Source organism: Dermacentor albipictus, chromosome 10 (genome assembly GCF_038994185.2).
Source record: "Dermacentor albipictus isolate Rhodes 1998 colony chromosome 10, USDA_Dalb.pri_finalv2, whole genome shotgun sequence".
Lineage (NCBI taxonomy): Eukaryota > Metazoa > Arthropoda > Arachnida > Ixodida > Ixodidae > Dermacentor > Dermacentor albipictus.
In genome coordinates this window covers 89,166,648-89,310,826 of record NC_091830.1, presented here as the reverse complement: position 1 = coordinate 89,310,826, position 144,179 = coordinate 89,166,648, and the positions used below count along the sequence as shown (strand labels likewise).

Below are 144,179 nucleotides of genomic sequence, written 5' to 3'. Positions count from 1 at the left end.
CGGGCCCGCAAGGCACGCGCAATCGGAGCAGCGTGCCATCTGCGCGGGACACGGGGGAAGAAGAAGTGCGGGTCTCTTGCGAAAAGACTGTGGACGTTCTAGTGAGGCTCTCGTTTAGCTCTTTGTCGGGCACAAGTTCGCCCAAGGTACATTGATTAAAGCAACGTCACTCAACTGTGCGTTACAAATCTGGTGGAGGTGCGGGGTATGATTTCAAGCCCTTCTCAAGCCAGAGAAAGGAGCCCGGACTCACGGCGACTTGGACCCATCGAGTTGACTCCTGTTCACCAACGCAGCAGTCGTCGCCTACGTGGTGAGCCCCCCGAGTTTTCCCCTTTGCCGGTTTCTATCGGAGCGACAGCATCTGCTAGCGGAAACGCTACCCAGATGACGACTCGAACCACGCCAACTCACATCGTGGTCTACTCGCCAATGACGCCAGAGCCTTTCCACGGCGACACATTTGAAGACGCAGAGGACTGGCTGGAACGCTTTGAGCGCGTCGCTGAGTTCAATGGATGGAACGGAGAGCGCAAGATACGAAATGTTTACTTCGCATTAGAGGACAGCGCTCGAACGTGGTTTGAAAACCACGAAGCGACGTTTCTGTCGTGGGATGCTTTCCGACGGGAGTTGCTGGCAGCTTACCCTAGTACCGACCGCAGGGAGAGGGCCGAAGCTGCCCTGCAAGCAAGAAACCAGCGTAATAACGAAAGCGTGTAGAAGACATGTCCCGCCTATTCCGCCGAGCCGATCCGAGCATGAGCGAGGACAAGAAACTACGTCATCTAATGCGTGGCGTAAAACAGGAACTGTTTGCAGGGTTGGTCCGGAGCCCGCCGCGCACCGTCGCTGAGTTTCGTGCAGAGGCGACAACAATGGAAAGCACGTTGCAACAGCGATCAAGGATGTACAACCGGGAGATGAACAGCGCCTCTGTAGACACAGTTCCAGCCGTCCTTGGAAATAGCGTGGAGATCATACGAGAGCTCGTGCGATCTGTAGTGCGAGAAGAGCTCCAGCGGCTACGGCTTGACCAGAACGCTCCAACGCCCTCTTCCCTGGCAGACCTGGTTTGTGAAGAGGTCAGGCAGGTCGTCCGGGAACCACAGCTCAGTGCGCAGCCCCAAGCGCTACGACTGCGCCAACCGAGCGTTTCATATGCCGATGTGCTGCGGCAAACTCCCGCACGTGCTGACGTCGCCGCCACTTCCTCTATGAATAGCTCGATGCCTCGAACTACGCTGCCGCCACCCGAGAGAAGATTCAGGAAGGCTGATGTATGGCGCACTCCTGACCGAATACCCCTCTGCTACCACTGTGGGGAGGCTGGCCACCTGTACAGAATGTGCCACTATCGCCAGGCAGGGCTTCGTGGCTTTCCGGTGAACGCACCTTGTCCCCGAAATTGTGAGCGTCCATCGGAAATCGAAGAATACCTGTCCACTCGTCAGAGCTCCCCATACGCCTACCAGCAACACCAACCTCGATCAGCAGCGCCGTTTAGGCATCGGTCACCGAGCCCCCGCCCGTCTTCAAGCTCCCCAAGACGCCGTTCACAGAGCCCGCTTCGGGAAAACTAGAGTCAGCGACCTCAGGAGGTAAGTCGCTGCCGACGCGAAAAGACAAGAACCTCCATCGATGACTCCGAGCGAAGACGAGGGACTCAGAAACCAGTGTCACAAGAGCGACGTTGGTTCCGATTCACGTGTGTTTGTTGACGGTTACGAAGTGAACGCGTTAGTGGATACAGGTGCGGATTACTCGGTAATAAGTAGTGAGCTTGCCAGGAAACTGAAGAAAGTGCTGACACCATGGAAAGGGCCACAAGTTCGCACCGCAGGAGGACACCTCATCGACCCCGCTGGAAAGTGCACGGCTAGAATAGGATTACGAGGCTTCACGTACGTCGCTAGCTTTATCGTCCTTCCCGAGTGCTCAAGAGACTTGATTATTGGCATGGACTTCTTGCAGGATAATGGCGCTGTAATCAACTTGCGGGAATCATGTGTTTCCTTTTCAACAAAGCACGCTATCGCAGCATTCAACACTGAAGAAAAATTCGACGCCCTTTACATTGCCGATGACGACGTGATGCTTCCTCCTAGATCCAGCGTAGCCGTCGCAGTAAGAAGCGACGCGTTCAGTGACTGCGAAGGAATTCATTCAGTGACTGCGAAGGAAACGCGAAGGACTGCGAAGCAACACCAGTCTCCTACTCGAAAAAGGGATCTGCGTGGCAAGAGGGCTTGTTCATCTGCGTGGTGGATGTGCCAACGTTTTCCTCACTAATTTTGGAAATGAGGTGCAACATGTCGCGAAGGGAACCGTTATTGCCAGCCTTAATAACTTCGTCCAAGTTACAGACCTGAGCATCCCAGAGATTTCAACATCGAAATTCCAAGATGCGGATTCTGTCCTTGCAGCCATCGACATCGAACCAGGTCTATCGCCCAGACAAAAGGAGCAAATAGAAGCCCTCGTAAGAGAGCTCGCCGAATGTTTTTCAATGTCATCCAAAGTCCGGCGGACATCTATTGCCAAACATCGGATAATTGTCGACGAAGCAGTGAGGCCTATTTGCCAGCATCTCTACAGAGTGTCACCAAAAGAGAGAGAAGCTATAGGAAGTCAAGTTAAGGAAATGCTGGAAGATGATGTAATTCAGCCGTCGGCAAGTCCGTGGGCGTCGCCTGTGGTACTCGTAAAGAAAAAGGACCAGACCTTGCGCTTCTGCATTGATTATCGTAAGCTGAACGCCGTCACAAAGCGGGATGTGTACCCACTTCCAAGAATCGATGACACTCTAGATAGACTACGAGATGCCAAATTCTTTTCCTCCCTGGACCTCAAAAGCGTCTACTGGCAGATAGAAGTGGACGAACGAGATCGTGAAAAGACGGCATTTGTGACGTGACGCATATATATATATATATATATATATATATATATATATATATATATATATATATATATATATATATATATATATATGTGTGTGTGTGTGTGTGTGTGTGTGTGTGTGTACCTCGACTAATTTTATAAGGAGCAGGCCGAGCTGCAAAGTGAGCCCCCCCCGAACGAAATTTCTGGCTACGCCACTGATGCATAGCTATTAGTTTGTAAACGTCGTGCTTCTATTTTTTCAAACTTTCGAATTTTCCAAAATATTTTAAACAAAATTCAGGCCCTAAATTGAAGTTCTGTTTCCAACAGACACTAGGATTTAACTTTTTCTCTCAAATGCAACCAATTTCAATAAAAGCGATTAGCAGGATTATCTCAGAAAAGCGTTTCTGCGTTTTACAAGTATTTGAATAGGCCGCGTCGGATTGGGCCCGAGCTAAAGCTTCCTCTTAAACAATTTATCGAGGGATCAAATACATGAATAATAACTGCATTGTCATTGCCGAAGATGCTGCAAACGAATTCTTGAAAGCTACGCACTGTAAATACAAGTAAAATATGTATTTTTTCATAAAATGTTTTACTCGTATGTGCCAAAAATTGTGCCCAACATAACTGACGTCAATGCTTCTATGTTTTTTGTCTATTTATTAAGTAAAGAAAATATCACACGAACTTTAGAGCTATATCAGTTCGAAACCAGGAAAGCAGTGCATGCCGCTGATATGAAAAATTAAAAGGCAATGAAGTGAACAAGTTGAGGACAAATATGTTAAGGAAACTTTGTCATTCAAGAACCGTGCTTACATTCTTGTATATATGCAATGGCCAGTGAAAAATCTCAATGACACTGTCGTTTGTTCCAATGTATTACGCAGGAGTAGCTGTCCCTTGTCGTGTATCGTGAGTAATTGCACCGAAGCTTGAGTCGCGACAGAGAGCACGTATAAAAAGCAGGAGTTCTGCAAGATATAAGAGGGCAAGTCAAATGAATGAGCCAACAACGGGGTACTTTATTTAAAAGTAGTCTTCATGAGAATTTAGACATTTGTCCTATTGACTAACGAGTTGCGTGATTCCCGTCTTATAAAACTCCTTGAGTTGCTGCTTCAAAAAGTCTGTATCTGGTTCCCTTGAGCTGTTTTTTCGGTTGCCCCAAAATGTAGAAGTCGCAAGGTGACAGGTCTGAGCTGTACGGTGGATCTTGCAGCGTTTCCCACTTGAACTTTGCCAGTTTTGTATAAACCACATAAACGACGTGGGGACAGGCATTGTCGTGGAACAAGATGACCCCATTCGTCAATTTTCCACGTTGTTCGTTCTTGATTGCGACACGCTGCCGTTTTGGCGTTTCACAATATCGGAAACAATTGATAGCCTCTCAAGATTTATCAAATTCTATCAGTAATGGACCCTGTCGATCGAAAAAAAAAGTCAACAACGCCTTTCCAGCGGAAATGATGGCCTTTACGTTCTTTGGGCGTGGTAAATTCGAATGTTTCCACTGTAAGCTTTGCCGTCGTGTTTCAGGCTCGTAGTAGTGGCACCAAGGTTCGTCCCCGATCACAGTTGCAAACAGGAAGTCGTCATGCTCATTGTGATACCCGATCAGATGAGTCAAGGCAGCGCGAAACTTCTCCGTCTTCTCGCGATGGATAAAAATCTTGGGGATCCATTGCGCACCAAAGAGCCGATAACCGAGAAGCTCATGAATTATGGCGTGAACCGAACCGTGACTGATGTTCAGACGGTCTGCCATTTCATCGATGCTTATCCTCCTTTCTTGTTTCAGCAGCTCATGAACCTTTGAAATTGTGTGGGCGGTGATTGCTCGATGGTTTTGGCCCGGTCTTGCAATGTCTTTGCAGCGTCCTTTGAACCGTTTGCTCCAACGCTTCACAGTGATCAATGAAATGCAGTGTTCAACGTACACGGCAGTCATATTGTGATTAATTTCTGTTTTGGAAACACCTTCAGCTGTCAAAAACTTCGCGACACCGAGCTGTTCAACTTTTGAAGTGTCCATTATGTGACGCAGCCATATTCAAACCAGTGTATGAGAGCATTAAAGAACATTTATCTTCACACCTGCGTGTGACTTTTGTAAATGAGACATGCCGTTCTCCTGCGCGCATGCCTCGCAGATAATGAACCGAACCATTATTGCGCGGTTAGGGTAGGCTCACTTTCATTTGACTCGCCCTCGTACATTAGAAATGCAAAGATACAATGGGATATGCAAATGCGAAAATACGGCTTGATAAAGGACAAAAAAGTGTCACTGGAAACAAAGTTCACTGCATGTATACACAAAACCTTGCAACAAGATATTTAAGTATACGTAAAAGTCTCCAATGAGTCTATGTATGTAAGAAGACGTAACTATATATAATGCGTCAAACAAGGCAAATAAACATGTTGCACAATCATAGATTCACAGAATCCTAGATTCCGCCCCCATTCCATCCACTCCCCCCGATGTATTGCGCGCGACGGAAGGCGGCGCGCTTGCTCCCCGCTTTTCTCCTTTGCGCACACAAGACTGAGCCACCATCGTCGGCTCACCCATTCCACCTCCCCTCCCACGCTTTCACTCGCACATACAGCATGCAGCGCGTGGTCACGATGTTATCACCCTTGGACTTTATACGAAACATGAGGGCGATGGCACGAATGCGCCTGGAGTGTCCATATAATTGCTTTCGCAATAATATAATAAACGTATCCGGCAACTGAAGCGTCCCGTCGCCCATTACTTTCCGCAAAAGAAGTATCAAAATCGATCTTTCACCATGCGACAATGAGTGAGTGAAGAAACATTTATTGTAGGTCCGGCGAGGACGCGAACTCGTCGCGCACCCGGCTAGTCCCACGTCGGGACCGGCAGGGCTAGCCCACCGGCCCGGTCGCGGGCACGCCGGACAGCCAGGATTTGCTGTTCCAGAGCGGGGCTACGCAGAAGCGAGTCCCACTCCTCCTTGATGAACTTAGGGTATGTTGACCCGCACTCCCACAGCATGTGCGCTAGAGTAGAGGTCTGCCCGCAGGAGGGGCAGGCGTCGTCGCGATACACGTCCGGGTAAGCCTCGTGGAGAACGGACAGACACGGATACGTACTAGTCTGCAGAAGCCTAAGAGAAACGGCTTGCGCCCTATTCAACCTGGGGTGAGGGGGTGGAAAGACCCTTCTAGACATGTAGAAGAATTTAATAATCTCGTTATGAGTAGCGGGGGCATCCCTGTGGCCGTAGGGAGGAGGGGAGTCGGTGCTTCTTGCAGAGGAAGCGCGGTCGGTGAGGTCACGCGCAGCCTCGTGAGCAGACTCATTCAGGTTCTGGGGGGCACCCTCGACCGACCCTACGTGAGCTGGAAACCAGAGGATTAAATGATGCGTGAGAGCATATCGATTCGAGTTGCTAAGAAGACGAGCAGCTTGCTTGGCGATGCAACCCTTCTGAAAAGCCCTAACTGCCGTTTTGGAATCGCTATATATCTCGGACCCACGACCGTCTAGCAGGGCGAGGGCGATGGCGGCTTGCTCGGCGACTCCGGGGTCTGAAGTGCGAATGGAGGCGCAATTAGAAATCTTGCCGCTGGAGTCGACCACAACGATGGCAAAGGTCTTCCCATCGCTGTACTCCGCGGCGTCGACGAAGCTTGCTCTAATGTCTCGTTGCTTTATCTGTTTGAGGATGGCTGCTGCTCTGGCCTTGCGTCTGCCCTCGTTATGGACGGGATGGACGTTTCGGGGCACAGGGGCCACTTCGAACTTGTCTCGAATGCACCTAGGGATCGGGGTACTGACCATCGGGAATCCCGCAGGGTGGTAACCCAACTCTTCGAGGATGTGTTTACCTGCCGCTGTGGTGCTCAGGCGAGTGAGTTGCGCACGTTCTTGGGCCTCGGCAATCTCCTCGGCAGTGTTATGCACCCCCAGCTTGAGGAGATCCTCGGTATGGGTCCTGATGGGTAGCCCGAGAGCCCTCTTGACCACTTTGCGGATGAGAGCGTTGAGCTTGTCTCGCTCCGCTCTGAGCCAGTTGTGCATAGAAATTGTGTACGTAAAGTGACATAGCACGAAGGCATTGATAAGCCTGAGGAGATTGTTTTCCTTCATTCCTCGGTGCCGGTTTGCTATTCTGCGAACGAGGCGGAAAGCGTTGTCCGTCTTTGCGATGATCTTGCGGAGAGCCGTTCCGTTCCCGCCGTTGAATTCGACAAACATGCCGAGGACCCGAATAACGTCGACCCTGGGTATCACCCCCCCGTCACAAGTACGAAGACTGATGCTGCTTTCGGAAACTGGCTTCCAATCTTTGGGTCTGCCTCCCTTCTCTTTTCTGTAAAGCAGAAGCTCCGACTTGGCGGGGGAGCATCGAAGTCCGGTGGGGCGGAGATACTCCTCGATCACATCGATCGCCTCCTGCATGGATTCTTCGACTCTGCCCTCACAGCCGCCGGGGCACCATAAGGTGATGTCGTCGGCGTATATGGTGTGCTTGACGCCCTCTACGCGTGCCAACCTCTCGGAAAGACCAATCATACAGATGTTGAACAGGGTGGGTGAGATGACGGCGCCCTGAGGAGTGCCCCGCCCTCCGAGGGGCACATCGTTGGAGCGGAAGTCCCCAATGCGAAGCTTGGCCTTCCTGTCCGTTAGGAAAGAGCTGACGTAGCTATGGAATCTGTAACCGAGACCCAGGTCTGAAATGGTCTTTACGATGAAGCTGTGGAGCACGTTGTCGAAAGCTTTCTCGAGGTCCAGACCGAGCAAAGCCTTGACGTCTCTGGAACGGCCATCCACAATCTGATGCTTTATTAGCTTCATTGCATCCTGCGTCGAGAGTCCGGCGCGGAAGCCGATCATGTTGTAGGTGTAAACCTCGTTGTCTTCGAGGTACCCGTTGACCCTGTTGAGGACGACGCGCTCCATGACCTTGCCGACGCAGGAGGTTAGAGAAATCGGCCTGAGGTTCTCGATGTTCGGGGCCTTGCCGGGCTTGGGAATGAGCACCGTACAGGCCATCTTCCACTCTGCAGGAACAACGCCGCTATTCCAGCACTCGTTGATTTTGTCGGTCAGGAATACGATCGACGTGTCCTCGAGGTTTCTCAACATTCTGTTGGTGACTCCGTCTGGACCAGGCGCAGACTTGCGGTTGAGTGCGAAGATGGTCTGTCTGACCTCGGCAACGGAGAAGTCTTCATCGAGCTCGGGGCGTGGAGGGCCTCGGTAGTCCGGGAGTTGGGTCACTGGATCTCCATCGCGACAGACGGGCAAGTACTTCTGTACGAGTTTTGAGACGAGCTCATCAACCGTGTGAGACCTGGTGGCTTCGTGAAGGGCCCGGGCCAACGTATGCCGCTGATTTGACTTTGAACCGCTTTCGTCGAGAAGGTGCTTCAGCATACCCCAGGATTTGCCGTTGCGCATCTGTCCGTCGACGGATTCGCAGAGCTCGTCCCACTGCTGCTGGCATAGCGCCTTGCAGTGTTCATCGATGACCTTGTTGAGCTCTGAGATCTTTTTTCGGAGTCTGCGATTGAGCCTTTGGCCCTTCCATCGGCGGAGCAGGGCGTTTTTGGCCTCGATCAGGTGGGCAAGTCTGCTGTCCATCCGCTCGACGTCGAGATCGGTTTCTACTTTCTTGGTAGCCGCGGAAGCGTCGTTCCGGACGCCTTCGCACCATTCTTCGAGGGTGGCGGGTGCCCTGTCTTTGCCGGGTTCTTCGCGAATCTTGCGAAAGCGGTCCCAATCGATGAACGTGAATTCCTTGATCCTACTCCGAGACACCTTGAAGTTGGTCTCGAGAATGTAGTGGTCGCTGCCGAACTCCATGGCGGTGTTCTCCCAGCCCACGTCCTCAACGTTCCTGACGAACGAGAGGTCGGGTGTCGAGTCCCGGGTGACGGAGTTGCCGATGCGCGTAGGAAAATTCTTGTCAGTGACCAGAGTGAGGTCCATCTCGTTGGCGTCTTGCCACAGGTTGCGCCCCTTGGTAGTGTCGTAGACGTAACCCCAGATGCCGTACGGTGCGTTGAAGTCACCGACGACTACTAAGGGTCGAGGGCCGGCCAAGTCGGTCGCTTTCTTGAGGATGGTCTTGAACTGCTGGCGCGAGTCCCTGGGGCTGCTGTAGATATTGAGGACGAACACGCTGTTTCTGCGCTGATTCTGCTGTGGTACGTTGAGCAGGATCTCAACCATGACGTATTCAATTCTACCACTTGCCAGCTTGAGGTCGTGGGTGAGATGAGTCAGCCTTTTATCAATCAAGGTGCAAATCCCTCGCCCCCCGGGCAGGCCCGACACGGCCCTGTAGTCCTGGAGCGAGGCGGCGGAGACTAATGTTTCCTGGAGAGCAATGATTTGAGGTTTGACAGCGAAAGACCTGAAGAACTGCTGCAGAGGGGCTTTTTTGTTAGAATACCCCCTGCAGTTCCATTGCCAAATGCGAAAACTCTCCTTGGACCTATCCATTATGGCGGACCGGATGGACTACCACCTAATGGGGCAGTTAGGGCTGTGCAAAGACTGGGGCCTCCTGTCGCCGCCCTGGTTGGATATTGAAGTCTAGCTTCCTTTAGTATGGCGGGAACGGTGAGCGGTTGGACGACGGAGGCGGATGAAGCCATTCGCGCCTCAATGGCATCTATGCGATCAGTGAGAGCTCCGAGGCCCCTGTTGGGGTCTCCGAGTGCAACCTGAATTTGACGAACGTTATCGGTGAGACAACTGACGCTAGCAGTGACCTGTCTGAGGCCATCTGCCAGCCCAATGAGAGTTTGCTTAATCTCGCTGACTTCTGCGGACAACGCTCCCGATTCACCTGTTTGTTTTACTACTGCTCTGCGTTTGGTGGACGTCGCAGTACCGTCTACTGGGGCTGGGATTGGAGTCTCTGTGGCCCTGCCTGGCGCACAGTTATCCGACACATTCGAAACGAGTTTCCGAATCTCTGCCATTTCGTTAACTAGCCTCTTGATCGTGCTCTTGAGATCGTCGTTCTCTTTGCGTAAGCGAGTGACTTCCGCGTCCCTAGCTCGCTCTGGGTGTTGGTCGTGACGAGGTGCCTGAACAGCTTCTACATTGGCACCGGGCTTGGGACGTGCCAGATCGGCCCAAAGGAGGGTCGGCTGCTTCCCCAAATATGTGGAGGCGGGCTGAGGTCCAGATGCTGGCTGGGTTCTGCAACCCGGGCCGCCCCTGGAACCGGATCTGGATCTGGATCGGACTCGGCATCTTGACATCGACCTGGCCCTGGAGGCGGAGCGGCTCCTGATGTGACCCCTGGAGCGGCCACGAGACCTGGATCTCCCCCTGGACCGGGAGCGGCTGCGACCGTGTTGGCGTTCACGCGATGCTTGCCGGGCTTGATTCGCGCCTTCCATGGGCGGGAAATGTTCGGCGTTGAGGGCGCGGGAGCGTTCCCCCCGTCTGCGTCTGACGAGATATGGCGTCTGAAATCGTCGCTTGCACTCCTTGGCGGCGGTAAGGTGGTCGCCACCGCACAGCTTGCATTTGGGATCGCAGCTATGCTGGGCATCGGGGTTTGCTTCTCCGCATCCTCTGCAGATGGCGTCGTTCGGCGAAGGGCAGACGTCGGAGCGGTGCCCGAGCCTGCCGCAGCTATAACACACGTCCATTTGCTTGCGAAATAAAGTGCACCTGACAATAGTGCCGCCGTAGGAGACAAAATTTGGCACTCGGTACCCATCGAACAGGACCACCACGGTGCCGGTGTTCTTGATTCTTTTAGCGCCCAGCGCCGTGGGATTTCTCGGGTTTACAAGTTTTTTGTCGATCACCGCGGGCCCGTCGCTAAGGGAGACGCCTCGGATGACGCCCTTGCACGTGTAGTGGGGGGCGGCCTCGTAAGCGCTCACCTCGAAACGTTGACCAGCGACGGAGATGCCCTCGACGCCGACGTAGCGTGCAGCGTTGTCCCTGTTTGGTGTGCTGATCACCATTATGTTTTGTTGAAAGTTAGGACACATTGTGTCCGTGTCTCGCGACGCCGAATCAAGCCCGGCAGCCTGCCATATGGCGTCGGCGACTGCGGTAGGTCCGCACTTGCTGATACACAGGCCTCCCCTGGGCCGCACGACGATCTTTGCCTCTTCCTTGGGCATCTGAGGCATCCTGGCTCCTCGAATTATCTTGCCTTTAATGCCCGCGAGGTCGGCGCTACGCCGAGCGTGGGAACTGGTGTTATGCTGAACGTCGGCCGCACTGGCATTGACCGCGTTTCTCGTGCTCCTTGAAGAACGTCTGGCGGCAACGAGCTGCCACCCTGAGTCTTTAGTGAAGTCCTCGGGGGATAAAAACTCCCCTTCCACCTCACACTCCATCACAAAGTCCGTGGAAAAAGCCTCCGCCGAGAAGAGGTGGGCTAGCGATGCCTTGCCTCGCGAACCCTAGCACGGTTAGGCTCAGCACACAGTCATGGCGTAGTCGAAAGAAAAACGGCAAGAAATGTCACAAAAGTCCACACACCCACAAAAGTCGGGTATCAGCGTGTTCCTCTTGACTTCACGGATCCGAAAATGTAGAAAGTTCAGGGGTACACACTCGAAAAACATACGAAAATGTTGGCAAAAAGCGGGAGCCGAGCGAACCACGTCAAATGTGGCTGAAACCCACTGCCCACATCCACCATACGACAATTCACTGCGCCGCAACAATGTATTTTTTTTTCTGTGAGGTGGAGGCACCGAAATGAAAAAAAAAACGCATAGGAAAGTATGTTGGCCAGAATCTAATGCCTACTTCGGGCACCTAATGGGGCTATGGAAGGAATACCGAAGAAAACATGAGACGCTTGGTCCACTGAGAACCATACGCATACTGCTCAGTATCCTACAGCGGCGAAACAAGACTTTCCGGAAAGGTTCCGCTCAAGGAATGCAGTGCAATCCTTCGAGTCCCCACAGTGATGGCGGTGAGCGACCATTGTTTTTTTTCTTCTCGTCTGCTAGCCAGAAAGCGTCCAAAACCTTGTCCGGTGAAAGTCCACTCGGCCAGAGCAAACCGAACGCGCACCGAAGTGCACCGCACGGGGTTCGGGGCCATACGAGAAAAACGTATGCGCTCTGGCTGGCTCTGGCAGCCCGCGGGTAGGGTAGCAAGAACAGAAAAAAATTGAAGAGGCTCGTGTCCTCGCGAATAAAAGTCAAAGTAGAAAAAATAAATAAGAACGTAGTTACTTTGGCTGGCTTTAGTGTCTTGACATGGATGTTCTGGCGTAGGTTAAAAAAAATGTTGATATTTTGTTATGTGACATGACGGCACAAATGAACCACCACAACGCTTCGTCTCATTGGACCTCGCTGCCTGCTTTGTCAACTCGTCTGCTAGTGTCTTGATTTGGCTTGTCTCGTTGTATGTTCCGATGTAAGACTTTAGAAAAGTCAATAGACCTTTGGCGTCAAATGTTTATAACAACATTAAACCCACAAAGTTCCGCAATTGAAAATCTAAAGCACAACTTTGGAAATGTCAATGCACCTTTCACATCAAGAGCTTATGAGATTTATTCCCATAAAGTTTCGCAATTGACATCCATGCGCTCCATAGATTCCGTGGTCCAGTGAGATGCCGCGGTGAGCCCGCTCACCATCAAAGCGCCCTTGAAACTTTGTGCTCGGATGGGACTGCTTGGCGTTATGCGACTCCCGGTGTATGGGCGTTGCCGCGAAATCCAGCCCGAGTTTGCAATCTTCGCGGTTAAATGTCTTTTCGAGCGTCAAAAAGACATTCTAGACAAAATCCAGAGTGATTTCCGGTGCTGGGGGTCGCTTTGGTCGGCGGTGCATGGACAGCACGAAAAAATTTCGGGGGGGGGCTGAAGCCCCATAAGCCCCCCCCCTGGCTACGCCCCTGCTATGCATGAAGAACAGATATTGTGGTTCTGTAAACGGCATTTATTATAACAGTCAAAGCGGACAAGTTTTCTGTGTCAATTTGTATCTTACGTGAATTGGTTACGTTGTGTACAAGGGTTCTGTAAAAGCCGTATTTCCACAATACTAAATTTTTTTGAGATTCATGTGTACCATATGTATTTTGTCCGTTGTAGATGTACTATTAGATGCAATTCACAGAATTGTGATATCATTTTTCATTGTTAGTTTCGTTTTCTGAAAATATTCAATTTTGGCCAATTTTTTATAAATAATTGACCACCTAAATGAAAAATTCGAAGCCAGTAGTCACTAGAATTAAACTTTTTCTTTTATATGCAACAAACCTCCTCAAATTTGGTGTAGTGGTTGCAGGGAAAAACGAAGTCCCCTTCTACATGTACCTAAATAGGAGCACCCGAGCTAAAGCTTCCTCTTAAGGAGGCTAGGCTGCAACGTGCAGCTACACACGTACACACACATATATATATATATATATATATATATATATATATATATATATATATATATATTGTTGGGCCAGTGGCGTAGCCCCCCCCGAACCAAATTTCTGGCTACGCCACTGCATGGTATGTAACCGTTGTCCAGGAATACAAGAAGACGAAGAGGTGAAGCGTCGCTCGAGAGAAAAAAAGAGAAGTAATTCCTGATCTCCTGTTTGGAGCGTGGTAGTCATCTTTTATTTACTCCCCGGGCAGAAGTTAACCCACAGTAAATAGTTCTATCTGAACTTGAACAGTTCGTTACAGTATATTACAACTGCCGCAAAGGTAATCACATTCTAGCCGCCTACATTGTTGTGGGGATATTGCATCCTAGAAACAAGGTGTTGCCGAAAGTGCGCAAGGGGCGGTTGTAGTGGAGTAGCTACATTCAGCACGCCGGCACTTTTTAGAGGCTGTTTGCAGCAAGCTCGCGCAAAGCTACTGCACATCTTTAGTGGCAATAACAGGTTAATGAAGCTGTTTATTAATGAAACATTGCACCGTGAAATTTTTGTGCGTGTGTGCACCACGCAACATGCCGATTCTTAGTTCCTAAATGAAGCGGGAAGGTTTCGTCGACCCTGCGCAGATGGGGAAGAAGACCGTGAAGACGGCCGACCACATCTGCCACCGCTAATTTCTAACCAGTTAGAGCAAATAAAGTTTTTCCTCCTCCTTCTCCTACGATACAGAGAGAAATTATCACAACCACGAGTAGCAGGCAATAAAACCATCTCGGTGTATCACCACTTGCGTTACTTCTAACTAAAACAAATACGATAGAACCCATCCTACGATAAGTCGGTGTTACTGCTACTAGCATTAACCAAATGCACAAACTCAGCGTATTGCTACTGAGCAAAAGCGCGTATATGAGAGGTGTATGCAGCTTAACTCCTCTCCTATGCTTCCCATGTGGCATGCTGCGCCAACTAGCGCCACTGCCGAGAAATGCGCTTGTGCCGCTCAAAGGCGCCGTACGAGCTACAAGGCGAAACCTGAAGTACCACAGTATGGTGGTACTTTGGTACTTTCTTTTAAATAGGACATTTACGTTCATTTTTGCCCGATAGTACTAATAAACTCTATTAACGCTAATTGCAAAAAAATCTTGTTTTTGATAAATTCTCATTCATACAGTTGTCTCTGAATACTTCTCTGAATCGACAGGCCATATGAGGACCGCGATAAGATGGTAATTTTATGACGTTACTAAGGTGATGACGATGGTAAATCGACAGTGTGACGACTACGACATAACGAGAGCCGCGTGTCGAAGGTAAAATTGCTGCTATGGGGCGAACATGACTGCATGCATGATAATGACTGTCACACGACTATGGCATGACAACTGCGACCTAATCACGAATGAATGGCAGCAGCATAATTTCAATGAAATGACCTAGAATGATTTATATCAGTGGAATGAAGAAGCTAGTATGACGACGTCATGACTACCATGGGATGACTATTACTGTGCTGACAACGACGTGGCCACAACCGCATGACCCTGCCTCAATCCCAAAAACTGAGTTCTGAAATTTGAGCTCTCGCAAACGCTCTCACAAGACATGTCGCAAAATTTCTGCGTTCTAAAACGGTCGTGGTCCAGCACGCCGTGTCTTGTGCTTCGACAAGCTTCATAGATGAAGAACAGTACGTATTTCTCTGTATGCCCCACGATGGTGGCGGAGGGACGAGTTCTTCACTGAAATCAGCCGCACTCGTTCTGTGACGATGCCACAAGCTGACCCTTCGAGAGGTAGACACAGATAATCTGCACGAGGAACTTACGAGGTTTTTAGTTTTCTTTGCATTGTCAAGAGGAGTTGCCAGCGCCGATAAAGCTGCCAGCCATTCCTTTAAAGTGACACGTATAAAAAACTGTCTGACAAAACCAGGCAAGTCTTCGAAAGGCCGTCCCGATAAAAGTGAAGATGTCGAACATGGCCGCAACTGAATCTCTCCGCGTACCAACCTCCAGGAATGCGCATTCTCCACGGTTCCTCAGTGCCGTCACCAGGAGCGATGGACTCAGGGGCTCCTGGAATTGGCAGCGCTTCGCCGTCTGCACCATTACCGCTGCGGCTGTCGCCTTCGTCCCAACGCTGATATTAATCAGCGACTACTGCGTCACTTGGCGTCGTACACGGGGTAAAGTGATCGACGAACGCGAACAGCCGTTTTCTTGCTCCAGAGAAGCGCAGCAGCTAATGCGATGCGTCAATACCAGCGTGGATCCGTGCTACGATTTCTTCGCGCACGGTTGCTCCGACGTTATCGAGTTTGACAGCTGGCAGGACACCAGCACGCGAAGTGAGCTCGAGCGTATCGTGGTTACCGGAGCATTGCCACCCGACATTGAGCGCAGCCGATCAGGATATTTCCTTATTGCGTACATCAGGGCTTGCGTTAACCCCGTGGTGAGTCCCCGAGATTTCGCCTGCGATTTCGGGAGACCCTGTTTCGGAAGGAAAAGAGCATTGTAAAGAGCATGGACAGAAAGAAGGCCTTCGTTTACGCAACGAGATTGACATTAAAGTATCAGATCTACATATAATTTTACGTGTTATTTGACACCCTCTCTCGAATACTTTTCATTGGCTACAAAGCAATTTGCACTGTGAACCACACTATCAGGGGTATACTAGCCACTTCTATAAGAGCGCTCAACGTTGGCCTAAACGCAAGCACGAACATCGAAAGTGCACTTCAATTCGCAGCCACCATATGCAGCCAGACATATACCACCGATATTGAAGTCCTAAATTACACAGCGGCCAATCGCAATGATTTCAATCATGATGTATGGAGCATTGAAGACCTGGAGGCCGGACTGGGCGTCATCGGTTACACGCTAAGCGACGCTCAAAAGTTGACGGTTTATCACACGGACCGGATTATAATGATACATCGCATCATCTCCACTCAAGAGGACAGTGCCATCGAAGAAGGCGCCATAGCCGCCTACTTCCTTTGGCACAGCGTCATGAGCATCATTGATGAATTTTACGCTCTAAACAATGGGACACCGCAATTTGTCTTCAAGGCCTGCAACCGAAGCCTGACGAAAATATGGCACCTCTCGTATTCCTTTGAAGTAGACACGCTCACGAGTGCCGAAAAGCACACCCACGCTCGCGCCATGTTCGCCGCCGTACAAAGCTCCGTGAGAGCTGAGTGCCATGCGAGCGGCCTCTTCCAGCCCGAAGATGACGTCGAACATCTCGAGAGCTCCTTCCAAGGCCTGACCCTGTACACTTCTGCCGAAGTGCGTCCCAGTAGCACCATGATTCCTAAGCCATCGCTTGATTTCTTCGAGAACCTACTAAAAGGCCGCGAGTACCACTTCCAGGCTGAGAAGAAGCGCAGTTCGTTCCTAGGCAAAGGGGACATACTTCACTACAAGTACATAAGTTTCATTGCCCGCAGTCGAGTCTATCTACCCCCCTCACTCTACAATTCTCTCCGCATGGGGCCGGACAACGTACACCTACTAAACATGGAGGCACTCAGCCATGCGATCGCAGAGGCGCTGTGGTTCGTGGTGTTCTATGAAATTTCGTGGACTTGTGGGAGCATAACCAAATTGTTGTGTCTGAAGGAGTGTTATGACGCCTTCTACAGCGTTCTTAAAATAGAATTATCCATTCAGTTCGTTTCTGCAAGCTAATTTCCTTTGTATTTTTTAGGCATGTGGCATGCGAAAGCCTATTCATTTACCTGTCATGGCCGGCCCGTTTAAAATACAAAGCGAAGTCTAAAAACTGCGACACGCAATCGGCGGGATGTTGAAGGGTAAAAGACAAAGAACATGAAGTATTAATAAAAAAACCTAATACACCATTAGCTACGTTGGGTCACTCGGTACAAATAAAAAAAACAAGAGCGTCGTCAACGTATCATTAAAACCTTTTTCTGTCAAATAAAATTTATATATATAAATTTTCTCTGAATAAGCTTGCTTGATGCAAGTGCCTTTCTAGTCTGTAGTGGAGTTGAGTAGCGCTGCCACGAAAGGTGGCACAGACACTACTACGACTTCTTTCTCATATGCATTTCATTGCGATTAAAATTGTTTGCCTCCTTCGGGCATCGTCTCCTCCATTCATTTTATTCACCTTAAGGACCTGCTGGGGGTATTACATAAAGGGTGGGTTAATATATTCAACAAATAAATACAAGTCACTGCCTTCTGGTATAAGCGGTTACAGCACTTGTGTATTGCAATGGGCACGTAATGGAGGGGAGGGCGTGCCAGTCCACAACAGTGCGGGGAAAAAAAGCAACCTGAAAAAGTTGTAGTTCGAGAAAGAGGCTGGGCAGTCTGGAACGAATGCGCAGTGCGGTGAAATATGCGGGTCGGATGAGTAATGTAAGGTGTTCGATTTAGAGTGCTATGGTAAAGCTTGTGGAGTAAACAGAGGCTGGCGATGCGACCACGAGCTTCGACACTTTCAAGACCGGAGTTTGTCTTCAGGGATGAAACACTCATGGTATACGAATATGAAGAATGGACGAAGCGAATGGCGCGGTTTTGAACAGACTCGAGTGCACTTTGGAGGTATATTTGGTGTGGGTTCCGGATCGGACTGGAATACTAAAGTTTAGGTCTGATGGGGGTTTTGTATGCAAGCAGTTCAACGTGTTGGGGCACATGACGAAGATGGCATTTTGTGAATACTAGAGATGTGTTGGCAGATGATATGAATGCGGTAATGTGTGTTCGTGAAGAAAGGCCACTTAAGAAGGTGATACCCCAATACTTGAATTGCAGGACGCTTTCTATAGGTGAGTTCGCAACTGCATAAGAAAAATAAAGTGGTTGTGTTGACAATGAAATGAGACCAGTTTTCATTTGTTAGAGTTTAGTGCCATTAACAAGAGGCCACACCATTTACGGACGCGGTTAAGGTCGTCTTGAAGGGTACCTTGATCGGAAGTGTTAGTAATAGAACGGTAAATTACACAGTCGTCGGCGAAGATACGGATACCCAAGTGGCAGATCATTAATGTATAATATATGAGTAACAAACGCCGGCCGAGCACAGATCCTTGCGGTACGCCCGATGTTACAGGGAGAGTGCTGGAGCTGTGATTGTTGATAGAAACTCACTGAGAGCGGTTCGTTAGGAATTCTTTAATCCCTGCTACTATATTAGGGTGCAAATTTATAACGGCGAGTTTTAGTAAAAAGCGTTGGTGTGGTACCTCGTCAAATGCCTTCGCGAAATCTAAAAACAATGCATCTGTCTGCACGTTATGGTCAAGGTTAGAATGCACGTCGAAGATGAAGAGTGCCACTTGTCTTTCGCAGGAGAGTCCTCTACGAAACCCGTGTTGAGCCGGATGAAGGAAGTTGTTGAAATCTAGAAAGATGATGATATATTTTAAGAGCTTTTTTTTTAAGCGCTAACCTAGCCGAACGTGACTTTTCTTGCGACGTAATTGATGGTATTTCAGACCATAGAGGCGTTTTAGTGTCACTCTCCTGTCCAATTTCTAAACCCCCCTACACGTTTACTAGTTTCCCTGATTTCACTTGTGCGGACAACTCCATTACTGATGCCTCATCTCATCATTTCGATACGTTTAGTGCACTTGCAGAGAACCAGAACGTCACCTGCCTTGCTAATTACTTTGTGCGTCTTGTCAAATCATGTATCGAACGTTTTGTGCCCATTAAGACTAAGAAAAAAATTGTAAAATTCCTTGGATGACTCGCGATATCTTGCATTTGTCCCGTCGCGTTCGAAGGTTAAGGCGTTCCAGAAGAGGCATTGATCCCATGGCATTGGAGACGTTTCTTAAGGCAAATAAAGAACTCAATCTTATGTTGCAAAATGCCAAGGATTTCTTTTTTCGCGTTCGCCTGCACAATTTGTTAAGAACTAACCCACGAAAATTTTGGTCTTCTATTTTACCTCGCGATGCTTCATCCACTTCTTTCAGAATAGATAATGACGTCACCAACGACCCGGCGGTGATATCCGATGCATTCAACAAGTATTTCCAATCCGTGTTTGTTTGCGATAACAACTTTATCTCGACACTTACCACTATAGTTTCTTCTGAAGCAATCAGTGACGTTGAGATAAACTGCGAAGGCGTCCTCAACGTTATATTAAACCTGGAAGTTAAGAAATGCACCGGTCCGGACGGGATACACAACGCGTTCCTTGTTCGTTATTCGTTGTGGTCATCAAAACATTTGTCAGTCGTATTCAGAAAGTCCTTATCATCCTCTACTGTACGTTCGTTATGGAAGTTAGCCAAAGTGCTCCCTCTTTATAAATCTGGAGATAAGCAGTGTTTGTCGAATTACAGACCAATTTCACTGACGTCACAGTCATGCAAAATGTTCGAACACATCATTCATAAGCATATCATGCTCTTTCTGGAATCAAATAATTTATTGTCTAACATGCAACATGGGTTGCATAATAATTTATTGTAACATGCAACATAAATTTTATTGCAACAAATAACATGCAACAAATAATTTATTGTAACATGCAACATAAATGAAATGTCACGCATGACATTTCATTTAACCTTGACGTAGGCAACCAGGTCGATGCAATTTTTATAGATTTCTCGAAAGCATTTGACACCGTTTTACATTCTAAACTTCTTGCTAAACTTAATGCTGTACTGAATAATCCTCATTTGGTTAACTGGATTTTAAGCTTTCTCTCATTTCGCTCCCAGTTCGTCTCTTACAGTTCGACTGACTCCGCTACTGTTGATGTAACATCAGGTGTGCCCCAAGGCTCCGTCCTTGGGCCACTTCTTTTTTTATTATACATAAACGATTTGCCACTTCACTGCTCTTCTAACATCCGTCTCTATGCTAATGACTGCGTTTTATATGAAGTGATTAAATCTTGTAATGATCATTATCGCCTTCAAGAGTCGTTTTCTAGGTTTTGCGATTGGTGTAACACTTGGCAAATGAACATTAATTACAATAAAACCGTTCTGATGTCTTTCCGCAACAAATCTTCCCCCTCCCTTTTCAGGTACTCGTCCAATGGCCGTACAGCAAATAAGGTTTTTGAGTATAAGTATCTTGGTGTCATTTTTACGCACAACATGTCATGGTCCAAACACATTGACTACATATGCAGTAAAGCACTAAAAAAATTAGGTTACTTGAGGCGAACGCTCACTCGATCTCCTAAAGACACAAAGTTACTAATGTATAAATCTCTAATCCGCCCTGTTCTTGATTATGCATCTGTAGTTTGGAGCCCGCATAAGCAGTTAGAGATTAATAAACTAGAGGCTATACAGAAAAAAGCTGTGCGATTTATATGTCATCGTTACGATCGAGACTTTTCGCCCTCTTCAGCTCTTTCTTCCTTGAACCTAAACACGCTCTCTTCTCGTCTCCGTGTCGACTCATTAAAATTCTTGCACTCCATTGTCAATTCTTTAGTTAGGCTCTCAAATGATAATTACATTAACTTCACGCCGGGATCATCAGCAAGAAGACATCATGACCTAAACTTAATACCCTACTACGCACGTACTAACATGTTCAAATTCAGCTTCTTTCCCCGCTCAATCGAAGACTAGAATTCCTTACCTGGATCCATTCGCTCATACTCATCCCAAATGCTTGCAACCGCCATCCCAGATGCATAATCATGGGTATGGGTATGGGCATAATCAGGCATGGGTATGCCTGGCAGCATTTGTATAACTTGTGTATTCTTTCACCAGTGCTCTTTTGTAAAAGTGTTCACTTGTATTTTTGTGTATTTTCATTTTCATCTGTGCTCTTTAAAAGTGTTCGCTTTTGTTTACATGCATTTTCTGTACATTTTCTTAACCCACTCCTGCTATAGCGCAAATTGCGCTGCAGTATGTATAAATAAAATAAATAAATAAATATGTGAATAAATTACATGTTCCATGAGTTTGCAAGACACGCTGGTTAAGGAAATGGATTGACAGTTTACCGGAGACTCTTTTATGCATGATTTGTGAGCCAGAATAACCCTCCCCACCTTCCAATCGTCCAGCAGTGTTCATGTTGAAAGCGACTGAAAAAACAGTCATGAAAGATATATAACTGAAATATGTCTTGTATTTTTTAAATATTTTTGAGGTGATTTAGTCGACACCAGCGCCTGATGATACTTTAATTGTGTCGATAAAATTGATGATGCCTTGCGCAGTGAAATCAATTGATGTCACTGCTGAAATTATTACGCTAGGCGGAGTGGACAATGATGAGTCAGTTTCGTCTGTGAAAACGAAAACAAATGCACGGGTAAATATGGCTGCGCATTCACTATCAGTGGCTTCCTCGCCTATAGCGTTCGTGAGAGCAATGGCCCATGTTTCTTGCGGGTTTACATTTTCCCCAACCATCCTGAGGTTATTCGTGAGGGTTTTTGGTAGATCAGCTTGAAAAAAAGCGTGTTTAGCACAGCGAATTGTATCATACTAAGAATCCTCGGCTGCATAGTATTTATCCCATGCATCTGCCCACGGGTTCCCTTCCGCTGTACTGTAAAAGACGTTCTTTTTCTTCTTTCTATTCTTTTCAAATTGTCTGAGAGCCAGCTTTTGGCTGTTTGCACGAAAACTAATACAGGGAATAAATTTGTTTGTTAGTTAGTTTATCTTGTTTTGCAAACTGTCCAGTTATCAGTGACAAACCGGTGATGAAATGAAGATTAAAAAGACGGCAGTAAAGCTTCCAGTTTGTTGGTATTTCCTTCGTAAGTTCCTCTGTCGTGCATGCGGATGGTTTTCTTGAATATTGGTGGGGAGTGGGTGTAAATTTGAAAATGGCGTGATTAACCTTATGGTCACTAATTTCACGCAGGTAAGTAACCGATGAGAAGCCTTGGGGGCTGTTGGTTACAATTAAATTCAGAGTGTTTGACGATACATGAATAAGGCTAGTTGGTTCGAGCACCATTTGCTTCAAGGGAAAGTTTAAACACACGTCAACAAAGTCCCTAGCTTGAGAGTTACCAGCAGTTAGAGGGTGTACCGTTTGCCAGTTTATACTTGGTAGTTAAAATCTACAAAGAATTTGCGCATTGGGGTGTTTGCTAGTAATCTGCAGGACTGCGTCGTTAAGTTTATTTGCGAATTTCGGGTTACTCTTAGGAGCCCTGTACCAGACACCAAGGGGAATGGGTTCCTGTGGGGCGCTGCATTTTAACCATATTTCTAGGTCTGAAGAAATGTTAACAGATTACCATGGAATTTTCTTGTTACTAGCAATAAGGATAAATCCTCCGCGTGTGCCTTCATGATCATTACGCTAAAGGTTAAAATTCGGTGAGTCATTCACAGCGCCCGTATCTGTGACGTCGCTTGTTATCCACTTTCCGTTAAGATTAGTATGCTGCTGCCAGAAGACGAGAGGAGATTAGACAAGGTGTCACAAAAAAACTTACACCTCGCTCGCCGATCCGGCTGCCAGGCGCAAGCCGATGGAGCACAGGGGTCCGCTTTACGCTTTGCCCAGGCCTACAAGCGAGAGGTTTTTGTACAACATTTATTTATTCAGGGTTGGTCAGCCCGAGCAAGGCGCCCGTGTATCGGTGCGTCGGCAATCACGAAGCAACTCGTTGAAAGGGGATAACAAGCATTTAATCATACACAAAACTGATCACGGACAATAAGGGAACAAAGAATTCAAACTAGGAACGAACAGAATTGGTGAAAAGCACACACAATTCGAAACGCGACCAGAACACACAATAATTAGGCAGGGTTACAACAACAATAAACAACTGAGTTTAGAGCACGCGAGTCATTGAGAGTTAACAGAGGAAAGAAGAAGAGGACAAGCCGGCGGACAGACCATATCGGAACGCGGCGAAGAACGGGGACGGCTCGGGTGGCAGTCGTTGCGGCGATGGCTCGAAGGTGGCGGGCCCGGTGCAATGAAGCGTGCGCCTCGCCGGCAGGAATTCGGCCCCGCACGCCGCAAAGACTCACACAACCTTCTTCACTGCCTGTTTCCGACCGACTGTGTCCCTTCCCATCGAACTGCTAACGAGCCGGCGGAAAACGCTGGTGAAAGACAGTGCTGTGCCCAGCGGTTATTTACGGGCGTTTTTTTCTCGGCGCCACCGAAGACAGCATGCGCACTGTCGATTTATGGCCCGGCCGTCTCCGCCATCCCGACCAGCGGAAGCGACCGAACAGTGGACACAGGGCGCACAACTCTCTTCACCGTGCGCTCTGCCTGCTCCACTCTGGTAATCTTACACCGCGGCCAAGCCCCGACTCCGTCGAAGGGGACAGTGAAGCCGCCTCCGATGGATGGATGGATGGAAAAACTTTATTTTCGTCAGAACGCATGTGCGGACGATTCCGTGCTAGATGGCCATCAGCTCATGGCTGACGGCGACCTGGGTGGCCCACTCCACGGCCCTGGTCTGGACGACCGGGTCTGAGCTGGCCAACACGGCCTCCCACTGCTCGAGAGAAGGATCACGCATAATATCCGCCGGTGGCGGCGCTATGATACAGCTCCATAATATGCGGTCATAGGTGGCCAGTTCCTGGCACTATTTGCATTCCGGCTGAACGTCCGGGTAGATTTTGTTTAACACGTATGGGTTACAGAAAGATCTCGTCTGCAATCTTCGCCAGACGCTTTCCTGCGCCTTCACCAATTGCTTGTCCGGTGGAGGGTAAATTCTCCGCTCAAGTTTGTAATGGTTAGTAATGTCGTGAAAGGACACCAGCGCATCTCTCGTGGACCTCCCTGGAACGTCCGGCTCACCTGCTCGGCTGACGAAACCTCGAGCATTTATGTGAGCTGCCTCGTTCCCAGGGTTCCCAGAGTGGGCCGGTACCCAGACAATTTCCACCTCCGTAGTCCCTCGCCCCGTGGCCCGATTTAGTAATCCTGCCGCTGTGACAGAGATTCTGCCCCTCGCCAAATTTCGGATGGCTGTTTTAGAGTCGCTGAAAATCAGGTCAGCTTCAGTATTACCTATAGCTAGCGCTATCGCCGCCTCCTCTGCAGTTTCTGAGGAGCGGGTTTTGACTGATCCAGAGGTGATTAAGCGTCCCCGCCCATCCACCACCGCAACTGCAAATGCGTCATTGTTCTTATACTCGGTGACATCTACGTAGACCGCCCCGTTGTACTTCCCGTACTTAGCATGTAAAGCTCTGGCTCTTGCCTTCCTACGGTTCTCGTGATGTATCGGATGCATATTTTTAGGTAAAGGTTTTATGTACAAGCCCTTGTGCATTTCTCGCTTCAGCTGAATTTTCATGTCCCCAGCTGGAGGATCAACTCCAATGCCGATCCCTTCCAATATATCCCTCCCTACTATCGTTTTGGAAAGTCTACTGAGTTGCATCGCCAAGTGTGCCTCCCGCAGTTCTTCCAAGGTGTTGTGCACCCCTAATCCCAGCAGCCTTTCGGTGGAAGTATTGTTAGGCAACCCAAGGGCCGCCTTATACGCCTGTCTAATCATAGCCTCCACCTTGCCTTTCTCCGTCGCGTCCATCTTCATATAAGGCGTCGCATACACTATTCTACTGAGCACAAACGCCTGTACCAGCTTACACAAGTCCTTTTCCTTGACGCCTTGTTTACGATTGGCGATTCTCCTGATAAGTCTCACGGTAGCATTGACTGTATTTTTGAGCCTTTCCAAGGCCTCCCTATTCTTCCTGTTAGTCTGCAGATACAGACCCAGGATCCTGATCGTTTGGACCTCAGCGACCGGTGCACCCCCCACTTTCACCTTCAGCGGTGGTGGCGGCACATAGTGCCTCGCATGTATCCCTCTTGGTTTATCCCTAAGCACAAAAAGCTCGGACTTGGGCTGAGAGCACGAGAGTCCTGCCTCCCCCGCTAGCTCCTCCACAATATCCACTGCCTGTTGTAAAGTTTCCTCCAATTGTGCGTCGCTTCCCTTTGTTACCCATAGAGTAATGTCATCCGCATAAAATGTATGTTTAAGTTCCGATATCATTGCCAGCCTGGGCGGTATCTTGATCAAGGCGAGATTAAACAAGAACGGCCATAAAACCGACCCTTGTGGTGTCCCCCTGCCCCCCAACGGGAAAGGATCCGATTTAAATTCTCCGACTACAATCTCCGCAGTCCTATCCTCCAGAAATGATCTGATGTATCGGAAGGTTCTCCCCCCCCCGGTCCTATGTCCGATATGTTCCTTAATATTGCCTCATGGGTGACATTGTCAAAGGCCTTTGTGAGGTCGAGCCCCAAGATAGCCTTCGTGCCCGTGCCGTACCCAGGATCAACCACGTCCTTTTTGAGCTGTATCATGACGTCCTGCGTTGATAAATTAGCCCTGAAGCCAATCATCGTTTTAGGTATCAACTCCTTGTCCTCCACATAACCCTGAAGCCTGTTGAGGACCACATGCTCCATCAATTTGGCCAAGCAGGACGTCAGTGAGATGGGTCGAAGATTCTCAATACAGATCTTCTTCCCTGGTTTAGGAATAAATGTAATCCTAGCATGCTTCCACTCTGCCGGGATCTCCCCGGCCGCCCAATATTTGTTCATCAAGTCCGTGAGCGCCTCCACCGACTTGAAATCCAGGTTCCTCAGCATTTTATTAGTAACCCCATCTGGACCAACTGCCGACGTAGTACGAAGCTGCCCCATTGCAAACTCCACCTCCGCCACCGTAAAGTCCGCATCTAATTCGAGGTTTTCCTCTCCCGAGTAATCCGGCAAGAAACCGCCCGCCTCGCCATTTATGTAACGACTTCGGAGTTCTTGAATGAACTCCCCAGTCGTGCCTTGATACTGATGAACTAACCTAGCCATTTGACCCTTCTGCGCCGATTTGGTTGCCGCCGGATCTAAAAGGTGCCTCAACAACTGCCATGTTTTTTTGCATCCGAATTGCCCATTCATCCTGTCACAAATTTGACCCCATTGTTTGCACTGCAAGTCCAACGTGTAGGTTTCGATTTCTCGTTCTAGCTTGGCCACCTTCCTACGGAGGACCCCATTATGCTTTTGTTTCTTCCATCTCCGAAGGAGACTCGCATGCGCTTCCCACATGTGTAACAGTCTAGAGTCCGCCGTAAAACCTTCCTCCGCCGTCGGAACCTCTGCTGTGGTACCCTTCACGTCCTGCTTGAGCGCCTCAACCCAGGCTCCCAAGTCCTCGATTTCCCCGCTCACTGTGTCTTTCCTGACTTTTCGAAATCTGTCCCAATCCGTCACTCTAGTTCCTTTTACCCTGTCTTTGTGCTTAGCAGCACTAAATACCGTGGAAAGGATGTAGTGATCACTGCCCAGTGGCTGTCCCGTGTTTACCCACTTCGCATCCCTAATACCTTTAACAAATGTGAGGTCCGGAGAGGTGTCTGCGCTAACGCTGTTGCCTATCCTCGTATGATCTAGCGGGTTGTTCAAGGTTGTCCATTGTAGGTCCTGAGCTACCCGCCAAAGCCTATTTCCCTTTGGAGTGGCTCGGATATAGCCCCACTCCGGATGAGGCGCATTGAAATCTCCAACCACAATGAGTTGAGCCCTAGCCGCTAGCCGTTGCGTCTTTATCAAGAGGTCTGGCAAGCCCAGCCCTTTATCTTTAGGAGAAGAATATACATTAAGTACAAAGAGACTCTTATCGTCCTTTCTTTTGGGCAGAACCTCTAGCAGGACGTAGTCCTCTCTGCTGCTATCTATGGTATGCTGAATCGCCGTGGCGTTGCGATGGACTAGCATGGCCGTGAAGACGCTCGATACACCCCCCCGATCAATCTCTGGCGGTGTAAATGCCTTAAATCCCGGTAATTTCACCCAGCCACTAGCCTCTTGCAAAGCTATAATGTCAGGCTTACTGTCCAGATTTTGTATGTGCAATTGCAGGTTCCCCCGCTTGCGACGGAAGCCCCTGCAGTTCCACTGCCAAACATCAATTTGCTGGCGAGGGGCCATGATTAGGCACTAGGTTTACTAACATCGGCGCTTGGCCAACTACGGGAGGCAATCTAGCCTGTAGCGTAGCATTGAGCTGTTGAAACATGCCCATAACCTGTGTTTGGAAAGCCCGCATGTCATTGGTGAAGGCGTCAAGACGCTCCTCAATCTTGTCTAGTCTGGCTTCGATCCTGTCGACCCGAGCTTCCAACCTATCCTGTCTTTCCTCCAGTTTTCCTATTCTGTCCGCAAGGGCAGACATTTCCCCCCTAAGACTAGTGACTTTAACGACTGGCTGCGGCGTGTCCGCCGTTGAAGTTTCTGCCACTCTTTTTGCATTAGCTCCCTCATCCGCCGATGGCGGCCTCTTAAGCTTCCCCCGATTCTCCACCTCCATAGCTGTGCTCTCGCTCTCGCGAGAAGCAGTCGCCTGTGCCGCTTTCAGTGGGGCCTGGACCACCGGCGTCTGTACCCTTTGTCCTTTGTCGCTTTTAAGCGCGCGTTCCATCTCTGCCATCCTGACTTCCATCTTTTTAATCGTCTCAGCCTGCTGCTGCACCTGCCTTTGTAGCTCCTTCTCTCGAGCAGTCTCACTCTGGGAGGCCACGTAGGGCCAGCTCACCTTTTTTCTCGTGGCACTGGGACTTCTTCCATGACTGGAACCCTGTTCTCCTTTGCCACGCTCGGGTCCGGGCAGTGGTGGGAAGGAAGTGGACCGGTCCCTGCTCTTGTTATCGTCTCTCGCACCGCTGGATGACCGCTTCCTGGGCCTCGAGCGCCGCTCCTCCTTGTCAGTTAGGCCGTTGTCCTCACTGCCCTGCTGCAGGCCCGTCGGCTGCTTACGGGCTAGACGAAACTTGCAGTTCCGGCTCCCCGTGTTGTGCGCTCCATGGCACACGATGCAGTCTGGAGTGCAGGTCAGCGGCTCTCCTTCCGGTGCTGCAGGATGATCCTTTCCGCAACGGCGACAGAGATTAGTCTTCGGACGATAACAAACGTCCGCCCGATGTCCCACTCGTCTGCAGTTATAGCAGGTCTCGACTAACTAACTCTCTGTACGGAATCACCGCGTACAAACAGTTCCAGTAAATAACCTGCCAGGGAACATGCTTCCCCCCGAACGTTATCTGAATCGCCTTCGACTTCCCCAAAGGTCTGGCATCCAAAATTTCTATGCCGTCATTCCTCTTCAGGAATCCCGCCCGAACTTCTGCCAGTGGGCATCCGTTGTATGCGTTGTAAATGACTCCGCGCACAGAATTCTCCGGCGCCGCCACGTACGCCGAAATCTCAAGGTCATGATTACCCAGCTTGAGTGTCTTCACATTCGCATATGCCCCACAGCGATGCATACACGGCGTGCTCACCGTCATCGTGTTATTCGTCTCGTTGACCCGCACCAGGTCTTCCTCCGCCGCAGTCGCATTCGTCAGCTCCGCTGCCGCTCTCAAGGCATATCCGAGTTCCCTCGACGTTACCATACTCAAGTCCCAATTCTTGGGTCGGCACACAACCTTGAAGTCTTTCGCTGGCATCTTCAGAAACGGTCCCCGTTTCTTCCACACCGGCGCTTTCCCGCGCTTGACTTGTTCTGCTCCGTGCTTCTGGCGCCCGTCGCTGCCTGCCTGCTTCTCGCTAGGCTTACTCTCGGGATGGTTCCCGTATACAGATTTCTTGAATCTATCTTGAGCCCGCAAAACCCAGGCCCATTCTCCCGCCTCGAACTCTTCGGGCGTTATAGTCTCTCCCGCAACGGAGTACTCCATGGTCTTCAGCCTCACAGAGGCCCACAACCACAAGTCACCGCCCCGGAGCCCGGTGCCGTCGGCGGCGGCTCGGCCTAATGATGAGGCCTAACTTTGCCGCGCGGTGGTTGAGCACGAAAAGCGTGGAAAAACCCCTAAAAAGGGGGCAAACTTGCCGAAATTAGGTGTCCGCAGGGAGAGGGCAACTTCCTGTGGAGAGTCACACCAAAAGCAAGTCCACAGCACAGGGAGTTCCACCGAAAAACGGTTTCAAAGCGGGAGCCCATGCGAAGCACATCCGCAATCTTCGACTTCCAAGCCGCCTCCGAAGAACAGCCGCTTGCGCGGCTCCCAAAGCCGACCATCTCCAGATGCCCCTCGACCCTGGACAGTCCTCTCCACCCTCTCTCGCGGCCTCCTCCCGTAGCTTCTGAACGCGATGCCCGAAAAACGCACTCTAAAGAAATATATATATATATATATATATATATATATATATATATATATATATATATATATATATATATATATATATATAACATGGTTGGCACCGGTCTGTGACACAAGGCTTCGCGCTTAGGAAGGAAACTGCGTACATTGGTGTAGATTATGGAAAAGGAAAGAATAACTCGACGATTAGTCCGCAGCTGCTTGCGCGTGTTGAGACGGCGAAACGATTCCTAGGCGATTTCTTTGATTGACTGTGTTTCTTGGTCAAAGATATGCCGTTTAGGTCCCATGTGCAGCGTTCTGCATCTATAAGCCTGTACTAGTAGGTATTTGCTCGTGTTTGTGATGATGAGTCCGTCCGCCCGTCCGTCCATCCGTCCGTCCATCCGTCCGTCCGTCTGTCTGTCTGTCTGTCTGTCTGTCTGTCTGTCTGTCTGTCTGTCTGTCTGTCTGTCTGTCTGTCTGTCTGTCTGTCTGTCTGTCTGTCTGTCTGTCTGTCTGTCTGTCTGTCTGTCTGTCTGTCTGTCTGTCTGTCTGTCTGTCTGTCTGTCTGTCTGTCTGTCTGTCTGTCTGTCTGTCTGTCTGTCTGTCTGTCTGTCTGTCTGTCTGTCTGTCTGTCTGTCTGTCTGTCTGTCTGTCTGTCTGTCTGTCTGTCTGTCCGACCGTCAGTCCGTCCGTTCGTCCGTCCGTCCGTCCGTCCTTTTACGCCGACCCAGTGGCCTAAGTTGCCTACAAGCTTGAGCCACAAGCTAGACATGCGCTCATGGTTGTGATATGGTTTTGATAGATCCATTGTTGTCCCTGCAGCTTCGGATATGACTCTCGTCTTGTAGTCGTCATCGCGCCTTCTCCGCCGATTTAATGGCCGAACTTGTCTATATGCGTGGACCACTGGACAATTGCTAGTGGTCGTAATGCCACCGTTGCCGTTGTATCGTTGTACTTCCGGCTTTGTCCTCCCACTCGCTCCATGCCATCGTCGTCAGGATATCTTCGTCATACGGTAGTCATGCACGCGTTGTCACACCGCCGTCATGAGGCCGTCGTGGCAGTCGTAGTGATTTCATCGTCGTTCCTCCACTTTCGTCATTTTCGACGCCGTTGTCGCCACGTCATTGTCAGAACAGACATAGTTGCTGCATGGTCGTCACAGCATCGTGATCACACGAGCTTCTTCATTCCATCAATATCCATCGTTCTTGGTCATTTTATTCAAGTTATGCTGTTTCCATGCATTCGTGATTACGTCGCTGCTGTCATGCCATTGTCGCGAGACAGTCAATAGCACGCATGCAATTCCATAGTGGTAAGATTATTTAGACACGCGGCTCTCGTTATGCCGTAGGCGTCAGGCTGTCGCTTTACCATCATCACCTCAGTAACCTCATAAAATTACTATCTCCTCGCGGTCATCATATCGACTGTCTATTCATAGAAGTCATTCATTCTTCGTCATTAGATCTAGCAGTTGTATGAATTAGAATTTATTAAAAACTCATATTTCGGGCATTTAGTAATAATATGTTTTATTACTATCGCGCAAAAACGAACGTAAATGTCCCGTTTGAAAGAAAGTACAGGAGTGACACCACACTGTGGTACGTTGGGTTTCGCCTTGAAGTTCGCACGACGCCTTGGAGCGTCACGCGTGCATATCCGGCAGTGCTGCTGGATGGGGCAGCGTGTCACGTAGGAAAGGAGTTAAGCCGCACACACGTCTCATATACGAGGCCTTTGGTCATGGGCAATACGCTGTGTTTCTGCATTGCTTTAATGCTAGTAGCATTAACGTCGACTCATCGTGGGATGAGCTCCGTCATATCTTTTTTCGTTCGAGGTGGCATCAGCGATGTCAAGCCGAGATGGTTTTATTGATTGCTTCACGTGGTGGTCATAATTATACTCTGTCGCATAATATTCCCGCTACGATTTAGGAACTAAGAATCGGCATGTTACGAGATGCAACTGGCCAGAGTATTACGCGGACAAAAAATTCACATCGCGATTTTTTCTTAATAAAATTGCTTAATTAAACCGGTAATAGCGCAAAACATTTACAGTAACTTGGCGCGAGCTTGCTGCAAACAACCTCTAACAAGTGCCGGCGTGCTGAATGTAGCTACTGGAGCATAACCACCCCTTGCGCACTTTAGGCAACCCCTTGTTCCTAGGATGGACTATCCCCACCAGAGTGTACGCTGCTAGAACGCGATTACTTTTACGGCAGCTGTAATATATGCATTTGTTGAGGGACTGCGAACGAATGAAGTGATCGCGAAATATTTCTAATATGTCCATTTTCGAGTCCGACACTGTGCACTGCGATCCCCAAGCGATGGAAAGTACTGAGGCTCGTTGATAAACAATGGTGTTCCCACTAAAACCGGAGCTACAGTCAGTACTTTATGATTCGCCAATAGCAAGCTGTGGTCGGTTTCAGTTGGACAGCGTCCATTTGGATTTACGGTGAGCGCAGTCACGGAAAATGAGGGTAGACATCATCGCCGCAGCAAGGAGGTTTACGGCCCCAAGCACGGCATAGAGGTTGTCGTACGATCCCAGGGTGTCCCTGAAGAAACCTGAAATGCGGGAGAAGCTAATCAAAGCTTGCACTAATACAACTTGCATTATAACAATCCTTTCTCGACAATTTCCGCATACAACATTCTCCATTTTCGCAATACCTTGCTTTTCTTCCGCTAAAGCACTGCGATTCGCACGTCCCACCTGTATCTTAGAAGTCTACTACTCCGCATGCCCCAGTTTAAATCGCTGGTAGTACACACCCTCACACACATTTAATGATACAGCCGTTCAGCTGGATGAGCCAGATTTATGAAAAATGTTGCAAAAATATTTCCCTATCGCAAGAACTGTAATATGCATTCTGACCGAATATATTACAAGAATTCCGTGTGGGTCAGGTGGAGATATACGTTCTTGGACGCACGGTTGTTGCTGAAAAGCTTCGCCAGCGGTGTCACAGACGGGGATTTGGGACCGTCTCATGAGCTGCGACTCAGAAGTGGCGAAACCACTTTATGGCGCTAATCATGGGCCAAAAGTATCGCATTCGAGCCACTGCAACAGGCAATTATGCCACTTTGTTTTTTATTGGGTATGGCAACCAGCACCCCTTTATTTCTTCTGTCGACGGCAGTGTGCTTTCGACACATTGACGCCTCTTAAAAGACTCACGAACCAAGATGGTTTGAACATGTGGGTTTCTATAGAATCTTTGAAACGCTACGTCGAATAAGTGTACCTCGGCTAGGCGCGTCTACAGAAATTGCATGCAAGCAGCTAATTCTAAAGTAGATCCCCGTATGCAAGTAGATGAGTACCTACGACGGCTCGATACGCTCCTTCGAAGATAACTTCCTTCGATGCGCAAGCCCACAGACTTGCGCAGCGTCACTAAGTTTTAACGCGATAGCGTTAAGGAGCTCGTGTCGCAGAAAAGCCGGTGTCGTCGGCGTCGGGTGTCGGCGTCGGCGGCGTTGACCGTGAGCGATAAATAAAAAGCAACTTCCAAGATACATAAAAAGCAACTTCCAAGATTGGCCCGGTGGGAATCGAACCCAGGTCTCCGGAGTGTGAGACGGAGACGCTACCACTCAGCCACGAGTTCGATGCTTCCAAGCGGTGCAAACGCGCCTCTAGTGAATGCGGTGTTGCCTTCGAAACGAGCCGTGGAAAGTTATACTGCGGTGTATATCGGTAATTATGAACATGTAACGTACAGAAGTCACAATTACACGAGTTGCGAAGTGCGTTTCCGCTGCATTTCTTCTGCGCTTTCCGCACACGCAGAGCCATCTTGCGGCAAACACAGAAGACCCCCTCCTCTCAATGTACGGCGCTGCCCCGACAGGAGGAGCGCCGCGCGCGCATTGGGACCGCTGCCAGGCGCGTCGCGGGACTCCCTCTCCCCTGACGACGCTTCGCCGTGCTTCCGGTTTAGATTACTATCTATCTCTCTGCCCGTGCCGATCACGACGTGGCGTAGATCGTTTGCCCTCCGAGACACCGAGTTCTTTGGTTCGTTTCGTTCGCTCAGGCGCACGTTTCGTCGCCGCGCCGAACGCTGCGTTGCTTGACGCTCACCGCGTGATAGGTGGGCGCTAAGTCCGATGCGGGGCGCATCGTAAGTGATTGCTGTGCCGTAGCGCATTGTCTTATACCCCTTGGCGGGTCGACGGGAACGCTGTCGCGTCCCACTCTTGAAGGCGAAGCTTAAGCGTCCTCCAATTTTTTTGATAGCTGGCAGTATTGTCAGTATTAGCACTGTTCAAGGCTGGCTGTGGTTCGTTTAACCCAATTACATTTCCTTTCAAGTTCGTTGTTTCTGGGGCTGCCGCCTGCCAGCCCGCCGGCCCTGCCAAGACGATGTCTTAATGCGTTTCTTACAAAGAGTTGCCATAGTAAGTAGTTATAAAGGCTATTTCTATGCTTCATGTGATGTATCAATACTAACATGAATACTGACGAATGAATGCAGTAGCGCTTCAATCAAAGATTGTAAAAGATGTCATTGATGTATGGCTAATGGAAATAGACATTACACTGACTGTACTAGGTAACATTTGAGAGCAAACCTCTTTCAAAAGAGCAGTTTAAATAAGGTGAGCTATTTTTTCGCTACTAGACCCGCCAGCGCAGCGGACGCTAGAAGGAAGAGTTGCCATCAGAGTTCATTATTTAACCATTCAAAATTAGTTGAATAAGTCTGTAAGTTCAGGTAAAGAGGCTGATAATTGAATGACTGTATTGTAGAGAAACGCTAATAAAGCTAGATCTGTTTACTTGATTTTGAAGCCACCATTTCTTTTAAAAATATCGCTCGAAAAATAATAATTGAGCTCTTGGTTTCTGCATTTCATGTACAAGGTGCTGTCAAATTGGTGGCCAACGTAACCGTAGGCAGACTGCTCTACCTTTTGTCAGCTTGCTTTGTTGTCCTATTGTCCGTTCTCTAACCATGCTTAGCATAGCTAAACAAAAAGGTCAATGTTAAAATGTGTAGGCACCAAAGGAAAAGAAATGGCAAGACCCGCTATAAGTCACGTCCTTCACAACATATAGTGCAATATAAATATATATATCAAGTCATATCATAAGAAGCCAACAAACACTGACAACAAGGGCAGCACAGCGGAAATTACTTGTACCTAATAAATGAAATAAAGAAACGATAAATTAATGGAAATGAAAGTGGACGAAAAAGCAACTTTCCGCGGGTGGGGAATGATCGCATTTCCGATCGAACCGTCTCATTTCGCGTGCGATGCTCTGCCACTGATCTACCGTGGCGCCGTTTCCCCATCCACTTTCTTGGGCATTTATATTTCCTTGTAGAACCTTGGGAGTGTTAGCCAGCGCCACCACTCACAGACCTTGGTGGCGGATGTGGAACATCCTTTCTGGTAGAGCATTGCACGCGAAATAAGAAGGTTGGGGGATCGTTCTCACCTGCGGCAAGCTGTTTCTTCTTCCGATTTCATTTCCATTAATTTATCGTTTCTTTATTTCATTTATTAAGCACAAGTAATTTCACGTGTGTTGTCCTCGGTGTCAGTGTTTGCTTGTTTCTTATGATATACCATCAAAAGATGTAGCACTTGGAAATTATAGGTGAAACTTGTTTTTGTACGTACAGTTAAAATGGTAAAACACTCAGTTCACAACCAAGAAAGCCGAAGAGAGTTGCGTTTACTCACCTACAATCGCTGGGCCGCTTATTGATATCGGTACAAGAAAGGTGCCCGTAAAGCAATCCATGATAGGCAAATAATGTACACCCAAGTATTCGGATACAAGGACGGTCCTCATGCATAACACATAACCTTGACAGACACCAAGCATCATGCTTAGGCCAACGAACCATTTGAAGGATTCGATCATAGATGGCACTAAGAAAGTCAGAAATGACGTGGCGAGCGCAGCTACGGTAAATGGAGCACGGCTGAACGGTATTCGGTCCGCTGCAAATGGCACCACTGCCTGGCCCACGAGATAACCGAAAGCCCTGATAGTCAAAATAAACTTTGCCTCCACAAGCGGTGCGCCTTTTCCTTGTCCATAGTCCACAGCCGTTGTGCTGTGCAGCGAAGTGGACCAGTCAAAAAGCACCAAGAAAGCGACCAGGATGTAAAAATCTAGGGCATGAAACAGTGCTGACATATTCTTCCTGGACAAGCCAACGCAAAGTCTAGTGTCTTCCAGTTGAGACGCGGGCTTTTCTGCGAAACTTTGGCACGACACGATTATTGTGCTGCACTCAGGCGTCGGAGGCGGCTTTGTCCTGTTGGCTGCAGCGTCGTTCTTACTTGCAGCGCAACGCACCTTGCGCCAAATATTAAAAGGACGTGGACGCCTGAGAAGGAGTAAAAGTGGTGCGCATTGAATAATGAATGCTCCGCTGAGGAGAAGAGCTCCGTGCAGGCCGTAATAACCGGCCAGGAGGGTCGTGATGGATGGTGCAGTGAGACCGGCTGCACTCCACGCCACGTACTTGACAGCTGTAGCGCTTCCCCGGTACTTGTCAAAATAGACGAGTGTGTACATCGAGAAGCATGTGATTGTGGCGCCGAACCCAAGACCTGAAATTTAAGAAAATGAGACCGCATTACTCAGATATTTTGTGCCAAAAGAACTGCTTCTCGGCCTAGTCGGTATTTACTCTTTGATGTCACTTGACCATGGCTTATATTTGATGCTATATGAGTACACAGTAACAACCTACGCAATTGCTGATCCGTTATTTTCAGCGTAGAGCAAGTGACTTTTTAAATGCGTACGCATTTCTATGCCTAACCTACGAGGAAACCCTTTCCTCCGTCCGTATGTCACGTAAGACGAATCGCTATAGAGAAAATAACGGATAAAACAAAAAAAATTCTGATGGAAGGAAACATAGGCGATGGCGAGTTTCGAACTTACGACCTCACGCTCAAAGACCGAGTGTCTTGCCCTGTGGGATAAACACCAACGCTTGAAGAATGTGAAGGTTTCTATACTATATGAATGTGGTAGAAACAAAGGCAGTATAAATTTGTTCTGTACCAGTGGTACAGAACAAATGTCAAAGGAAAACATTTTCTATGAAGGTGTTTCTAAAAGATTTGGTGATGGCTGAATAAAAAACATCCCTAGGATCAAATGTAGAGCCTAGTTGGAACATTGCACACATAATGAAAAACAGGTTTTGCGAAACTTCGTGCAAACACGCCACATCCCCAATTTGTTTTGGTAGTCGCGGGATGCGCCTTCCGTTAGGTCCCTCCTTCAATGCTCCAAATGCCACCGACCTCTGATGGCTCATGCGTTTCACATATCGCAACACGGACAGATCAGCACTCAGTGAGTTAGCAAAGATGATAAGAAGTTATGAGGAGTTATATGGGTCTCATCACGATTGATAGTGATTCAACGCGGATGGACAAGGTGCTAAGGAGCGATAAGGCCTTATAATGCTCGAAACAATTCTGATAAAATTAATAAGTGCCATAACGGTCGGATCAAATCCTATAAGGTTAGTAAGGACCGATAAACGCTAATAGAGTTCGGATCAAGTCCAGTGAGGTTGGTAAGGTCCGATAAGGGCTGATAAGAATTGGATCAATTCAATAAGGTAGATACCGATGGATAAGGCTTGGTAAGGCTCGGATTGAGTTTGATAAGGTTGATAGCAACCAATAAGGGTTGGTAAATGTTTGTACTGGTCGCATCAAGCTTCAGAGCATTGATAATAACAGCGGGCTGCGTAAAGATAAGTGGTCCAATGCTTGCGCATACTTGGGTACCTCCCAGAGGAATTCTTGCGTTAATTTTTTCACTTAACTACAACTCTCTAACAAAATGCCTGCTCATAAAGTCTGCTTATAGCTTCTATAGTTAGTATATCTAACTGTTTGTTTACATGTGTATTCAGAAAAAGATGACAAGATAAGTTACTTCCATTGCACGCAACAAAGCATGTCCCGAACCACAAGGACCAGCTGTGCAAAGGTGTTGTCTATCTAAAATCATTTAGAAACTAGTTCGGGTTGATGCTCTTCTTTTGATATACTAAAAAGTATTTTATTACCAATAGCATGAACAGACTGTACAAGATAAGCGATCGCCAGCTAAAACATCCAACCGAATCACGACTGCCGCATCGTCTGTGCTTGGTGTATGTACATTTTGTCGTGGATCGGAACGAACAGAAACATGCTTCTGAACTCCGAAATCTGGATAATCAGCACTCGCCTTCCGCCGATGTACTTTACATTACACATAGGCCTAGCGCGTCTATCGAGTTCGTAACTGGCGAGTTAACGAGCCCAGCTGAGAAACTGCGTTGGCGGAAGTGAATTCGCAGTTCCGCTTGGCGCTGCAGCGCCCTAAAATATGGGGTTCCTGACTTCGTGTGGTATGTCATGTGGTGAATGAACCGGGTGTAACTTCGGGCGGTGAACCGCGGCTTGTTTTGTGTGGTCTCAGGTGACTCAGGACACCAGTAGCCGAACAATGGGAAGTACGTACGTCATCAGCCATGCCGTTCGCTTCAGCAGATTGTGTTCTTTTCTATTCGGCGTGTGAATCCAGTTAAGTACAAGTGCACTGCACAGTATTCCTTCGCTTACATTCTTCAAGTGCACGCGTCTCATGGGCTAGTTGGGGAGGAATCGCTCGTGCGACACTCAAGAACGCTGACACATTGAAGGAATCATGATAAAGCGCAGTCATTTTTGAGTCAGTGTGTCTGTATACTTGAGCACTACAAAAATAAATGATGTGTTTGCAATATGTGTACCTTGTGCTATGCATAGGAGGACCTGCATTATGCAAGAACTATGCGTGCAGCCGCGTATTGCTTCGATGCCTGCTTGAGAAGCAGCATGCACTGAGTCCGTGAAACTGTAATTGGCTTATGATCTCTTCTTTTGTTTGTGGAAAGAGCAGATTGAGTGAGTGCATTGCGGGGAAGGGGACAAGGTGCCATCAGTGCTTTGTGCCGTTGGTATACTTAAACTGCCCGAATCTCTTCAGCTTCCACTAAAATGTTTCTCGCTGCCATGCTATATACTATAGCCAGGGCAAATATTACCTCAAAGTTAGTTCTTAATGCACCTTCGCAGAATGTGTTCGATTAATGCGTTAACACTTCCACGACAACATTAGGCCGATGTACACCATATGCATTTTAATTAAATACGTTCTGCAAAGAACACCGACTTGCCTGCAATAAGAAACTTTGTACTAGCACTGCAAAAACTGCTGCCTTGCGTATCAGCCACAACAAAACTGATGCGTCCATCCTACTCAGAAGCACCCGTATGAAGCCTGTTCGGGCCCTTCCCATTCTGGATGCAATTTTCAACCCTTCTCTCGATTTTTCCGCATATGTCACCAGCACTCGTTCTAAGGCTCGCCCCATTATTGGATTTGTGTCCCGTGTCTCTCTGCCCTGTGAACAACCTGAGGTTTCCAGAGGACTCTACACTTCTATCATTCAACCACTGCTTGAGTACTGCTCATCAGTATAGTCCCCGTGCCAAAGTCGCACCGCTGACAGATTCTAGCTCGTTCTGGGTCGGACAACAAGCACGCTCTACTACCATATTTTCGGTCGTCGCAACCTCATACCAGCCTACGAGGATCGCCACAATGCCCTGAAGTGGCACACCGTGCAATACCAGCGCAATACTGCACTAGTCTGTCTATTCTACAGGATGCTTGATGACTTTCTGGACAGCGCTCATCTTTCTTTTTCAGTCCGTCTGAACAAACGGTCAGGACTGCCTGAGCCCCATCACACCTGTACTGTTTGACACCAAAACTCCCTGCTTATATCTGGAATATAGAGCTTTCTCTTCAACCGCCGACCAGTCGGACTCCCCTTCCTTGCGACCAGACTCAATTGACACTCTTGCGTATTGCGCACCCGTCGACTGTGTGCGTGTGTGCCGTGCTCTGAGAATGAACAAGTGTGTGTATGTGTGTGTGCGCGCGCGTGGAGCGTTGTGGGTGTCTTCTGCACACTGCACGTTCCTGCTCTATAGGCTGGATATCAGACGCTCTAACGTACAGGCATCGTATATTTTTTAAACCTTGCGAGCTGTCTAGAGTGTCATGTGCGTTTCTGCGTCGGTTATCGTCTACTAAACAACATCACGAAGAAGGAGGTATTCCCCCTCCCACGGACCGACGACGCATTGGATCGGCTCTGCAACGCTAAATACATCTCGTCGATGGATCTCACGATTTGCTAAGGGCGAGTAGAAGTCGACGAGAGGGATCGCGAAAAGACCGCCATCATCACTCCAGACAGCCTCTATGAGTTTAAGGTCATGCCATTCGGACTGTGCTCGGCGCCTGCAACGTTCCAGCGCGTGATGGAGACGGCGTTAGCAGGATTAAAGTGGCAGAGCTGTCTTATTTACTTAGATGACGTAGACATTTTCGCCGGCAATTTCGACGATCACCTTAGGCGGCTTGCCACCGTACTAGAGGCCATCAGAAGTCATCAGGGCTCACTCTGAAGCCGGAAAAGTGCCGCTTCGCTTACGATGAGCTTTAGTTTCTTGGCCGTGTCACCATCACATATGGAGTCCCGCCCTACCCGCAGAACATGCCTGCCATCACAAACTTCCAGCAGCCCAACGACAAGAAGGCAGTGCATAGATTCCCTGGCATGTGTGCCTACTACAGGCGCTTTGTCAATGACTTTTCCCGCATCGCTGAGCCGCTGGCACATCTAACTAAATGTGATGTCGAGTTCAAGTGGGAAAAGCCACAGGCTGACGGATTTCAAGAACGGAAACTACGCATTCAGTCGCCATCGCCACCGGTACTTGCGCACTTAGACGCCTTTAGATACCTAAATCCACACTGGCGCCAGTAACCTAGGCATCGATGCCATACTAGTCCAGAAGAGAGACGTACGATAGCTTACGCTAGCCGGTCGCTGTCAAAAGCGGAAGGCAATTATTCTACGTCCGAAGAGGAATGCCTCGCCATCATTTGGGCTACAGCGAAATTCTCCCCTTACCTATTTGGTAGGCCGTTGAAAGTCATCAGCGACCATCATGCGTCAGGTTGGCTTGCGAATTTAAAGGACCCTTCAGGATGCCTGGTGCGGTGGAGCCTCAGAATGCAAGAGGTTGATATCACAGTAATCTACAAGTCCCGACGAAAACACTCTGATGCCAATATCCTATCACGCGGCCCCATCGGCCCGCTGCCCCAAGATGACGAGGATGACGACACTTTCCTTGGAATAGCAAGCGCGGATGATATCGCTCAACAGCAACGAGCAGACCCGGAGCTAAAACGCCTCGTCGAGTATTCGGAAGGGAACGCCGACGTTGTCTCTAGGGCATTCAGGCGAGGGTTGTTTTCGTTGTCGCTTCAAAGCAACCTACATGTAAAGGACTTCTCACCAGACCGCGCCAGCGACCTTCTTGTCATTCCCTCAGCGCTGCGTTCAAAAGCACTACACGCCCTACATGACGATCCGACCGCTGGGCACCTGGGATCCTCTTGGACGCCATCGATGATACAGGAAAGGTATTACTCGCCGCGCCTGACCACCAACGTCACCCGTTACCTCAATACATGCCGAGGCTGTCAGCGACACCACTGACACGGCCAGTTAGATTACTACAGCCCATCGAGCCTCCTTGCCGACCATTTCAGCAGATCTGGATTGACTTGCTGGGACACTTTCCGGAGTCAACATTCGGAAATAAGTGTATAATGGTGGGGACGAACTACCTCACTCTCTTCCGGAACGAAACCACTGCTGAAAGGGCCCCGGAAACGGCATTTCGTCGGTATAAGTGGACATGTAGCGCCCAACGGAATGACGAAAGTAAATTCGGTGGCCTGGCGGCACTGAAGCACGAGGCCGACGCCGCAAACACCATGGAGATAACGCAAGCTTCTCCCGGGGCCGGACCGGTGCCGGAACGATGGTGACCTTGGGGACGTGACGAAAGGCAGGGGGCGGTGCTTTGACATCGAAGACACAGACGCTCTTTTTTTAGCTAATTTCGGTTTCAAGGAGCCTGGCAAGGGGAACTAATTGTGCGCGTAGCTCCCACATGATATCCGCTAGTCGCAATGTTGGCTTCACGAAGCGGTTCGTCGCCGCGGGTTGCGAAAGCTTCGAAAGTCCCTAGCCCTGCAGGCCTATCGTAACACCCCAAACTTCATTTTACCCACCCATATTGACACGTGTACTTATCTTTATCGGGCAACCATGTTTCGCCGCTTAACAACTGTAATCGCACAGCGAGGGACTCGCCTGCATGTATCCGACGTTTCTGGAAAGTTATCGGCGCTTCTATCTGCGTGTCTGTTGTCGCCGAACCTTGTGTTATCAGATTTCATCGCGTGACACGAATGGTGTAGAACTTTGTGGAAGACACGCGGGTCCCATCAGTTAATCTGGAACATTCGACGACTGATCTATAAAAGCCGACGCGCTTGACCCGCTAATCAGCTTTCCGACGATCGCCGACCGTGTTCGCCGCTATCGTTGTGCTATAAGTGTAGCCTGTTTTTGTGGGCACAGGTTCGCCTAATAAAAGCTAGTTTTGTATTCCAGCGTATTACTTCTTTCTTCACCGTCACTACCACGTGACAATAACTTTAGGTTGGCGCACCCCCTAAATTTAATTTGGTCCCCCCCCCCCCCAGATTTCAAGTTGACCCAACCACAAATTTTGAGCTGACCCACCCCCAACTACTATATATTCCATATAGTGTTTATATGGCTGCATCACGTTCGTCCTGTCCAAATGCTCCGTTGTCGCTCCTCGCCAACACTAACCTAATTGAAGTGGACGTCGATGGTGTTACGTTGACGGCATTAATTGATACCGGAGCCTAAGTGTCTATAATGAGCGCTAACCTATGTCGTCGCCTCAAAAAACTTCTTACGCCTGCCATCACTCGAGCCGTGCACGTCGCAAATGGCACCACTGTTCCGTCAGGGGTATGTGCAGTGCTCGCATAGGAATTGCTGCCCGCCAAGTTCCATTCCTTCGGGCTCGACTTTCTGACGACGCATTCTGCCCACATCGACCGTTCCACCGGTGCGCTGTGCCTCGAGCTTCCTCTTTCAGACGTTCGCCCCGAACAACCGAACACCCTCTGCACTGCAGCGTTTGTTCGCTTACCTCCAAAAGCCCTAACTTTCGTAGAATTGGTCTCAAAGGCAACCATGCCCGATGGCGACTATGTCGTCGCACCTATTCATGATGTCCTCCTGGCACGCGACATCTCTGCACCACACTCCGTCGCAGGCACGCACCCAGGGGGGGGCCCGGGGGGGCCCGGGCCCCCCCCGAAATCAAGTGGCATACCCCCCCCCCCCTCCCCACCCACGCCACCACTCCTCACACATTCCTAAAGCGCCGCCAGATTAATGTTGAGACATGGCAGCTGTTCATCAGTCAGCCTTATGCTGCCTTTTTCACTCCTTTTAGATGGCGGTAGTTATCGGCATCTCTTGTAATGTGAAGGGCAGTTTTCTCATAGATTCCGCACCTGCGCGATTAACTCGAGATGCGCTCAGTTGTCACCATCCATTCAGCCGTCACGCGCATAGCTGTTGCTTTTGTTAGTTCAACCTTCTTTGTTTAGGCTGATCCTGGGACCAGGAGAGGGATGCGGCTGTTACTCAGCTGGTCTGTACTCTCATGGAACGAGTTGCGGCCGGAGAAAACACCAATTGCGTTTAACTTTTCCCTTTGCTTCACTATTTCCTTGAGTTACGGCTCGCCGCGACGCTGGCAGATGTCCGCAACCATATACACGTGATGTGGGTTAGATAAGGTGGGAAATAAAATGATGTGAAAGAGCGTTCATCATGAAACCCTGCAATAACCCTTAAACTCATAAGCAAGATGACTGTCACCAGTTACCTCGTCTGTTTTCCCTAATTGTATAACACTTTTTGTGCAAAATTGGAAACCGGAAACAAATATCGCAAGGAGTTGAGAAATTAAGCGATCTACTAAGGGAGAGAGCCAACGCGACAACCAAACTGCAAGCAAAAGCGAATAATTAAAATGTTAACCGTTGTTTATGAGAATATTTATGGATCAACATCTCTTTATTTAAAATGGAAGTAGAGAAAACGCCGCCGGAAGTGGAGAATAATTACTTGCCTTGAATGACGCTTCTACAGTTATCGGTCGAACCGCCTCACGTAGCCACTTTTCCGCTGTGCTTATGTTGGTGTTTTTCTAACCTTTCTCGGTGAGCGCAGTACGTCTAGAATCACAGAGTCCTGCGCTCTACGCGGTTGTATGGGACTGGCGGCCGCACAGCGTTACGCAATTCGCGGAACTGTCAAAACTGATCCACAAGGCGAAAATAGCTGATATTCGAAACTATAACATGTGAAAGACTGAAGAAGCCGTAAAAAAATGAACGCAGCCTGAAATCAGTAAAAAAGAAACCTGGCATAGAACAAACCATGATGTATGCACTAAAAGATAAGAGGGATAATATCATAAACAATCTCGAAGATACAGTAAAAGCAGCGGAAAAATTCTAAGCTGACCTGTATGCAGTACCCAGAGGAGTCACGATACCTCACTTAGAAACAGTAATAAACAGGAAACAGAAACTCTCCTATAACTAGCGATGAGGTCAGAAGGGCGCTGCAAGACATGAAACGATGAAGAGCGGGAGGAGAAGGTGGAATAACAGTCCATTTAATCAAAGATGGAGGAGACATAATGCTTGGAAAACTGGCGCCTCTTAATACGAAGTGGCTGTCGACTGCAAGGGTCACAGAAAACTGGAAGAATGCAGACATTATACTAATCCACAAAAAAGGAGACGTTAAAGAATTGAAAAATTATAGGACCATTAGCTTGCTCCCAGTATTATATAAGATATTTACCAAAATAATCTCCAATAGAATAAGGGCAACACTGGATTTTGACAACCAAGGGAACAGGCTGGCTTCAGGAAGAGATACCTTACAATGGATCACATCCATGTCATCAATCAGGTTATCGCGAAATCTGCAGAGTACAGTAAGCCTCTCTATGTGGTTTATATAGGTTACGAAAATGCATTTGATTCAGTAGAGATGCCAGCAGTCTAGAGGCACTACTTAATCAAGGACTACAGAACGCTTACGTAAAAAGCTTGAAAAATAATGCTACGTGCGTGTTGTATTTGTTTGTTTGAACGAGGTGCGTGAGCGCCACCACTCCAGAAAAGAGGAGGAAGAACGAACTGGGCTCGCGCTGTGAATCTAACTGGTCAGCGCTGCAACCGTTGTTGTAAATATAATCTGTAAATAGTTTCTCGTCTTACTGGCTCGTCCTTCGCGTAAGAATATTTACAGAGGTTCTACCGCTACCTTAATTCTACACAAGAAAAGCAGGGAGATACCTATAGGGAAATGGGTCAGACAGGGAGACACAATTTCTCCAAAGCTATTCACTGCGTACTTAGAAGAATTCAAGCTAATAAACTGGGAAGGCTTAGGAGTAAAGATCGATGGCAAATATCTCAGCAGCCTTCGGTTTGCCGATGACATTGTTCTATTCAACAACAATGCAGACGAGTTACAACAAATGATTGGAGACCTCGACAGAGAGAGTGTAAAAGTGGGGTTGAATATTAATATGCAGATGATGACGATAATGATAAATAGCCGGGCAAAGAAACAAGAGATAAGGATCGCCAGTCGGCCTCTAGAGACTGTGAAGGAGTACGTTTACCTAGGTCAATTAATCACAGGGAACCCTGATCATGAGAAGGAAATTCACAGAGGAATAAAAATAGGTTGGATCGCATACGGCAGACATTGCCAGCTCCTGACTGGAAGCTTACCATTATTATTGAAAAGTGTGCAATGAGTGCATTTTGCCAGTGCTGACATATGGGGCAGAGACTTGAGAATGAGTTAAGGACCGCTCAAAGAGCGATCGAACGAAGATTGCTAGGCATAACGTTAAGAGAGAGAAAGAGAGCGGTTTGGATCAGAGAGCGAACGGGTATAGACGACATTCTAATTGACATCAAGAGGACAAAATGTAGCTGGTCAGGTCATGTAATGCGCCGGTTAGATAACCGTTGGCCCATTAGGGTTACAGAATGGGTACCAAGAGAAGGAAAACGCAATCGAGGACGACAAAACACTAAGCGGAGCGATGAAATTAGGAAACTCGCGGGTGCTAGTTGGAATCGGTTGGCGCAGGACAGGGGTAAATGGCGATCGCAGGGAGAGGCCATCGTCCTGCAGTGGACATAAAACATGATGATGATGATGATGATGATGATGATGATGGAGGTGGTGGGCCCCCCCTGAAAAAAAATCCTGGGTACGTGCCTGCTCCGTCGTAACCATTGCCGCTAATCGGTTGCGTCTCCTTATACATTTTGGCTTGACGAAGCAAGTGTTACCTGAAGGCATAAGGGTGGCCACGCTCCGGTCTGTGACAGACGACCATGTCACTGCTTTTGCAGCCAACGCCTCTCCAGATCCTCGTGATTGCTCGCAGCATGCCTTGAACCTCGACGGTCCATTGCGTCCCATGGTCACACCGGACCTCGCACCTGACCAAGCAGCCGCCCTATATTGCCTTTTGCTTTGCTACAGCGACATATTTGACATTGCCAATCGACCACTCGGTCAGACGTCACTTGTTAAGCATCGGATCAACACTGGTGATGCTGTTCCCATTCACCACCGACCGTATCGCGTGTCCACAGCAGAGCATCAAGTTATTGAGCGGGAAGTAAACAAGATGCTCGCCAGAGGCACTGCTGAGTCCTCGTCGAGTCCTTGGGCGTCATCGGTCGTGCTCGTGAAAAAGAAAGATGGCACGTGGTGTTTCTGCGTTGATTACCGCCAGCTAAACCGAATTACTAAAAAGACGTTTACCCTTTACCACGAATCGACGACGTTCTTGATTCTCTTCTAGGTGCCAAACACTTTTCGTCCTTCGATCTGGTTATTGGCAGATTTCCGTCGATCAGCAATACCATGAAACGACAGCTTTCGTCACTCCAGATGGCCTCTACCAATTCAAGCTTTATGCAATGCCCCCGCCACGTTCAAACGGATGATGGATTCTCTACATGTCTCTACATGTCCAGGTTTCAAATGGTCAACTGGCCTTTGTTACCTCGACGACGGTCTTGTGTTTTCTTCTGCTACATTTGGGACGCACCTTGAGCGCGTCTCAACTATCCTTGGCGTCTTCCGCAAGGCTGGGCTCCATTTAAACTCATCGAAGTGCCACTTCGGGCGCCGACAGATTGCATTGCAGTGCTAGGCCATCTCGTCGATGCTTCCCGTGTATAACCCGACCCAGAGAATGTTCGAGCATTATTGGCTTTTCCTGCACCTCAGTCTGTCAAAGAAATCCGGAAATCTGTGGGGTTCTGTGCTTATTTCAGACGGTTCGTGAAAGATTTCGGAGCAATCGCTCGACCACTCACTGAACTTCTGAAGAAAGACCTGCCTTTATATTATACATACCCGAGTTCGTACTATATATTCTATATAATCCATGTTGTATGATATATGCCTGAGTCCCTAATATATTTTCTATTGAGCATCAGGGCTCGCCGAACACGTACCGTATATTCCTCCAACTGTAACTGTCATCCAGGTGATATTTGGACAAAAGGCACCTGCTATGGCTCCACCTCCACACACAGCGACGGAAAGTACCGTGATAGAGAAGACGGAAAGCTTGTTCTGCAGCAGTGTTATTGCAAGCCCTGCAACACAAGTAAGAAGAGCAATCATGCAGGTAAGTCAATAAAAGCGAAAAAGAAGATTACGAGCAATACAGAGATGCAAGCGTAATGTATACAATCTTTCAGTAGTTCTAAACACGCGGCCTCTGGCTAGTGTATTTTCTATTAGCCGAAATGATGTCATATTTGCAGGTGACTTGAACTCCCGTCATCCCACGTGGGGCTTAAAACAGATCCGTGCGGTACTAGACTGCGGCATTGGTCACAGGACAATAATCTCGTACGTCAAAATTCAGGTCATCCTACTTTTGTTAGAGGTTTAGCTACTTCTGTTTTAGATATGAATTTCTCAGGTTCAGGTCTTTGCGTATCCTCTTGGTCGACTGTTTACTAAGCCACAAATAGTGACCGCATTCCGGTGATTTTTGAGATTATTTGCCCTATAACATTCTTAATGTCTCAAGCGCGAAGATACAGAAATTACAGTAAATACCAAAGTAACCATTGGCTGCCCTATCTGAAGCGAATTCTAAACAAAAAGCATTAAGCGTTTCTTCACCCTTAGAGGACTCCCGTAGAGAAGCTGAACTTGAGGTTCACTCAGTCAAAGATAAATCCTCTTCGCGCTGGTAAAATGATGAATGCTCGCGGGAATATAGAATAAAAGCAGCCTGGAAGCAATCGTTAGATAGAGTATGCAGGAAAAATTGGTCAGATGCTAAATTTGTTGCACCTACACTTAAACTTACTGTATCAAAAGCCAAAATGCATACGTCATTAAGCATTTTGATTTTCTTGCCAAACCCAATAACAAGCGAGAGCTATTCGGCTTTCTTACATGCAAGAAAATGAATCCCTTGACTGTAAACGTCGAATGTAGAGTTTCATCCCCACATGACTTGATAGAGTTATTGGGAGTTCTGGCTAAAGGACTGGAGCATCTCTTTTCTTCTGATGCTCGGCCCCCTAAATTGATTTCCCATATTGATGAGGATTTTACAGAGATAACTGTGGACAAATTATCATATGTCTTAAAGGAAATTCCGACAGCAGCTCCAAGCCCTGATGGAGTCAGCGTGGCCATTTTAAAAACTTTATATAAAGAGTCGCAAGACGTTCTACCAAACATAATAAATTATTCAGCCAGAAGATCTTGGATTCCAACAGAATGGAAGATTGCAAAGACTATACCGTTCCCTGGAAAACTGGGAGAGGGTTATACCCTACGCAACATTAGCCGAATCGCACCTACATGAAATTGTGTATAGTTGATGGAAAGAGCCTTACATGCTTGCGTTATAAGTATTATTATTACATGAAAGCTTCTTAGTCCATGTCAAATTGGGTCCACCCGGGTACACCATATGGCAGGCCCATACTAACGTGGGAAGTCGTATACAACTTGCACGGCGCCAATGTCATTATGCGGCATTGATTACTCTTCATATCACCAAGGCATACGATAGCATCGAACGCGAGATATTGCTAAGCCGGATGCGAGAACTTGAGTTCCCCAAATATTTGCAAGCATGGGCTGCGCAATTCTGAAGTGGCGAAAAAATTGTATGTCTTCCAGATCGGCTCTTCATCGAGTACATATAGACAGGCAAAGAGTTCCACAGGGCTCAGTGCTATCTCCGGTTTTATGCAATATTTTACTGAGGTCCATTCAATCCCAAAAGGGCGCGTACATTTACGTGTATGTGGATGACATTGCATTCTTATCATCGGCAAAGGATATTCAAACACTTTACGAAAACCTCCAACGCCATTTATGCGTTCTAGAAGCTTGGCCAGATTCCATTCGTATGACACTAAACGCGAACAATGCTAGTATTTGCCCTGAAGGACCCAGAACATACATCTCTGTTGCACCAGCTCAATTTCATTCCACAAGTAGATGTTGTTAAATATGTTGGTGTTATATACGACAGCTCTCTTGCATGACGTGCGTACATAATTATGTTGCAGCAAATAGCATTCAAGCGCGGCTTTGTTACGTAGACTGAGCAACAGTCAATGAGAGATGCGCAGGGCGACATTGTTATGAATATACTGTATGTAAGTCTTGGAATTCGGCTGTGTACTATACTCTGGAGCGCCTGTCTGTAAGCTTCGCCCCTCTTCTTCTAAAAATACAGGCATTAGGGCTATGTTGAGAGCTGTCTAAATTTGCGGCAAGTACTTTATTGCATCCAGAAGCAAGAGTTCCTTCTCATGTAACTCGATTTCATGTGCTAGCGGTACAAAAATTTTTCAGGGCGTACGAATCGCCAATGAGGCTTTGCAAAACAGTGCTCATTTCTAAACCTAGTATGTTTTTCGATGCACATTGGTCTCGATTCCAGACTCTTCAATTTCAGAGAGGCGTACTGTTCGGCACCACATTTCTTCAACGTGCAGAAATGGTAGTGTTTCAAAGAGTTCACTATGATATAGTAGTATATTTTCATCGCACTTGAAGTGATGCCAAACAGGAACTATAACGTGTGCAAATGCGCAGTTTTGAGCAGAAACTGCACGCTTGCTCGGCTATGCCCATCCGCCACGTTTAACACGTACAGTATAGAAATTGCCTGATGAGACTCGGGTAGCAAGACAGACGGATATTCAAGCCACTTGACCCCGTCGAAAGGGGTCCGTCTCAATAGGTAGCGCAAGCGACGAAGCCCCGATTGTCTACGAGTGCGGCTGGCTTCAGCCGCGCATAGCGTTCTCGCGTACCACTATAGTAGGGTGGGCATTTGCACAACATAGCGCTCAAACGTCCTTTACGAAAGGTAAAGACGTACTACCAATAGGAAGTGAGTGCGGTTGCTAAGCTGGACCGCATAGGACCCCCACAAGCCACAACATAATCTATACATGCAACCTATCCAGTGCATAAGTAAACTCCAAGAGCTTGGGTTTGCACACAGCTTGTGTGCTGTGTTTATACCGACTAGAGGGGGTAACATTGTGATTTCAGGCGTCTCATGTTACAACATCTACTACTGCAGAACTCGCCGCTCTGCGCACTTCAGCTCAAGGTACGGAAATGGAAAGTCCTGTATTAAAAACTGCGAACCTAGGACTGTGAAGATAGCACGAACCTGGCGGCCTGAAGCTAAACCACCACAGATGGCCCCAGGCAGAGACGCGAGACGATTCACGTAACCAGTAAGAAATAAGTTTAATTGCATCGAGGCGGAGCGGTCAGCTCTACAAGCTTCCTGACGGCGAGCGACACACACTCCAGCTTGTGCTCAAGTCTGCTGAAGGCTGAAGTGCGTTGGCGGGGGCGTCTCTTATTGACCTTTCTCGCGGCGACCCCGTGGGCGCTGCGTTATATGATAATGTGGTGACGCGTCCATTGCTTGCCTCAACTGCCTCCCTTTCCTCCGCGTTTACAATGGGTATGTATGACGCCGGTGGGGCGTCATACACACCCATTTACACACACCGACAAAGATTTGGACGCAGCTTCAGAGAACATGCAAAAGTGCCTTGGAAGCTGATTAAGTGTTGTCCACAGGGCGCAAGCAGCGTATATGGTGCTTGTTTTGAAAGCGAGGCTATATATGTATTCCAAGATATCCAAACTTGCCGCTCATTATTTGAATGAGGTCTACTGTGCTTTGTTCTTCGTTCTTTTTCGCGCAAATTTAAAGCAGCGGTTTGTCACATTTCTGACTCAGTAAATTTCCTTAGTGTAATCACTATCTGATTATTTCTGACTAATCTCTCGCGGTTGTGCTCAGTTCCGATTGATTTGTTTTTGCTGCGCGCTAGGCTTGGAACGTAGCCATTTTGTACATTGCGATAGGTTTTAGCAAAGATATATTATCTCTAGTAACTCGCTTACTGTTGTGGACCGTCACGAAGCTTTCCGCTTCGACCATTCCTAGACTATCGGTGTAATCTGTCATTTATTGTGCATATATGGTGCACATATATTCAAATGTGCACCCGTTGCCTTATTGACATGTTGGAGATAGAGTGGGCGTAAGATTCTGTACCAGTTGGTGTAGACGGGTGTAGATACAGTGCGCGAAACGTCCTATGACAGGAAGCAGCGCTCCACCTTTTGTCATTGGTTAACAAGTGGTACTCACTCTTGCCAACATTCGGGGGTTCAAGCGGTTTCTTTGAAGGTTAGCGATACAACGCTGCCGGATGAGCAAATCTCTGCATTCTCGAAGAAAGCCGTACATCTCGAAGTGCCGGTAAAAGGTAGGGACAGTTTCAGCAACAGTGCGCGAATTTGGCTACATAGATTCATTCCATTCCTTAATATGTCAGTCACAATTATTCCCGCCAACTACTGCCCACGTCTTCAATCCATATGATTGAATCCGGCATGATTAAAGCAGAGTGCTTTAGTGAAAACTCAATTGCATTTCCGACAGCTGATCGCACAGAAGCAAGGTGGAAGCGGTAATTGCTTCGTATTTGTGCGCTATCGCTGAAGTGGCATGCGGTGCGCGGCCGAAAGGGCCATCTCGTTTATCTAGACCAAACTCCTCCAGGAAAAGGGTCAATAAAGTCTGGAACGCCCTCATCGAGGCCAAAGGCGCGTCGTTATTAGCCTACGGCATTCTGTAACGCAGGCAGAACGATCCGGGCATAGAGAGCACATGAGACAACACACAGCGCTGAACAAGCAGCTGCGAACAGCTTTGAACGTCCGCCATGTCTCCTCGCATTGAAATTCAGGAATCGCTGTTGCGCACTCTGGAAGAAAGTTAAACTTCAAAGTGTTTTTCAATGGCAAAACACTGGGATTATTTGGTGCAGTTAGGTCAATATTATCAATATATTCGAAAAATACGCGTCGTAGGGCAGAAACCCTGCAAGGAAGTAACCCGATTGGAATATAAATGATACTATTGGAATAATATAATCGTTTGAGAGCGATAAAATTGTGCGCTCGCTAAAAGTGGTAACAGCCAGAGCGTTCTGTAGTGTAATTGTTTCTTTGGCGAAAACAAATAATGTTTTTTTAGATGTACAACAACAAAGATAACTAACAATGTTCCTGCAAAAAGAAACCACACAAAAAGGAATCAGAATTATTTTCTATTTTTTTGCTTAAATATTGGACAGTGAGTTTTTCCAGCTTGTCACTTTAGCTTTGCACGGAATAGATAGGATCTAGAGAGAGCGCTCGCATGTGTTCGAAGATCCAGCCCGCCTGAGTCCCGGGCCCGCCAAAAACTGCTTTATGCGGCCCAGTCTTTTGGGACAGCCTGGACCTGTGTAGTGCTCGAGCTCGGATACTGTTCCCACTTAGCGCTCACTAAACGTGTCCCGTTATTCTGTAGGGAGAATAGGGGCTGTGGCTTGCGTGTGGAAGCCAGCAGAAGGCGTGCTGGCTGGCGGAGCCGCATCAACATCAGTGGAAAAGTTGAAGGAAGAGGCAAACAACGCTTCACACAAAAACAAAAGTCTAAGTTTAGGCCGAAATTCGAAGCATCGATTGTGATAGCAAGTTAGTAGACAGCCATATGAAGTAAGGGTAGTAGCTTAATAGGCTGTATAAACTGGTAAACATTCGCTTGCTAAATTAGCAAGCATAGCGTCACGTACAACCAGGAAAACACAAGCACATCTCACTCGATGACCACGGACGCTCTCTGTCAAAATGCTGGCGTGAGCAAGAGCGGCAGCAGCGAGCGAAATAACATTTGTGCTGCCTCACGTTTCAACGTGAACTAAGCGACAAGAACACAGGTCACACGAAGCCATCAGACCTCGGTGCAGCTAGCCTCTGCACTCATCGCGGATTGTTTTCAATATCGGGCCCGCGCGGCCGCGCTGCACGCAGCCGCCGCCTGAGTAGGTGGTGGTGACAACTTTATTGAGACTCTGCTCAGTTATGATCTGGCAGGCCCGAGTCCTAGAATGGCCCCTCACGAGGAGCGACCCTTTCGGCTGAGTAGAACGCCATCCCCCCTTCCCCCGTCGATGCCTTTCACGCGACGGAAGCCGGAGCGCTTCCTCTCCGCCTTCCTCTCTTGCACGCGCGAGATCTAGGCACCATCCTCGGCTAACCCTTACAAGCTTTAACTCACATACTCAGGATACGGCGCGTAGTCACGATGTTATCGCACTTGGACTTTATACGAAATATCGCCGCGCCACCGACGATGGAAATGCGCCTAGAGTGTCCACATAAATGCTATCGCAATAAAAGAAAGCTGGGAGGGAGCATGATGGCCTCGTCATCGCTCGACGGAAGACGGTGTGTAGACCCTCTGCTTTCTTCGCGCGTGTTGGATTGAGCCGCGATCGTAGGCTCGCCCGCGGCCTTACGCTCGCTCATACAGCATACGACGTGCGGCGACGGTGTTATCACCTTTAGACTTTATCCAGAACATTGCGGCGGTGGCGACGCCGACGGCAGAAATGTGGCCGGACAGTCTATATAATTGCTATTGCAATAAAAAAGAGCTAAGATAAATGACATGCTCTGTCGGTTTTTTTCACTGCATTTGTTTGTGAACTGTCGGAATATCTTCGTAAAGAATGAAAGACAAGGTATGTGCAACTTTGGTAGTAGAGAAGTGGTTAAGTCTGGGTGATTGGGAATTTGGTTCGAAATTTTTTTGCCGAAGCGGCATGGCAATATTTGCCGCAAAAACGACAGATTCTTCGTATGGATCCCTGCCCACACGGACCCTCCGCTGCCGGGAAACGAGGGGAGCCCATGCCACGGCTCGAGGCCTTGCATGCCGAGATGCGGCGCGTGTCGGCAATCTCGACGTCTTGCCCACCGTGAGAGCGATGCGAGAGTGGACGGGGGGGGTATCGAATGACTATTTCCAGAGACATCATGCAACACTACAGATTGAACACCACCGCACGACAAACTGAACAAGAAACAGGCGGTTGCCTGGAGGCAATTGCAGACACACACATATCCGAACCCGGCGATCCTTCACCTCTGCTACCCCGACATTTATACGTCCGATGATCGTAAATCGTACGCAGCCAGGGCAACGCTGCAGCACATGCTGTGGGCATGCACCGGTAGTGAGCAGCAGGAGTCCCCGACGAACGGGCTAGAAATGGCAGTCTCGAACCGAGGGGCGCGTTGGGGGGGGGGGGGGGGGGGCTGCTCAGCCACGTCCTCGCTGATCAACTGTGGACCGTCCGGCAAGCCGAGGAAGCCGCCCGAGTCCAAGGACTCGAGGCCGTCGCCTAGGCTGGGGTGCTTATGGCCCCACCCCGCCCAAAACGCCGGACATTTACAATAACGTTTTCACTCACTCACTCGAAGCGACGTCCAATGCCAACGCGAGCTGCCGACGCCGACGCCGACGCCGGCTTTCGGCGACACGAGCGCTTAAACGCTGTCGCGTTAAGACAGTTACGGAGACACTTAAGTCTCCTTATGTGCATTGAATATGGAAGCTGTATGACCCATCCGCGGGATACCTTTTACTTGGCCATGTGCTCGTACTCGGCCAAGTCAGTTTTGTGGGTGGGCGAAGTCAGTTTTGGGAGTGGGCCAGCACAGTTTTGGACTTGGGCCAAATAAAATTTCGAATTGTCCAAAGTCTATTTGTTGGGTGTGGGCCACGGCGTCTGTCCGACGTATGGCTGCTCACCATGGGATCGCGCAGTCCGAGGCGCAACAGGTCCAGCGCCGGGAACTTGACGTCATCACTTGGTCACGTAGGTGTCCGTGCCAGCAGATGTCAACACCGGACGGTCGCCGAATTTTACGTTTCATGGGGCATATAAGGCTTTCGCCTTAATAAATGTAACTACAGGCTGGACATTGCCTCAAAGTGACAGAATGCCACGGGTACGGAAGACAAAGGAATTATGTAAAACAAAATATAGTGAAGAGAGCGTTACCTAAGGAACATCAGAAAAAGAGCTGCCGCTTGACAAAAGCCTACAGGTGTCAGTACGATACTGTGGTTCAAATAAAGCGAAATTAACGAAATGACATCAACAGCTTGAATTGAATCAGTTTATCAAGCCGAATAAATTGTATGTTGCAATAAATGTAATCAAGCATTTAAGCCAGCATAAACAATATATATAATTTCCAGTGTCGTTACGCAGATGTTGGTCCACGTTAAGCTCAAGATACAACCGTTTATATTTTGCATGACGGTAGAGACAATATCAGATTTCTTCCCGCCATTGAAATCGCTGCGCTGCCAGTGAAATCAACCAAAAGAATCGGGCCACCGACAAGTACGACACAAAGGCAACGTCCTTCAAGTAAACCGCGTTTCTGTTAAATCAGTTTTGCGCAACTTTGTATAGTGGAGGAAGTTTCTGGAGAGGAAAAAAAATGTCATTCACGCGACACTAGAAGAGAGCTAAAAAGGAGTTGAGCAGGAAAGTCAGCCTCGTGGTTAAAATCATATGCATCTTGATTGAATTGTCGAATTCGATCAAGATGCATATGATCCGTTGATCCGTTGACAAACCGTGACCAACACTTTTGTGGCGTGGTTGGTCTGCACTTTGAGCTAACAGGAAATTTTCCTGAAGGCTAGCTGCCTGTTTCTTACTGAAACAAGCTCTAATAAGTGACTCGCCGTGCCGGACATGCCAAAGTGGAAGTCCAGAAAACTGTTCCAAAACCATCACTACAAGTGCGGAAGGGGGGACACAATGCTTTATTGATGGTTCAGATGCTTGTTTCGAAGTTCTTCTTTACTGAAACGTATATGTGTTGTATGGGTGATTTCAATTATTGTATGCACTGTTCGGTTCACTTTGCTGAGCGCTTGTAACCTCTGGCTTAAGGGGACATGAGCCGTTGCATTTTGTGCATGCTTTCGGGCATGCATTGCATTTTTGATTGCTTAAGGCGTATTAGCCACTGCTGATGATTGCAGATGCTTGTTTTGAGCTTGCTATTTATTGAAGCGTACGCTCTTCTGTACGTTGCATGCGTGATTCTAAGAGTGTATGCACTGTTTCACTTTGCTGACTGCTTGTAGCCTCTGAATTATGAGGGGGATGAGCCATTGCATTTTTTATTTCTTATAGCGGTAAGATCCAATGCTGCTGATGATAATTTTTTTCACGGTCGGACACGATAAATGCCGACTACTGCGCGGCTAACAGCTTCGCTATAAAATCTCACAACCAGGGCACTAAAATACGTTTAGCACCACAGTACCCTGAAGCTGCAACGTGGGCTGGAAGCTATGATTTACCCTGAACACGTTTTCTTTTTTGGACAGGGATATCACGTGAATACTGCTTGGTATAATAGATGCTTATAAACTTATTCCAAAATTAATTACTGTTCGTCAAACTTACGCTGCAGAGAGTGCAGTGCTGCTTCTAGAGAAATGCTGTTTTATACAACGATTGCCTCAAAGCGCCTTTGCCCCATGCTGGGCTACAATTTTTTTTGTGGATTACTCTTACGTACCTGACAGTTGCATAGTGACTAACAGTATGCTGTCTGGCCACGACGCTGCTCCGTGGTCGACGTTGAACTTCTCCATGTAGAGGACGTACAGGTACCCCCTGCTGGACTCAATCAATGAGGCTGCAAATGTTACGCAAGCCGCTACAATAGGTATTATCCAGCATCGATCGGTCAAGTAGCTCGATGCTCGGGAGCCTGAAGCCTCCATTGCTTCTCAACGCCAGCCAGTGAGATCCTGCAAGTGGTGCGGTGAACAAATCACAACGCCTTGAAGTTTACCTTAGGCGCAAGTACTTAAAGCAATCCCGTATAACCTACACTTCAAAAATGTTTTATCTAGCACTTTGGCTATAGCTGCCACGTTGTTTCTATAGCGGTACAATGAAATGGACGATGAGAGAAAATGTGCCTATGCTTGCTGTGTTGAGCGTCGTAAAAAACATCCATAAAGAGAAGACTGCAAGAGCTGTGGACCTTGTCAATACAGGGCAGGAAACTTTTGCGCGCCGCTCCAGCTGTTGCTATCGGCGTCCGGTTTCCGTTTGACTGGCATTCTATTATGCCGGCACTGAGCCTCGCATGCCGAGTGTGAAGGCAAGCTTCATCCGCCACGCACCCATAGGTTGAAGAGCCACGCGCAACGAGAGTTCATCAGGAACGTATTTTGTGGTCGCAGGAATAATTGTGCAGCCCGATACAAGAAGGTTTGTATTAAAATTTATTTTGAGTGAGCAGCTTTGAACCAACAATTTTCGAACAAACATAGGCGTTCGCTGTCTTTATTTCCGTCCAAATGGTCACGCGATTCACCAACAACCAGATAGTGTGATATCCATGTCTCTCTTCGATAGATAATAAAATCATTTCAGGTAGCAGATCAAAAGATTATTACGACAACACTCATGTGGACACTCGGCGCGAATTCTCTTAATCGGTGCCATCGTCGCTTTGATATGTTTCCTATGTATTAATGTATATGTAAGCTATACATTAGTGGATGCCTTATACGCAAGGTAGATTTATTATTCAGCCACCAAAGTTACTCTAACCAGTTCTTACACTCTCGATTGAGCAATTCCTGAGAAGCTTTGAGAATTGCATCGCGCAAACAAACCTAGTTAAACGTCTCATTCATAGAGCATGCCTGTTATTTTAAATATTATGAGGCTATTAAAAAGCGCACGATGTGATTTCACTGGCACCGTTTGTTACGGGCTGCGCAGGGATGCCTGAGTCGAACAGTATTGCAGGAAATTGCCAGACATTTTAATGCCATCTGCGCGTGTGTCAGCTGCGAGTATAGTCGCGCACGCCTATGTTTAGAAATACCGTTCGAAGAGTACAAACGCAACGGTGAACCTTGCTATCTCTTGTCAGTGCTTCAGCGTTCCGGCGGAACTGCACATTTCTGTATGCGACACCCCAATTTAACTTACGCTGTGACAATATCAAGCGGACCGTTTGATTTCAAGTGTAACTTACCCTTTACATCATTAAAGAACCACACAAAGTTAGAAATTTCTTTTTGAAGAAAGGAAAGAAAAAGGACTGTGCTAGTTTGCTGCGCAAATCCGTAAGATATACCTGTGCCATGGCATCATGCAGGTACGGGCCGCATGCCGTGTTTGAAAAGAAGGAGTGTTTTGCAGCTTTACGAAGGACAATAAGCAGCTGTTTTCCCGAGGTTACATTTACGGTTTTCGCAGCACCCGCTGCTTAGCTTACAGCTACAATTGGGAATATCAACAACGCTCGAAAATAGGAGAGGTAAAGCGGACGCATACTGGCACAGCAGCTTGAGCCCTAGTGCGCAGAACGGCGGCTGTTAAGTTACGAAAGTAACAATGTCATTTTAAAACAATGCCTACAGAGGAAAATGAGCTTTTGAAGCATATGCATATGTGTGTATACGACAGGAAATTGCCGCTTCACAAAAGAGAAAGTTCTAGGACACTGATCCAGATGGGTTTCGGCACTCAAGGCCTTAAGGGCATTGCTCAAGTTCTTAAGGACATGTGAATTGTGCGACCGCCTTCGACTATTGTTGCGCGTAACATCGCGTTACTAGGTGCATTTTTCTTGTCTTTTTCTTTCTTCCTTCGTCTTTTATTCCCTTTGCCCCTTTCCCCAGCACAGGGTAGCCAGCCGGTATTTACACTGGCTAACCTCCCTGTCTTTCCTTCCCTTTTGTCTCTTTCTTTCTCTAGACTTCGTAGGAATCGCCGCGGTTCAGGCTGTAGCTATCGGTATACCTCCCGCATGAAGAAGATGGAACTAAGCACGGGCAATATTTAGCTTCTCTAACAGTGGATCGCAAGTTTTGTGTTCGTTAAACCTGCGTGCCAGTGCAAAAAAAAATTAGTCCTTTTATTCCAATTAATCGGCGGGCAACCACTATGTCTCTATTATGGGTCTAAGATATAAACTCAGGACAACAAGACGAGCCAGAAGTGTCTCGTTAGGCGTGCCACAACGAATTGGGCCAGACTAACAACACTAGAAATGAAAGCGTTCTTTCTAAACAATGCACAGTAGGAGGGAATGAAGAGGTGTTGAGAAAGCTCCGGCGCCGCTACAAGCAGATTGTGCGCTAATGTGTAGCCCAGCAACTCAATATGAGCTACCGTGTACTCTTGCAATTAAGGCGCCGTCCTACGGTCAGCACCGAAGCCGGGAGCCGTTGCAGGAGCAACTCGCGCAAGAGGGTGTCGTCAGTGCATCTCGTGTTCTCTCCGAGCAGCTGTCTCACGCGGCGGAGAAGTGTGCTTGGGTGGCGCTCTGGGAATTCTTCAGCTGAGAACAGCTGCTGGATGCGAGAATGATGGGACGCTTTTGTGCGCTACCGCAGGGTATATTTGAGGTCATCATAGATGATGGCGGAATGGGGTGTGTTCCACAAACTCACCACTTTATCTATGGCAACGAGCAGAACGATGAGACAGCGTTGCGAAACTTTTTGCCAACAGAACGGACGCCATCGGCCTAAGGACCCACGCTGAGAGATGCTGGTCCTAGTCTTGTGGGAGGCGGAAGGCAATGGCCGAACATGAGTGCTTACTACGTTATTCTAGAGGGCTTTAGCTTAGAGAATTCGTAGCGTCTCGCAGATCCATGGCAGATCCCAGCCTGTGGTCTGGATCACCTCCCTCTTCACTAAACTGCCATGACGGACGATAATGTGCGCCCATAGGTCTCGACAAGCCTCCAAAGAATGCAGATAGGACTCGTCAGCGACTTTAAGGACATATTTTAATCTTTCCAACGCTACCTGCTACTCGTGCGTGCCGAGCGCAGCAAGCGTGCCGGCCAAGGTGGGAGCATCTGCTTTTTATCACGCAGGTCTTAGGCGCCCGTTCCTGCGTTGCGCGTTGGCGTCGTCCCTCGGCGTAACCGAGCGAACGAGCACAGCGAGGGTTGAAAGACCGAACGCGGAGTGCAGCGGGGGATGAAAGACTGTGATAGCGAAGAGCGGGCGAGGAGGAAAGCAGAATAGGATGGTTTAGCGGACCCATGGGGCGGAAAACGGAGGAGGAGGGTATGGTGAAAGCGCGGGAAGGAAGAATTTCGTGGGGCCGCAAGATCTGTACCGGGACGGATTACCAGCGAAGCTGTTTAGGCTAAAGACAAGGGCTGCACGCATTTTAAAATCATACATGATTCCGGCTGTCGCTGGTTCTATTCGCGTTCATGCTGTCAACGCCTCTCCGCTTGTTCCTTCGGCGGGAGCGTGCCGCGCCATCTCGCCGTCTACGGTTTCTCGCGGTGCTCTAACCCGAGCATCCCAGTTTTATACGTACCATGTATGACGTCACACTGCAGCAGCGCCGCCACAATGCGCCTACACAAGCACTGCCACGGTCACCGTAAAGACCATAGATATTTAAAAAAAGAGCAAAAATTATTTAGGGACTCTAGGTCACCGCACCTCCAATGTATCTGCCGCAACCGCTGCTGCAGTCGCACCGGCACCTCCGACGCACGTGCCGTCATACTTACAAAATCGCAGGCCACGCGCCCAGGCGCAGTAGTCGCCACACTTTTCCGCTCTCCCCCTACCCGTCACCATCGCTGCAGCGCTGTCGCCACATTTTTTCCTCTCTCCCCCTACTCGTCTCGATTGCTGTCCATGTGCCGTGTCCGTGATACGGACGTAAGCCGCCCAGGGTACCCTCGCTGGAAACGCATGCGGGGGATGCATACGGGGGCTAGAGGTAAACAGCCTCGCTGTAAAGTGTAGTACCGCACAAGACGGGCTCTGTGGCGACGACGCCACGGTAGCGCGACGTCGTCTGTTCTCCGATGGAAAGCGGCGAGCGCGTCGGAGAACCATATATCGAAGCCATATATGAAAACAAAGCGCTGCGTGAGTGGAGGTCTGTCTTCTGTGCATCACACCGACGCAACACCCACGCGCTTCCTCTCTCGATATCCTCATTAGCGAAGCAGTCGTGTCACACCTCGCTCCGTTTGCAATGTGCCGCTCGAGACAGATTGTCCTCGCCAGCGAATATATTGCGAAATGAAAATACATATAGAGATTCGCTCAAAGTTTGCAATGAGGAAGTCTCGTAATCGTTGGTGAATTTTTTTTCCTGTGACGCCAATTCTGCGGCTGCCACGAGAGTACAGACCACGGTGGAAGAGTCTGACAGAGTCTAAACGGCGCCGTCTGTCTGCACAGCGGGCGGACTACAACTCTGTAGTCCGCCCGATGTGCTGTTGAATGGCGCAAACATTCATACCATTCAACAGCACATCCAGTCCACTCCCACCCACAGAAAAGAGCATTTACCAAAGCACTACGTACAGTTCGAGCAAGTTTGATTGAACGACAGATTTTTGTTCCACTGGCTGATACGTGAATCTAACAAGCTAGCATACATATAATTCATGCTTAGCTTCTATTGGAGCGATTAGTCAACAAAGTAAGTAAACCGATGCAGTTCAAGACAATAAATTAAGATTTGAATAAATTTTACTCCTTTAGGCGCGATTTACTTATAACACGTCCAGCGCCTATAAAACATACAAGCATAATTTTGCATTCCACATTTCGACTAAGGCATGCAAGATATCGACCGTCAAATAGCGTCCGTCATGTTTTACGAACGCAACCACTCGTTGTCGCATTCCAATTACGGAGCGCAAGCGTGTGTCAACCACGCTGTCTGACCCGTCAGACAGGTTGACTGTTGTTGCACCTCAGGGTGATCCTACCGCTTGCCACCTGTTTGTTGTGCCCCTCTGGGCGATCCCTCTGTTAGCAACCAGCTTGTGGCATTTGAAGGCGATCCCACTGCAAGCGACCTGCCTCTCGAACCTCTACCGACATTCCTTATTGGGTAGCGTAGCGTTGTCGGCGAGCTGCAGGCCTCCGGTAGACCATGGCGACCGAGTAAGGGCGAGACGATGTTTTGCTAGTGCGAAACTTGCACTGTTTTATTCCATGGTAGTTGAAAGAAAATAAGAAAAGAATGATGTAACAAGTATGAAGTACATGGCATGAAGTATATCGTCTATCTCTCAAGTACATTTCGGAGCCCCTTAAATAGGCTCTCTTACAATTGTGTGGTCGGGATCTTGCTTGCGTCGATGAGACGTGACAGGCACAGAGAGAAGGCCCCTCCTCCTGCAATACCAGGCACGGGTAAGAGAAGTCGATTCTCTTTTCGACGAATCTGAGGGGAGCGCAAGAGTTAATGACCTCTCCGGTCCTCGTGGGCTCGGGTGCAGGTGGTAGAGTGAGCGACGAGGTAAGCACGCCCGATGCCACGACCGTTGAAACGGGAAGGGGAGGTCGTCGCACCCACGGTGCCCGTCCCCGTTGAGACGGGAAGGGGATGCGTCGCACCCACGGTGCCCGTCCCTGTTGAAACGGGAAGGGGATGCGTCGCACCCACGGTGCCCGTCCCCGTTGAGACGGGAAGGGGATGACGTATGGCCCATGGCGTCAGACCATACCTAACACTGTCCAGCCCTCGTGTACCGCGTGTGAAGCTTATGTCTCTCACTGCGTGACGTTTCCCGAAATAGCAACTAAAAGCCGGCACGGTTCCAAGTTATTCATGCTCGCCGCACTCGAATGCCGTTCAAGACGACGCCTCTCCTCCAGCTTAGCGCCCTCCAGGAAGGGAGGCAACACCCATCGGAGGCAGCCATCGGCAAACATAACCTAACTTGCACGGTTTTGACGATTGGCTGAATATGACGTGACCCCGGTGGGCTGAAGGGGTTATAAGGCAGATAAACATTCGGAAGAGAGACACGTTCATCTTGCCTGCGGGCCGTAGAGTACGATTATTTTCTGCCCGCCGTCGAGTACATTTTACTGTTATTTTGCTTTCACCTATTCCTGTACAGATGTTAAACAAAATTTTTCTAAGCCCCTCAAAGTCGACCAACACCCGCACTCTACGATCCTTCGATCAAAGGTGTCTGAAGAAACTAGCGATAGGCATGAGCTTTCAATCAATAGAGTCTGGAGAAGCTAGCGACAGGGATGAGCCTTCGATCACAGGAGAGCGGAGAAATTGGGAACAGGGAAGAAGAATGAGCATTCGACCCAGGGAGTCCTGAGCAACTGGGAACAGCGACAGGGATGAGCCTTCGACTAAAGGCGTCTTGAGTAACTGGAACCAACGAAGAAGAATGAGCCTTCGACCCAGCTAGTCCTGAGCAACCTAGAACAGTGGACAGGTGAACCAGATGGCGTGGTGTGGCATTCATGACTAAGAGCGTGGCTTTTTTTCTTTTGATTCGTCATATTTCCAATCTTGTTTGTTTATTGTGATTGTTCTGGGAATCGGGCTTTTGTATCACACTTTTCGTTTGCAGAAATTATGTAAGAAACAGTTCTAACCACCGGTCTGGGCAGCTTCAATGGATCTTAGAAGGTTTTAAGGCCCGACTTGTTGTTGTACGATGATTTGAGAGTTGAGGCAGATGAAAACATGAAAAGATCAGCTATCGAAAAGGGAAATAAAGATAGTGACAATGACAACGGGGTAATTGTGACTGCTTGTTAGGTGGTTCAGGAAACAAGTGAAGCACGAGCGAGAATGTCAAGAGTGCGAGCGAGAACATCAAGACCATGAGCGAGAAGGTGAAGTGCGCGACAGTGAACGTTTGCGAGCACGGCAAAACAATAAAAAGTAATGGCTGCATTGAACTGGAGCTGAAGACTGTATTATGGTCCTGGCGGAACCGCTTAGCGTGTAGCTGGCGGCTGAAAAAAGAGATTGAACATTTGAACAAACAAGCAGCCTGAAAAATGCGTAAGTAGTAAGCAGCGAAAGTGGGATGAAGTCGCTGGCAGATATTCGTCGACAGCCGAAGAGGCTAGTACCTGTGATTGGCAGCCCGTTCAAAAGTAAAATCAAAGTATGATCTGCTAATGATGCCCTAGTGGCAACAGAGACCGTTGAAGGCTGTAGTCAGCGTGACGAGGTGCCTGAAACGGCTGTAGTAGTCGTAGGAAACATATCATCACCCATTACACACTCATTACGCGCAAAACTACTAACCGCAGTAACATCACCAATGACCGCCAAAGGATGAATGGGGAAATTTTTTACAGTGAAACTGTTATCGGCTACTTTCTCCACTATCGTGTCTGCGCGTATAAAATAATCGCGAAGATAGTGTAATGCCGAGCCGTTCCGCGGCTGAGGTGAAGCAGGCTCTAAGCACTCCCCATACGTGTGTCGATGAAGAAGAATTGGAATGCCGAGCCGTTCCGCGGCTGAGGTGAAGCAGGCTCTAAGCACTCCCCATACGTGAGCCTATTCCGAAGATGGTGCAATGCCGAGCCGACCTGCGGCGGAGGTGAAGCAGGCTCTAAGCACTCCTCATACGTCTGCCGATCCCGAAGTTAGTGCAATGCCAGGCTGACACGAGGTGGAAGTGAAGCAGGCGTTAAAGCCTACCCATACGTGAGCCGCACCCGAAGGTAATGCAATTCCGGGCCGAGCCACGGTGGAAGTGAAGCCGTTAAACACTCCCCGAAGATAGTGCAATGCTGGACTGACACGCAGCGGACGTGAAGCAGGCGCTAAACACGCTCCATACGTGTATCGATCCCGAAGATAGTCGAATGCCGAGCCGACCCACACCGAAAGTGAAGCGGGCGTTAAACATTCCCCATATGTGAGCCGATCCTGAAGATAGTGCAATGCCGGACTGACCACGGCGGAAGAGAAGCAGGCGTTAAACATTCCCCATGTATGAGTGGATCTCGAACATAGTGCAACGCCGGGCCGATCCGCGCCTGAGGTGAAGCAGGCTCTAAGCACTCCCCATACGTGTGTCGATACCGAAGGAGAGCAATACCGAGCCGACCCACGGCGGAAGTGAAGCAGCCTCTAAGCACTCCCCATACGTGTGTCGATCTTTGAAGATAGTACAATGCTAGGCTGACACGCGGCGGACGTGAAGCACGCTCTTAGCGCTCCCCATACGTGAGCCTATCCCGAAGTTAGTGCAATGCTGGACCGATCCACGGCGGACGTGAAGCAGGCTCTAAGCACTCCCCATACGTCTGCCGATTCCGAAGATAGTGCAATGCCGGGCCGACCCACGGCGAAGGTGAAGCAGGCTCTAAGCGCTCCCCTTACGTCTGCCGATCCTGAAGATAGTGCAATGCCGGACTGACCCACGGCGGAAGAGAAGCAGGCGTTAAACATTCCCCATGCATGAGTGGATCTCGAACATAGTGCAACGCCGGGCCGACCCGCGGCGGAGGTGAAGCAGGCTCTAAGCACTCCCCATACGTGTGTCGATACCGAAGGAGAGCAATGCCGAGCCGACCCACGGCGGAAGTGAAGCAGCCTCTAAGCACTCCCCATACTTGTGTCGATCCCGCAGGTAGTACAATGCTAGGCTGACACGCGGCGGACGTGAAGCACGCTCTTTGCGCTCCCCATACGTGAGCCTTTCCCGAAGTTTGTGCAATGCTATATAGACCGATCCACGGCGGACGTGAAGCAGGCTCTAAGCACTCCCCATACGTCTGCCGATCCCGAAGATAGTGCAATGCCGGGCCGACCCACGGCGAAGGTGAAGCAGGTTCTAAGCGCTCCCCTTACGTCTGCCGATCCCGAAGATAGTGCAATGTCGGACTGACCCACGGCGGAAGAGAAGCAGGCGTTAAACATTCCCCATGCATGAGCGGATCTCGAACATAGTGCAACACCGGGCCGACCTGCAGCGGAGGTGCAGTTTGCCAGTAAGCGCCCCTTAATGACAAACTGCACCTCCGTCGCGGATACACAGCTTCGCTCGTCATCCTTATCTACCGAGGGGAAAGGCACTGAGTAATTCTTTTGCGTACTTTTATCGCGCATGCCTTCTCATTACAGACAAGATTCTTTAGCTACAGGAACGACGACAACATTCGAGAAAGTTTTGACAGTGGAAGCGCGTCCTGCGCCAAGTGATAATATGAACAGTTAACAGCAGGTGAAAAGCGGCCCGAGGAAAAGAAAAGCTCACCACCCGGCCCTGCGAAAGCGTATGTCCAGCGAAGCTGTTTAAAACCACCACTACAACTGCTGAGGAGTGCATGAACTGCATTTTAGATAGTAACTGTAGTAGTTCTATTTTAGAGTAATGGTTAGGAATTGGAGTAATGGTAACTTTGACAGCGCGCCGCCGCTCATAGCGCTGTGTGGTTCGATTGCCACCGTAGATAAATATACCAAATTTTCTTTTCGAAGCCAGTAATTTAGTTTCTTTGCATGAACCTAGCTGATCAATTTCACGGTTCCTTCTTTTTTTTCTTGCCGTCGGCCCTTTTGGTACCATCTTTCGGTGACCCGGACGGATTTTCGCGTAGTGCTTTCGCACTGAAATCCGCTTCTTCCCTTTCGATGTGACGCACACAAAGGATAGTGGAGTTTGTGCGGTTCGTTCCTCAATCTTGCGTCTATGGCTGTATGAAAAGTGGCGCGCGCGAGCACGTTATCTCGGTCGTGCGATGGCGCACGTGACACATGTAGCAATCGTGTGTGACCGGCGTTGACACAATGAAAGTATGCGCAAGATTTAAGATATTTATATATTGTGCCCAAAGGCAGATAATAAAGACGAAAACAAAGTATGACGTATTCATTGGTGTGTGTCATACTGCGGAGATATAATACCAAGGCTTGATCGTCCGCCAATGTCGGGGCTGATTGTCTCGTTTGGTTACTGCGCCGCTTTCTGTCGGACGGTTTGACTTTCAGAGCAGATACATTTGTGCTGATGCAAAGGATGCATGCTCTCGCGTCGACGGGTTGACAGACAATTGCCCGTACAACTATAGTACGTATGTATACAGGTGCAGGTAATGACTACAATGTATGCTGCGTGCAGTGCAACAGACTTGTGTCTGTTCCAGTGTCTTCTCGATGCTCGTCGCCTCACGAAGAAACTCGTCGACGGTCTTCGGTGGACTTCTTACCATACCGGCGAAAAGTTCCTCCTTTACGCCACGCATCAGTAGACGTACTTTCTTCTCCTCGGACATTTCTGGGTTGGCGTGGCGGAACAGACGGCTCATTTCCTCAGTGAAAATCGCGATCGTCTCATTCGGCAGCTGCGCTCTTGTCTCCAGTAGAGCTTGGGCTCGTTCTTTTCGCACGACGCTTTGAAATGTTTTCAGGAAGCCGCTTCGGAAGAGGTCCCACGTCGTCAAGGTGGCTTCTCGATTCTCGAACCACGTCTTGGCGGCGTCCTCCAATGCGAAATAGACATGTCGTAGCTTGTCGTCGCTTGCCCAGTTGTTAAACGTAGCGACCCTCTCATACGTTTCCAGCCAGGTTTCCGGGTCCTCAAATGTGGAACCGCGGAACGTCGGTGGTTCCCTGGGCTGCTGCAGGACGATGGGGGACGCTGGGGCTGCCATTGCGGTTGCCTTGGCCACAATCTTCTTGGTCTTCTCAGGTAGAAGTCCGTGCTCCGGGGGCAGCTGTTGAAGACGGCGGCTTGCTCGGTGGTCCGGGATTACGTTGGTGTTCTGTTCGCGGTCTGGGCTGGGATCACGGCTTGTCGGGGGCGTCCTGTACATGGACGAAAAGCACCTCCACCAGATGTCACGTGGTAGTGACGGTTAAGAAAGAAGCAATAACACAGTAGCAATACTGTGAACGAGAAAACTAACTTTTATTGGGCGAACCTGTGCCCACAAAAACAGGCTACACTTATAGCACAACGATAGCGGCGAACACGGTCGGCGATCGTCGGAAAAAAACTGATCAGCGGGTCAAGCGCGTCGGCTTTTATAGATCAGTCGTCGAATGTTCCAGATTACCTGATGGGACCCGCGTGTCTTCCACAAAGTTCTACACCATTCATGTCACGCGATGAAATCTGATAACACAAGGTTCGGCGACAACAGACACGCGGATAGAAGCATCGATAACTTTCCAGAAACTTCGGATACATGCAAGCGCGTCCCGCGCTGCGCGATAAGATTTGTTAGGCGGTGAAACCTGGTCGCCCGATAAACATAAATACACGTGTCAATATCAGCAAATCAGACTAAATAAGCAGAACTGCTATGATCTTGTTCAGCTGCGCACGTTCGTCGCTAACTACTACCGCTGTTTCGGACACAAGTTCAGTCAGCCTATAGTAAAAGTACAGGTGTGCTAGTTAATGGGTGTGTTCTCCATGTAATTACGCAATGAAGCGACAAGGTTGTCTGAATGTTCTTACTCTAACAATAAAGTGAACAGCTTTCAAGCGTTTGCCTATTGAAGCGCATTCGCGATCATCATTGATGGTTTGCGCACGGCGCTTCTTTTATTATTATCACTGAAGTTTCACGAAACGGGGCGAGACAGAAACCTACCCGCCACAAGGTGCATGGTGTGATGTAAATAATGCATCGGACTAAAAACGCACAATAAATGAAATTTATTTATAAGGCGATAAGGACAAACATGCAAATTCCGTGTGCTGATACCTCTCGACAGTGTGCGCCGGTGCGCTCTCGGCAGAAGAAGAAGCAGAAGAAGAAGGACGCTGCGGGTGCCCGCTGTGTCGGCTCTGTGGTACCCAGGAGTCATGGGTGAGTTATTGACTTTTTTTGTTGCTGATGATGCACATAAAATGCATACTTCGTGCGGTGACTGAGAACGCAGAAGCTTTCGAGCATGAGGGCACAAAAGAGGCGCTTAAGAAGGTCGCACAAGGGCACGGATCGGCCGCTACCGAAGTGACCATTAGACTCGAAGGGCAAACGTATTCTGCCGTCTCTCTTCTTGTATTTTTTTTTTATTTCCCCCGAGTTCAGCGTTGGTGTTTCGCCGGGTAGACGTTTTCATAAGCCACGTTTGCATGAATGCGACAGAAGGCGACAGCAGCGCATCACATCTCCTAGCACATCAAGAGTGATGCGATGCTTCAGCCTTTCACGCCTGGTGCGCGATGGTGGCGGCGTACGGTGTCGAATATCGTAGCCATAGCAGCGCCTCCGGCGTCGCCTTCGGGGCCGCCGTTTTCTCGGTGACCTTGCTGACCCGCAGCTGGACGAGCGCGCTGCAGAATGGCAGCAAGTTCCCTTCCCATAATTCATAATGCGATGCGATCTCGTTTACACGAATCCCCAAAGTCGACTTGCTCGTCTGAAACCATCCCTATTCAGCGCATTAATGTGACGTTCTTTCATAGCGCATCAGCCCCGTTTGCATGGATGCGATTCGCTAGAAAGTTGATGTGATGCGGTGCGCCAGTTGCACGCTATACGCGGCGTGCACGCCGATGGCCGCGCCACTGGTGGCGGCCTTGCGCAGAACGCACGGGAGGGGAGCGAGCCGCGCGCCGTAGCACGCCGTAGTTTGTTGCGTCGCTGTAAGTGCTTCTCCGTCTTATTTGTGTTTTCAGAGCAAAATAGGCAACACCCTTCGCATGTGTGGGATGGCCAAAGCTTCCGAAGAATGACGAAGAAGAATTGTTGAAGGGTGGGGGGCTCAAATACCGGCCAAAACGTGCCGGCGATACGGTTCTAATTATTCCCCGCAAAGCCTCATCAGCAGGAGCAACGGTGGCAATGGATCGTCGCTTCGGCGCTAAATTTCTTGTTCCCATCCTTTCCTTTGTCGCTTCGGTGTTTTTTTCTTTTTTATTATTATTTTTTTACTCGATTGTAGTTAGACGCGTAAGCGACGATGTTCGTCTGCAGTGCAACATGCGGTTTAAAGGCATTTCGCTAAAGTTCGGAATGCCGTTTGCCGCTTATATTGTTTTCCGCTTCTTTACCGCGTTGGGCTAGCTAGGCAGCACGACTGCATGAGCGCATTGTGTTGTATGTTAAAGCTACAGAAGTTTGCAAGAACTGAAATTGTTAGTTTTATGTGGCCCGGTAAATCCTCGCACAAGCTGTCGCGCACTTCATGTTTGTACATCTGTATTAGGCGTGGCTTCGCACATGTTTAACTGTTGCTAGTTGCTTCATGCAGAACTCTTGATTCTTTTGAGCTGCGAGGTTTTCACCCTGCCTCGTTTGTAAAGGGTATAAATCACGCTGTGTCTTATCGGAATGACACCAAGCAAGTGCTTCTTTAACAGCTTTATTCATTTCGCCCGAGGGCATCTTAGATATTGTGATTTTTGTGGAAATGTGTTTAGAAAATAGGTAGCTCACGGCGAGAATTGCTAATAGTTCCTGCATATGGTATTTTTGTTCCATTTTTCGCTGAATAGCTCGCGTGAGGTTTGGTAAGTCATCACACCTCGGTGCTGCCTGAGCAGACTTAACACGCCGAGTGATTTGTTTGTTTCACAACGTAGTCGCTTCTTGCAAGTGAATTTTGTACTCAACTGAATTATTTCTTATTATGCTTACGCCGCATAGGACTAAACCCGGCCTTGCCGCCAGCGCTGGATCTAATTTGACTGGCGCTGCTCTGCCTTTAAATATATCATGTGGCACCTCTCTCTAGTAACATTTCAAAAACGTACTGCAAGTTTAGTCAGACTATAGCTTTGTACGTTTCCAAGCAGCTCCCTTAGGGAATTTAAAATTGCGAAAACTGCAGCGCGAACGGCAGTTCATCGGCGTATGCAGCAGAACTGCATCGGCGGTACAGCGCCGATGCAGTTCGTTGCAGTCCGTGCGTTTGGTGGCTTCGTTGACTATAGTGTACGCGTTTCTATCAATAAATTCGCAATTATTCTTCTTCAGTTGACTTTCAATCCACTTTTTCGGCGGCGTCACATGTATTCATCGGCAGAAAAATCACAACGGCATATGCAGACATCGCACCGTGCGAATTTGTTATCTAAGTCTGCATTAAACACGGGTGCTTATTATTGAGGTACAGAAGCAGCATTACGGCAAGGGTAGAATTTAAAAAAAACACGGTCGAGCCATCGCATTAGTCAACAAAATTTGTCGGCTAGTTTACATGAGCTCCACTTCATGTAAATGGTCTTTATGGCGTTTGTCTGCGGGACGCACCTGGCGCGTATGTGGACCATGTTGCCCCAAACACCGGTAACAATTGTTCATACCCGCTCCCACAGAGGTCTGCGCCTTCCCTACAGCTGTCACCGCAGAAGAAGCAGTTTGGCGCCCGAACAAAGGACAAATCGCAGCCGCGAACTTCAGTCACCGTTGCTGCAAAGCGTTGTCGTCTGCTATACTGCTCCCGCGCGTATTGTTGGAAGCGCCCGCTAGGTGGCTATCAGTGGCGCCTCTATAGGCGGTGCACGAGGCCTATACGCAGCTATACCGGTTGGTTCGGAGCGGAGTGCCGAGACACACTTGCATCGCTGCAAGCTCTGCGAGAGTGGTTGAGTAGAGTTCAATATATCTTGCGCATTGTTCGGTGTTTTATGAGACATTTTTATACTTTGACGACCCTCAATAAATTTGCGTATATGACAGCTTTGATAAGTTTTGATGCGTTAATATGCCTACCGGTCCAGGGGCATGATACGCTACAGTTTTGAAAAGGGTGTCTCAATGTGAGCGCCGCCTCAAGCGTGGCATCGAGGCACTCTAGTTTTGAACACACCATTCTGGGACCTGGCGGCAAGCGATCAAATTACCTGGGTAGTAGAAGTGCCGCACCTCCGCACTGTGTTACGCTCTCACCGGAGTGTGCGGCCGATCCGGCTTGTTTTGTTTGTGTGTTCATGCTTTAGTTCTTCCTTAATCTGAGCGTTCAGTTGCCGTCTACGGAATCGGAGTTCGCTCAGGGTAGCCTTAGTAGTTTCATGTCATCGAGAGTACGTGTGCCTGGTTCTTAGCTTAGCCATAGAGAAATACCTGAGCGAAAACCCGATTGCGCCTCTAGAACACCGCGTGGTGAGGCTTTCCATTTTCTCCGAAAACTTCAATGCAGAGGAATTTACAGGACTTCAGGAAATTTCTGACGGTGAGGTTGCACGGGCAACTTGAAGAAAAATCATAGAACGGAAGAAGGTGGGGCAGAGCGTCTTAATGAAAATAAAAGCAAAACAAAACGACTGACGTAGAGTCGCTTGTAGAATAAAGTTAGGAGAATTTACATAAACAGTGCTATATAAACATTCATTGTCTCTTTATACAATGATATTAAACAAATTTACGGCAAACAAACGAAAGAATTGCAGCCTCGACATTCTCTCTCCATGAGCGAAATACCCGCGAGGGAAATACCTGCATGCGAACGCAAAAGCTGGGGAGCCACAATCGCGCCTTCTATACTGAAGACCATTATCGGTGAATGTGTATTCGCCGCAAATCCTCGCACCTGGCCCGCAGTGCAATGGAAGCCGGCGTCAACACATACCAGAACCGGTCAGAACCAGTCATGGTGCTAACGCTAGAAGCCTATCCATTCCTTTATTAGATTTATTAGTTTATTAGATGATTGCTCAGAGTCTGTGTTTCTGGCTCGATTCGCATTAGGCCGAGTATGGAGACATTGCAACAGTTTGTCATTGCAGATTGACATCGTGTGACTTCAGCGGTACGCATTCGTAGGCGGTAGCCCAGAGAAACTGCGTTTACGACTTCTCTCACGCACGGTACTCGTTTGACACAGCACTTTACGTCTTTCGCGACATCCTGCAGTGCCTCCGATGCACGAAACTTTCCAAACTTTCTGCCGCATCACAACTCAGACGATCAGACACACCGCGGCGCTTTGCACCCAACAGCAGGACCTCGCATTCTGTTCTACAAGAAACTTACGCGAAACGGCACAGAGACCGTTGCTGGCCGGTGTTTCCAGTGTCAACTGAGCGGCGCGTCGTGGCCACAGGGATGCATACGCTTCTGCACTGAAGACAAGAGCACAACATCCAGGCCATTCTTGTTGAAACATCGAATGCCTTACTTTGTTTAATCGGGTTTATTTCTAGTGCAGGTACCTACTAGTTGTAGCTTAAAAGCACTTCTAGTTGGGCTAGTTGGTAGCTGTTCATTCTAAAATATAAAGAACAACTATGACTCTCAGGCCTGGTGTTACAACGAGCTTCTTGTTAGACGTGTGGCCCTGACATCTGCAAAACAAACGGCTCTATAAAAAGTACTGTGCTTTGCATACTTCAGGGTAGGAGAGGACTGAAGACCAATTGGAAAAGACGCGGCACATTTAAGAACGGAATTTGCCCTCATGCGTGGCACAGTGATTCAGCATAGATGCCAATTTTTCTCAAGGTTAGGCGCCGTTCCGTAGAGAGTTCGAGTGGCGCAGCCGTTCCCGCTAAAACAATACAACCATGTGTATTTACAAGGGTGTTCTCCATTTCCTAAAGGAAGTTGGGAAAAAGCTCCACTCGCGCCGATTGTACTTTATACTCCTTAGAGGCGCTATACGACGACATGACGGTATTTTTTCGACCTCTATCTAAAAACACCGCTATCCCGATCATGTCTGCTTGGTATACTTGTTTTTTCGATGCAGCCGAGTCCACCTTTTACAGCACGGACATCGGTAACTCTACCCTTTTAAGCACGAGCATAGGTGAGTGCGTTCAATTCTGGATTTTAATGGCGCCATGCCGGGTGAACCTGGGACTTTTAACCAAATATGTGAACAACTTTCGGTCCCTATACAAACTTTTTGCCTGGAAGGTGCGCGAGTGTGCGTATTTGTAAAAGAAGTCAGCAATGTGCCGACTTATACTATGCAGAGTATTTTAAGCTTTAAGCAGACACCACTGGACGAGCAAATCAAGCGCGCTTACATTGCATGCAGTAGCTGACGCAGACGTTGTAGAAGGTGCTGCTGCGCACTGTGTGGCACATGCGTTAAAAAAAAAAACTTTTTTTTTCTGAATGTTGCTGTTCATCTATTCAACGTCGCTATTGGCTTTTGGCAATGACAGTGGTCCAAGGGCTCTTTTTCGCTTTTCAACAGCAATGAAGTAATTTCTCTACAGCAGTATTTATGGCAATCATATCACTCAATTAATTCCTAAACAATAGTTCTGTGTAAACTACCTAACGGCGCGATGTTCGTGTCTGCGATATGTAGAGCTGATGAAGCTTTTGAATTATTATTTTATGCCCGCGTCGCCACACCTGTGTTGCCTCCGGCGGTCAGTGCCTAAGTAAAAACTAATTAGTGGGAATCCTAAGTGTGGTACCAATATCGACGTATTCATCCGCTAAAACACCCATGGAATATGGTTTTCTTCGTAAATTGGGCGCTATAGCATAAGGTTATTTCATTGCGAATTTATTTGATACTCGTAACGTCAAATTTATGTACGCGCCGCCTTATGCACGAGCCGAAGCATTACCCAGAGGTAAATTCATTTTGGTCACACCACAAGCAAGCAAACAAACAAAGAAAGAGGCAGCAAAATCAGACGATCTCGGGCTTTTGTCTTGCAGAGCACATGGGGTAGTTTTGTTGGGGGGACAGAGTTCAAATTGGAACATTGGAACAACTTGGTTCATTGCGTATGGGTCATGTGTACATACGTACGGTCACATATGAACTGGTTTCAGGCCGACTTAGTTCACTGTATAGATTCCGGACTGGGTAGGTACCGCTGTTCGAAGAAACTCTTTCACGCCGACTTCGAACACTAGATGTGTGCCTCTCGGTCTGTGTTCGTCTTCAACAAAACTCTTTGGTGCAGCTTGTGTCGCTGGATATGCGCCAGTAGTTAGTAGGTGTCTGCCGCTCTTTAGTGAACGTCTTTGGCAGCAACCTGAATGATACGTATTTTCCAACCTACAATGGCAAAAAATTATTTATTATGAAATTATTGTTATTATTATTATTAAATTTATTTATTGCTGAGCGGGATGGAACCCACCTCACAAAGCTTCCTCAAAGACAGCAACGCGACGCATTCACAGGCTGTGCCACAAATGCAATGGGCACATGCCGCCTTTCAGTGAACAACTTCAACGCCAACGCTCCAGCGAGCTGCGCTATGAATGCACGGGGTATGTGCCGCCCTTCAAGGAACCTGTCACCAACTCGGGTCATTGAGTATGTATCACTGAGTGTGAGGCAAGCAAAGGAACAGTTCCCAGCGTTCGCAAGCAATGGCGCGGGGCACTTCTCGCTTGAGAGGCCGCGCGCGGAGTCCTCGGCCGTGTCACTAGACGGCGCAGCATGTGCAGAATGAAGCGAGAGAAAGAAAGAAGCCCGGTTGTCGCATGACGAGTTTCTCGGCGTTCGTACGCACTGGGGCGCCATGCATTTCGGAGGCCACGTGCAGGCTTCGCGGCGCCGGCGCTAGATGGCGCGCAGTGTTCTTAAGCAAGCACGAACGAGGAATCCCACCGCAGTACACGCCTCAAACTTAACTCGTTCGGACGGTGACTGTTCGTTGTGTCGCTATATTGATCATATGCCAATCGCATTACCCTCGACAGTAATACTCCCATTCGAACAAGGACCACCCAGTAACCCAAATTGATAGATAGATAGATAGATAGATAGATAGATAGATAGATAGATAGATAGATAGATAGATAGATAGATAGATAGATAGATAGATAGATAGATAGATAGATAGATAGATAGATAGATAGATAGATAGATAGATAGATAGATAGATCTAAGTTCAAGTGGACCGAAGGAGGCAAACGATATTAATCGCAATGAAATGCATATAAGAAATAAGTCGTAGTAGTTTCTGTATCACTTGTTTGTGAGGAAGAGCAATGACAAAATTTCAAAGTGGGTTCAATAAACTAACAATAGATATCACACCTTTTCATAGGCTTGTCGAGGTTTTCTTTAGGGAGCAGCGAGCTAAGATGGTCCGAAGGTTGCGCTGAAATATCCATAATTATGAAGGTGCGTCTTTCTAAAATCTCGCTCGCTCACGTGGTTGAAGAATCATGTCTTCACAATGTCGTTTAAGTAAAATACAATGCTGTGTATCTCGCGGGCATTATATTCACATGAGTGGAACAGCTGAAACGCTTGCAACCCCAGAGGCAATAGTTCACGCACAGAAACCACAGCGGTGACTTGCAATCTATGCGAAACGCTGTGTTATGCACACCGGGCGTCCACGGATTCGTAAGCCGGCAGCAGTGCAGTCTGTGGCGTCCTGATGCTGAGTGCAATATGACGGTTTCGATTAGAATTCGCGCCGGTTTTATTTTGAGGAAGGCGTGGAACAAAGCATCCCTAGTGACTGGATTATTGCGCTGCAAGGAGGCTGCCTGCCCTCCCCTCCAATAAATGAGCGCGTTCCCTTAAGAAGTCCTTGATACACCAGCCAGTTTGGCCGATGTAGCAATGACCACAAAAACTGAATAAACGTTCACAGGGTGTGGTGACATGAAGAGATCTTCACTCGTGTTCCTAATCTCATTTGCTATGGGAGCTGTCCCCGCCGATTCCGCTGCTGCACAGGTTTGATAATATGGGCCCTCTTGACGAATCTGCTATGGCTAATTATTGGCAGTAAAAGCAGTGCTTTCTTGTGTCAATCTAGCGTAGAGTGAAGCATATTGATTCCTTGTCCCCCTCTTTGTTTTACTTCACCAGGGACGACAACCGAGATGTAAGTGCGTGAAATCATATCTCGCTATTTCTTTTCTTTCTGTTATTAGCCGAATTTTTCATTTCTCTACCGGCGAGACCTATACATACATACAAAGAAAAGACACTAAGTGCAGTGTTTTCAGCATTTGTTGTGCAAATAGATACATCATGCTTATGGAGCTGTCCTGTGTTTTTTACTCACTCTTCCTGCGTTGCACTGTTCCTGTTTTTATTGTTAAAGCATAGATACAGATCACCAAGCAGTTCTCGTTTCAACTGAGTGTTCTCTGACGGCGTCATTGAAGGCGAGCTGCTTGTGGAGAAGATGTGTCCCCTTTGAATAGCCCACGCTCTGCAGTAGTAGTTCAGCCACGGATTTCAGTTGGTTTTCCTGCAACGATAACATATGCTGCCTAGTGTTGTGATACAGATGTCTCTAGGCCACAGCACACGCGGCAAATTTGAAATCGAGTCACTCACTCTACTTGCATCTTTGCGTGGTGCAGGCAAGAAAGGGACGATGACAACTGGAGGTTCACTCTCTTCGCCTCTTCCTTAAGCATTTTTGGCTTCCTTGCCACCATCGTTATTATTTCCCTGTTCCTTTTCCTGAGTAAGTTGACGAGCTTTTTCATACGTCTTGCGTTGTAAGTTCAGATTACGAAATCGGGTCGAACGTATCAGATGTAGCGCATGCCGGATATCTCAAGGGCATTTTTGGAGACGACAGTCAACTTTCGCACGCATTTATTTCTTAATGTATAAATGTAAAGTATTAGTAAAGGGGCCCCAACGGCAACTCACCCATAGTAGCGAAGCCAGAAGAATAAGGAGACTAGAGCTCGAGGGGAAGGATTTTTAAATTAGTCACAACCTTACGAGGAAACAGACAATGATGCAAAATAAAGCATAGGGGAAAAGTAACAGTTTACCTGAAGCGATTAAAAATATTGCTTGCAGCAGTTTTGAGCGGAGTACACATTGTCCAACTGCTGGTGTATGGTGCTTCATCAAAAAAGATATCGCAGCTGCCTATTTCCCGTCAAGCTTTACCTATTTCAGTAGAAGATTCGCATGCGAGTGTTAGCCAGTGTCATTTTCCACCAGGGCGGCCGAATGTGCAACATTCTTTTAGACTTATTTGGTTCTACTTTCCACAAGCATAGCCAGTGAGCGGTAGGATGGCAGCAGCGTTCGCCTGTTTGCTGAAGAACGAAGCATGTCGAATAAATAATCATGTATTGAAAAGTAAAAAAAATGAATGCTAACAAGGCATTCAGCCGGATTCCATAGAAAACTAATTTTTTTTGTCAGCTTCACCTTCTTCTAAGCCGCTACTTTTATCTCAACATAAAAGCTAATGTCTCTATGCCTCCATAGTCTATTTATGCGCAAAATAGCGGATTGATGCTCGCGGTCCTCGTTGAGCCTGCCCTCCCAATCTTCCGCAGTAATGAGTAAAAGTATTTTGACTTGAAAGTGCCATAAGATTTACTTGCCGTGAAAGAGAGCTGAAATTTCTAAAGTTGTTTTCTTTAACATGAGATTGAGCAAGCTGAATGTCCCGAAAGTAGCGCACGCCATCTGTGATAAATTGAGTGCTGGAGACCCCTTTTTTTAACATGCGCAAGTTACGGCATATCCTGTCCGGACATAGTGAAGCGGCCTCTGGTGTCGCGTTCTTTGTGAAAGTAGTCAGCCCGCCTGATTAAAGCCCAGTTGGTACGCTTAGAGTTCTGCATCAAAGCTCCGCAGCAATATCAGAATTGTGATGTCAAAATACCAACAGCCTTCTTGCCGAAGTCGCCCGCGATAACAAATTAACATTGGCAGCATCGCTTGTCAGGAACATTGGGCGACTATTTTCTGCGATGTTGCAGAAAAGAATAATTTTGGGTCACGCTTGAAGTGGAATATTGTGTGGATATGCGTAATCGAATGATGGACGCGAGATAATATCTTAAATGACCATATCTTTCTTTCTTTAAGCAGACCTGCATCGTTTAAGAAACAGAATAGGAGTTTTAATGTTGGTTTGCTGCTACAATGCGCTGATGCAATGATTCAATTTAGTTCCGCTGTAAGAAAGCAGATGCAATATGTTGTGGTTACGAACAAGCAGGATTGCTTGCAGCACCCGCAGAGGACATCAACACTCTCGCCTCGCTTGATGAGCGCTATCGTTCAAGCTACAGTGAACGCAGTGGAGGAGTGCCCAAATCTGCACACGGGACTGCAGCCCCCGCTACTAACACGGGGAAAAGCTTCACGTCCACAACATCAGGTATTACTGGTACAACTAAAATCACCGCAAGTAGGCCGATTTCAGAGTTGATATCCCCGGACAACAGCCCCGAATGCTTAACTTCTAGAGCCATTTGTGTACGCAATAATTTACCACATTATGTATTTTTAATTAGGTCAACGCTATGACATATCGTTAATTAATTTTATTGCAATTATTTTCTTGCAGTGTTCTGCAAGGACGACCATTATAGGTATATTAGAAATAGCGATAAACAAAGCAGGTAGCACGACATTAGACTCGATTTTATGCCAGGGAGTACAGCATTTCATTATTCCAGAATTTGTACAATGTGATCAACAAAATTCACTGCCAACAATTGCACAAGTGTCGAATTGTTAACAATTACAAACAGCATAACCACTATAACTGTTGTTCATGCGATACATAGACATCATGCTGCGATAAATGTGGTAGTTTCGGCCGAAAACGATTGCTATACCAAATTAGTATACAGCTACACGAAGTAAGGATAGTAGTTTTATCGGCAATGTAAGCATGGAAATATTCGCTGAGACAATTAACATGCATGGTGTCAGCGCGCACAAGCAAAGGTGAACGCATCACAAACTATGAGCGCAGACATTCGGTATAAAAACGCTGTTTTGAACAAGCGGGGCAGCAGCAGCGAGCGCAGTGGCCTTCGTGCGGTCTGTCGCTTCAACGCAAGAGCGGCGAGAACACAGCGAGCACAGAGGTACGAGCCGTCTGCAGGCCCCGTTGAAGATACGGCGCGCGCAACCGCTCGCGGCCTAGGGGCGGAGTCTAAGCCGCCCCCCCCCCCCACCTCGTGCTGCCTCCCCACTTTCCTCCATACATGGTGCGTGAGATTGAGCCGCGATCGTCAGCTGCTTTTGCGCCCGGTCGCTGAACGCGCAGATGCTGCTGGAGCACAACGCCACCCGCAGCCCCCTCCCCTTTGCCTCCCATCCTCCTACGGCCTTTCGCGCGTCGGAAAACAGCGTGTTTGCTCTGCCTTTTCTTCCTTCGCGCTGTAAGAGTTGTAGGACGATCTCACCCCTGGCATCCAGTTGAAACGTTTGTAGTCGGGCATGAACTATGTTGTAGCTGGCCCATGCCGTCGTATTGCTCACCCACGCTTGGGACGGGGTTGTAGGGAGCAACTTGCTCTCATCGACAACTAAGAGTGCGGGATTTATTTACACATTTACAATAAAACATGAGACACATTTCAAAAGTCTAGCGTGACTGCAAAAAGGAGCACGAAGCTCCCACCACGAAGCGCACAGCACGCTGCACACGAGCACCAAGCTCCAAGCACACCGACAGCAGCCGACAAACTGCTGCTTAAAGGGACACTAAAGTGTAAAATGATTTCTTCTGCACCAGTAAATTACCTTTCCACAACACCAAAAACGCCACTCTTACAACGATAAGACGTTTGGTAAGCCAGAAAAAGCGCAAGAACGAAATACGCGTGGCGACGCCTACTTTAGTTCCCGCACCTGGGGGCTGTGACGTCTTGGATATCGATGGCATCTACTAAGGCCTACTAATTATATATATAGGTACAGATTGACTACATTGTGTTCTAAAGGAACCAAATATTAAACATGGCAAGTTTCGGGAACCTTTATTCAGCCAACGCGGCCCAAATGCGTAAACATACTTTGGAATCTCTGACGTCACGCTGACGTACCGGCACTGGGGTTTCGGCGCGAAATTCCAATACTGATACTTGGACCTTCATTTTCTCATCTAATAATCAAACTATTTTTTGAAATGACTGCCTGCAGGGTTCTCAAACCATGCTTCATTAGTCTAAACTGATTTATTTTTTCGCTTTCGTGTCCCTTTAAGAAGCCTCTGTCCTCCCTAGATCCTTAGGGGAGGGAAAACTGCTGTCGAACCTTCGTCCTATTGGACCGTCCACAGTCGTCGGGGCGTAGTCGAGCCGCCTTTGAGGGGTAGGGCTGACAAACACACGTACGTAATTTGGATTCCCAGAACCCGAGTTGAGCGAGTCCTCGTAGCCAGATTGTCAAGCTTCACCCCAACGGGTGTTTCTTAATCCCAGAACTGATTTTCTCCAGTAGTCGCCCCGAGTGTCAGCAGACTGTGACGAATCCTGGGGCCCAAGGAACGCACCGCAAAAGACCCTTTATTAGAGAAGCTCTCTTGCTGCAAATAGGCCATAAGGCCACCGCAAATCAACCAACTAAATCTTGGAGGACGTTTAAGCTTCGTCTTCAAGAGTGGAACGCGATAGCGTTATCGCACCCCGTTCGCACCGCCCGCCCAGTGGCTCGACATGCTCTTGAGTCACATAAAGACGAAACGTATGCCTGAGCAAGCGGAACGAACCAAAGAACTCGGTGTCTCAGAGGGAGAAACGATCTACGCAAGTAAAACGTCGTGATCGGCACGGACAAGAGGGCCGCGACGCACCATGAGGGCGGACGCGATCATGGGGCTGACGCCTCGATGAGATCGTCCTCTATCTCGCTTGGGAGCACCATGCAGACGCATGACTCTTCGCCAGCAGCACGGCACACATCGCAGGGGACGCTTTCCCACTAGACACGCTACGGCGCCGCGATCACGTCAGAGGCTTCATACGACGCTGCACCTTGGAATCGCGCTGTGAGCGGAAAGAGGAGCCGCGTCGCCTAGATACGAGGGTTCGAGTGACGCACGCTGGAAGTTGGAAGGGTAGAGAGCGAGAAACCCTGTTAAACGCAAGGGTATTGGGGCACCCTCGATCATCACCGATCCGCGCATGGCTCCAACGCGCTCAAACGATACGAGTGGGAGAAACGGGCGAGTGGCTTGCCACCTCTCGGGGCAGCGCCGTACATTGCGAGGAGAGGGTCGTCTGTGTTTGCCGCAAGATGGCTCTGCGTGTGCGCCAAGCGCAGAAGAAATGTAGCGGAAACGTACTTTGCTATGCGTGGAACTGCGACTTCTGTAATTTACAGGCTCATAATTACCGATATACACCGCAGTATAACTTTCTACGGCACGTTTCTCAGGCAACACCGCATTCACTAGAGGCGCTTTTGTGCCGCTTTAAAGTATCGAACTCACGCCTGAGTGGTAGCGTCTCCGTCTCACACTCTGGAGATCGTGGTTCCGATTCCGACCCAGCCCATCTTGCAACTAGTTTTTATTTATGAATTGCCTTCCGCCATTTTTCACTCACGGTCAACGCTGAAGAAACCGGCTTTTCTGCGACACGGGCTTCTTAACGCTCTCGCGTTAAAAAAACGTGGCCAGCCCTGCTGCCGTCGCCGACTCTCCGAAGAAGGCGCATGGTGGATTAACTGTTCCGTAGTCTCCAGTTCTCCGAACAAAGCTCATGGTCGGTTAACTTTTCCTGCCGTCGCCGGTTCTCTGAAAGACGTCACCCCCGCAGAACGATCGAAACCCGAGCACCGGCTTATGCGGCCTATGCAGTCAGGCAGCAGGCTGAGATAGCTTTGCAGAGCAGTACCCCTGCAGGCCGATCGTAAAAGCGCGCTAGATTGAGCCGCGATCACTGGCTTCGCTCGGACGCTTTCACTTGCACATGCAGTAGGCGACGCGTGGCGACAGTGTTATCCCGCTTGAACTTCATACGGAACATCACGGCGAAGCACAATGCGTTGGCGGGCTAGTTGGTGCGAATCCATGAATACTTTGTTTAGCGCAAAACGACAGAGACAAGAAAGACGACAGGACAAGGCGCTACTCTCAACTGACATCATTTTATTGCGTCACTCCTTTATAGACCGCTCAATCTAGAGGAACATGCGCAGTGAGCACCATGTGGTGGAGCCACCAACATCCGATCCCAAGAGCGCACTCATGCGACAGAATCCAAAAAACCAAATTCAGCGCTGTACAAGGTTAAGGAAGGCACACTAATGCACTGTGACCCCAATGACTGAATGAAAAATGCTTCCGATAACTCTCGGGCGGTGGTGTCACGGCTCATCTTCAAAATCGTGGTATCACGAAACAGGGGTTTGCACTTGCATGTTTTACAATGCAGAGCCAAATTGGAACCTGTGCCTGTAGGTATGGATCGCTCATGTTCTCTAAGGCGCTCGTTAACACAGCGGCCTGACTGCCCTACATACACTTTGCCACATGACAAGGGAATCTTATAAACCACACCGACGCTGCAATCTACAAACTTCACGTGGTTCTTTTCACAAACAGGTTTTTTACTTGTTTTAGAAATACGGTTGCACAACATTGACAGTTTCTGAGGAGCGGAAAACACTATCGGAATTTGGTATCTAGTGGCAACATTCTTTAGATTGTGAGCCACTCTGTGGCAATACGGCACAACTTCAGGCCTCTTCTTTTGTGTGATGCAGTTACTTTTGTGCCGCTTCCCTTTCAGTTTTTGAAGCAAAACCTCCGAGACTGACGTCACCACCACACTTGGGTAACCAGCAGCCTGCAGCCTATTTAACTGTGCAATGAAACTCATGTTCGCAGAGTGATGACAAGATTTCTTTAAGGAAGATTCTAAACACATCAAAGCAATAGCGCGTTTCACAGTCTTTGAGTGCGCGGACGCGTAAGGTAAAAGACCCTTACGTGCACGTGGCGAGTACATCCAACAGGCGTGGCCTGTTTGTAAGGATAGCTGCAAATCTAAAAACTGGAGTTTACCGTCCCTAGATAGCTCATGTGTGAAAGTTAAACCTTTGCCATTGTCATTGAACATTGTTAAAATATCAGCTACCGTCACGGAGCATTCGTTGTTAGTCTGTTTTATCACAACAAGAAAATCGTCAACATATCTAAAAATCTGAACCGAGTCATTGTTTAAGGCACTCTTAAGAGCGCGGTCGACAAACGATAAAAAAATATTACAAAGAGCAGGCGCCACACATGAACCAATGCACACACCATTTTTCTGGATAAAAAGGTTATTTTCGAACTGGATAAAAGTTGCACTTAAATAAAATTCAAGAAGGGACATGAAACTTTCCGAAGATAACCCGGTCGCATTGCGAAAATCTACCTCGCCGCTTTCTTCGATGCACGTCATCACACTGCGAAATAGCTCATCATGTGGTATCGAATAGTACAGATCTTCGACGTCAACAGAAAAAATGTCGGTTACAGAATGGTTGTCTTCCAGAAAGGAAACAACATCGAAAGAGTCCTTTATGCCATAAGGATCGTCAATAGTTAAATGTTTCAACTGCTTTTGCAAAAAGCGGCTAACCAAAACCTGCCAACAGTTGTTTTCACTGACTATTGTACGGAAAGGCACATCCGGTTTGTGCGTTTTCGCAGTGAAAAAAACCTCTAGAGCAAGCACCTTACATTGTTTTACATCTTTCACAATCTTGGTGAGGCCTATATTTTCCAACAAAGAAATGGCTTTGCGTTTTACCTTCTGAGCTTTCTCATTTGCCAGAATGAAGTTCTTGTTGACAGCCTCAATGGCTTTTTTGTTGAAGACCGCAGACGGAGCTATCACAAAACCACCCTCTTTGTCACTTGCTTACACATGCTTACGTTCTGCATGAAGAATGGACATGTTCCTCAAGACGTGGCGAGTCTCTTCGGGAACGTCAGGCCTTCCGTCGGTCACGTGCGGCGAATGTGTCGGATTCTTCGTTCTGAAATTTGGCGGCAGGTACGCCTTCTGTACGACTGGTTGAGAGCTGTGTGCCACTCGCGCGATGCACCTATTGTGGCCGAGAAGAAGTTTCGTTTCCACAGACGTCTATCAACTCAGACTACGGAATTGTGGTGGACACAGCTGCTGCTATTCCTGTGTTGAAAACCAGGAAGCGGAGCCGAAGTAGAGAACGTCTTCTTTATTCGACGCTTGCTAAAAAACAACTAAAAAAAATGCAGGTGCGCGCTCGGCTCCACGCTCGTTTCTCACTTCGTCTTCTTCTCTTCGTTTCCGGAGCATAATATTCAACAGCTCCCGGCCGAACAATTTGCGTATGCTTGTTTCTTTTCAAGACGGAGCTTGTCCAGCAGATTCTAGGTGGTACCGCATCTGTGCCGGTCTCCGCAACGTGTTGCCACTAGAAGTGCGCACTTTGCATGAGCTAACTTTGCCGTCGGCAAAGCCGTCGGCACCATGAGCACTTTGTGTTCGTCGTGGAACCATTGCTGGCATGTCTTCCTGATGGGCGTAGGTGCCGCAGTGGAAGTCGTCGCAGCCACCATTGCTGACGTGCTGCTGGTGCATGCGTCGGTGTTATGTGACTGGCGTGCCCTGGCCCCGGCCCACACAGCATTCCTAGCCCTCCAGGGGTTAAAGGTGGTGGCTGTTGTGGTGAAGGTAATTCCTTTTCAAGGCCTGGCGAGCTGTTGCGGGCGGCCATGGCTTGAGGCTGTCGTGGAAGTGGCATTCGCTCCACCTGGACAACGGGGGCCAGCGTGTGGTTGTTGCGTTTTAGTCTTTTCACCCCACTGCTGTGCCTCCCTGAGAGTGAGGACCCAGATGAAGCCTTTGCTGTTGACGACGGGCGCCCGGCAGGCCCGCTCGAGTGTCGCAGGGCGGAAGACGATAACGTTGAAGACGACGATGAGGACGACGATGACAAGGAGCTGTGCCCCGAGGACTTCCTTCCACCCGCCGGTTGGAGCACGGACATGTCAGCAGTGTCGTCACCCCTACCAAAGGTGTCGGTGCTCCCCTGCCGCTGCTCCAAGTGATTTCGTAGAGCGTGGGGCTTTGTGACTTGGTTACATATTTCACACACAACTAAATAGAAATCATTCCACGCTAGACAAAATACGAGAAGTCCCATATCCTCTTTTCTAATTTCATGGCATCGCTTTCTCTTTTCTCTGTCTCTGCCTCTGTATCGGCTTCTTCGTTTTCTGGACTCCTGAAGCAGATAGGTTCGGCCCAAGAATTCCATGACTGTCCTTGAGTAGCCGACACACTACTGGTGGCCGCCAGTCTGTGAAGATCTTTCAATAGTTTGGCAGTAGAAGGGTATTTGTCATCTACTAGTTGGAAGTGGTGTCGCAGAGTTGCAGCAAGGATAAAGGGACTGCTGCAGGCACCAAAAGGAACCCTTGTGATGCGCAGTGCTTCAATATTGGAAGATCCTTCTTCAAACCAGAAGTAGCGAAACGCGTCTCGGTCTTGTTCAGCCAGCGATATTTGAAGAAACGCTTTTTCGATATCGGCGGAAATTATAATCTTGAAGCTGCGAAACTTCAGCCGTAAGTCGATGATGTTGGGGTTCAAATTCGGTCCTGTCCACAAGACGTCGTTGAGTGAAGGTGATTCCTGAGCATGAGAAGAGGCGTCGGATACCACCCGTACTTCAGTCGTAGTTCTGTCCCGTCGCACTACTGCTCGGTGTGGCATATAATACGTGATATGTTCACTCGTACTGTCCATTGGTACCTTCTCCGCGTAGTCCTTGTTATAGTAGCTCCTAATGGCAGTGTCATATTCCTTCGGAAACTCTGGTTCTCGATGTAGTGTTCTCTGCACGGACTCCAGCCTCTTTAACGTGATATCCCGGTTATTTTTAGGCTGGGAACAATTGCTGCGCCACGGCAGTTCAACTTTATCGCGACCATTGTTTCTAATAGTCGTTTCCACGAAGTTCTTCAGGACGCGTTCGTCATCTTTCGAAAGTCTGTCTTCGTTAGTCAGTCCCAGATGTTCTATTTCCCAGGAAGACCTCAGTTGCTGGGAAACATTGTCTTCCTTTAGGCATATGTTGAAGTTCCTTACGGTTTCCTGCTTGTAGAACTTGGGTGGACTTCTGGTATCTCCATGAAGTGTCCATCCTATGACAGTTTCGATGGCGGTCAAGGAGTCGCCCAGTCGATGAATTCTTCCGGTGACAAGCAGCCAGTAATAGTCGGCACCTATAAGGATGCTTATTCCAGGCTCAGGCGATGCCTGAACTGCGTTGACGTCAGCCAAACGTAAGTTCTTGCTTTCCAACTTTTCAAGTAGATTTGTCTCTGTTAATGCTGACAAGTCATTGCATATTTCGGGAACTTCTATAGCCTCTACTTCAAGTGAGTTTGAGTCGTACTGGCTATGCAGCGTGACTCGTACTCTCCTATAATATTTCCGCGGTGCTGAAACGTTTCCAAATCCCGAGATTGTGAGCTGCTCTTCGGCTAACACAGTGGCTTTCAGCTTCCTAGACAATTCTTCCGTGATGAAGCTGCGTTGACTGCCACCATCAATTAACATTCTTACAAAGCATCTGCTTCCAGCGCCCAGTGCCCAAACTTGGGCGGTCTGCAGAAGAACTGTGCACTTTGGCGAATCTGTTGACGAACTGGAAACAGTTGTCTGTGTTTCCGTATTCTTCTGCTTCCATTTCGGGTCGCACATTGTGGTGATATGTCGCCCCTTGCATTTCGCACAGCTTAGTCTCTTCCAGTTTCGGCATTCCTTAGCTTTGTGAAATTGTCTAGCGCAGCGGTAACAGCATCCTACTTTCCATAGTTTCTGCTTTTTCTCGTCTAATGTTAGTTCCGTTGAGCAGACATCCACAGAGTGATCTTTGTCTCCGCATAATATACAATTCTCTGGAGTCAGTTTCACGGTTAGCATAGATGCAGAATCTTGGAAATGCTCATTAGATGGTCGTTTTGCTGTTGAGGCTTGTTCTCTCTTGTCAGAAGTCATCATTATAGTCAGTTCCCGGCTTCTTACTTCAAGACTCAAGAAGTCTAGAAGACCAGACATTTCATTTAGCCTGTCACTAGTAACGCCTGTATTTGTCGAAGACAAGATGCGCTGATTATAACGGAGTACCATTTCTTGCGGAAGATTTTGTATTATAGCAGTTTTCAGAAGCACTCCATATTCTTTTTCTTTGACGCCAAGGTTATGCAGGGATCTCACGCGAGTCTGCACTTCTTCATGCAACCTTTGAAGCCCTTCGAAATCTTCGCAAGAACGAACTTTACGTAGGTTTAGAAGGCGACGCATGTGGTCGTTAACAATCAGTGACTTCTGACCGAATCTTTCTTTGAGAAGTTCTATAGCTGTGCTATAGCTCTCGTTAGTTGTCGACAGGCCGCTGATGACACCTTCCGCTTTACCCCTCAAGTAGCTCCGAAGATATTTCAATTTGTCTACGTCGGTAATATATCGGTTCTGGTGAATAGTAGACTCAAATTGATCCCAAAATTCCGGCCATTTAATGGGGTCACCATGAAACTTCGGCACATCGAGCTTCGGTAGTTTAACGTGTGCGCATGCTTGACGAAAGTCATCGTGAGATTCGCGCGTAGTCGTTGTTTGCTGATCGGATAAAATGCGTTCAGCGCGGGACTTCGCGAGGACGATAGATTCTTGATACTGTCCGACGCTGAGAAGCTCCTCCTCAAGGTTATCATCGGTAACCTGCTCTTCTATTTGGTTATCAAGGTCCGTAAGCATAGTTTCCTTTATCTTCAATAGGTTAAGATGGTCGGTCAGCTCACCATATGGCGTTGGTTCCGTCTGCATAAGAGTTGTCATGTCGTTGATGATCCTGGTGACCGCCGCTCGAACGGTAGCACGCTTCCGTCGTATTCTTTCCATGTCGTCACGTCGGGAATGGTAGGCCTCGTGATGACGTGGATCGTTCTTCGACTCTGTCGCAGCGTGGTCGCGTTGATCGCGTCGGTAGGTCGTCCTCTTCAGGTAGCTCGCTTCATCGTTAGGGGTCTTCAACTGTAGGTCTGATATCCTCGTCACGGCACCATATGTTGAAAACCAGGAAGCGGAGCCGAAGTAGAGAACGTCTTCTTTATTCGACGCTTGCTAAAAACAACTAAAAAATGCAGGCGCGTGCTCGGCTCCGCGCTCGCTTCTAACTTCGTCTTCTTCTCTTCTTTTTCGGAGTATAATATTCAACATCCTGCGGTCCAGACTCCCGCGCAGAAAGGAGACAACGCAACCTGTCACCGCTGGTTTCCAGGTACTCGGTGATGTCAGGCTTCCTGATGAAGTTGCTGCATTGTTAAAGAATGGGCCGAAGTATAGCATGGAACCAAGAATTCCTGCACATGAGCTACTGGCTTTGAACAGGCGCATCGCAAGGAAAGCAGAACTAGAGGACCAGGAGCGGTGCCTCCTCGATGGGGTGGACTGCCTTCGTAGGACCGTCACCGGGAGCGCGCCACCTTCGACAGCTGTGATCAAAAGGACAGTATCTTTCTTTAGAGACAATGAACTTCGGCTGCTACTGAGTGACAAAGAGGGTGGTTTTGTGATAGCTCCGTCTGCGGTCTTCAACAAAAAAGCCATTGAGGCTGTCAACAAGAACTTCATTCTGGCAAATGAGAAAGCTCAGAAGGTAAAACGCAAAGCCATTTCTTTGTTGGAAAATATAGGCCTCACCAAGATTGTGAAAGATGTAAAACAATGTAAGGTGCTTGCTCTAGAGGTTTTTTTCACTGCGAAAACGCACAAACCGGATGTGCCTTTCCGTACAATAGTCAGTGAAAACAACTGTTGGCAGGTTTTGGTTAGCCGCTTTTTTGCAAAAGCAGTTGAAACATTTAACTATTGACGATCCTTATGGCATAAAGGACTCTTTCGATGTTGTTTCCTTTCTGGAAGACAACCATTCTGTAACCGACATTTTTTCTGTTGACGTCGAAGATCTGTACTATTCGATACCACATGATGAGCTATTTCGCAGTGTGATGACGTGCATCGAAGAAAGCGGCGAGGTAGATTTTCGCAATGCGACCGGGTTATCTTCGGAAAGTTTCATGTCCCTTCTTGAATTTTATTTAAGTGCAACTTTTATCCAGTTCGAAAATAACCTTTTTATCCAGAAAAATGGTGTGTGCATTGGTTCATGTGTGGCGCCTGCTCTTTGTAATATTTTTTTATCGTTTGTCGACCGCGCTCTTAAGAGTGCCTTAAACAATGACTCGGTTCAGATTTTTAGATATGTTGACGATTTTCTTGTTGTGATAAAACAGACTAACAACGAATGCTCCGTGACGGTAGCTGATATTTTAACAATGTTCAATGACAATGGCAAAGGTTTAACTTTCACACATGAGCTATCTAGGGACGGTAAACTCCAGTTTTTAGATTTGCAGCTATCCTTACAAACAGGCCACGCCTGTTGGATGTACTCGCCACGTGCACGTAAGGGTCTTTTACCTTACGCGTCCGCGCACTCAAAGACTGTGAAACGCGCTATTGCTTTGATGTGTTTAGAATCTTCCTTAAAGAAATCTTGTCATCACTCTGCGAACATGAGTTTCATTGCACAGTTAAATAGGCTGCAGGCTGCTGGTTACCCAAGTGTGGTGGTGACGTCAGTCTCGGAGGTTTTGCTTCAAAAACTGAAAGGGAAGCGGCACAAAAGTAACTGCATCACACAAAAGAAGAGGCCTGAAGTTGTGCCGTATTGCCACAGAGTGGCTCACAATCTAAAGAATGTTGCCACTAGATACCAAATTCCGATAGTGTTTTCCGCTCCTCAGAAACTGTCAATGTTGTGCAACCGTATTTCTAAAACAAGTAAAAAACCTGTTTGTGAAAAGAACCACGTGAAGTTTGTAGATTGCAGCGTCGGTGTGGTTTATAAGATTCCCTTGTCATGTGGCAAAGTGTATGTAGGGCAGTCAGGCCGCTGTGTTAACGAGCGCCTTAGAGAACATGAGCGATCCATACCTACAGGCACAGGTTCCAATTTGGCTCTGCATTGTAAAACATGCAAGTGCAAACCCCTGTTTCGTGATACCACGATTTTGAAGATGAGCCGTGACACCACCGCCCGAGAGTTATCGGAAGCATTTTTCATTCAGTCATTGGGGTCACAGTGCATTAGTGTGCCTTCCTTAACCTTGTACAGCGCTGAATTTGGTTTTTTGGATTCTGTCGCATGAGTGCGCTCTTGGGATCGGATGTTGGTGGCTCCACCACATGGTGCTCACTGCGCATGTTCCTCTAGATTGAGCGGTCTATAAAGGAGTGACGCAATAAAATGATGTCAGTTGAGAGTAGCGCCTTGTCCTGTCGTCTTTCTTGTCTCTGTCGTTTTGCGCTAAACAAAGTATTCATGGATCACGGCGAAGGCGACGGCAGAAATGCGCCTGGAGTGTCCACTATCGCAATAAAAATGGTTTCTCCTGCCAAATCTATTAATGATAGTTAAGTCTATAAATGAAAAGGATTTAATGTTTTAGCGCTGTTTGCGAGGTGCTTTGTACGTAATACTGTTTTATAACCTCTTTGAAGAAAGCTGGGTTTGTGCGTACGAATATTTATTTAAAAAATTTCCTACGGCTTAGCTCAGCTAACCCTGGATATACAAAGCGAAAGCTTGGTTTAGCCTGGTTAAGTCTTGGTTTCACTTGGTTGACCTTTGATTTAGCTGTAATTATTATATTAGGTATACAATTATCATTACGCCAGGTATGACGACTGTGCCTAGGTCGGTAGCTAGACATGACTGTGATTAGGCTTGGGTATACACGCATAATTCGACGGTGGGACGCCTGTTGTGCCGCAGGGAGAGCGCAAGTGCTTGACATGCAAAGACACGTCGCGAACATTGGCAGCGTCCGAGCACAAACACCCGCCACGAAGCAAAGAAACCAGGATAGTTGTGGCGCTCGATGTCAAAAAAGCGTTTGACACGATCTCTCACGAAGCAATCCTCGAAGGTCTGGAAGACATAGGTTGGGGAAGAAGGGTGTTTCGGTACGTCCTTACCTTCCTTCGCGACAGGAAGGCAACGATTGGGTTGGGCAGTACGCGCTCTGACGTCTTCGCGATGCCCAACTGAGGAACTCCACAGGGCTCAATCTTGTCGCCTCTTCTTTTCAATGTCGGGATGAGGCGACTGGCCCTAGAACTCGAGCAAGCACGGGATCTCGGATGTACGATCTATGTCGATGACATAACGTTGTGGGCACACCGGGGTTCCTACGGAGAAAAACAAGACCTATTACAGGAGGCCATTAACAAGGTAGTGAACTTCACCAAGCACGCGGGTATGACTTGCGCACCCGAAAAATAAGAGTTAATGTGCGTACGCAGCAAGCATCATAAGAAAACTACCACACCAAGGATAGACTTACATCTCGACGGCAAGGCCATTCGTGAAGTCGCCCAAATGAGAGTGCTTGGCCTGCTTATCCAAGAGAATGGCAACGTCGATGCCACAATTCGGAGCTTAACACCAACCATTAAGAGCGTGGCACGTATGATATGGCGAGTTGGACGCAGCCGCAACGGGCTCGCGGAAGAAGAAACTATTAGGCTGGTGCAAGCATTTGCGATTAGCCGCATTACTTACGGCCTGCCGTTCCAAAAACTTAACCAAACTGAAATGAAGAAGGTGGACACCCTTATCAGAACGGCATACAAATCTGCTCTGGGACTCCCGAACAAAGTCAGCATGGAGCGCCTGGAGCGATTGGGTATTTACAACAAATATGAAGAACATACCTCTGTAGTTCTGTTATCGCAAAGAGAAAGGCTGAGCTCTACGCCCCAGGGCCGCTCTATTTTCCAAATACTGTGATACAACGCTCGACCCTTGTTCTGCGGAGACGAAACAGACTTGTTGTCACGAGATTTGAGGGAGCACGTCCATGTCTCACCTATACCACGAAATATGAGTGCCAGGAACCACGCAGGCCGCAGACAGGCCAGGACGAGGCCTCTGCAGAAGCGATTCGGCAAGGATCCGGCCGTCTACTACACGGACGCGAGTGCAACCACTCGCAGGAACTTCTACGCGATCGCCGCAACCAAGAGTCACCACGATAACCGCTATGGTTAAGACTACCTCGGTATGCACAGCAGAGGCAGCGGCAATGGCGCTGGTGATACGAGATGCCGATTTTAAGGGTCAGTCGGCTCATGTGCTTACAGACTCGCAGGCAGCGTGTCGACTCTTTATGCGGGGAATGCTACCGCGCAGCGCCCAAAGAATACTCGGTTCACGACTGGACCTGGACCATGGCATTACATGGTGTTCCGCGCACAACGGACTGGACGGGAACGAAAGGGCAGACCACACAGCTCGAGGAAGCAACGACCGAGCTGCGGCCAGAACCCTAGAGGAACCACTGTCCGCAGTGCGCGACATATTAGAGAATCAGAGGAGGGAGAGACGGACCTACGGCCCTCCGCACTGCAAACTAAATAGAAGACAAGTCCAAGACTGGCGTCGCATACAAACCAATTCATACGCGCACCTAAACCTCTTACACAAGCAGCACCCGACATATTACACCGACACCTGCCCGTGGTGCGGCGCGAAACCCACGCTGGCCCACATAACGTGGGAATGTACGGCTCGGCCAAGCAACGTCAATTAACCTTTTCTAAGCGTCACAGACTTCGTACGGTAGTGGGAGGCACTACTCGCAAGCGAGGATCAGGGGAGCCAGTTGGCCCTCCTGAACCAAGCTCAGCGAGCCGCAAGAGCCAGTGGAGCCCTGTACTGAGGGCCCCACCCAGACCTGCCATAACTCCGATTAACTGAGCAATAAAGTTTTTCTCTCCCTCTCTCTCGACGGTGCAACGCCTGTTGCATTACGGACCCCTCCAGTGAAGCAGCTCGCCGGGCGATATCCGCGGGGTGGACAGACGCCGCTTGGCGACGACGGCTCAAAGCCTCCCGTTCCCGCACAGCGTTCAGAGAACACGGTCAGGCCTCGCTCTTATCAATGGCCAAGCTCGCACTGACTAGGCGAGCGCGATGCTCCTCTTAGCCAGGCGCGCGACGAGTCACGTGGTCAGGCGGTGACCCAGCCGCAGAGTGCGCATGCGACAAACCGGCGGCGGTGGTGGAGCTGGGCGCGGCGAGTCACGTGATGTTTTGCCAAGGCTTCGGTGCAGCTGCGGTCAAATGAAGGCGAAATTGCTGGCGACGGCGAAACTCGGCTCGACGCGGTTAGTAAAGCTTTGGCTTCAATAGCCACAACTAACAGAAGTGCTGCAAGTGTTTACAATATATTACCACAGAAAGATAGTGTTGACATAAAAAAAAACAAGTGCGAATTGTGAAAACTTTTGTTCAAGTTTTAACTGGCAGGCATTCACTTCCACCCACAAGGCCTCACTGTACAATTGAGAACCCCTCTGTGGCGATTCGAATGATTCAACAGGTTCAAAACGACGGTTTCCTTTCGCAGTCTCCCATGGCGACGCACCAACAGAGGAAATAAAACCGGATGCTTCCTGACAACTGAAAAACAAAATTGAATCAACCTGCTTAAGCAGACACCTCCTGTTTAAACAAACGCTGTATCATAAAATCAAGCTTGGTCCAAAATACCTTGTCCAGTCGGCTGAGTACAATCGCAAAGAGCTTACACTGAGGCATAGTCATGTGGACGCGGCGCGCACCCTAATGGGGCATATTTTACAATGCTAATTGTAAAACAAGCTAATTTAGCTAATTTAATGGTAATCACAACCAACTAGCCCAGCTGTTCATACCATGTTTTACAACTTGGAAGTTTTTGCTACCATGTCTAACATCTATGGGTCGTTTGCAGGAAGGACTCAGCCTATGCGGTTTGTGTGCACTGTGGGTCCGGCATTCGCAGCGGGGATGCCTTTGCCCAAGGACGGCCTGTGCACGCTGGTTTTCTTCGACTCGGTGTACGCTGGTGGCAACAGCGGTCTGGGCCCCACCGGCCTTGCTGGGAATGTCATGGCGTTCCTCGAGTGGGCGACAAACAGTGCAGGAGGAACCACGCAGTTCGGCGTTTCCTTGGCCATAGAGTGAGCGGTTACCTTTTAAAGCGAAGCTTTTTTTTGCCTCTGTCTTAGATTTCCCCGGTGCTGGCTGCTGTCTCGCGAAATTGTTTTTGCGCAATACGTGGGTAGTGCCGTCATAACGCAATCGTCTTCGTATCATCATCATCCTCTCTGGCTCCTGGCTAGTCTTGAACAATTGGCCGATACCGGATGTAGAGTAAATAAACACCGGATATAGTGCGAATCGAAGCGGTTCTTGCGGAATGCGTGGGTCATGCCATCGTTGCCGTTCGGTCATCGTCATGCCATTGTCATTGCGTCGCCGTTACAGAGTCATCGTCAAACTCTGATGGCTATTCCGTCACCGCCATCACACCGTGGTCGTCGTACCGTGGTCATCCCTGCTGCCTCCTGCCTCCTAACTACAGACTTGGGCGATGGAATCTGGTGGACAGCGCAAACACCGGATATAGTGTAAATCGAGGCACATCTTTCCAAATGCGTGGGTAATACTGATGATGATAATGATAACGATGATGATTTATTGGCATCCCTTTTGAAACGGAGCGGCGACAAATACTCACCTAGCCTGCTTGATATAATCAAGTGTGCTGTACCTTTCTTTCGCTCTAGCAGTCTTGCATACAACTCCTTAATCTTTCTTTTTCTTGCTCAGAACTTCTCTGTATACCTTTTACCGCACCATTGGCTGTAACGGATCCAGTCATATCGACTTCTTACCTGTGCATTTCTCCCTCCAATGATGTAAACACCTTTTAATCATGTCGACTCTTTAATCACTTTAAATACAAGTACGTCTGTAAGGTGCACGTTGCATACGGGTCTCACTGGGCAAATATCTTCGCATTCTCTTTGGTTATTCTGTGTGGACTCCGAATTTTCGGTGCGTACACATGCCTCATCTTGATGCCAATATTTAGTGCGGTACGTTTTGGCCCTTAGCAATAGTACTGAAAGTGCTGTTGTCAGCGAGCCCTCGTGGTACCAGCCATCCCTGCTGGCTTCTACGTTGGACGGTTGGCCGATACCGGACATGGTGCAAACAAACGACGGACAAAGTTCGGATGGAGGTGGCCGGTGGTTCCAAGTGACCCACGTAAGCGCATAAGTTAGCTCCAATACCAACGCGCCATTGTTGTCCGGCCGCATTCGACATGCCCTCGTCGTCAGTCACATCATCATTCCATCGTGGTCGTGTGCTCATGGTAATTGTCGTTATTGTGTCGTAATGGTTCCAGTGTCATTGCTCTGTGGTCATTGCTTTGGCGTAGCGCCTTCGCCACCATTTCACCGTCGTCATTCCACCTTCATCCTATTGTCGTCACGCTGTGATCGACACGCCGTCGTCGTCATACATTTATCGTCATTCCATCATTATACCATTGTCGTCATACCATCGCTCACACAGCGTTGCAATCACTTTAGCATCGTTATAATATTATTGCGATAGCAATTAGATGGACACTCCAGGTGCACTTCTGCCGTAGGTGTCGCTATGGCCGTGAGTTTCTGGACAAAATCCAACGGCGATAAAATCGTCACCACGCGCCGCGTGTTGTGTGCGAGGGCTCGCCGGCGATGACGGCTCAATCTCGCGCACGGAAAGGAGGAAAGCGGAGACGAAGCGCGCTGTCTTCCGTCGCGTGCACGCTCCGGGGCCAAATTCTACTCCGGTGGCTGTTGCGTAGCCCGGCGCTCCCGCCCAGACCGCGCTACGTTGAAAGTCATCTGCGACAGGGACAGTCAGCCGTGCGCTGTTTTCTTGGCTTAGTTCGCGTTGTTGCAAGAGACAGCACGAAAGTCAATTCGCTCGCTGCTGCCGCCGTGCTTCCTCAGTGCATCTTGCTGACAGCAAGTTACCACAGCGATACAACACCTATTAATTTAGTTTATATGGTGGATAAAACTACTATCTTTACTTCGTATATCTATCTACTAGTTTGTTATGGTCATTGATGCATCCTCCAGAAACACTGCGACTTTTTTTGTCACGCGGTCGTCTTCATGCCAGCCCTCCATTCCCTTCGTCGCACCGTCCTTGTCATGCCGTCGTTTTCATACAGTCAATATCATTATACCATCGTCATCACATTGTTGCCACGTCGTTGTCCACATACCTTCATTGTCACTACAATGTCATTATCCAATTGTCGTTATGCTGTCATCACATCATCGTCGTCATGCAGCTGTCAACGTTGTGTTGTCTTTATTTTGTAGCAGAGAGTCTGACTGTCTTAATGCTGTCGTCGCCTTACAGTCGTCGTTCTATTATCATCGTCATACATCAAAGTAATAATTTATTATTGTCATCATATTTTTCGTCATGCCATCGTCATCGGTAAAACTACATAATTCTCGTCAACACACCGTAGTTATTATACTTGTGCGCTACCACTACTCCAGCAACCGCAGCGCATTATCATCACGCCACTGTTTTCTCTCCAGCGTCGTCATACTGTGGTCGTCTTGCCATTAACTTTATATTGTCCTTGTCATTTACCTCATCAAAGCGACGTAGTTTCTACATTTTTTCATGCAGTCGTGGTCATTCGTGTACGTTCAATTTGTTCATTGTAATGCCGTTGTCGCCTTTTCATGGTTCTTGCTGCGTCGTCTTTATATAGCCATCTTCAATGCAATTGTGGTGGTTCCATCGTCGTCATTTTCTTCTTGTCATGCGTGGCATGAAGAAAGCCATGAAGTTGGACTAGGTGATTGCCGTTGGAAAATGTATCTGACTACGTCATGTATTCTCTGCTGCAATGACCGCTAAGCAGCAACAGCTTACTCCATAAGCGCCAATGAAAGGTTTGAAAAAGCGGATTCCCACAGCGCGTGGTATCCGCAGATTTTTTCGAATAGTTCCGAAGGCTGCAAGGACAATACAGTATCGAGATAAGGGAGACATAAACGAGGCGTTGTTCATATAGAAGGTTGTGGCCAAGTACTACATCAGGGTGGCCAATCCTGCTCTGGTGAGGGAGTGCGTTACCGGTTCTGGTCACCGGGATCAGGCCACACTCCAGGCCTGTTTATGCTATTTTATCAACACGCGGATTTTCTTTTTAATCCGCTGAAAAATTGCCGCCACCTGGATTCGAACCACGGACCTCTTGCACGCGAGGCAGGTGTCCTACCTCTACGCCACCGCTGCTTCTACCGGCGTTACGGCATGGCCACAATTAGTACATGACCGGGGTTGTTGGAGAAATATGGGAGAGGCCTTTGCCCTGCAGTGGGCGCAACCAGGCTGATGATGATGATGATGAAACGAGGCGACTTGAAACCTCTTAATTCGCGAAACGTACTATAACAAACCAACCACGGTGAACACCAAAATTATATTGTGCATATTAAATGCGCAATGGCATCACATTTAAAAACCAAGCATCATATAAGCTATCGTGATCTAAATATGGTCAAATGATATATTTCCATTTTACAGCAAGGCCTTCGCCTATGGATGGATTAGTTATTCAGTTCCTATACCAGGGGTTCCGGCGATATCTATCAGTCTGACTTGCTTCGCATTCGAGAAAATAGTTACAGGTTAACTCGAGAATTCGTTACCTAAAATGTTCCGAAACAGGCACCGCTCTCGATAGTCATGAAAGGTCTGTGGGTATATAGCCTTAAACCTTGTAAAATGAAAGCGTCATCATTCAGAATTTTTGCTTCTTAACTGTAATGTCTCAGGACTATAGGTCACAAGATAAGGTAAAAGCTAAAATAAACGCATTACATTAGTCACGTTTGTGGCTGATGTTAATGAAGCTGTCATTGTAGGGTGTAGTATATCGTGGCCAATTGAACTCGTGTGAAAAAAAAAACAAAAAAAAATTCACCGATGATTACACTACTCCCTAATACGAAATTTGAGCCCAGCTGTATATGTGTTGTCATTTCGCAACATGTTGGCTGCTGCGGACAATCTGTCTCGTGCGGCACATTACAAACGGAGCGAAGTGTGGCGCGACTGCCTCGCTAATTGGGAGATCGCGAGAGGCTGTGCGCAGGGAACGCATGGGCGCCATTCACAGCAGCCACCGCAGACAGACCTCTGCTCATGCAGCGCTTTGTTTCCATATATGGCATCGGTGGATGCCTTATCGATGGCGCCATGAGTGAGTACACGACGAGCGCTACTCTGGCGCCATCTCGTAGCGATCGTCTCTGCAGAACACGTCTTGGGCGGCGCTACGCATTCCGCCTCATGGTTCCGTTGCACCTTCCTCCTCTTACGCTTTTCTGCTCACGCTCTCTTCGCTACTGCCGACTTTGAGCCCACGATGCGCTCCACGTTCGCTCTTTCATCCTTCTCTGTGCTCCTTTGCTCGGTTACGGCGAGGTGCGCAAAGGGATGTCTGCGCTCAACGCAGGAACCGGCGCCTAAGAGCTGCATTCTAAAACAGAAGCAAAGGCGCCCACCAGAAAGACTTCCGGTTGCCTACTCTGCACGGAAGAAACCGGGGACGAGTAATATCTTAGTGAGGGTTAGCTGGTTCATCTTCACCCGCCGTGGTTTCCTAGTGGCTATGGTGTTGGGCTGCTGAGCACGAGGTCGCGGGATCGAATCCCGGCCACGGCGGATGCATTTCGATGGGGGCGAAATGCGAAAACACCCGTGTACTTATATTTAGGTGCATGCTAAAGGACCCCAGGTGGTCGAAATTTCCGAAGTCCTCCACTACGGCGCGCCTCATAATCAGAAAGTGGTTTTGGCACGTAAAACACCATAATTTAATTTTTTTTGGTTCATCTTCACAACTACACTTAAACAGCGCGACGGATACAAGAGCACACAGGGGCACGAATACCCCAGAAAACATCGCGGACGCGGGTTACGCGCAAGCGTGTGGGCGCCGCGAGCATACATCATGGCGTCGAAGCGTAAGCGGAGAGGGCGTGAACGCGGTCGTGGGCGCTACATTGATCTCGACTGTGCGACGCTTTGTGGTGGCGGTGATTGTGTAACGCTGGCAACAGCTTAGCTGTACGTACACTTCCCAGGGTGGAATGGAGGCGGAATATTTTTGTTAGTTGTTCCTACTTATTTATTACTAATTACCTGACCTTGATCAAAAATATTTTTTACAGAGTTAAAGCTATGTCTTCATTCTTTTCGTGTTCCCTTTTCAGTGACCAAAACCTTGAAAGTGAGGCCAAGACGAAACGTTTTGAGAGTGGTATCAGCTGGATCTCGAGGCAAGGAATCGCTCACTTCGGCTTCCTCAATGCCTATCTAAGCTATAGTTCCCCGGCGCATATCACCGTGGCCCTCAATGTACTCAAGGTGCGTCAGCAACAGTTACCAATTGCAATGCGTGTTTACGGGACTACTGCCCTATAAGCTAGTGGTCAGGCATAGCGCAGCACGAATATTTTGAGCAGTTTAGGTCAGAGGACCCAAATGCAAAATGTTGTATTTTTTGGTCGCTACTGTATATGTGGAATCTCGCAGCAACGCCTGCGGTGGAAGTTCGCCTTGTATGCGTCTATAATTGCTATTGCAATAAGAGCAACAACAGCATGATGGCAAATGCCCACCGTGGAATTATTGAGACACGTTCCTGATGTTATACATGGTGCTTGATCCTGATACTTATTTTGCGAGTTCCCGTTGACTGAGGTGTTCGGTCATGAAAAAAAGAATGCAGTTTTGAGAAAAGTGCGTGTCCCGTAAGTTCGCTGCTATGGCGTGGTGTTGTCGCGCCAATGAAACAAACTATGAGCCACTAATATTTCTGGAGCAGAATTCACAAAGCTTGTTCTTTTAGTTCGTAAGTGCTGCTTGGCACTGGCCTGTGGCCTTTTGCATACTGCCCCTTTGCGTCAAAAAGGAACCTTATAACGGCATTAGCATCGCTTGTGTTGTGTCACACAGCAGGAACTAGAGTACTCAAGTGAAAAGATAGAAAAAAATGCACGCATGCGCAGCAAAATTGCTGTACGTTGTATAGCTTTATAGCTTTGTGTAGAGTAAATGTCAGCTTTAGTCAAGGTGTTTATTCTGTATGCGCCTCCTGTTCGTGTCGAATTTCTTTAGCTCTGGTAACACAAATGAAGAATTTCGCTGACAAATATACCGTTTAACAACACTACTTGTAAACTTGCGCATGTGAGTCCACCGTCGATGCCGGGACTGTACGGTGGTGGTGCGAGCACGCCTACAGTGCCCATATAATTGCTATCATGATACATTTGTAGGCCTGAGAAAAAAAATGTAGGTGAGCAAAAAAGATATACAGTTTACATCAGTGATGAACAGCTATCCGTGGAACCAGTTTGCGCATCCAACACGAACATCAGCTACCCAATGAACATTTGAGGAGCACAGTTTTAAACCTCCTTGACCGCTATAGGCTGTCCGAAGTTTAAATTTCTATCGTTTGCGTGATGTTCCTAATGCTATGAATAATTGCGAGAGCGTTGAATTTCTAACGAAACGTCTTTCTCTCCAGCGTATACTTTTAAACTTTCTCTTTTCTTTCTACAAGGACAGCAAGCAGCAATAGAGGCTATTACTATTATAAAAACAGAATCGCGTTGCGGTAGTTTGGGAAAGCGTTTGTCCACGCCGCAGGTGTGAAGGGGCGAGATTTGTAGTTGTACGAAACCTTGCCTTTTGCTCCACCGTGAGCAGTTTCGGCACAAATTTCGCCGCAACTCTCTTCATGGCCAAATCTTCGGTCATAATGGAATGTGCCGAAATAGTGCTGATGCCCATCTCTTTCGCAATTTCTCGGATAGTCACAGGACGGTGCCGCATCACCACAGCCTTCACTTCGGCAATGACCTGGTCATTTCGGCATGTTGATGGCCGACCGGAGCGTTGCTCGCTCTCCCCCGATGTGCGGCCGTCTTTAAACAGGTTGTACCACTGCTCAATCTGTTTGCTGCTCATAATATCATCACCAAAAGCCGTCTGAATCTTCCGAATCGTTTCCACTTGGCTGTTGCCCAGTTTCTGACAAAATTTGATGCAATTGCGCTGCTCCAGTCGCTCCGCCATTATCCTAGCAATAAAAAAACCTACGAGAGCATAGAGCACTACCTCACTCAATCGCTGCATCCCAGCGACTGACGCTATCGGCAGGCGGGAAAAAAATCGCGCATGCGCACGAAGGTTCAAGGTCGGCTGATGCAAGCGCGCTTGTTTCATATCCATCAGGTGTTCACAAAAAAATAAGGTCTGATACTTTTCTAACAGACGTCGCATGTTTATTTTTTTTTCCCACTGCAGACAATCGACGACTACCTCAAGCTGAGGAACATTCGCACCAGTAGTACAGTGATGGCTCTGGGCGTGGCCCCTGTTTACCCAAAAGAGTTCAGCTCCTACGTTGACCTCATGAAGTGAGTAAGCCTGTTGAGTCAGTAAATGATCAAGAAAATTTACAATTAGGTCTGTGTAAGAGGCTTGGGGCTAGATCGAGTAGCAGTAGCACAAGGACTAGCCGAGGAAGTAATGTTTACTCGTTTTCCAAACACACGCCCAAGAAATGAATAGTTCGGTTGCTTCGACTGTAACGTTCACTTTTTGTTGACTGCAGCAACATATATAACTTTAAGAGAATAAATTTGTATTTTTGATAAACATTGCGTAAATCAAACGTGCTGAGCGCACTGCGTCCTTGGCGCAGTTCTCATAAAAGCGGTTCGTTAATTGCCGAATAAAAATTTTTTCAATATTACTTCTTTCAATTCGTGATCGAGGCCAGCTATAGAGCCACATATATGAAATTTCCATTATGGTTGTAGGATAAAGATGAAACTATTACTGCATATGCCGCCTTTGTGCTAGGAGACAACTTCGCCGATCATTACAATGCTAAGGCAGGCGTGTAAATGAAGATGCAAAGGCATCATATGAGAGTGCCCCAAAAGTAGCATTTGGGGCCTTACACACGGATGTCCATAAGGAATAAGCGTTCATTGAGCAGACGGTTGTTCCAGTCCTATGGTGGAATGCCTGCCTTAGTCCAGGAAGCCTTGGCACCGAGCGGTCCTCTTCACTCTGTGCGCAAGCATGGGCTGGCCATCCACTAAAGTCGCAGCCTGTTAGCCGTAGTGTTCCCTTTAGAAGAAAGAGGGAGTCCCACTGACAAGCATCCTTACATTTCAGACATTACAGATAACAGCGCTGAAAATTTAATGAAGCTCGTTTTCTTTTACTTTGACAAGCTGCCATTCAAACTATAGTGAAGTCAATTTTTCTTAACTTTATAGGAATGTAATTTCTGTAAGTCTGTGACCACGTTATGCTCAGACGACGCTGCAACGGAAAAGACAAACTGGTCGCAATACTTAGCACGCAGGGTCGAGCACGCAGCCACGATCTTTTCAATGGGGAACAGGTGTTAGCAGTCCGTGTCTATCTGGCTCAACTTCCACGTCCTCATTTGAAGTGCCGTGGGAAACCTGAGGAGAATTGTGCGGCTGGATGAACGCGTGGCAGTGCTTCTTGTTGGCTTACCTATCATGTGTAAGTCAGGTACTGACGCGGTTGAAGAATACGGAAATAGGACCATGGAGGTCGAGAAAAAAGGCACAGAATCAAGTCTAAGATTTAAAACCATACCTAAATATTCGTCTGAGACAAGCAGTTGCAAGGTCATTGACAATTCACGGGGTGCAGTAGAGCTGCAAGAAAATTGAGGTGGTGTGAATTTTTGGAGAGAAATGCAGTGGATACAGTAGGCATATGACGTATGTGCTTGAAGTCAGGCATCAGACTGAGAATTCGTGGTTCATCCAGGTGCTGTTTGAACAACTTTTACAATCTTATGGCACCTGTATAGTAGTGCAATACTGTTTGAATAGTCATCACAAGGAAGATTAAATAGTTTCTTCCGCTCATTTCTCCCAGAGGCTACAGCTTTCACAGTGCTTGAAAACCGTTTTGGAAAATGGACCTCATGGAACGAGTAACGCGCGAATTAGTAGAACTATCTGAGAGTTGTAGCTCTTCAACATTTTACGCTTGTGGCGTGTCTAACTATTCAACGACTATGGTTTGTCCTTCATGCACTCTCGGTCTTCGCATCACAAGCTGTTCGCACAAGAAGGGAGCTATAGCGTATCCATAAAGTAACTCACAAAGTTTTAGAGCGCAGCTCTTTGGCGTCCGTTCCTGGGTTTCGCGTCGTCGTCGTCGTCGTCGTCGTCGGCCTCGTAACCAGCTCCGCCCCCCTTTCATCCCCCCAGCGCTAGCAGCGACCGACTGATACCGCTGGATGCCGCTGACGCCGCTAGAGAGTGAAGATAACGTGACTGCATAGAACGCCGTCGCCGCCATGCAGAAAGAGGAGGAAACGGTCCCCCCCCCCCCTGGTTCTTAGCGCTGCGGAAGCGAGGGTATCATATTGTTTGTGTCGGCATCGGCGGCGTTGTCCCTGAAACCAACTCCGCAGCTGGGGTTGACTCACTATCGGCGTCAGCGGCATCAGTCAGTCGCTGCTATCTCTTCCCTCCTCCCTTTATCGTGTTGTCCGCTTGCTGCACGCGCTTCTGCCCCCATCGTTTGCCGCTGGGTGTACACGCCGCCCCCTTCCCACCTCTTCCTGCGAGTTTCCGGTTGTCAAAGCGCCGGCTCGAACTTTGAAGTTGGCGAACTGTGCGCCGCAAAGTTGCCCAACGGCTTGCTGGTAGTAGCTGCCTACTTCGCCCCTACCGCACTCACGAAAGACGTCGTGCACCTCCTGCAGCTCGCATTAACCGTCCATCGATCCACACCGATGTCAGTAGTGGGGGACTTTAATGTTGACATAAAGACAAACAGCAATTTCCTAACACTTATGCGGGAGAACATCCCGTTCCTCTCGCTCGTAACGCGTCCCACGGCTGTGACAACCTCGCGAGGCACTTGTATAGATCTCGTCTTTGAGAATCAAGCATTGGTGTACCAAGTCGAACATATATCAGTATATTTCTCCGACCACAAAGCTTCCTTCATGACTGTCAAGAACTGTTAGTGGAGTCTTTGTTAAAGGAATACGTGTGAAAAATAAAAAAAAAATTCTGTGATAGCGCATACATGTGTTGCTCGATTTCTTTGCCTCAATCTATCGAAAAGGTGAAACAGCTTATTTGCTGCGCTCAAATTTCGCATTAGGAAGTAACGTAATCGTCGGTAATTTTTTTTGTTTGCTGAACTTTCGCCCAGGCATGCTGTTTATGTTATTACTATAGCAATTATATGGACACTCCAGGCGCATTTCTGCCGTCACCATGATATTGTCACCCAGCTATGGCAACTAAAACAGTTTAGCACCGACAGACTGGGACAAAACGTCTGCCTTTAGCGATGGCTGGTCCTCGGAGAGCCCGCGCGCAAACACGAACTTCGTCGTTCTCGCCTTAAGGGTCCGGTGTCAACACGTGCAAACCTATTTCGCTTCATTGCTCCCCACTCAAAAGCGACCGGCCCGGTCGCTTCAAGGGCAGCGGGCGCGCACTATGGGCAAGAGTGTCAACATGAAAAGACAAAAAAAACACATAAAGGAATGTACACAATGCTGAAGCGGTTTGTGAGGGTTGCTTAGCCCTGGCGTGCGTAGTACGGCTTCATCCGTACTACGTGGACGACTTCAGCACGTGGACGGCGTCGGTTCGAACCAGGATCAGAGGTTCGAGGCACCACCTCGTAGTTCACATCACTGAGGCGGCGTACGACTTCGTAGGGGCCGAAGTAGCGGCGCAACAATTTCTCTGAGAGCCCGCGGTGCCGGATAGGCGTCCACACCCACACGCGGTCGCCTGGTAAGTACTGGACATTCCGTCGGGTCCGGTTGTAACGGCAGGCGTCGGCATTCTGCTGGGTGCGGATGCCATTCCGAGCAAGCTGGCGAGCTTCCTCGGCTTTCTCGACGAAATCTTCAGTGTTGTCATTCCTTGTGGTTCCTTGGTCTACCGGCAGCATGGCGTCTAAGGGGGTTGTAACGCGACGTCCGTAAACAAGCTCGAATGGTGTAAACTCGGTGGTCTCCTGCACAGCGGTATTGTAAGCAAACGTGACGTATGGCAAAATTTCATCCCATGTTTTGTGTTCCACATCAATGTACATGGAGAGCATGTCGGCTAATGTTCTGTTTAGGCGCTCTGTTAAGCCGTTAGTTTGGGGATGATAGGCTGTGGTCTTTCGGTGGTCGGTGTGCGTCAGTGTGACGACTTGTTGCAATAACTCCGCTGTAAACGCTGCACCGCGGTCAGTAATGAGTACAGCGGGTGCACCGTGGCGAAGCACGATGTTGTGGACGAAGAAGCTGGCGACTTCAGCAGCAGTTCCCCGCGGCACAGCTTTTGTCTCCGCATAGCGAGTTAAATAGTCAGTTGCCACGATTATCCACTTATTTTGCAAGGAGGACGTGGGGAACGGCCCAAGAAGGTCCATTCCGACTTGCTGGAACGGCGCCGGAGGCGGATCCAAAGGCTGGAGGAGGCCGGCAGGCTTGACGGGTGGAACTTTACGCCTCTGACAGTCACGGCATGTTCGCACATAGCGCTGAACCGATGAAAATAGGTGTGGCCAATAGTATTTTTGCCGTATGCGCGCTAATGTCCTCGCGAAGCCTAAGTGGCCGGCACAGGGATCGTCGTGACACGCCTGTAAAACTTCCTCGCGCAGTGTCGTCGGAACGACGAGAAGGAACGTTTCCTGGCTGTTCTCGAAATTTTTCTTGTACAGGACATCGTTTCGCAGGCAGTACGACGTCAATCCTCGTGAAAGTGGGCGTGGGACAACAACGTCAGCTCCCTCGAGATATCGGATGACTGGAAGCAGCTCAGAGTCTGCACGTTGATAGTCAGCCATGCGCACTACGTCGACGACACCAAGAAACGGCAAATCTAGCTCCAAGTCGGAGGATGTCAAGGGAATAGGAGAACGTGACAAGCAGTCAGCGTCGCTATGCTTATGGCCGGATCTGTAGACAACAGTTATGTCGTATTCCTGGAGGCGGAGGCTCCAACGAGCGAGGCGACCTGACGGGTCTCGTAGATTGGCAAGCCAGCAGAGCGAGTGGTGGTCACTGATCACTCGAAATGGCCGGCCGTATAAGTAGGGTCGGAACTTGCTGATGGCCCACACGACTGCTAAGCATTCTTTTTCGGTCGTTGAATAATTAGCTTCTGCTTTTGTCAGACTACGACTGGCGTACGCAATTACACGTTCTGCGCCATCTTGCCATTGAACCAGAATGGCCCCGAGTCCTACGTTGCTGGCGTCGGTGTGTATTTCAGTTGCCGCGGTGGCATCAAAATGCGCCAGCACTGGAGCGGATTGAAGGCGTTTACGCAATTCGGTGAAGGCCTGCTCTTGTTCTTCCGTCCACGCAAAGGGCACATCTTGTCGCGTCAGTCTCGTGAGCGGTTCAGCAATCCTTGAGAAGCCTTCAACGAAACGACGGTAGTAAGCGCAGAGGCCCAGGAACCGCTGAACAGACTTTTTGTCTTTAGGACGAGGAAACTCGGCAACGGCAGCGAGTTTTTCTGGGTCTGGTCGTACTCCTTGGGCGCTGACCACGTGGCCTAGAAACTTGAGTTCCTGGAAGCCAAAGTAACATTTTTCAGGCTTGATGGTGAGGTTGGCCTTGCGTATTGCGGTAAGAACACTTCGTAGCCGGGCGAGATGTTTATCGAACGTGCTGGAAAACACAATAACGTCGTCTAGGTACACTAGACACGTCTGCCACTTTAGTCCAACGAGTACAGTGTCCATCATTCGTTGGAACGTAGCAGGGGCGGAACAGAGACCGAAAGGCAGCACTTTAAATTCGTACAGCCCATCGGGAGTCACGAAGGCGGTTTTTTCACGGTCACGCTCGTCCACTTCGATTTGCCAGTAGCCTGACTTTAGGTCTAACGAAGTGAAGAACTGAGCATGACGCAGACGGTCCAAAGCGTCATCGATCCGTGGCAGGGGATACACGTCGCGTTTGGTGACTCGGTTAAGCCGTCTGTAGTCAGCGCAGAAGCGGAGTGTGTTGTCTTTCTTTTTTACTAGTACGACAGGCGATGCCCACGGACTTGTCGACGGCTGGATGACGTCATCATTTAGCATTTCTTGAACTTGACGCTTAATCGCCTCCCGCTCCATAGGTGACACGCGATACGGATGCTGACGAACAGGCCGCGCCGACTCCTCTGTAACTATCCGGTGTTGCGTAACAGAAGTGCGCTGGACTTTGGATTCCGTGGAAAAACAGCCGGAGAATTCTGTCAGTAGGCCCAGCAGCTGATCCTTCTGGACATCTGCTAAGTCAGCATTAATGTGGACGCGGGTATTCAGGCTGGCGTGAGCTGTTGCGTCCAGTGAAGTCACTTGTAACGTGCCGATATCGGAGAAGTCAGCAATTTCGTTCAGGAATGCCACAGCTGTACCTTCAGGGACGTGCTGATACTCATGGCTGAAGTTTGTCAACAACACTTGCGAGCACTTATGCTGTATACGAACAAGGCCGCGGGCGATGCAGATGTGTTTTTCAAGCAGCAGCTGGATATTTGCCTCGGCAATACCCTCATAGCCGTCGAATGCGTCGCAGGTGACGAGGGTCAATACGCTGCTCCTTGGCGGCACCGTGATGTTCTCGTCAACAATCCTCAAGGCGTTGACGTACGTGTCATCAGTGCTGCTCCCTGCTAAGGCCTGCGCCGTCGAAAACGTTACCCGCGACTTTTGTAAGTTGATCACAGCTCCATTAGCCTGCAGAAAGTCCATTCCCAGAATTAGGTCCCTCGAACAGCTTGGGAGGATAACGAAATCTCCGAGGTACGTAAGCCCACGAATGCTCACTCGGGCTGTGCATCTTCCTACCGGGGTTAGCAGATGTCCTCCTGCAGTTCGAATCTGCGACCCTGTCCACTCGGTAGAAACTTTCTTCAGCTTGCAGGCAAGGTCCATGCTCATAACTGAGGTGTCCGCTCCAGTGTCGATTAACGCCGTTATTTCTTCGTCGTCTATGGTGACCGGAATGTTCGACGTTACTACCTCTCGTAAGGTGTTCGACTCCGTCTGTACGTCTGCGTCGTTCTGTTTTCGTCGTTGTCGTCGTAGTGGAGGATATTGCGTACGGTCGTCGTCAGCGGCCTCACCTCCGGAGGTCGCTGAACTCAGTTTTCCCGACCCGCAGGGCTAGGCGAGCGGCGTCTCAGAGCGCCGCGAGTAAAGGATTGGCTTGGTGATGGAGACCTGTAACGAGCAGGAGACGACGAACGGGGCTCCGGACATCGCTGATCAACATTGCGACGATTTGCGACGAAACTCTCTATATCCGGCGGCCGCTCACCAGGTCGTGGACGAGGTGCATTCGGCGAGAATCCACGAAGCCCCACATGACGATAAGGACACATTCTGTAGATGTGCCCAGCTTCGCCACAATGAAAACAAAGAGGTTTGTAGTCTGGGGTGCGCCAGACGTCGCTCTTCCTAGTCCTTGCTTCGGCGATGTGTGGTGGGTTGCGAGGCGGCCTGAAGCTTACGTCCATTTGTTGAGTGGGGTGTACCATGCTGCATGCACTTGAGGGTGGCGGACGGCGTACTGCTTCAGCGTAACTCATTTCGGCGTGCGGTACCTGCTGTGGTGCCTCGTACTGTCCAGGAACATGGACGGCCTGTCGGACCTCGGCGCGCACCATTTCCGCAATGGAAAGTTGTCCCACAGGGGCCGTGGTCGTCTGCATCTTCTGCAGTTCCTCCTTGACGACAGCCCTGATGAGTTCTCGCAAGGCGCCAACGTCTTTACCGAGGGTAACGGCAGAGAGCTCCCTTGAAATCACGGCGTCGCGGTTGTTTTGCCTGGCCCGCTGTTGAAGGGCCTTTTCCATAGTAGTGGCTTCGTCATGGAACTCTGCAAGTGTCGTCGGCGGATTTCGAATTAGGCCAGCAAAGATTTCCTCTTTGACGCCGCGCATGAGATGGCGCACCTTCTTTGTTTCAGTCATCAAAGGGTCCGCACGTCTGAACAGCCGATTCATGTCTTCTACGTACGCAGTCACTCGCTCATTGGGGCCTTGAATTCTTGCCTCCAACGCTAACTCCGCTCTCTCCTTCCTGTCCGCCCTGGCGAAGGCATTGAGGAACTGCCTACGAAATTCTTCCCATGACGTCAGTGTCGCCTCGTGGTTCTCAAACCATATTTTCGCGGAATCTTCAAGAGCGAAGTACACGTAACGTAGCTTACGCTCGTGGTTCCAGTCGTTGAGGTTGGCAACCCGGTCAAAATGGTCAAGCCAGTCATCGGCGTCCTCGGAAGCACTTCCGTGGAACAGATTCGGCGTCCGGGTGTGATTGACGACAACGTGCGATGCTGCAGGAGTGGCGGGAGGTGGTTGGGTCGTCATTTTAGTTCGTTCAGGTAGCAGACCGTGCTGTGACTGGAGTCCCTGGAGGCGTCGGCTGGCACGTATGTGCACAGGGGTAAGCTCGGTTGAACTACTCGCCGGGCTTAGGTCTGGGGTATGCTCCGGAGATCTTAACATCGACCGTACCCAGCACTTCCACCAGAAATGTCACCCAGCTATGGCAACTAAAACAGTTTAGCACCGACAGACTGGGACAAAACGTCTGCCTTTAGCGATGGCTGGTCCTCGGAGAGCCCGCGCGCAACCACGAACTTCGTCGTTCTCGCCTTAAGGGTCCGGTGTCAACACGTGCAAACCTATTTCGCTTCAATATTGCGGTTAAGGTCCAAGGGCAATAAAATCGTCACCGCGCGCTCTGTGCTGTGTGTGCGAGGGAAAGAGCGCGACAGTGAGCCGGCGATCACGGCTCAATATGCGCACACAAGCGAGGGAAGCGGGGAAGAAGCCCGTCGTCTTCTGTCGCGTGCAAGGATCTCGCGGGAGGGAAGGAAGGGGGGGCGCGTAGTACTCCGGGTGGCCTGGGCTGGCGCGCGCGTCTGCCCGCGCCGCTGTATCTCGAAAGCCATCTGCGACGGAGAGAGAGTCCGGCCGTGCACCTCGTTTTCGCGGTTTATTGTGAATTTCAATGGCAGATTAGGAGTGGCTGACAAAATCTACGCCGGAGCACTGCGCTACGGTGGAGGGCAATTAAATAAAATCTGCGATTGAAATGCGGGCATTCCCGCCAGAGCAATTGGCAGGGGGCACTCCGAAAGCGCCCAGTATTCCTCGCGGTTTTCGTCGTTTTCGGCCTTTTCGGCTTGAACTCGCGCGCGTGTTGTGTTTAGAATTTCGTGTTTCTTTTCGCTTCCCAGGCTCTCTAATGGACGTAACATGGCTTGTAAGTCTGTTTCTCTTGTCCGCCGTGATTGTGTGTCGGAAACATCGGAGAGGCAGCGAAGCCCGCGATCAGTTCGGTGGCAACACATCGAGAGAGCCTGAAGTGCTTTCGGAATCGCATTTCATCAATAAGAGGAAAGGCTGTTAAAATCGAAACTTCCAGAAAGGTGCCGTTGTTACCGCTTCATCCGAACTGTGGCGAACGACGTCGTTGGCGAAACGAGCAACTTTCGGTCACTTGGCCGGCGGCAGAAACATGACGTCAAAAGCTTGCTTGAATACAATAGCTTCCGAAGCTTCTGCTTCACTTGACTTCCCACTGGTCGATTCAAAAGTTGAGCTAGACTATTCATCGCTCTCTGCAGGCAGTGAAAGCACTAGTTCACGATGCGAAGCACCATTCATTGCCTCCGAGAGACCGCGATTCGCGTTCATGGGCTCGCGCACGTATAGCGGTACATTGCCTGTGGGTGGCCTGACATCAAGTGACTTCCGGTCAACTCCGTCAATTTTTGCGGAGTAGAGAGCGCTACTCCGTGGAGTCGATCTGGCGGCGGAGCTGCTTCCTAATCCGCCAATGAAAGATAGGGGACGCATTCCCGATCTCCCAACTGAATAGACTTGCTCCGCAAGGAAAAGAAATACCTACTACAGGAATTGCTCGGAACCTGCCCTTGGAATTTACGATTAGTTCGATCGATGCGAGACGCAGAATGAAGGATAACTAGTTCGCTGCTGCTGCCGCACTTCCTCGTTCCAGATTTCTGACAGCGAGTTCCCGCGCTGACCGAGGGAGATGCGTTGATATTTGCTTGTGCGCGAGTGACCCAATGATTGGTAATTTAGTTGGTATGTCTATGTTGACAAGCTTATACGGCCAATAAAACTACTATCATTACTTCGTATAGCTAGCTGTCCGCTAATTTCCTATCGCAATCGAGGCTTCGCCTTAAGAGACTGCGGCATATTTTTTTTTTTTTACATTACGCGCAAGTACAATTTTCTTTAGCGTTCAGTCTCTTCAACGCAGGCAGGTGTTCAAACCAGACCTCTTCATTGCTATCGGGCACATTTCGTACTGGGATGATGGCAGGCCAGACTGCATCATCATGCCTCCGAGCGTGTACTCATTTCCACCGTCTTTCACTGCTCCTTACGGTCACACTCTGGTGAGTACATGACTACACATTAGGTACGGCGACTACAGTGCCAGTAGTATGCTAATAATTTGTGATGCATCCTTTGCAACGCAGCATAACATAGAACTCTTGCAGCGGTAATTAACAAGAAATTCACCTGTTTTTTATTGCCAAAGTCAAAGATAGACTGCGAGGTAGAACGTGCACGGTTAAGGAATGTGGAGAGGACGAAGAAGCTACGTAATATCGTTGACCACATTGAGTTCTTTCACATCCACCCAAGGATCGGTGCACATGCCCTCTTGCACGCTGTCCCCATCGGAACGCGACCCACGGAAATCAAACTGACAATATTGACACGTGTACTTGTATATTTTTTCGGTTGGCTGCTTTTCAGCGTTTAAGAATGATATCGCTAAGCGCGGTACGCTCCCGCATTTATCGGAAGTTTCTGGAATATTATCGAAGGTTCTTGCTGCTATCTGTTGTCACCCAAGCTTGTGCAATCTGATTGCATGGGCGACGCGAATTGTGCAGAACTTTCTAGTAAACACGCGGGCATCAGCGATTACTCTGGAACCTTGGATGACTCATGTAGGCGCTTGACCCGCTCATCAGATTTTCGACGACCGTTGACTGTGTTCGCAGCTGTCGCCGTTCTTTGAGTGTAGACTGTTTTTGAGGGCACAAGTTCCCCAATCAAACTATCGTTTTATCTGAGGACAAACTCTGAGGACAAGCTGCACCACGTGTACTTCTTCTTAGAAGATGCCGCGAGGATATGGTTCGAGAAACTGGAGTCTGCCCTTACAACGTGGGAGCTGTTCCGAAGTAACTTCCTGAGGACCTTCACGAGCATCCTCTGGAAAGAAAGAGCCGAAGTTCCATTGGAAGCCGGAGTTCAGTTACCGAACGAAAACGTTGCCATATTTACGGAAGAATTGAGCCGTCAATTCGGCCACGCCGACACAGAAATGTCCGAGGAGATGAAGGCCCGCCTAATCATGCGTGGTGTGAAGGAAGAACTTTTCGGCGGAATGAAGTCCATCAAAGTCAGTCGAAGAGTTTCTTCGCGAGGCACCCAACATCGAGAAAGCCCTGGAAAAGCGGAACCGACAGTTCACCCGCCGCACGAACTCAACAAACTGCGCCAGAGTTGAGTCACTGGCCACCGACGACCTGCGCGAGACTACCAGCACGGTCGTGCGGGAGGAGCTTCAGAAGCTTTTCCCTCCATCACAGCCTCAAGTGGCTTCGATTGCCGCTGTCGTACGCGACGAGCTCCAGCAATCACTCAGACTAGCCCCTGAATCGCCACAGCCTCAGCCGAAAGCGACGACGTACGCCTCTGTAGCCCGCCGTCACGTTCCCCCGCCGCGCTCACGGCAGAGCCCAGTGAAGCCACAGTTCCGTCGTCCACCACCGTCGCCGCCAGCACGCCAACCCATTGCCGCGAGCAGCGTTCCAAGGAAGACTGACGTTTGGCGCGCCCCCGAGCACCGTCCGCTTTGCTATCACTGCGGAGAAGCCGGGCACATCTAGCGCTGGTGCCCTTACCGTGTTATGGGACTGCGAGGGTTCGCTATCTCACGCACTGCGCCCGCACCAACGTGAACGCCCACGTGACATCGCCGACTATCTTGCTGGCAGATAATGGAGCCCTCGAAGACCGTCCTGTTCCCCGTCACCTGGCCGCTACCTGCCCCCTGCAACACCAACCATACGCTGGCCAAGCCCTGGGCCGGTCTGCAAGCCCATATCCGGAAAACTAAAAGCAGCATCCGATGGAGGTGCGGTTGCTGTTCGCCAAGATGACGAAGATCCTCCGCCATCGACGAAGACGCCGAAGGGACTATCTCAACGACACAACAACGATACGCTGCCATCCCGACGAAGCCTGGAAGCAAAGAACGCACCGACCAAGGACCTCATGCCGTGCCGTACCAGCCACACATCAACGCGACGCAGCCACGATCCGACACCGATACCTAACTGCGACGCAAGGCAAAGAACCATCGACCTCGACATGCTTCTCGATGGCCATGCGGTCACCGCCTCAGTGGACACAGGAGCCCACTACGCCGTGATGAGTGGACCTCTTACCACCCAGTTGAAGAAAGTTAAGACTGCATAGGAATTAAGGCCTCGAAATCCGCACAGCTGGAGGACACCTAATAATGCCGACTGGAATCTGCAAAGCAAGAATTACCGTTCATGACCGGACTTACCCTGGCACCTTCGTTATCATCCAATAATTTTCAAGAGACGTCATTTTCGGCTTGGACTTCCTGAAGCAACACGGCGCAATCATCAACCTAAACTCGAGATTCATAACGCTGTTGGAAGATCAAGTGATACCACCGGAAAGCTCTGGTATTAACCACGCCTTGAGTGTGCTCGAAGATCAAGTGACCATCCCGCCCCGTCCCAGCATTGTTTCCGTCAGCCCCGAAACACCCGCAGGTGTAGAAGGCGTCATCGAGGGTGACCGATGTCTATTGCTCAACAGTGAAATGTGCGTCGCAAGACGGATCGCTCGCCTGCACGGGGGGAAAGCGAAAGTGTTTCTGTCAAACTTCATCCAGGAGTTCAAGCTCATCAACAAGGGCAAGATGATAGCGCACACAGAGGAAATTCTGTAAACAAGCAATGCGTTTGTCCTATCGGATTTTCCCGCATCCGCCTCGACATCCGTGGTGTGCGAACCAGACTTCGACATAAATCCAAGTCTCCCCATGATTAAGCAGCAACAGCTAAGAAGTCTGCTCCGACTATACAAAGAATGCTTTTCGACGTCATCGAGGATTCGAAAAACACCACTCGCAAAGCATCGAATAATAACCAAAAGAGTGCGCTTGACTACTCCACTAGAGCCCTTACCGAGTTTTGACGCGAGAACGCCAAGCTTTAAGGGAACAAGTCAACAAAATTCTGCCCGACGACATGATCCAGCCGTCGAAAAGCCCGTGGGCTTCTCCTGTTGTGTTGAAGAAAAAGGACGGAAGCCCACATATTTGCGTCGATCATCGTTGATTGAACAAGATCATGAAGAAGACGTATACCCCATTTCACGGATAGACGACGCATTGGATCGGCTCTGCAACGCAAAATGCTTCTCGTCGATGGATCTCAAGAGTGGCTACTGGCAAACAGAAGTCGACGAGAGAGATCGCGAAAAGACCGCCTTCGTCACGCCAGACGGCCTCTATGAGTTCAAGGTCATGCCACTCGGACTGTGTTCGGCGCCTGCGACGTTCAAGCGCGTGATGGACACGGTTTTAGCAGGATTGAAGCAGCAGACCTTCCTTGTTTACTTGGATGACGTCGTCGTCTTCACCGGAAACTTCGACGATCACCTCAGATGGCTTACGACAGCACTAGAGGCCATAAAGTCATCAGGGCTTACTCTGAAGCCGGAAAAGTGCCCCTTCGCTTACGATGAGCTGCTGTTCCTAGGTCACTTCATCAACAAATCTGGAGTCCACCCCGCCCCGTAGAAGACAGCTGCCATCGCAAAGTTCCCGCAGCCCATCGACAAGAAGGCAGTGCGTAGATTCCTTGGCATGTGTGCCTACTACAGGCGCTTTGTCAAGGACTTTTGACGCATCGCTGAGGTGCTGACACATGTAACTAAGTGTAATGTTGAGGTCAAGTGGGAAACGCCACAGGGCGACGCATTTCAAGAACTCAAACAACGCGTGCAGTCGCCACTGGTGCTTGCGCATTTAGACAAGGACGCCGACACCGATATCCACACTGATGCCAGTAGCCTAGGCCTCGGTGCCGTGCCAGTCTAGAGAGAACACCTACTTGAACGGGTGGTAGCTTACGCTAGCTGCTTGCTGTCGAAATCCGAAGGCAATAATTCTACGACCGAAAAGGAATGCCTCGCCACCATTTGGGCTGCGGTAAAATCCCGCCCTTACCTATAAGGCAGGCCATTCAAAGTCGTCAGCGACCATCACCCGTTATGTTGGCTAGCGAATTTGAAGGACCCTTCGGGACGGCTGCGCGGTGGAGCCTCAGACTGCAGCAATAGGACATCACTGTAATCTACAAGTCCGAGACTGTCGGCGACGCAAGACACCATCGACAAAGCCAGCGCGATTACAACAGCCGATCGAGCCTCCTTGCCGACCATTTCAGTAGATCGCGAAAGACTTGTTGGAACCCGTTTCGACGTCAACATCCAGAAATAATGGATGGTCGTGAGCGACCGACTACCTCACCCGCTTCGCTGAAACGAACACTCTGCCGAAAGGTAGCGCAGCCAAAGTGGCAAATTTTTTCGTCAAGAAAATTCTGCTGTCACATGGCACTTCAGAAGTCCTCAGAACCGATAGACGAACGGCCTTTACAGCGGAGTTCACCTGAGCATTTCCGCAATAAAGCCAGACTTGCCGCAGGAGAAGAACTACCTACCACCAACAGACGAATGGTCTTACGGAGCGCCTGAATGAGGCCCTCGCCGACATGCTAGCCATGTACGTCGACGTCGAACACAAGACGTGGCATGCCGTGCTGCCGTACGTAACCGTTGCTTAGAACACGGTGGTGCAAGAAACAACACAGATCACGCCGTTTAAGCTGGTTTACGGCAGGAACCCGACGATGACGCCCGACGCCATGCTGCCGCATGTCACTGACGAAGACAATCCTGACGTCGCAACCTATCTCCAGCACGCCGAACAGTGGCATAGCTAGGTCTTCTGGCACCCGGGGCCCTTAGGTCTTCTGTCAACACCCCCCCCCCCTCCCACCCGGGTGTAGCCGGCGGAGAGAGGGGTCTTCAGACGTATATGACATGCCCCCCCTCCCCCCACTGGCGCCTTGCACCCGGGGCCCACGGCCCCCCGGCCCCCCCTGTTGCTACGCCACTGACGCCGAATAAGCCCGACAGCTGGCCCGCCTGCGGATCAAGAATCAGCAGAGGACTGACAGCTGATACTGCAACGTTCGACGACGCTATGTCGAGTACCAGCCAGGCGACCGCGCTTGGGTTTGGACCCGAATACGGCGACAAAGACTTAGCGATAAGCTTTTACGCCGCTCTTGCGGACCTTACAAGATCATCCGACGCATTGGAGCACCCAGTTTCCCTGTTTTCTTCACCATTACTGCTCCGCGACAATATCGGGCGCAAAAGAAAATTGACATAGCCCATTAGCAGCTACGGTAAATGAGAAATTCAGACAGCCCAGATAAACGCAATGCTGTCAGCATTAGGTTATCTATATAAACATATTTTGCGCTGTGATTTGCTGTGCTTAAGTTTATTGTAGTCTTTTTAGAGTGCATTGCACTTTTCCACTTTACTGTGGATTTACCTAATAGTCCGCTTTGTGCACGGCGCATCATAGCCTTAGTTGCTTTTGCGCCATAGAACCTTCCATACCTAACTACCTCTATAACCCTTATGGTGGAATCGAATCCCACTTCACAGTTTTAGAACTCGTATTGTTGCTTTGTTTCTTGAAATTGTTGTGGGACACATTCGCTCTCTGGTGTAGTGCGTAATTTTATTGCTTACTACTTTGTGGGTATTACAAGTAGGTAATATTGCAGGTATTAGACAGACGCACAGGCGCGACCTCAAACACACGCATGCGCACACACAGAGCAAGACGCACGCGCACACAGTACTGACGCGCACATCAGCTCTAATTCACTCAGTGACGAGCCCCTGCGTGAGATCTCATCACAATGTTTTGCTTCGTGAGATGTGTCCTAACCGCGTTGAAGTGGAATTGCCTTCCTAAAGAACTGATTCACATCTGAAACGTCGTTAGTAAACCCTAACATGACAACAAAACACCTTTACCTCGACACGCTATACACACCTATCTACAGCGTGATGCCTTCCGCAGGAGGACTCCTTGGAGCTCTTACGACAAGTACAGACCATGCCAGACCACCCGGCGTTGGGGCTGTCGCTGAGTCTGCATGGACGTATTTACATAGTCAGGCATCCGGAAGACCAGAATCCTCACAACATCGGCACTTTCTCCGTTTTCAACCAGTGCAACGTTAGCGAAATCGTCGCTCCCACTGAGGTATCGACACGATTGTCTAATCATGCCCACATTGTTGATAAATAATGAGTACTCGATCGTGAACTTTTGTAAAACAGCATCTCAATAAATGATAACGCGCAGGTACTTTGATAAGCCTCATTGCAGCGTAGAATGGTGCATTCACGTTGCAAATCTATTATCTGCAGGAAGTCTGATTTCCCTTGTCTTTTAGTATAAATATGGCTGGAGCAGCTACTTCGTGAATATATACTTAAATATCCGATAGTTTGAAGATGTTCAGTAAATTATATTGTGTCTATATAAACTTGTGCTTGTTTACAGAAAGTGTACGGGCATGTGCACTTGATGTGGTAAGTATCAGCTGCAGGGATATATTGCACCATCAACAACAAGAAGAGTTGTCGATGGTTCAGTATCCCTGCAGCTGATAGTGATACTGCGCAGGTGGGCAAGTGATGATGTGGGCAAGCCCTTAAAACCCCACTACACCAGTAAACACACCAAGTAAAACGGACTGGGACCTGTCGTGGTGGTGTAGTGGCCATGGCGTACCGCTGCGAAGCCCAAATATTGAATCCCGGCCGCGCGGCCGCATTTCAATGAGGGCGAAAGGCAAAACGCCCGTGTACCGTGCATTGAATGCTCGTTAAAGAACCCCCGCAGGTCAGAATTATTTGGTAGACCCCTCACTACAGACTGCCTCATAATCCTATCGTGGGTTTGCCGCGTAAAACCTCACAATTAACAAAACGGACCGGGAGACCACGTTAATCAGCTCAATACCAAAACCCAGCATATCGCGGATGCCAGAGCGGTCGACGCCGCTAGAGCCCAATGGTTCCTGGCTAACTGCCAGCTAGCGACGTAAGGCATTTTAAATCAAATAAATGTCCTCTCTCTCTCTCTCTCTCTCTCTCTCTCTCTCTCTCTCTCTTACAAAATCTATCATTGGAAAGTCTGTTTTATTTATTATACATTGGCCGGCATAAAGTGCCAATAGCTTTACGGACACTTTGTACACGCTCTATCAATTTAAAGTAAAGAATGTGTTGGCTTCAGTTACATCATACAAGTCAATTAGGTGATGATGATATTGTTAGCCTAAACAGCCTAATGCTTCCCTAAATATGGAGATAAAATGCCATGCCGCTTTGCAACGGAAGCGTTATCTATTTAAAGGCACATCTCACTCAAGCAGGCCGTATCTCAAGGGCATCTTGTAAAATTAAATGTGAATTGTGCGTGCATTTCAGTGCGAGTGTCTGCTAACATATCCAACAATGTCACAATATTTTTTTGCGTGCTGGTGCTGAGTAGAGCCGTAATATCAACGGCTGCTTCAGCTACAGCATTGTCTGGCAAGACTCATTGCTTGAGCAGCAATTCAAAACATTTCGCAATGATACTGTAACGTGTGAAGAGTAAGATAACACTTGATTACCTGCGGTCCCTCTTTCACCAAAATGTTATTGCGCTGCTCACAGACTTGCATCAGCCATCCCGTGGGCAAAATGCCGGCCTGTATATTTTGTGGTACGATCGCTTATTTAATGTGTTTTATTTAATAATGTGTAATCAGTTTTTGGCGAGTGCCCCAGGAAAATGTGTCCGTCCCTCGACGCCATATATCTGCAAAGTAAATGCATAAATGGCCAAGCTAACACTAGTAATCGTTGTAATAGTGTAATACTAGTTGATTGATACCATTACAAAAACAAACAAAAATGTATGGAAAACTGGTGACTTCACCGTCGCCGCCTCAAGGTTGCAACAAAAAGAAGAAAAAAATTAAAACGAAAGAAAAAGCTGTGATGTGGCAACAAAAAAAAGCGGTTGTGGTGGCGTTTGTACTTTGATACGATATATCTGCAAAAATAAATGCATAATTGGCCACGTCAGAACATGTAGTCATTATAATAGTGTAATAGGAGATGATTGGGAGCGATGAGTAGAAATGCGTAAGCCAGCTAAATAAGTAAAAGCGAAGTAGCAGCAGAGACAAAGTGTGCTTACGCATTAGTAAACAATTCTCAGACATTCTGTAGCATTTTTTTAAATATCATATAGGATCTGAATACATGAAAATTCCTTTTCGTCGAGAATGTAGGTTAACTGCACTTGAAATGAGGTCGTCTCAACCTCACTTTTGGTTTAGTATGTCATTACTCTGAGGAGTACTAGAATTCGGCCCACATTTAGAGTATACTTCTTCTTATGCGTCAGTTGAGCTCAGATGACGCTTCTTTCGACATTCGTAAAAGTAACCTTTGAAAACACTTAGTGATATGTCTGAACCTGTTAAGGATAGTAGTCTATGCGTGCGAATAATTGCAATATGCGAATATTTGTGTAAGGACTTTTGTAAATGCGTATCAAACTTCACACATTTTTAAACGTGAACTTGCTATTGCAATAGCATTAAGCGCTAGTTTTCAATTTGCCCCTTGTTCATTCGTTAGCCCCTGGTTATATTATCGGGGGCAGAAATACTGAACATAAGTTGCACCTCTAATTGCCGTGAGCTGAAAACATGCGTTGAAACATTCTGTTTCGCGGATATCTACAAATAAATGTGATAAGTTGGAATCGCTGTATGGGAGATAAAGGCTGTGCGCCAAGCCATAACACGCACATACCAGACGGCTCCTTTTACAATACTTTTATTTAACAAGCAAAGCTGACTCTAAGCTGTGCAATAGCAAGTTCGAAGCGGCCATTATATTTTAAAAGCAAACCTTTTTAGATTCAGCATACGAAGATTTAGTATTAGGGAGACTGCTTTATATGCTTCAACTGAACACAGTTGGCGCATCTTTAAAAGTTGGTGTAGGTGCCCACATTCTGCTAAACAAGTGAAAAACGGTGTGGCACAATGACGCAGATTATGTACGGACCTGTAATCAAATTATAGCTTATTCTGGCTAATCTTTTAAAAGTATGTCTTCATTCATTTCGGAAACTTGCAGCGACTCGTGTTTATACATAGATTAGGCATCACCGTTCCCAGATTAGGTACAGTAGTGCTCTAGCATTTATCATAATCTGATATATTTTACCGATAGTATCATTCTTTTTATATGCATCTAAATGTTCATAGTACAAGTCATACATCATCGCCATAATTTTATTATACAGGTTTTACGCACTTTAGAGCGCATATTTTAAGGCCCCTTTACAGCCACGTCACACCAATTTCACAGTAGTCATAATTACACAGCAAACTCATTACCACAGACATGGCGCTCTTTGGCCATACCTGGCCCTTGCGCCATAAAACCCCATACATCATCATCATCATTGGTTGCCGGTATGCAAAACATCGAAATGTGGGACGTTTAGACACAGTTTCTGCTAATTGTGCGGCCACACCTGGCCAGTACATTATAGCCTTGCAGTGCGCTTACATTTTGCTATGAACAAGTGTCCTTGATGCACTGGCAGCATTGCGCGGCTGAGCGATTTCGGGAGTGATACCCTCCATACTCGCAGCCGAACGCCTTTTATGCATGTTAGCTCTTCTTCGAAGGATGCCAGTGAGCCTGTTAGAGTAAGTCACTTTCCAATGCCACAGGTTTTTGCCTAAAGTAGTCATCTTCCTTGATATATTTCGCTAGCGATTCCACCGCAAGGGGGCTGACGAGACTATTTCGAACTGATGCTTCAATAATTCAATAATTGTAGCATCGTCTCTTTCATGTTCATGGTCGCCTTTCACGCCGTCTGTTATCCTGGATAGTGCCTCGGCTAAAGGCAGGTCCTTTCGGGGAGCGTACTGCACTGAAATGCGAAAAAGGCATTAGGCACAGCAAAAAATAATAATAATAACGCTGGAGACGAGGCGGCGTGACGCACAGGTTCTTTTGGGCAATTGCTAGGAGAGGTCAGTGGTCTTTTCTACTTTAGCGCTCAAGCCAATAATGAAGTCTCGAAAGCGTTCGCACGCGCACATTATTCCAAGCGTTTCCTTTTCAATTTGACGATATCTTGATTCGGGATCGCACAACGCGCGGGAAGGGTACGCGACTGGACGCCATTTGTTGCCACGCAGCTGAAGAAGGGTGGTGCCTATCGCGGAGCTGGAAGAGTGTGCTGTAGTCTTGGAAGGTTTGGGCGGATCAGATACTGCTAGCACAGGCACTGTCGATAACACATCACACAACATTTTCCGCTCTCTCTCTCTCTCTCTCGTGAGCACATGTCCAGTCAAACAAGTGATCGTGTTTTAGCAATACACGTAGGTTCTTAGTCCTCGCTGACAAGTTTGAAATAAACCTTCCAAAATAATTTACGGCGCCCAGAAACTTCTCTACGCCTTGCTTTGACGTGGGCGGCAGCATGCTAAGAGCGCATTTGACCAGCTTTCCATCTCGTTTGATGCCATCTTTAGAAAGGAAGTTGCCCAAAAAGTGTACCTCTTTAACGCTAAATACAATTTTTTTACGGTGGAGGGTTAGGCCGGCTGCCTGTGGCGCGGCCATGGTGGCGCGAAGGCACCTATCATGCTCCTCTTCGGTTGCACTTCACACAAGCACGTGATAGATGTAGACGCGCGTTTCGTCTAAGACATCCAAGATGGTATTCGTTGCCATCTGAAACACCTTGTCCGCAGTGCAAAATCCGAAAGGCAGCCCAAGATAACGGTACCGGCCGAATGTAGAGATTTTCGGTGGTGCCTTGCCGAGCGGAATATGGTTGAAATCTACTACAATTTGCATTTAGTTGGCTCAACGTTTTCAGCGCTCAACAGCTCGGCCTCCTCGTCACGGGACGGCAGCTGATAGTGTTCCCCTTTCAAGTATCAATCAACGAGTCTAGGGCAGAAACAAACGCGTAGACGGCCGCTCTCCTTCAGGACGGTGACAACAGGATAACCCGATCAGAGGGGGCATGTGTTCTTTCCATGATTTTGTGCTGTTACACGCGCCCAAGCTGAGTCTGCATTGCCTCTCGATTGTCGTGCGGAATTCGGCGCGCCCACAGCCGCCACTGGTGTTGGCCCTTCGAGGCGAATGCGATAGGCTTCCTTGAAGCAAGCCAGACCGGTGAAGAATTGTGGTAACTCGCTGAGGGCCTGGTACTTCAAGTGCATTTCAACCTGCAGACAATGGACTCTTGAGATCAAACCAACGCGTTCGCAAGCCTTCAGTACTAAAAGCGCTTACATGCCTTTCTTTTGACAACAGAAAGTCCGCTGGCTCCTCGAGTTTGCCAATCCTGACAGGTAGCGTGACGAGCCCAAAGAGCTTGATTATTCACCACTTTATCGTCTCAATACCTTTGCCGAAGGACGAGTTATCACTTTTTGCCAAAGTTGACAAAAATAGTGTGTGGAAGAAGCTTGGTTGGTGTTCTCGTGTCAACTTTTAGCTGTGCCTCGTGATTAGCCAGCTTTACAGCGACTACCCAGTCCGAGTTTCTTGACGCGTCGTGGACGCTAATCGCTGGAAATCGCAGATTCCTCATTTTCTTCCTGGGCCTTTCCGGCGCAGTGAACTTGCTGAACATTGTTTCTTGTTCTGCAGCAAGAGTTGCGAAGTGATTGTTTTTATTGCAGATGCCTCATGTTTTTCGCCTCTGGCAGACACGTCCTTGCTTTATGCTCTCGCACGCAGTAAAGGCATTTCTTTTCGGGGCACTAGCTCTTAAGGCCTTTAGGTGTGCCTGGGTTTCTTCCCAAGCACGGCTTTCACTGGCGGCACTTTGTGCTGTTTTGCAGGGTTGAATTAATTTTTCCAACATGAGGTCCCACTCATGCAGTAGTCTGGCCCTCAGCTTGCTGTCTTTCGAGCCTCAATGTCGCATGCGAGCTGCTGTAAAATCAGTGAATATTTCAGCTCTCCGAAATTGCAGTTTGGGAAAATCAGCTAAACATCTCTCGAAAATTGCTCGAATGGTCCGTCCTTTCATTGGTGAAAGGACGGACCTGTAAAGACGTAGTGTTCGTACGTTTTGTACCGCCTCGGACTGAAGTACTCTTCTAAGTTCGGTACAATTACGTCGGAACCATCGCGTTGCTCAGCCGTCAGCTGAAAGCTATGGAGAATATCGATTGCTTTATGACCCCCCACGTGAAGGTATTTCGCTGCCTTCTGCGCCTTTGTCCACTCCAGCATCGTAGCGGCGGCATCAAAGTACAGGTCCATCTGTTGAAGAAATCTCGTTCCGTTTTCAGGAGCAGACCAGGACAGCAGCAGACGCTCCGACGACGGCAACACTTACAGGAGCCGGTTCATGGGCGGGAATCGGCTCTTCTGACAACATACGTCGGCATGCAGAAAACAACAGGCTCGGAACAAAAGTGCTCTTTATTGCAGCGGTGGCGTTTTAGACATAGGTTAGGCCTCACTGTTGCCAGACTGGCCGCACAATTTCGATGCACACAACATGTCTCAATGCAAGAGATGCGTTACCATCACATCAATATTGGGAGTCTCGCGCAGCCTTGTCAATATTCTGTGCTTCGAATTTAGTTGATTCACTCGCCACGTACTTATTTTGCGTTCGGTTACAGTGTGAATTTCTTTTGTGCTCGTAATATTTGGTGTGGTTAACTTACATCTAATAGAGAATATCTTTGTTTAATTTTTGTGACTGTATTTCATTCAAACTCGTGCTTATTCCAAGTAAGCACACAGCTTTGCACAGATTTTTGCGCACACCTGACCATCACACCGGGAGTGGGGATGGATCGCAGAGAGCCGGCAGCCATATGACCGTTAATGCCTTCGTTTTTTTCACAATTTCCTGCAGATATGCAACTCACAATCGCCACGAGGACTGAAGTTCAACTACGTGTACAACAAGCTTTTATATGTGGCCCAGTCTTACGATAAGGCGTCAAGAAAGACGTCCACATTCGAAAGCGAAGAGACGCTCATCGCCAAGGTTCGTCCTCGCATGGCTCATTGCCACTTTTATCCGCCATGAGCTGGCCGTGCCAGTGGTCAGTATGCTGTAGTTAACCAGCGTAGTAGCAGTTAGCAGGCATCTGACGTCTGACTTTGTTTCAATTTTTCTCAAAAGACATGTTCTACTGAAAACAGCCTTTACCAGCAAAACAGGAGCCCACCATGTTCGTTTGTTCATCATGCTCTGGACCACGCACCGGAGCATAACATGAAATGCTGTCTGCGCCGGTAGCCGTGGTATCGAAGAAGTCACCTTGCGTTTTCGAAAGCCCAGCAATATAAAAATTGCCGACGCTGCTTTCAGAAGCAAGCAGATTCGAACCCCAGGTGCGGAGAAACATTGATGGCTTCCGGATACGATAGTCTCGTGCGCCACACCCCACCTTTTACTCAGACACCGTGCCTGCCACGTTGGTGCACGTGCGATGCGTAGCACCCTGTCATCGCGCGTTTGCGTTCCGCTGACTGACTATCTTTGAGATTGGTGGGCGCATGAAGCAAATCCGCAGGCAGCAAAGGGGACCAGGAATTAAGCTGAATGCAAAAAAGGCCTCCTCGCGCAGGACTCGCTAACCGGGAAAGGTGATGCGTCAAGCTTCATCTTAAGAACAGCGCAACAAAAGTACGGACAGGTAAGAAGACTACAGGACGGCCGCAGACTCGCCCCTCGGAAGTCTACTGATATGGACAAACTTTTTATGCACGATCCTGTCCCGAGCACCCCAAGAACGTTATGCAAGAACAAGCGTGATATGAAATACGGAGCGTGCTCATACAGCCCCGACGTGAACAATACGTGCGCATGATTATGCGTAATCTTTGTCAGTCCTTTGAATGAAGAAAATTCAATTCACTCTGTGATAACGATGACTGACGCACACATCGTTTCCTTCACAAATACGAATCAGTTCTACTATTTACCTTCTGAATTCATCACTGTGACTGTGAATGATGGGGTGTAGCGCAAAACAGGGTTTGCAGCCAGTTGCGCCACAACGTGCTCCACTGTACGACAGTCTATCATTCTTACTGGCTCTTGTGCTCTTTCAAGCGTACGTTGACGCAGCGCCACGCCCTCTCTACGTAGACACTTTCGCATTATACTGGCAACTGGCACACCACGCCCGTTCTGCAGAAAACCTTTGCTTAACTCAGTACTTGTTCGAAAGATAAATCCTATTCTCCGATTTTCGCTCAACAGCGGTGCAAATGTAGCTCATTTGCTTTGGTGCCACGAAAACCAAGTCAACCCCGCACCTTTTTGCCTCTCTTTTAGGCCACGTGACATACGATGCACATATGAAATGACGGCCACCTGTCATTTTTTTTGTGTGGTCAAATAATTTGCCTCTTTCTTTTAGCCAACACATCTTCTCGCAAGAACGGATGAGGAAATCTACCGGGTAGCCAGCGTGTTCGAGCTTACCCACACGCTGGCCGAAGCTCGCTTCAGTGGTCTCTGGGAACGGCTTAAAGAATTCCGCCTTTAGGTGCGGGACTGCGATGTCCCCTTTATTGAGCTTAGAGTGCGCTGAAGTGTGGTCTTATAGTGGTTTTACTAAGCGACAGGCATATCTACAACAAAGGTGGTCCAATTTCAACTTCAATTTTCAATCCAGAGTCTGTATAACACCTACTTCTGCCGTCTCACGAGCGAACTTCAAGCCTTCTCCAGTTTCCTTGAAAATTTCTCGACGCCATTCATCCAACGAACGGCTTTGACTCTTTACATTAACACACGTTCATCGTCCCCATATCTAATGACTCGTAGGATGAACGATATTCTGCATATTTTCATAGAAACTGGACAAGGCTTTAAATTCACTTGTGAAACGCCAAAAGTGGGCGTTATACAGTTTCCAAATTTGAAGTTGAAATTATGCCATCTTTGCTGAAGGTGCGCCGCTCGTTTAGTCAAACCTCTCTTAGACTACACTCCAGCTTACTGTAACCTCACTAGAGGGGGTACCACATTTTCGCGCCTAAAGGCGGCGTTGTGTATGCTGTACCCAGCGACCACTCACGAGAGCTTCGATCACCAAGGGGGTATACCCTCAAATACGCTGGCTATACATGGTACATGTGCTCACCTCTTCTTGCGAGAAGATCATTTGTTAGCTAAAAGAAGACGGCAAATCACTTAACGCACATAGAAATGCAAGGTGGCGTTCATGCTATATGTGTGTCGTATGTCACCTGTCATTAAAAAGCGTGGCAGAAAGGCGCGGTCTTGACGTGTTTTTTTTTTCGGCACCAAGGAAAATGAGTGCCATTTGCGCCGCTGTTCGGCGAAAACGATTTGTTTTTACAAGTGAGGCGTTAAGCAAAAGTCCACATTTGTTCCCTGTAGAACGGGCGTGATGTACAGGTTACCATTATCATGCCGAAGGGTGTATACAGCGCTGACGGGGCGCTACATCACCGCGCGCCTAAATGATAATGAAAGACCCAACAAGAATGGTAAACTGGCGCAAATCGGAACGTATGAGGCTGCGAACCATGTTCTCAGCTACGCACTATCATTCACCATCTGAATAAATAACTCATAAGGGAAGCAGGAGAATCGTTTCATATATGTAAAGCAAAAGATGCATTAGTGAGTCCTCCTTAAGTATCATTATCACAGAGTGAATTGAGTATTAAAAAATCGACAGAGATTAGGCCTAATCAGGCATATTGATGGCACCTGGGCTTTATGAGCACGCTCCTGATTACACATCACGCTTGTTATTGTACAACGTGTGTGTGCACGGGATGTGATCGCGTATAAAGAGGTTAGAGTTTCACCCAAAAGGCGAAGCATTGATTGCGATAACAAATCAGATAGTTATAGAAAGTAAGCACACTAGTTTTATCGGCGTTATAAACTGGGAAACATTCGCTTACTAACTGAATTACCAGGCATGGTGTCAGCGTGCACAGGCAAACATGAACGCATCAGACTCGATGACCGCAGACACTCGCTGTCAAAACGCTGGCGTGAGCAAGCGGCAGCAGTAGCGAGCGAAGTGACCTTCATGCTGTGTATCGCTTCAACGCAAACAGCGGCGAGAAAACAGCACACATAAAGGTATGAGCCGTCTGCAGATCTCCTTGAAGATAAGAAACGCGCGACCGCGCACCGCCGAGCAAAGTGCGCAGCTGCTGGTGGAGTACACGCTGCACCCCCCCCCCCCATCCATGCCTCCTCACTTTCCTCCGTTTCCCGCATGAGATTGAGCCGCAGTCGTCACTTCCTCTTGCGCCCAGTGTCAAAATACGCAAAGCTGCCGGAGCCCAACCCCGCCTACCCCCTCCCTCTCGTCCTCTCATCCTCCCACGACCTTTCGCGGTACGGAAGGTGGCGCGTTTGCTCTCCGCCTTCCTCCCTCACGCGCACCAGATCCAGCCGCGATCGTCAGCTCCCCTCGCGTTCTTTCACTCGCACATACAGCATACGATGTGTAGCGACGGTGTTATAGCCCTACAATTTTATAGAGAACATCATGGTGACGGCGACGGCTACGTCAAAAAAAAAAAAGAAAGAAAGTGCCTGGAGCGTACATATAATTGTTAGCGGAATAACATGCGTTTGTTTCCATAAATTTCTCAGTTTCGAGACAGCGTCAGTCCTATCCTGTTCTTACCTGTACGTGTTTTTTTTTTTTTGCGCTGCTCTTAGGATGAAGCTTTACCAACTAGCCCACGCGTATTTTTCTTAAAATTTGGTGCTGCGTCAAGGCTGTAAGCGTAGTCTACCTGAGGTACATCCTTGTTATGTAAAACATAATAAAAGAGGCGTACGAAAAACGAGTGACAAAATGCTGACAACGTCCAAATTAACCACTTCCAGACAAATATTTGATTATATGGTATTATGACATCTTTGTGGTATGTTTCAGGTTCGATGCTCCTTAATTAACGTTTTGTAAGCTGTGGCTTGGTTGCATCGAACGCCACTGTTTGGTGATTTGAAGTAGTAGATGCATCGCTCTAATTTGCAGATGGTATTTTTGTAATTTTCGCAAATTTTTTTACACTTATACTTCTCATAAATAATATGTTCAGCAAACGGTGAGTACTACTGTCGTCGTCTACTGGGTGCTTATTGCCGTATTTTGGGCTGTTTTTTCTTTCATACGATGACTGCATTGTATAAAAGCATGCTTGTTCTCACTATACGCACTAAGAACACTAGTTATGGCAGTGTCTCTAAATCTAGTTACTCAAGGATAATTAATCAAGGGCACAAATATATATGTACACCTTCCAGTGAGCAAATTACATAGCACTGAAAGACATGTTGAGTTCACAACTATATATTTTCTTGCCTCTTACGGAATAGTTCCGAGCTATAGAGAAAGCCCGCAAAATATGAAAAGAGCCCTCGTGAGTACATGCTTCCACGTTTCTAACTCGGCGCTTTCGATGGTGCCACGCGTGAACAGACCGCAAAACGTCTTTGGCTGTTAACCTATTATGAAACTCCTCTCCCTAGAGCCCTCATGCACTCTTTTATGTACTAAGAATCACAAACTGTGATTCCGATGACGTCTATATTGGTGCAAGTACACCTGTAGACAATATATTCCATTGAGGACCGTAAAAGGAGGTACTTCCACAGTTGAATACCGCAGCGTCCATGGGAAAATGACTGTAATACACATTTAAGCGCTTGTCCCGTCTGTCTCGCCTTACTTTACCCCATCTATCACGCTTCATCGTTCTCAAGTATATATGCTCCACCAACTAGCCCAAAATTCCACTCTTCTTCAGGTAAGTCCTCATTCTCAGGGCTATCTGCGTCAAAACGACATCGATGTACAGGTCATATATTAGAGGACCTTTCTGGAACTACACACAGATCAAATTTAAGCTGACAAATTCTGGAATTATCACAATGTTTTTGACTGAAAATGACATTGAATTTCTGCAAACTGGCTGGCCAACGTTTCGATAGGTGGACCTATCTTCGTCAAAGGCGGCCTCGTCATCCTCGGCGTGTTAGTTTTAAAGGGTTGAGGACTCCGGCTCCCCAGCTCCGGCGAGACGCTCGGCCGCCGCGACGGCGAAAACTGCCGGTCGCTGCTATCTCGAGTGCGCACGACTACACCAACGCTTTCATACAGCATGGAGGTTCAGGTGCAAGGTACCGACATGGACCCGAGCCAGTATGACCCTCGGGACTGGACCCAAGTCCTGAGAACACAGGCGAATCACCGGAAAACCAGAAAAGCGACCCAAGATCCAAGCGCCGATCCTACCGGTCGGGAATCGCAGAGTCAGCCGCGGGAAACGCGGGATACCACCACAACTCCCGCACCACACAGCTCCTCGACGCAGCTACGCGTGCTCCGTACAGCTGCACAAAAGATCAAGCAGCTGCCGGCTCTTCCGCCAGACGAATATAAAGTCGTCTTCCGCTCCCAGGGAGGCCTTGACCTGACGATGCTCCAGCCACGCTACCTCCTCACCGCTCTCATGCAGGACCCCTCCATGCTGACACTTCGAATTCACCCGGTCAATAACACTTGCATAGTGTCTGCGGCGAATCAAGATGACGCTCTCAAGCTTGTGCAACTCCAGCACATCATCTACGACCAACGTGAGTATGCCATGGCGGCATATATCGCACCCCCTGATGGCTCAGTTAGGGGAGTTATCACGAATGCCTACTGGAAAGAATCGCCGCAAGAGCTTCTAGCAGACTTGATCGCACGCAACCCCTACGCTACTATACTAGATGCTCGACGGATGGGTCTTACACGCTCGATACTTATCACCTTCGGTCAAGCCATCGTCCCCCGAAAAATTGTTTATGGCGGAGGACTGCATATGTGCACGCCTTACACACCAAGGATCGAGACCTGTAGCAACTGCCGGACCATAGGCCACCGCACAGATGTTTGTATCCAACCTAGGACACACAAGTGCCCCAGATGCGGCGAGTCACACCCGAAGGAACCAAATCCAACATGCACTCCCGTCTGCATCATTTGCCAAGGCCCGCACTTGTCCGGAACCCGGGAATGCGAGCACCGCCACCTCTACAGGACAACGAAACCTACCCCCGAACGCGAAGCACGATCCCGGCGACAAGACGACCACAACTCACCGCGCAGTTCAGGATTCCAACGCTCGGAACCATCTGCCGGCCAACAAACAGGGCGCTCTAAGAGCTCGGACCGACCGACATGGGCGGACAAGCTGAAGACGCCCAACGTGAACACAAAACTGGCAAGCAACACCCCGCATACCCCGGACCCCCGCGACCAGGAGCTTCGGGCTCTGCGTGTGGAGGTAAGCCGCCTCACAACACTTTTAACACACAACCCCGTTCCCCCCTCCACACCCCAGCAACCCTCCCCAGAGCGAATCCTCCCACCCACTGCAGAATCACCCACCGCACCTGCCATACCCGCCTCACCCCCCCACAAAAAGAAACGCACATCGGACTCGCATGCCGATTATCAGGCTGATCTTAAAGACTTGGAATCGAAATTTGACGCCAAATTGGTAGCTCTGGAGACGCGCCTCGAAACCAAGTTCACAACACTCGCCGAACAGCTATCTTCTCGCCTTGAGCAACAGATGGACACACTTTTCACACGCTTAAGCCTAACTCTCGAACGTACTTTTGCACAATTTGAGACGCGCCTTCAGAGGCTAGAGACAAATACCAGCTCTTCACAGGAGGTTTCCCCTACCTCCATCCTACACCTACCTACTCCTCCTATTCCACTACCACCACGAGAACCTATCCTCGCCCCACCCACGCTCCAATATGGCGGGCCGGGATAATTCTACCCACCTATCACTAATTCAATGGAACTGCCGCGGCTTTCGGGGCAAGCGCGCGCCGCTGCAGCTCTTAATACCTACCCTCCCTGCCATACCTAAGATCCTTTTGTTGCAGGACACACAACACCAAGCCAAACTTCCCAGTTACCACGCAGTACACTCAGACACCACCGCCAACCCTCGGGTATCCACACTGATACATCGCACTATTACCTACCAAGAACACACAATCACCTCCACCACTCCGTGTGTCCTCATTGAAATCATCCCCACGAAACGTAATACACCTCCGATCTTCATTGCCAACATATACCACACTCCGCGCCAAGCTATGACCACTCTCGATACTCTACTCCATAAAATTCATAACATCGCGGGCCGAAATCCCCTACTCATAGGAGGCGACCTTAACTCTCAGCATACAGACTGGGGTTATCGGTACACCACAGCACGGGGTCGCAGGCTTTGGACTACTGTCCAAGACCTGCGCCTTACTACACATAACAACTTTCACACACCAACCCGAATTGGCAACAGTGTAACCATGGATACTAGTCCGGACCTTACACTTAGCCGTTGCCTCAAAGGTATCTCGTGGTCACGAACGCAACACACACTCGGAAGCGACCATTACATGATAGCCATCCAAATACCTCACACACAACACAGCCCTCGACTCCTCACCCACAATCTTATCAAATGGGATGCAATCCGGTCCGCACGACAAGAACACCCAGACACCCCGATACAAGACATTGATCAGTGGGTCGCATCTCTCCTAAACGATATAACCGCACACACACAACACATTACCACGTCACCCGACACCCCAACACTGGACACGCGCCTAGCCCACCTCTGGGAGGCACACCACAGCATCCTAGAGAGATGGAAAAGCCAAAAACATAACAGAAAGCTAAAACGAAGACTGGCCACGCTACAGACACAAATCGCTGCACACGCCGAGGAGCTGTGCCGTTCCAACTGGGGTCAGGTGTGCAACAGCATATCTGGCAACCTCTCTACCAAGAACGCATGGCAACTCCTACGGCATCTTGTTGACCCCACACACTCGCGCACAGCATCACATCATCACATCACACGCCTCATCCACAACTCCACGCTCTCCCCCGACACCCTTCTGGACCAACTCCGGACAGAACACACGGCACCCGGCACCTCCCCCCCTCTACCACCCTACACAGGAGCCGCGAATGAGGCCCTTGACACCGATATTTCGGAACAAGAGGTCCGCATGGCCCTGCAAAACATCCGCACAAGCTCTGCACCGGGAAAGGACAGAATAACAAACTCTATGCTCCGTAACCTGGACGATCAATCTATCACACAGATTACAGAATATTTTAATCAATGCTGGAGAGAGGGCACCCTGCCACAGTCCTGGCGCCATGCCAAAATTATCTTCATCGCGAAACAGAACAAACCCCACACCATATCAAACCTCCGCCCCATATCACTCACATCATGTCTCGGGAAGCTTCTGGAGCATGTTGCTTTAAACAGACTCAATCAGCATATGCAGGACCACAACCTATATCCGCACAGCATGGTGGGCTTCCGCCCAGGTCTCTCCGCCCAAGATGCAATGCTTCAATTGACGCACGACATCTTTGACCCTCTCATCCCCGCTCATACTAAAGCCGTCTTGGCCCTGGACTTGTCCAAGGCCTTTGATCGCGTAGAACACCAAGCGATCATGGCGGCTCTCTCCCCCCTCGATGTAGGCGCCCGCATGTACGCGTACATACAAGCGTTCCTCTCGGGACGCACGGCCGAGGTTCATATGGGCTCCCATGCGTCCCCTCCGTACACCCTCAGCGGAGTGGGTACTCCGCAAGGTTCTGTCCTTTCCCCTTTTCTCTTCAATTCCACACTCATTCCCTTAGCCCATGCTCTTCAAGATATCCCTCACCTTCACCACACCCTCTATGCAGATGACATCACTCTGTGGACCACCCACGGCAGTGATGGTGACATAGAGGAAACCTTACAAACCGCTGCAAACATCACACAACAGCACGCACAAAGCATTGGTCTATCCTGTTCCCCGGAAAAGTCTCAGATAATTTTCATTCGTCCCTCACCACGTACTCTTCCCACCGCCCCAATCACCGTTACTCTGGCCGGACACTCCGTCCCAGAGGTCGACACACTGCGGATCTTGGGCCTACACATCCAGAGCAACGGCCGGAACACTTTCACTATCCGGAAACTCAAGCGGGTGACGGAAGCGCTGTCGCACCTCATCCGAAGAGTTTCCGGCAAACACTATGGCATGAAGGAGCCCGATTTGTGTCGTCTCATTCATGCCTTCATACTTAGCCGTTTCCTCTACACAATACCATATCTTCGACTTCGACAAGAAGAAATCGCCACCCTAGATGCTATGCTTCGCAAAGCCTACAAGGTGGCCCTACACCTCCCCCCTAACACGCAAACCACCAAACTTCTCCAGCTTGGGCTCCACAACACCACACACGAACTCATAGAGGCCCACAGGCAAGCACAATACACTCGTTTAGCTCAATCTATCACAGGACGTTACATACTAGACGCTCTCCGAATTCAGATACCAGCAGCCGACCCCACACTCCTATCAGTTCCCCGCCCCATACACACTCTGCTCACAGTAAAACCTCTCCCTCGGAACACCCACGCCACCTATCATTCGGCCCGCCGCAAAGCCCGCGCAAAAGCTCTACACAAATACTACGGTAACGAAGCTGACGCCGTATGGGTGGATGCGGCCTGCACGGGCGACGACGCGGTAGCTGTAGCCGTCGACAATACTCTCCAACCCATCGCAACTCTCCACCTTCCTGGCGCATCCACCCCGGAATCCTCGGAAGAAGCGGCGATCGCGCTTGCCCTTACACACACTAATGCTCGGTACGTCCTTTCCGACTCAAAAACCGCACTCCTAAATTTTGCAAGAGGACGAGTCCACGAGACCGCCTTCCGCATTCTCAGCTCGCCCTCCGCAAACCCGCCCCGCCAGGTGGAACTGATCTGGGTGCCTGCGCACTCTGGGAACCCCGGCAACGAAGCCGCCAATGACCACGCCCGAGGTCTCATCAACCGGGCGGCGGCGGAATCGGAGTCGAGCTCTTCCCGGGAGCGCATGCACTCTTTCAGCGAGCTGACCCAGGCATATCGCGCCGAACGTCAGCTATACCCCCCGCCCCACCAATCCCTTGGCAACTATCACCAAATACTATGGCGCCGCCTCCAGACCCGCACCCTTCCCTCCCCCTATTTCCTCTCCCGCATCCGCCCGGGAGCATACACCCCCTCGTGTGCTCAATGCACTCACCCCCATGCTACGCTTACCCACATTCTCCTTGAATGCCCGGCGGACCCTCCCCCGCGGGGCCCGGAGCACCTGACTACATGGGAGGAATGGGAGACCCTTCTGCGCTCGACGGACCCGGCCAGGCAGAAGATCGCCACTGACCGGGCCGCCCACGTCATGGAACTCCATGAACTCACAAACGTATAGCGCAGTGGGGTCGTGCGGGGACCCTGGGACCTACGTGCCCGAACCTCTTGGTCAATAAAGTTGTTTCTCTCTCTCTTAAAGGGTTAGTGCAGTGACGTCACGTGCGGGTGTTGTCGCTGGCGGCTGGTTTTAAAGAGAGAGATTACAAGAGGGAACAGGCGCTGTCGTCCGACGTCTGTGAGCCTCATTCTCAAGACGAAGGGACAAGAGCGTGAGAGTGGGCACGCGGGGAGGAAAGAAAAGAAATAGAAGCAGAAAAAAGGGAAAAAAAGGAAAAAAAGGAGGGGGGAGCCAGGGCCGTACCAAGACACAACAAAGGGGGGGAGGTGAAAGAAAAAGAAAGAGAAAAATGAAATCTTTAAGAAATACGGGGGCTTGGGAGCGTGTTGGAGATGCGAAAGGTTCCACATCTCCACATTCCTTAACCACTACCTTGGTAACTTGCCGAAAACACTTCCGTCATTTGTACAAGATACGCCCCACCTGCTGAGAATTATAGAAGACATTAATACTAAAGGCACACTACCCCACAACACAATTCTCGCAACACTAGACGTCACGGCGCTGTACACCAACATTCCAATCCCTGATGGTTTATCTTCGATAAAACAAACGCTGTCTAAACACAGTGCACAACACTCTACTGAAGTTTACCTGTCTCTCCTTGAATTAGTTCTCACACATAACTACTTCGAATTTGAAGAGAGTTACTACCTACAGATACATGGTACAAGCATGGGTACGCCTTTTGCACCAAGCTACGCGAACATATTTATGGGGATTCTAGAAACAGATTTCCTATCGCGCTGCACTACCAAGCCCCACACATACCTACGATACATAGACGACATACTCATAATCTGGGGACATGGCCAAGACAGTCTAGATAAATATGTATCCTTTCTAAATTCTGTTCACCCAACAATAAATTCACATCAGAATCCTCAACTGAGCGCATAAACTTTCTGGACACAACAATATACATTGACAATGGTGAACTAAAGACAACGCTGTATAGGAAACCTTTCGACAAACAACAGTACCTAGAATATACCAGCCACCATCCCAGACATTGCAAACAAGGCATCTTTAAAGGCCAAGCCACACGACTACGTCGCATTTGCGTTGAAAACCAAGACTACATAGGTAGACTCGATCACCTTAAAGAAACGCTATCAAACAGGAACCACCCAAACAGTGACCTTCAAACAGCTTACATCGCTGCAACCAAACTTGATCGAGCCGAGGTCCTCAAGCCCCGCCCGAAGATCACAAGAACAACAACGCCTCTTCTTACTACTAAATTCTCAAACACACTCCCAAACGTGAATAACATCCTAAGTAAATACTACCCGATTCTCACCAGCAACCAGAAACTTAAGAAGATTTTTCCCGACCCTCCCAGAATGGCCTACAGACGCAACACTAATTTTAAAGATGTTCTTGTGCACGCCAAACTACAGAAAAAGAAGAAGTTGGGAACCAATCCCTGTGGTCGCCCCAGGTGCTCTACATGCAAACACATTCAATCCACTACTACAGTAAAAAGTACAGCGTCGAATTACACACACAAGGTAACTTCGGCTTTCACCTGCACATCAAGCAATGTAGTCTACTGTCTAGAATGCGCCGCTTGTAGCAAACAATACATAGGTGAGACCGGACAACAAATCAATACAAGATTCAATGGTCACCACGCGGACACAAAACACAATTTACCCAAAGCAGTAGCCAGCCACTTTAATGAACATGGACATATGTTTGACAAAGCAAGGCTCTATATACTACAAACAAATTTCCGTTCCCCTCGCGAAAGGAAGTACACGGAATCATACCTCATACACAAGTTTAATTGCCTACACCCGACAGGAATTAATTTGGCACGCGGCAACTTAGAATCTTTAAAAGCTGTAACTTAAATCTGAAACTCTCATATCACCAACCAATACACAAAACACATTAGGCCACCAACCAACTTTAATTCTTAACCTCACCTACTCTTTCTTTTCGGAGGAAAGGGAAAGGGAAAAGGGAAGGAGGAAAAAAAAATTTCCTGCCTACTACTCAATTTAATGTACTCTTTCAGGATTTTACGTCTATACCAACTGTACGATCCCCTTCTTCCATGTACACTTTCCCGCGCCCGCTTCTGCACGCGTCACCCTCCTGTTTGCTATACCGATTTCGCCCCGCCCCCTTCCCCCTGGCCCCCTTTTTTAGTCTTTTTTTTTGAAACCCCCTCGACAACACATTCCGAAGTCAATATGCCTTTTTCGGCGCCTCAACCCAGAGTATCGCCTTCTGGATGCCGCCGTAACGACACCTACGTTAAGCGCGTGGGGCAGTGCCCCTTGAAAGACCATGCGGCTGCCTTTCAGTCACCCCACACATTGCACCGCACACTCCCCGTCGCCACCTTAACTATTTCAAAATTACTCGACCTATTGCTTGACCGGCCGTTCTAATGCCTCAAAAACATGCCGCCAACGACTCCCCCTGAACCCCTCCTAACCTTTCGCATCCCCAACACGCTCCCAAGCCCCCGTATTTCTTAAAGATTTCATTTTTCTCTTTCTTTTTCTTTCACCCCCCCCCCCTTTGTTGTGTCTTGGTACGGCCCTGGCTCCCCCCTCCTTTTTTTCCTTTTTTTCCCTTTTTTCTGCTTCTATTTCTTTTCTTTCCTCCCCGCGTGCCCACTCTCACGCTCTTGTCCCTTCGTCTTGAGAATGAGGCTCACAGACGTCGGACGACAGCGCCTGTTCCCTCTTGTAATCTCTCTCTTTAAAACCAGCCGCCAGCGACAACACCCGCACGTGACGTCACTGCACTAACCCTTTAAAACTAACACGCCGAGGATGACGAGGCCGCCTTTGACGAAGATAGGTCCACCTATCGAAACGTTGGCCAGCCTGTCTGAGGTACTTCAACCCTGTTTAAAAAATTTTATACCACAGTGTGCCATTCCATCTGCCAGCCCCTTTCTTGTTTTTGGACTGCAAACTGGCTAGTACGCTTATATTTCGTTTTCACAATGATTAGCACAAAAGTACCGTGCGACACTATACTGACACACCTCTTCCTTTTTTTTGTTTTGTGTCTTTATGAGAACATTTTTGCTGTGGATTATGATGAGTAAGTGTAGTCATTTTTAAGTACATGTTGCATAGTGCAAATCTAGCAGCGTAAAAGTATGTATACATGTATGTGGTGTTGCATACATGGGCCCTATAACGTAAAACTTGTCCAATTTGTTTTTATTCCAATCTCCTGACTTCAAAGTTTCGTAACCGCCGAAGCAAGCATCGGGGGGGGAGGGGAGGGCTGTTTGCAGAATTGGAATAGAAAAGTTTGGAATAGCTTTATGTTATAGCGTCCATGTGTGCATTTCATAAATATTACATTTCGGAAATTTGCGAAAATTAATTCTTTCATCTTAAATTACGTGTTGTACTGCGATGTGTTAATTGTAATTTTGTTACGAGAAAGTGGAGGCTGGCCAGCCTGCCGCACTGTTTAGGAGCAACGGGCTTTGTAAGGCCACTAAGCCTTTTGTTTTCTCTCCAGTTTCTGTTTCTGTACAGAAACGAACGAAATTCAAATGAAGATTCATGTACTTCCTAAACTTAACGTTAGAGGGATGATGTGAGAGACCATGAGTTCCCATCCATTACCTTCAGATTATTTTACGAGAATTCAGCTTTACTTTGAGTTATTAAACATAGTCGTACACCATGGGGTCACAAATAAAGGGCACACTAAACGCTTACAGTGGCGCGATAACGAATTGGGTAAGATCGACACATAGAAGATGTTGAACGAAATCTCTATATGGAAAAAAGAAGTGAAGCGTCCAGACAGGACACAAGAGTAGAGAAGTGGATAACACGAACGCGTTCGTGTTGTCCACTTCTCTACTCTTGTGTCCTGTCTGCACGCCTCACTTCTTTTTGCATAATGAATCCTTACCAACTAGCTCAGCTGTCTGTCGTTCTAAGCTTCATTTCTAGTACACTGACGGTATTCGTGTTGTCCACTTCTCTACTCTTGTGTTCTGTCTGCACGCCTCAATTCCTTTTTGCATGATGAATCCTTACCAACTAGCTCAGCTGTCTGTCGTTCCAAGCTTCATTTCTAGTACTCTGACGGTATTCGTGTTGACCACTTCTCTACTTTTGAGTCCTGTCTGCACGCCTCACTTCTTTTTTGTATAATGAATCCTTACCAACTAGCTCAGCTGTCTGCCGTCCTAAGAAGTCTCAATGCTTGCTCTGTCAGGTGTATCGCGCATGATACCTCTTCATTAGAAGGCGACACTAGTACTAAGGCCATGACACAATATTTGTAAATGCCCGTACATACTTTTTAGGCTCCTATGGGATCTGTTACGCCTGACTGTGGCAGCGGCCACATTAAGAAGGCTAGATAACCTCAGTCAATGATGGCGTCAGGGTTATCATGCAGATAAACACAGTATCCGCCCACTCATCCTACAGAGCGGATCATACCTTCTCCTTTTCGTGGAGCACCTTCTACCTTGCGAGCTTTCATTGAACTGTTTTGTCACGTTCATATGCTTAGTGGAACCTTTATATTTTTAGATTGCCATCATTGTCAGCGCTGCCACTGTGCCACTTTTACAATACTAGCGTTCCTAGGCTGCTGACAAAAAATAAATTAAAAGTAGGGTTGATAATTTTCATTCGTTTACTAATTTTCTTCATTTCAGGTCTGTACCATCAAGGAGACAGCCATGGCAATGGACTTCAACATCGCGGCGTATGACATAGAACGGGACTCGCCAAAACCCGTGTGCAATGCCCTTACACTGAAAGGAAGCTATGCGCGCCTCTCGGTGTTGAAGAAACTTAATAGGTTCGTCGCTGTCAACTACAAGACGGCAACGCACAAAACGGAGTGCTTTACATATGCGAAATCCTGAACATTCTAATGTTTCTATCGCTTTTAACATATTTTCTTTAGGTCAATACTGATTTTCTGTAGACTATAGCCTAATGCGCTGCTTTCCGTCAATATAATCTTTATAATTATTATGCTTAACGGTTTTCCGCTTTAGGAAGCGGCTTGGAATAGAAGCCAAATAAAGTAATACACATTAGTGTGAGTGTATTTTTGATTTATTCAGGTTCATTTACACAAATGTGAATATTGCATTCATTGCATATTCGAAAAGGGAGCTATCAAAGCACAGCTCCTAACGACACCTGCACCGCATAAGGAACAGTTCAACAGTACAAGGCAAGAACAACTCGATGCCGTAAACACGGCATAATGCAAAGTGCAGGGGCAAGAAATAATGTAACAATTGTGTTCCTAATTTAGTTTTCTGTCAGTTGTGGGGGCTCCTTAGTTTTGTATAGGAATAGATAGCTGCTCATAAAATATGATGAAGCATAAGGAATTCTTGCATTATACATCGATCCAGGCTAACGATTAAATAGAATATTTACGCACTGGGCTAGTGAAGAAGGCGAATGATGATGCTTTGACAGGGAGATTCTATCCGATGCTCCGCTTGCGCCCGATACAAAAATATGGATGTCAACCAAAGTGCATTTCTTGTACAACCTTAGCGAAAAGAAGATAATTCCGCGGAGTTATAGCTTGTGTGGTTTAAGTTGCCAGAGTATTAACGGTATTATTGTTTACTACATCTAAAAAACGAAAACGCATCTTTATTAAACAGTCGCGTGTACTGTAAACACAAGAACACAGGCAAACACACAAAATAATATTTGCTTCGAAAAAAAATCGCTTGATTCCATGGAGATCCAAATCTGACCCTGTCAAACATCAGCCAGGAATATACACGCATCATCCAGAGCACAACGATCGCATGCATTTAAGAAATTCTGGACGCAAGGAGAAGGTTTGTCCGGTCGGATTCTGCCACAACTACCAGGACGTTACTTGTTCCCGAACAACCTTTCGACATTAATTTGTCTTCCTATGCGTTAAACGGAAAAATCCAACGTTTTATATGACAATACAAACGCTGCTTTTTCGGCGTCGTAGAATATTCGGCAAAGGCCAATATCTAAGCACAGTATAAATCGCCGAAGAAGCCACTCTGTTATTTCTTCAAAGCCCGTACGGAGTGTCTGCGCAAGAATGAGAGGCAATAAATCAAGAAATAAATGAACGGCACCACGTCGAAATCATTCTTTCCTCCAAGCGTTCAAGGGGGCCACGAGTAATGTTAGCGAAAAAGGATCGAATACTGTGTTTCTGCGTCAATTATCATCGCCTGAACAACGTTACGAAGACAGACGCATACCCCTCCCGCTCATAAACGGCGCTCTGAACATGCTTTGCAATGCTAAGTATCTTTTGTTGGGCGATCTCAAGACTGGTGACTGGTAAATACAAGTCGATAGAGCAGTCGAGAGAAGACCATATTTATTACACCGGGTGGCCTCTGGGAAGTTCAAGGTTGCGCAACATTCGGTCTTTGCTCAGAACCGCCAACTTTCCAGCGCTTAATGGACAAGGTATTGGTGGGCTTAAAATGGCAAACCTGTTTATTCTGCACAGAGGAATTCGTTTTTGCCATGAATTTCGACGATCGCCTTGGGCATCTTGCGCATCTTGGTATAGTGAGAGTTCATCAAGCCATGCGACTTAACCCTGAAGCCGAAAAAAGGGCTGCTTCGCTTATGCAAAGCTTCTAGTCCTTGGCCACGTCCTCAGCAACTAGCCATTGGCTCGTCTCGCGAGACCAGATTTGAAGTGCAAGTGAAAGACACCGCAAGTCTAAGCATTTCAAGAGTTCAAACCGCGCGCGCCTTCCATCATTACCTCGGGTGGCACATTTCGACGACGACGCGGGCACCGAAATGCACAACGACGCACGTAGCGTAGGCATCGGCGCCACGCTAGTCCAAAGAAAAGAGGAGTCATAGCCTAGGCTAGTCGGTCACTATTAAAAGCCGAAGCCAATGGTCCTACGGCGAAAAAGCTATTTTGATATTGTTTGTGTGGCGAAATTCCGGCCTTAGCTATACAGGAGACCCCTGAAAGCGAATAGTGAGTATCACGCTTTGCGAAGTATGGCATATGCAAAGGCCACTGCAGGCCTCCTCGCACGCTGAAATCTCAGAGTGGAAGGGTTCGAAATCACCCTGATTGTGATCATGGAGTTTCTCCCCATATTACAGTGAGAAATTTATGCTCTGATTGAGAAGCATGGAAAGAAACAGTATAATGCTGACTGCCTCTCCCGCGCTCCTATTGACCCACCGCCACAAGAAAAGGACGATGACACCACCTTAGACTCCACCATGACACCACCTCAGACTCCCTCACCAAACACACCTGCAGCTGAGATGCCTTGTCGAGTACTTGGAGGGTAAGAGCGACTTTGTCCTTAAGGTATTGATGCCTAGATGGTCTTCATGTTGGTTGCGGAATGACGTCGTCATAAAAGAACTCCTCATCAGTGCCTGTCAACTATCTGCGCGCTCTACTCTCTGCACTGCAGCGAGAGGTTCTGTTCGCCCTTCATGATGTCCTAATGGTAGGGTGCCTCAGATTATCTCGCATGCTGGCTAGGCATCAGGAAAAGTATTACTGGCGGCGACTGAGCGCGGACGAAGTTCCCATTACAGCAAAACATATTTAGACTACCAGCGATGCAATATACCAATGACAAGATCAGTGTTGGTTTTGTAACGGACAAGTTTAGGATCGTTAAAGCCAATGAAGTTTCATTCTAACCATCCCAGCAGATATGCATAATGGTGGCTAACGACCCTACCCGCTACCTCACCTTACCTACTGACTATGCCGAAACGAAATTCCTGCCCAAATGTAGTTCAGCCAAAGTGGCAAAATGCTTCGTCGAGCACATCCTGTTGTGAAACGTTGCCACAGCATTACTCGACACCGTTAGGTGAACTGATTTTACAATGGACCGAAGGAGAACCGCCTACCAACCGCAAACGAATAGCTTTACGGAGCGCTTAAACAAGACTCTCGCGGATATGTTAGCAATTTACGCCGCCAACGAAAATTCGGCGATTCGCGTGTGCGGCATCTGGGGCACGTCAGTTGGTGGTACGGCCCATACATACACGGTTATATATGGCATAGCGCGTTTCGGTACATGACGAGCGGCTGCAAATATATCCCATTTCTACGCACCAAGGTGAGGGTAGTCGAGTATGACTCTCGAAAAAAAAATAAACGCACTGGAGGAAAAAAAGCACCACCCAAGCACTCCGTACAGATGGTTAACCAGCGAAGCTCAAATGTGCGGCCCCAGTGTTCATTACACGACGGCTTGGTAAGCTGCCGGATCCTCGGTACGCAGTTGTTTGCGCTCGGCTGCAAGAGGATGTTCTTGCGCCCAGGCTGCAGCATCGGCACGGCGGAGACGAGCTCGTTCTCGGTTCTGCTGGCGGCGTTGCTGATCGAAAGGTGCCTGTTTCTCAGGAGTATGTATGATGCGTAGGAGCCGGAGAAAAACTGCTGCGTGCGCGCTCGGCTGCGACGGAGAGCAAAGATGTCGCTGCCGGCACAGCAAACCACGCGCCTCTCTTTCTCTTTTTTTTTTGTGTGCGTCGACTTGCGTTGATCTTGGTTGTACAAATAATCAAACCGAGTTCCCGCAGAAACCTTCTCGCGATGACTGTCGAATCTGATGTTATTAGCAATCGGGCAGAGTACCGCCACACATTTTTTTTTTTTTCGAGCATGCGCATGAGGTTGCACCGGAGGAGATTTCGGCGTAGAGGCAGGGTGCGGAAACTCCCTATACCTGTCGTCTTCTCTGTCTGTGTCCCTGCTATTTTGCATTAGTCTTTTGAATAATGATTACACACCAACTAGCCCAGCTTTCTGCCTTGATCCCTATACCTCCCTTGGGACACTTGGTCCCACGCCCATACGTGGCGGAAGCACCGTTTCCACCACTGGTGGTTGCCCGATATCCAACTGGAAATAATTCACAAATAAAACAATGCCTCCATGACGTCACTGATGAGGTCAAAAGGTAGAGACAGTAGGTGTGCTGTCAGGAGGAAAATGCTTGCTGCGAAGCTTTTCTTTCCCACTTTGCATGCAAGCGGGCTGTGTTCGTGCTCT

At 48.6% G+C, this 144,179-nt stretch overlaps 1 protein-coding gene across 7 annotated transcripts; it reads left to right on the top strand.

The window, feature by feature from the left end:
* The first annotated feature begins 68,384 nt into the window (after positions 1-68,384).
* LOC135910214 (uncharacterized) lies at positions 68,385-140,128 on the top strand. 7 transcript variants are annotated; one of them, XM_070526514.1, is made up of 13 exons: positions 68,561-68,590; positions 70,225-70,239; positions 73,419-73,478; positions 76,482-76,497; positions 76,985-77,091; positions 78,613-78,762; positions 94,231-94,459; positions 99,596-99,749; positions 101,700-101,812; positions 111,726-111,864; positions 117,702-117,887; positions 124,620-124,754; positions 139,804-140,128. In XM_070526514.1, exons 1-13 carry the CDS (start codon positions 68,587-68,589, stop codon positions 140,014-140,016), a joined length of 1,521 nt encoding a protein of 506 aa, XP_070382615.1. In that variant the 5' UTR covers positions 68,561-68,586; the 3' UTR covers positions 140,017-140,128. The 7 variants fall into 7 exon arrangements, with proteins under 7 accessions (XP_070382616.1, XP_070382614.1, XP_065298342.1 ...); XM_065442268.1 differs by lacking the exon at positions 70,225-70,239 and having other exon boundaries at positions 68,393-68,590; XM_065442269.2 differs by lacking the exon at positions 73,419-73,478 and having other exon boundaries at positions 68,521-68,590.
* The last annotated feature ends 4,051 nt before the right edge of the window (positions 140,129-144,179 follow it).

Bases quoted from the DNA above. Each gene is read 5' to 3' on its own strand.
- LOC135910214 (XM_070526513.1), top strand. From the start codon at position 68,430: ATGAAATTTATTTATAAGGCGATAAGGACAAACATGCAAATTCCGTGT. The intron at 101,813-111,725 runs GTGAGTAAGCCT...TCTTCAACGCAG, and splicing joins TCCTACGTTGACCTCATGAA to GCAGGTGTTCAAACCAGACC. The intron at 111,865-117,701 runs GTGAGTACATGA...TGCCTTCCGCAG, and splicing joins CTCCTTACGGTCACACTCTG to GAGGACTCCTTGGAGCTCTT.